General features: G+C 34.4%; 7 protein-coding genes and 1 long non-coding RNA gene across 16 annotated transcripts; 3 read left to right on the top strand and 5 right to left on the bottom strand.

Annotated features, from left to right (window-relative positions):
• Positions 1 to 4,437: 4,437 nt before the first annotated feature.
• LOC126968484 (PDZ domain-containing protein GIPC3) lies at positions 4,438 to 35,545 on the top strand. Its single transcript, XM_050813553.1, has 4 exons — positions 4,438 to 4,963; positions 30,053 to 30,283; positions 31,428 to 31,676; positions 33,973 to 35,545. Exons 1-4 carry the CDS (start codon positions 4,733 to 4,735, stop codon positions 34,210 to 34,212), a joined length of 951 nt encoding a protein of 316 aa, XP_050669510.1. The 5' UTR covers positions 4,438 to 4,732; the 3' UTR covers positions 34,213 to 35,545.
• On the top strand, positions 17,433 to 19,566 carry LOC126968485 (uncharacterized). Its single transcript, XM_050813555.1, has 2 exons — positions 17,433 to 17,759; positions 18,840 to 19,566. Exons 1-2 carry the CDS (start codon positions 17,433 to 17,435, stop codon positions 19,446 to 19,448), a joined length of 936 nt encoding a protein of 311 aa, XP_050669512.1. The 3' UTR covers positions 19,449 to 19,566.
• On the bottom strand, positions 17,552 to 20,211 carry LOC126968477 (putative nuclease HARBI1). Its single transcript, XM_050813542.1, has 2 exons — positions 19,582 to 20,211; positions 17,552 to 18,591 (listed from the first exon to the last, which is right to left on the bottom strand). The coding sequence occupies exons 1-2, from the start codon at positions 19,987 to 19,989 to the stop codon at positions 17,782 to 17,784; spliced, it is 1,218 nt and encodes a 405-aa protein (XP_050669499.1). The 5' UTR covers positions 19,990 to 20,211; the 3' UTR covers positions 17,552 to 17,781.
• Positions 35,546 to 38,146: 2,601 nt separating the features above from the next.
• On the bottom strand, positions 38,147 to 44,608 carry LOC126968486 (RDS/peripherin-like protein xRDS35). 3 transcript variants are annotated; one of them, XM_050813557.1, is made up of 7 exons: positions 44,526 to 44,608; positions 42,836 to 43,005; positions 42,331 to 42,457; positions 41,413 to 41,626; positions 40,289 to 40,422; positions 39,287 to 39,440; positions 38,147 to 38,379 (listed from the first exon to the last, which is right to left on the bottom strand). In XM_050813557.1, exons 2-7 carry the CDS (start codon positions 42,936 to 42,938, stop codon positions 38,218 to 38,220), a joined length of 894 nt encoding a protein of 297 aa, XP_050669514.1. In that variant the 5' UTR covers positions 42,939 to 43,005; positions 44,526 to 44,608; the 3' UTR covers positions 38,147 to 38,217. The 3 variants fall into 3 exon arrangements, with proteins under 3 accessions (XP_050669514.1, XP_050669513.1, XP_050669515.1); XM_050813556.1 differs by lacking the exon at positions 44,526 to 44,608 and having other exon boundaries at positions 42,836 to 43,067; XM_050813558.1 differs by lacking the exons at positions 39,287 to 39,440; positions 44,526 to 44,608 and having other exon boundaries at positions 38,211 to 38,379; positions 42,836 to 43,067.
• Positions 44,609 to 44,771: 163 nt separating this feature from the next.
• On the bottom strand, positions 44,772 to 59,442 carry LOC126968466 (succinyl-CoA:3-ketoacid coenzyme A transferase 1, mitochondrial). Its single transcript, XM_050813525.1, has 9 exons — positions 58,856 to 59,442; positions 57,497 to 57,692; positions 56,256 to 56,374; positions 53,349 to 53,489; positions 52,250 to 52,673; positions 51,707 to 51,862; positions 48,974 to 49,095; positions 47,948 to 48,118; positions 44,772 to 45,538 (listed from the first exon to the last, which is right to left on the bottom strand). Exons 1-9 carry the CDS (start codon positions 58,928 to 58,930, stop codon positions 45,377 to 45,379), a joined length of 1,566 nt encoding a protein of 521 aa, XP_050669482.1. The 5' UTR covers positions 58,931 to 59,442; the 3' UTR covers positions 44,772 to 45,376.
• Positions 59,443 to 65,615: 6,173 nt separating this feature from the next.
• Positions 65,616 to 66,600, top strand: LOC126968501 (39S ribosomal protein L20, mitochondrial). 2 transcript variants are annotated; one of them, XM_050813580.1, is made up of 2 exons: positions 65,616 to 65,833; positions 66,058 to 66,600. In XM_050813580.1, exon 2 carries the CDS (start codon positions 66,064 to 66,066, stop codon positions 66,538 to 66,540), a length of 477 nt encoding a protein of 158 aa, XP_050669537.1. In that variant the 5' UTR covers positions 65,616 to 65,833; positions 66,058 to 66,063; the 3' UTR covers positions 66,541 to 66,600. The 2 variants fall into 2 exon arrangements, with proteins under 2 accessions (XP_050669537.1, XP_050669535.1); XM_050813578.1 differs by having other exon boundaries at positions 65,619 to 65,922.
• On the bottom strand, positions 66,541 to 68,705 carry LOC126968507 (uncharacterized). The gene is made up of 2 exons (XR_007730214.1): positions 68,382 to 68,705; positions 66,541 to 66,745 (listed from the first exon to the last, which is right to left on the bottom strand). It is a non-coding gene; the product is annotated as an uncharacterized LOC126968507 (long non-coding RNA).
• Positions 68,706 to 69,209: 504 nt separating this feature from the next.
• Positions 69,210 to 129,028, bottom strand: LOC126968465 (pancreatic triacylglycerol lipase-like). 6 transcript variants are annotated; one of them, XM_050813524.1, is made up of 17 exons: positions 128,808 to 129,028; positions 105,243 to 105,347; positions 96,236 to 96,291; positions 87,762 to 87,911; positions 86,911 to 87,031; positions 86,457 to 86,604; positions 85,176 to 85,328; positions 83,476 to 83,565; positions 83,240 to 83,375; positions 82,729 to 82,959; positions 81,537 to 81,612; positions 80,492 to 80,628; positions 79,960 to 80,021; positions 79,802 to 79,878; positions 79,651 to 79,720; positions 78,507 to 78,631; positions 69,210 to 69,950 (listed from the first exon to the last, which is right to left on the bottom strand). In XM_050813524.1, the coding sequence occupies exons 2-17, from the start codon at positions 105,281 to 105,283 to the stop codon at positions 69,944 to 69,946; spliced, it is 1,680 nt and encodes a 559-aa protein (XP_050669481.1). In that variant the 5' UTR covers positions 105,284 to 105,347; positions 128,808 to 129,028; the 3' UTR covers positions 69,210 to 69,943. The 6 variants fall into 6 exon arrangements, with proteins under 6 accessions (XP_050669481.1, XP_050669475.1, XP_050669476.1 ...); XM_050813518.1 differs by lacking the exon at positions 69,210 to 69,950 and adding an exon at positions 73,874 to 76,636; XM_050813519.1 differs by lacking the exon at positions 69,210 to 69,950 and adding an exon at positions 73,874 to 76,636 and having other exon boundaries at positions 82,729 to 82,941.
• Between the last annotated feature and the right edge of the window lie 2,816 nt (positions 129,029 to 131,844).

The raw sequence follows: 131,844 nt of genomic DNA, 5'->3' as shown, positions 1-131,844 counted from the left end.
GTACCTTCAAATAAAGCGCGTACACCATCCTTAAAGGCCGGCAACGCTCTTGTGATTCCTCTGGTGTGGCAAGGGAATGTGGGCGGCGGTGATCACTTAACACCAGGTGACCCGTACGCTCGTTTGTCCTCCTATTCCATAAAAAAAAATGTAAAAAATTATTTAATTCTCATGGCGATATTATAACCGGAGTCGGCCATATGACTTATTCAACCAATGTTTGACATGTCCCTTTACGAACTGATGTAGATTCATGATGTTTACGAAGTGTTGTTGCAATAATATGCTATGTTATTGTCACTCCTTAAGTTAAATATATTTCTATACTAGCTGACCCGGCAAACGTTGTTTTGCCATATAAATTGTATTGATCTTTTCCTTGCTAGTTGATAAGAGATGGCGCTAGTTGTATTCATTAGTAACAATCACACTTCTTTTATATTTTGTATAATTCACACTATAGTTTTATAAATTATAGCCTATTTGTTATTTTGGTGTGTAAGCTATATTATTGTAAAGTTTCATCAAAATCTATTCAGTAGATTTTGCGTTAAAGAAGTTTAAACATACATCCAGACATACAAACTTTCACATTTATAATATTAGTAGGATCTATTTCTAATACAATTGAATAATATGTCATATTCTAGGAAATAAGATCAAAATGGGTTTTTTTGTTACATATTTTTAAACCACCTGCTAAAATTCACAAACAAGCTAATATATTAATAATTAATTTCTGAATCAAATAGACCAATTTGTTAAGCTTTTAAGAATAAATTTCAAATAACACAATGTTACTGTTCGTATATTAGATATTCGAACAGTAATCGGGCAGAGTAACTCGTCAATGGTTGCAGCGAAAGTTTGTCGACGCCATTTCTTTTTTTTTTATGGGACTCACGCCTACTCACTAAAAACTGCCTGAGGTTGGCTTTAGGCAAGTGCCATCTAAGCCATCATCGAAGGCGACCTTCTCTTGGAGAGAAAGAGAGGCGTAAGCGGCACTCCGCGGGGTATCCACGAGGATTAACACCAGGGAGAGATCGCCTTTTATCGACACCTTTACCCTGTCCACATGTCACTGTCAACAATATATATTGGAAAAATGTATACATATATATTTTCCTGTTATTCTTGTCGCACTGTGAAATTACAATGACTATTCAGTTATGAGTTGCAATTTGAATATCTTTTAAATATTTTGGTTTATGGTATGGTAGAAATGAAAGTGATTTTACTCTTTTTTTTTAATAACTAGACATATGTTTACTTTTTGTTTGTTATGCTGTGTTTGCTTCCAAGTCATGGATGTTTATATGTTTTTATGTATGTTTAAGTAAATATATTAAATTCTTGTACCTTTGTTGTGAACCTTACAGGGTTTTCCTAGTTTGGGGCAAGGTAATTTTTTTAAAAGTGTGTAAATATTACTACCACCTAACGTTTAAACTTTAAATAGACATACAATTTAAACTTTATCCCCCTTATTCATAATGGTCCGCTAACTTTAAACAGCCGCTATCCTTAGCGGCTGTTTAAAGTTGAATGAATGAGAAAAAACACTCCTGTGTTTTTTCTCATTCTGACTTAGGTCAATAGAAGAAGACAGAGTGCGAATTAGCAATGCTTTAAGTTAGCAGACTATTATGAATAAGGGGGTATATCTCTACCTATAAGCCTTGACACGGCAAGTCTCAGTACGGCTGTTCCTGTGATCTGTATGTAATGACTTTAATGTAATGTTATTTAACTTAATGATTTCAATGTAATGTGGTATATTAACCTTTTCTTCTAAAATGTAGAGTTTGTAGAGCCATAGCTTATTGTTATAAATGTGAAAGTCAAGAGATACAGAATAGCTCTGTCAAACCCTATATCACTCTGGGCTTTAATGTGCAACACAGATCGATTCTCAGCGAGGGCTCAACGCGTGAACTGATATATTCTGTGAAAGCATAATATTGAATTTGTCAATCAAGACATCGTTTACTTCTAATGACCTAATTCAAATTCAAATATTTTTATTCAAAATAGCATGTGATATCGCTTATTGAAAGTTAAAACCTACCCATTAGAAAATGTATCTCTTAGACGTGAGGAGAACGGGCGCAAGAAACTCAGCAGGCTTCTTATTTTTCATTAAACATATGGTTACAATGTAATATCGTACAATAAAACTTATTATTTAATAGCCTGCATCGCTCCATTCCCAATCTGTGGTAAACTTTTTTTTTTATGGAAAAGGGGGATAAACTAGCGTACGGGTCACCTGGTGTTATGTGATCACCGCCGCCCTCATTCTCTTGCAACACCACAACATCACAGGAGCGTTGCCGACCTTTAAGGAATTTGTACGCGCTTTTTTTTAAGGTACCCATGTCGTATCGTCTCGGAAACACCGCACAAGGAAGTTCATTCCAAAACTTTGTAGTACATGGAAGACCGCCACACATGTACCGGTGGGGATGTCCTACTTGTGGCGTGTCGTGTGAAGGTGGAATTCGGCGGCAGGAATCAGGTGAAACAGCTCTTCGGAACACTCCCCGTGATAGACGCGCTAGAAGACACACAGACGTCCCTACCCAACGCCCAGTGATCCAGCCGTTCACAGAGTAGTGGGTCCCCGACAATACGAGCTGCTCTGCGTTGCACGCGGTCAAATAGATCGATCTGATACTGGGGTGCGCCAGACCAGAGATGACAGCAATACTTCATACGTTGCCGGACCTGCGCCTTGTAGAGCGCTAGTATGTGGGCCGGCTTGAAGTATTGCCGTGCTCTATTAATGACGCCCAGCTTCTTTATAGCCAATTTAGTTTTGCCCTCCAGATGGCCACGGAATTGGCAATCGTGACTCTCCATGATTTTGGAGAGCAGGGAGGTAATAGCAATAGGCCTGTGGTTTGCCGGATCCCAACTGTCTCCTTTTTCTTTTTCTTAAATTCTTTTGTATTTCGTAATACATTTGTTTCGAACACTTTCTGGGATGTTGTTGTAGAAGCATATGCAACGCCCCACAAAAGACTTACTAACTCGACTTAGCCGAGTAGTGGGCATTGTAAGGTTATGTTTGTTTCTGGTGTTGACATGGTTATGACAGTTTCTAGCAAATTCACTTAGGTGCCTATGTACATACATAACATTATCAAGAATATGTTGAGAGGCAACAGTTAAAATGTTATTATCAAGTAAATTAACTTAAATTGAAGTATAGATTATAATACATATTAAAATTGGAATTTTATAAGTATTAATATCTGTGGCGTAATCTACAATGACTGAAGCCGTTGTCTCTCACCCAGGAGGATCTGGTTCTACCCCATCTCACGTTTCAATAATATATTTTCGCTTTTTAATTCACAATATTTACGTTTATATGACGCTTTAACAGTGCTTTTGCATTACTAAATGAATGCATATGTATTACTAAATGAGTAATGGTCTGAACTCTAAAGTATTCAGGTTCCCCTTAATTTTTCTTAGATACATTATCAGAACTTAATTAGTTTTCATTTGAGTCTAAACTAGGTTCTAGGATCAAGTATCATTCAAAGTCAAAGTCAAATAAACTTTATTAAATTAGGCTTAAACTAAGCGCTTTTGAATCGTCACTATAAATATTTCTTTGAAATTACTGAATGTATATGTTCGGAAAAAGTAGAGATCGTGAGAAGAATATAATATTACAAGAAACTGAACGGCCACTGTTTTCAATCAATGGAGTATTTTACAATGGCATTAATATACAAAATGATGGTCGTGATTACTGTCATAATTAGTAATCGCATCCAACATCAACAAATACAATAATTTATTAACTAATAGCTGATCCGGCAAACGTTGTTTTGCCATATAAATTATTTTTAGAGTTAAACCGTTTCTTGGACATTGCAACATTACTCTTTATTTTTCTAAAATAAAAGAATTAATCTAAAATAAACGTAGCCTAAGTTACTCCTTATTACATAAGCTACCTGCCAATAAAAGTCCCGTCAAAATCAGTCCAGCCATTTCAAAGATTAGCCGGTACAAACAGACAGACAGACAAAAATTGTAAAAAATGTTATTTTGGTATTTGTACAGTACTTATACATATATATTTATTTATTTATATATTATTTTATTAATAATTAACTTTATGTACTCTAAAGGGTTAGTGGTAGGCGTTCAAACTAAAAGACAACTTACTACTTAATAAGTCTACAATAATATTTGTAATTCAAGCCAGTCAAATTCAAAGACAGGTCGTTAGTGATTTCATAATAATAATATTATGAATTTAAAGCTTAAAGGTAGCGTGATGGTTTACATGCAATGGAATGCATTCACAATATTTTTCCACGTCCTTTTGATGACGTGTTGTCTGACAAAGAGCGAAATACTCATTCACGTTCGCTGACTGAGTCGCTGACCCAGTCGAGACTCGAGAGTCGAGACTTGAGTCCGCAGTCGCTCACCGGTCGTGTGGCCGTAGGCACGTTAATGTGGTGTTTCCTACTCCGCTGCTAACTATAACATAAACAATTTGTTAATGTTCTCAAGAGCAAGCTATAATCTTATCCAATATCGACATTGAATGATACGTTATCATTTATCACAAAACATGACGCGGTGATTGGTGCGCTAAGTTATGCGACTCAGTGGTGATTAAATTTTTACAGTGCTGTGTCATGAGTGAGTTTTAAAGCTAGAAGTGACCCTATTGTAACAGTTAAAGAGCGTGTTCACGATGTCCTTGTTTAAGAAGAAAGCTCCAAAGTATACTCCTCCGGCTCCTCCCGCGGAGGAGATCCATAACCAGCCTAACGGTGTTGACAATAACAACGGGGCCCAGAAGTCTCAGTTAGTGTTTCATTGTCAGCAAGCACAAGGAAGTCCACTTGGTCTCATCTCAGGATTCTCGAACGTCAAAGAGCTATACCAAAAAATAGCAGAATGCTATGACTTCCCACCTGAAGATGTAAGTTTTACGTTGTTTTCACTTTCATACTATGATTTTTGCGTGACTTATCGTGATTTGGGTTTTTGGGTCGCGCGATCTTCATTTCGTAGACACACGGAACATTTTAGTGATTCAGTGTAGAGAAATATCTTTTGAAACTGCAGTTATGAATTATAATGAGGTACATTTAAATATAGAAATGCCATACATGTAGTCTCGCTATCGGTTTTTTATTGATGTTGTTAATATTAATATAACTAGATAAAATTGATAAGATATAATATGTATAGGTGTGTGTTTATTACTCTTGTAATGTTTGATGCTTTCAATCATTTGTTAGCAGTGGAAATAAGGATACGAATAACGTTATTGAATCATTGAATGTTCCATGGATATCTATTTAATGGAATAGGAGGACAAACACGCGTACGGGTCACCTGGTATTAAGTGATCACCGCCGCGCACTTTATCTTGCAACAAAAGAGGAATCACAGGACCGTTGCAAGCCTTAAAGGAAGGTGTACACGCTTTTTTTGTAGGTACCCATGTCGTATCGTCCTGGAAACACCGCACAAGGAAGCTCATTTTTATTTCAAGTAAGAGATAGACTGATTATTGGAAATGCCGTTAGGCTATGATCTATAATAATAATAATATTGACACACTTTTTACACAAATTATCTTGCCCCAAGTTAAGCATATATAGCCTGTGTTATGGGTTACAAGACAATGATATATTTAATACAATATACTTTCTTAAACACACATAAATTCATATAAACATACATAAAAACATTTAAACATCCATGACTCGGAAACGAACATCCATAGAGCGTACTTAGACTTTGATCAGACTTTATTTACGAAAAACTTAGCCGAGTGTGATTAAACCCAAAACGTTTCACGCAGAAGGAAGCTCATTCCACAGCTTTGTAGTACGAGGAAGAAAGCTCCTTAAAAACACACATCCAGATGGTGGGGATGATATAATAACTTGTGTTCCATGGATGGTCGGGCTTTCGATTCCTATTTCGGTCTGTCGTAATAACTAATAATACATTGTATAGGGAGTATAATAGGTCGTCTGGCTAACATCACTAAAGCAGCAGAACTTACTATGTGTAGTCTATGTGGCGGTAGTCCAGTTGTCATTTTGTGATATATATGTCACATGGTTACAGTTCATATAATGTCAATGTTACTGGCTGATAATACAACTTAACATTCTGTGAGTCATTAGCTCTTTACGTCACTATGAAAATGCATTTATGGAAATAAAATTAAAAAGTCTTGTTGTCTTTATCTTACCTTTCACACTACAGAATTACATGACAGGGAGAAGTAATTTTGAACTTTGAGTAACTTTTCATTGAGATTTTTAATAAGACAGTTTGAGTATAACAAGGGGCTATTATTTACGGCCGTTCCCAATATACTATCTACAGATAGAGATAAATTACTACCTTCTACTGTCTGTAATTAGCTGACAATAATCTGAAGCTGTCCCAATATACCCGATAAGTCATTCTTATCGCCTTATATTTGGACGCGTGAATTACAATTTCTATACAAACTTCTCTCTATGCTGGTCAGCTATACGTCGTCCCATTGACAGACAGCGTGTAGGTACGGATAAGGTGAGTTACCGTCGATAAGTTTATTGGGACAGAATAGTCAACGATAGTTACGATTTTTTTTTATGGAAAAGGAGGACAAGCGAGCGTACGGGTCACCTGGTATTAAGTGATCACCGCCGCGCACTTTATCTTGCAACAAAAGAGGAATCACAGGACCGTTGCAAGCCTTAAAGGAAGGTGTACACGCTTTTTTTGTAGGTACCCATGTCGTATCGTCCTGGAAACACCGCACAAGGAAGCTCATTTTTATTTCAAGTAAGAGATAGACTGATTATTGGAAATGCCGTTAGGCTATGATCTATAATAATAATAATATTGACACACTTTTTACACAAATTATCTTGCCCCAAGTTAAGCATATATAGCCTGTGTTATGGGTTACAAGACAATGATATATTTAATACAATATACTTTCTTAAACATACATAAATTCATATAAACATACATAAAAACATTTAAACATCCATGACTCGGAAACAAACTTCCATAGAGCGTACTTAGACTTTGATCAGACTTTACTTACGAAAAACTTAGCCGAGTGTGATAAAACCCAAAACGTTTCTTTTGCATTAGGCTGTCTTAGCTTAAGCTCAGCAAAATTTCAGCTAATAAGCTCAAAACACTATAAAAACGAAATCAACGATTATGCTAAGCTAAGGTTTTCGCTCTATAGATCTCAGGTTAAGACTTTGGTCGGACTTATCTAGGAGGTTGCAGTCCGTACTCCGTACATTATAATAGAAACATCGCTTCGAGTGCAAGCTAAGCTTAAACTTAGGCATACACTATAAGTCGAACAAAAAAGAGATCAATAGTTCTCTGGATGCCAACTGTTGTTTGGATCACAACTGTTGTTTGGCTTTTTATAATTCCCGTATAATACAAGATATCGGTGATGCCAGTAGTACTTGAATGATATGGAGTCAGATATAAATAATTGTTGGTGTTGCTTTAATCATCTGAAATACTGAAAATAATATTAGTTAAACATTACTTTCAATAAGGTATTTAGAACCACAGAATAGGTAAAAGTCATTTAAACTGTTCTGTGTTTGGAACAATGTCAGTATATATCAGGTTGTAACTAAATTGAAACGTTTCTTTTGTTCAATCACTAATATTATAAATGTGAAAGTTTGTATGTCTGAATGTATGTTTGAACTTCTTTAACGCAAAATCTACTGAATAGATTTTGATGAAACTTTACAATAATATAGCTTACACACCAGAATAACAAATAGGCTATAATTTATAAAACTCTGGTGTGAATTATACAAAATATAAAAGAAGTGTGATTATTACTAATGAATACAACTAGCGCCATCTCTTATCAACTAGCAAGAAAAAGATCAATACAATATACATGGCAAAACAACGTGTGCCGAGTCAGCTAGTTTGTGAATAATTGAAAACGTACTGAAACGTGCGCTCTACTTTTGTTTTGGGCTGTTTCAGCTGAAAGTCAACATAATCTCATCTTTCAAATTTCTATAAATACCTAATCAAAGATTGTGCTGGGTTCGACTTTACTAGGTTTAACGTAAGTAAAGATTGAGGACTTATGCTCTATAGATCTCAGTCTAATAGTCAAAGACAACTTCAACTTTAGTCATTTAGGCTCTATGAATCGTCACCATAAATAACAGACTAGCGCGTCTGTCGGTGTATTTTTGTAAGCGAGCTCCACATTCAACAACATTCCTATAAACAGGAATATACGTATTCGAACAACAACGTTGAACAGATCTAGAAGGGGGTGGGTGGCATATGCCATGCTCTCAGCGGGAATTGAACCCGCAAGACGTTGTTGGCTGCGATCAAACACAGATATATTCACGATATATAGTTATATACCGAATAAGTAAATATAAATATTTTACTATTTAGTGTTATGTAAATAAGTATTGCTGGCACATGCAGATAGTATTCTAACGTACTTTATCATTATAATAGATTATGAAGTAAACACACCCGAAATGAAGTACAATAATCTATTTTAGAGTACGGTTGGCAACCCTGTACGTATACCGCCGACTAACAGGCTTGTCAGTATATTATAAAAAAGGGTGTGCTGATTTATATTAATGAAAATCAGGGACGAGACGAGCAGGATGTTTAGATGATGGTAATTGATACACCCTGCCCATTACTTCAGACATAAGATGTTAAGTCTCATTTGCCCAGTAATTTCACTAGCTACGGCGCCCTTCAGACCGAAACACAGTAATGCTTAAATATAACTGCTTCACGGCAGAAATAGGTGCCGTTGTGGTACCCATGATCTAGCCGGTATCCTGTGCAATGGAGCCTCCCACTGGTGAATACACAACAGAAGTGAACACTTGATCAAGGCGAGGTTTATAATAAGAAATACAACTATTTTACTTGTTCCATATTCATAAAGTTTACTACTTAACAACTACCATTTACTATATATTCTATAAATTTAAGATGAATATTACTCCGACTGAGCGCGCTCCCTTTGCTCACACGAGCCAACTATACCCGAACGATATGACAGCTCAGTCTCCTTCAATCATTTCGATAGTTACAAAATAAAGTGGTCAGCTTAAATTATAATAAACATTCTTTTTTTTAATTATTTAGTTATCTGATTGTTTTGTCATTTTATTATTTATTGTAATACCAATGTACAGTGTGTGATGACTGATGCGTCTACTGTACTCAATCTCAACTTTGTGTTTTTATTAATTTTTATATTTATTTAAGCCATTTCCTTGACGAAAATGAATAAAGTGATTTTTATTTTTGATTTAGTTAAAGTTTGGGGAACGGAACCTCAAGGTATACACTACTGTATTGGTGTTTGTGATATATTTGCCCTCTATAGTTAGTTATCAAACGAGCATATTAACTTATCTACGCAAGACATTATAAAGAAATTATCATTATAAGATAGAGCCAGAAATATTTTAAGCACATATTGATTTCAAGAATTGGCTTAAATGTCGTTATTAAGTCACTAATTATTTTAATATTGTACTAATTATGTTATAATTAGTAATTACGTCTGTGACTATTATTAAATGCACGAAGGCTATACGCTGTAGATAAGAGGTACTTTCCTTGCTAATCGATCATAAACAAAAGTCAAGTGATAAACAAGTAAAGGCTTACATTAATCTAACTTTTATCTTATGTACACATGACGACCCAAATGGCCCTGAAATCAGAGCTAGAGGTACTGGGTTCAAATCCCTGTTGGTGCAAACATTTAAAATATAATAAATATAGATGTTTGCATCCGAGTAGTGTAAAAATACTAACGGCTTGTAAGTGGCCATATTTAAAAATTGGACATTAAGTACTTAAATATACACTTTTTCTTGAAATTAAATTTGTAACTCTTTCTTTATGGGAACATAATATAATTTACAATAAGTTACGATATAAATACCAATATTTTTTTACACAGATGTATTTTTCATATAGGGAAATACGGGTAGAAAGTTGTATGAAAATCCATCCATCCGTATATTTCCTTATGTTTGTTTATCGAATACCGACTCTAACGCGTTGTAATGCTACGTTAAGTACCTATGAGTAAATAAGGGGTCGAAAAAAATCCATTTCATTTTATATATCCCATCGCGGGCACTTTAACAAAGCTTCATCACAATCTGACCAATGGTTGTAGAACATTTAGGAAACAATCATAGAAACACTCGGTTATAAGGTTTTGACATAAAACGTTACTGTCCAATTACAATTTATATACTAACCATTTATATGTCTAGAAAGACTAAAGAGTATTAAGAATATTTATATCTTTTTATGAATTATATCTTTTAATTGTAATTTATATCATGATTAGCTTCTGCCTGCGACTTCGTCCGCGTTTTATTATATTATATCGCGCTGTCATATTATCTGATGAATCAGTTGTTTAAATATCATTGTTATAATATTTAAATAGTTTCTCGGATCACAATGTGGTAGATATCAAATCATAAACTAAGTATAAATATAATTACTTTCATGTACCTTACTTGAGAAATTTTAGAATCTCTATTCATAATATTCTTTCTGCAATCTTTTATCCTTTTAAATAATTAAATAATAAAAATCGAATAAGCCATTATTTTGCGAAAATTCATAAGTCCAGTTAGAGACAATAAGAGCGCACAGAAGATCGGCTTTCTCTTTTGCTGTATGGGCCAGGGTGTCATTCCTCATGTGCAACGGCTGGTTGAAGTTCTCAAGAGCAGCTTTCGACAACGACCAGAACTTGCGTATTCCAGTCGGGTAACTGACGACAAGCTTCGATTTCGCACGGGTGATTTGGCACTAGAAGAATCTGGAAGCACGGTTAGCAGTCTTTTCAAAAAAAAAACATCGGTGTCCTCCAAAGAAGGTGGTAATAATATTAAATAAAAATAATATTTATAATTTTACAAGAACTTTGTATGTTAATTGTTTACTGTGAGAAATAGCCCAAAATAAAGAAAGAGGAAATAATTTACTTTGCAACTTTCTAAACCTAGTTTACTAATTATTTTTAAGGTTGTTGTTGGATATTACATTGCTTGGGCTTCACCTCACCACAATACTTATCTAAGATGATATGATCAGCGCTGGTCTTCCGGTGAACTCCAGTACAATTTCAATTAAAACTTTAGTTAGGTACTTAATAAAATTTTTGATCTATATTACTGCTAATATTATGTTATTATAATAATTACGATTAAATGATACCTAAAATAATGAAAGCGGTAGTGAGCCACTTCATTTGTGGGTTTGCTCGTTTTCATTGGTACCAGGCGAACATAATTAGTGAAGAAGATAATGATCTTTTTAAAGAGTAGTGGATAACGTGTTCCTGATGTCATACATATAAACATTCGACGTATACTTACGTCATTAGTACCAGCTCAACATAAATATTATAGTGCTGATAATTGGTGTTTGATAATAGCGATGGAAATCACGTGTAATTCTGACGATATGTACCAGGACTTCATGGTTAGTTCAGAGACTTATACCAAGCTTATTAATATATTAGCGCGTTCACTGATATAATGTATTAGTTACTAAACTAACCTTAATGAAGTTTACACTTCTATTATCAGCCATCATTTACTCGCAGCCAAAAATGATACCGTTATTTCTTATATGATATATTATATCAGTAGACGTGTATGATTTTTGGGGATCAACTTTTAGTTTACCCTCCCCTCCCCTCCCAGTAAGATACATACTGCATACATCACGTTACATCAGATAAGTAGGACGTGATTTTCTGAGACTTGAAATAATATTAAATTTATTGTTATAGCGCCAGTATACCAGACCTATTTAGGGATGGTTAGAGGGGCTTAGTATTCAGGAGTTCCTGTTAGATCTATTGGTCCGGAACCCTAAACACGGCCTAATTATCGTATATTGAATGGTAGTTTATTGTACTGTCCCGTTTTGTTTATTAAACAGTTCTACCCATCCGCGAAATGTTGAATAACATTCGAAGCATCCAAACTTAGTGAAAACAATATTATTATAAAGAACCCGCTTTTTTGATAGACAGAATTACGCCAATCTGCCAAAGCATTTACTCGTAAATGAACTATTTGTAGTTTCATAATAACTGTAATGATATTATGCTAAAGTGAGTTGGTTTGTAAAGCTTTCATGTCTTCGCAGGATATAAAGTAGAGTTGTGGTAGAGTTCTCAAGAGAGCGCTATTAATCAAATTCCAAGCGAACAAAAACACAAACTGAAGTCAGTTTTATAATAAAATAACTTAAGTTTCTTGTCAAGCAATAGAAATTGCATCTCGTAAGGCAAACTGTAGTGAAAAGCTGTGTGAAAGTACGCACCTACGATATGCCACTTTATAACGAAAATGACCGCTTGAGATCATCTAAGGACATAGCTTTGTACTTGACATAACTATCTGTTTATTAATTGATGAAAATTTAAGTAATCACCTTATATCGCTGACGGCAGACTAAAATATTGCTGATGTAGTTGGCTATAGTTGCCTTGGTCATAGAATTTAAACGAAAATATACTTTATTTGAAAATACATCACATTGAACTGACCATCGAATTCAAAAAAAGTACTTTATTATTTAGATTGCTGATATACTCAGACCATCGATCGTTGCATGGCAAAAGTTTTTCGCCATTTTTAAAACCCCTCTCGAATTATAACAGAATGTATCTTCGTTTGTGTTGACTTTTCACATTTTATTATGACCTACTATTAGTAATAATCAGTATCATTTAAGGTCATAATGATTGCTTTCTGATTGCTACAAACAGTAATTGTTTGGCACAACGTGAACAGGAAGAATTCCTTTGTATTGAAAAGTTGACCAAACGTCGCTCGGTTCTAATAAACGTATAAAGAAACTGCTATAAATAATCTTTTGAGATGTAGTTTTATGAGCCGGCCTGTTATAAAGAAGTAGATACCTTTGTGTCGATTTCAACACCAGTTTGTCTATTATCACAATTTGCGGCAGATAGACTGATCTAGTTAATTCCCGGAGTGTCAGTCTCAAAAATGTAGACAGTTTTTTTCAGCACCATGAGACACCCCTGAATATCCCGTAATTGTAAGAGATGATATGGTGTTTCCGAATAGTTTAAGTATACTGAATGTTCGACCAAACTGAATAATTTTATAACATCATCATCCGGAAGACATCCACTGCTGGACAAAGGCGTCCCCCAAAGATATCCACGACGATCGGTCCTGCGCTGCGCTCATCTAACGTATTCCGGCGATCTTGACTAGATCGTCGGTCCATCTTGCGGGGGGCCTACCAACACTGCGTCTTCCGATACGTGGTTGCCATTCGAGGACTTTACGGACCCAACGGCCATCTGTCCGTTGAACTATGTGCCCTGCCCACTGCCACTTCAGTTTCGCAATAATTTCAACTATGTCGGTAACTTTGGTTCACCTAAGGATCTCCTCATTTCTGATTCGATCTCGCAGAGAAACGGCGAGCATAGCGCTCTCCATTGCCCTCTGAGCCCGCTCCATTGCCATGAGCTTTTTCATGAGGCCCATAGTTAGCGACCACCTCTGGTCTGGTTGAAAACCTTCGTCTTCAGACATAGGTATTTGGGACGAGAAGATTTTACGGACCTTCCCAAACGTTGCCCATCCGAGTTGGATTCGACGAGTGACCTCTTTCGCGAAATTGGACCTGCCTAACTGATTTTTTTGTTCGTGGTAGATGTACTCGTCGACAATTTCGAGAGTTTAGTTCCCAATTTTTATGGGACTAGGTGCGACATGGACATTTGAAATGATCTTCGTCTTGTCCATGTTCATTTTGAGACCTACTCCTTGAGAAGACTACTCCTCCTGTATTGAGGCCATCGAGCGTCGAGCAACTTTATAAGAAAGCAAAACAAATTTCTATAAATATATAAATGAAATCGTAGAATATCCAAAGGCATTGTTCGAAGGACAATAAACAAAGTCCAGCACGTTCCAGATTTCTATACAATTTTATTATCTGTATATCACTATAAATTAATATAAATCGAATATATTTTCCATACTCTGTTCCGATTCTTGCTTTTAACCTTAACCGATACCTCGGCTTATATGTTTATCGACTAGCGAGCCTACTTGAATTGTTTAACTGGAATTTATGGTGGTTGTGGTTGGCTCAATCTACTTTATTTACAAATCTACATCTCCTCTGTCTATGAATGTATTCAAAGAATCTTTGTCATATCACCAAGGTCTTTCCGTAAACATATAAGTGTCATCAATTTTGCCAATCTACGATAACTTTTAATCGTATTGTTCATAGATTGGAGTTCTTGTATTCATATTTTCACTGTAGGAATAATTTTTATGTTAAATAGCGTGATTTTACGAGTGTAAACGGAAACGAGACCAACGTAATTACAAAAGAGTTGAGCATACGTTCGTTTAGTGCGGTGCTGTTAACAAATATTAAATAATAATCACTAAAATGTGAAAGTTTGCTCTCACAAATGATGCGGCAATGGAAAAAACTGTTCTTAACCAGTTTGTTCAACTAAACCTTTTTTTAAAATAACTTTTTAAAACCGTAGGATTCGGCTAACGCTAAAACAAAACCGAATCAAAAATTAAAGCAAATGAACTTTAATTTATTTATTACCGGTTAGATTTTAAGCAGTTACAAGTCTAACCGGTTTCCAAGCTTTGAACGCATCTTAAAAGGAACGCATGGAACTGGATGTACCGTTTAGGAATACCCCGACCACATCACACTGCGCCCGTCACCTTGAGTATAAAGATGGAATGTCTGGTTAGGTTGGTACACGGCAGTACCATCCATTACTATTTGCGGCAGAACTTGGTGTGGTGGTTGAAGGTACCACGCGGGACTAACATTTCAACTAAAGCTAGTTCGACTGCCACCAATTTACGGTTGGCTTTCTTCATTGTAGTAATGTCTAACGCTGACTACGGCACGATAAACTCACAGACTTAGGATATACTAGCGAATACATAATCTGCCAGCTCGATTGGTTAGCCAGTTTAATATGCAAAATACTGAGGAGCTAATTCCAAGAGTCGCTTACTGTTTACGACATGTCAATCAGAATCGGTTACAGTTACAATAGATTCACTTTCCTTTTCTATCTTGCTGTATCTCCTTTAGAGATGTTCTTCTCTTTTGCACACTTTATTCGTGTATACGCTAGTGTATTGTAATTCTATAGAATACTAGCTGACCCAGCAACTGTTGTATTGCCATATTAAAATCGCGATACAAAAGGAACTGTTGATCGTAGATGGGTGAAAATTTGAAGTTGTATATATTTTTTAATGCTGACTCATAATTAAAGAAAAATGTCAAAAAAGTTTGGCATGGACCACCCTTAACATTTAGGGGGATGAAAAATAGATGTTGTTCGAATCTCAGACCTACCCAGTATGCACTCAAAATTTCATGAGAATAGGTCAAGCCGTTTTGAAGGAGTTTAACTACAAACACCGTGACATGAGAATTTTATAAAGAAGATAGATAAACCTATGGATCGCTAAGGACAGAGTTCTAGATAGAGGTATAAGAGCAAATATAGCGTCTTAATTTGGATCGCTTTTTTGCCTGTTTCATCTGGCTAATCTCCACGATGGCTGGAAATTGACGGGGTTTCCTTACAAATATCCGATACAGTAAAGTGAAACATGGGTAAGGAAAACGAAATGGTTTCGGTGCAGTAATAAATCCTTTAAAAAAATATAAAAGGCTTTTGTCTTCTTATTAAAAAACCAATCTACGAGGCGATTTCTGTAGCGGCCGCTTATCTGACATTAACTTTATCTTTGACTAGCTGTTGTTACTTGAGAGTTGGTCCACGTTTAATACCGTGACCATATTAGTTGGTGTCTCTACTCCCAATGCTTCCAAATAAACACAAAACAATATTATCGTTATGGCAGCGTTCGTAAAAAACGTTTTCGTTCCACCGTTTTTTCTCCGAATTCGGAAATTTGACTATCACGAAAATATATTTTTATTTTTCGGGATAGTATTATATTTTAGCCTATGACACAAATGATGTGGCTTTCCGTTGCTAACAGAATTTTCAAAATCTAGTGATTACCTCCGACAACCTCACAAACTTAACCTCTTTATAATATAAGTATTGATAATGCAAAACGCATTTTAGTGTCCAGCTACCTACAGTATTTAATGACTTATTAATTACACAATGACATGTAAACGAACATGATTGACCTGAATACTGACTTCCTTATTGACAAAGCACACTCTTGTTATTCAAGCGAATTCATAACGTTGTGTTTATAAAGCCAATACTAAGCACATATTTATAAAACTAGTAAGGCCCCGACTTTGCCCCCTTCTGGGTGTAATTAATAATAATAATAACAATAATAAAGCCATTTTATTTCCTTAACTAACATAATAATATAAATAATAAGAAATATATACATTTAAATAATATTTTCATAGTTAAGGCTCCTGGAGGCCTCCTCCAACAATTTCCAGGTTATTCTTGACTCTGCTTTCTGAGTCAAGTTTCCTCCAGGAATTTTTATTAGTTCAGTTAATGCCCAAGATTTCACTTCTGCCGGAACTTACGGAGTGCACAATAAAATATGCTATTAAATAGCCTTTGGGCGATCGCTCCATTCCTATTCTGCGGTATTAAAAAGTATTTTTTGTATAAACATATCTTAACGATTCTTTTCAATTTCCAAACACGTTTGTTCTGTAGGTACACATTTCTGGGATCATGTTTTACGCATACACACGCCCAACAAAAGAATTACAAACTCGCTTAACCGAGTAGTAGGCATAACAAGTTTAGAACAAGAACAAACACCAAATATTACGGGGAGCTTGCCTCAACAGATCAGTGAAAACCACATTCAAATCTGTTTAGCCGTTTGTCAGGTAAGCGTGCAGACTGACAACTTACTCGCATCCATATTATGCACATCTTGTATAAATTGTAGTTTTGAAACGGTATTGCATGTTTAAGACTTTAATATTATATGTCATATATAGATATATATGACATATAATAATTAATTTATAAGATTAATGGTGCTCCCACATTGCCGTTAGAAAATGTTTAATAACGTTAGTAAACATTTGTTAGCAAACATTTAATCACAAATAAATTTTCATGTTAGAAAATGTTTAGTAATGTTAGTAAAATGTGTTATCTTTTGTTTGTAAACATTTTATAAGGGTGATGGCGGGATAGGCGGTGCGGTGCGGTGGGGGTTAGAGTACGCAGGTCGCTGCGCGTGGTGTCTCGCTTGTCAGTTCCTTTGTGTCAGCGTGCATCGCTGTGCGTGTGTATTAGTGGTTGCGCGTGCGCCAAGCAATAAAATATGTCCGGTAATTGGAATAACGATGATGTTTACAAACTGATTGAAATGTTTCAAGCAAGAGAAGTACTATGGAACACGATGTCAGAGAGCTACAAAGACCGAAATAAAAAACACGATGCTTGGATGGAAATTGCCAGTGAATTTAATATGGATAAAAAAGTAATTGAAAAAAAGATTCGATCACTCGTAGGTCAATTTAACCGAGAATGTAAATCTAATAAATCTGGTGCAGGAGCTAATGAGTCAAGTAAATGGTTTGCATTTAAAAAACTCATGTTCCTTAAAGGCAAAAATATTCCAAGTTTAACTGTCGATGGAGGGTTGCAGGTGAGTTTTATTTTAACGTCTTTTAATAATATTTAGATGCCCAGTCCAAAAACCCTTCATTTGAAAAATATTCTGCGAATTCTTTTCTTATTTCTTTCCCATCATCTGTCAGGGATTCACATGCTTCAAGTGGTGTTAATTGCTGCTGTTCTAATCTCCATTGTCCATCGATACGTGTACCAGTTACTATGTCATCTCCATCATAGTATTGAGATGGAGCGTAAATCATGCTCGATTCAGTTTTTCTTATAAAATTATGCAGTAGCACGCATGTCATAATTAAAGTAGTAGTTTTTTCTGGATCTAATAATATTGTAGTTCGTAAAACTCTAAATCTGGCTGACAAAATCCCAAATGCGTTCTCTACTGTTCTCCTCGCACGACTCAGTCTATAACTGAAGATTCTTTCCTTAGAATTGCTATCCTGTGGTCCTGGAAAAGGTTTTAATAAGTGTTTTTGTAAAGGGAACGCATCATCTGTTACGAACACATAAGGAAGAGGTTTGTTTCTGCCTGGTAGTGAGCTGTCACTGGGTATTTTTAAACTATTGTCGTTAATTTTATTTCGAAATTTTGTGTTTGCGAAAACTCCGCCATCACTTATGCGTCCTTGGCAGCCAATATTCACGTACAGAAAGTTGTATTCTGCGTCCACTATCGCTAAAAGTACAACGCTGTAAAATCCTTTATAGTTGTAATATTCACTGCCGCTATCAATTGGCTTTTGTATGGCTACGTGCTTTCCATCGATACTTCCTAAGCAATTTGGGAAATTCCATTTTTCTTCAAATGAATTTGCCACGTGTAGCCACTCTTGAGGTGTTGTTGGTATCTGGAACAAAAATAGAAGATTAAGAAATAGGCGCGAAAAATAAATTTATAACTCGTTATTCTAACAAATTTTATTGGATATTTTTATTAAGTATGAAATATTAATAGAATACACTATAAAAAAATATGATTTCAGTTAAGGGTTGTTAAGTAATAGAAAAAGAAAATCGCGGTTATAGATTTTTTTACAATTTTAGCTAATTTGACGCGCCTATAACTTGAAATTATCGTTTAGTTCTATTCTTTCAGGGTAACGAAGAAAACAGAATTGCTTCAGAAAACACTCTCAGTTTGAACGAAACAGGAAATACTGTCACTGATGAAACTACGGGCACGCCTTTCGCCACCCCAAAACCATTTCGGAAAAGAAGACGGCCTGAAGTAGAACAAGATCCAACACAACAAGAAGCTGTAAATATTTTACAAAGAATGTACGAATCTAGAAAAAGCAGGGATGAAAATGACGCATTTGGAGAGTATGTCTCGATGAAACTGAAACAAATAAAAAACAGTCATGCTAAGAATACTGCTCAACATCACATTAACAATATTTTGTACAATGCGACAATGGGACAATATGATTTTCCAACAACCTTTACAGACCCAACCGCTAGTAGTTCCTGGGGATACAACTCTGAACCAAATCTATCCACTTTTTCGGAAAATAATGCTGACTGTAGCTCGAGAGGATACTACACCGCACCGAGTCCCTCGGCTTCATTTGAAACCAGTTCTTCGGATAACTCCAGGACACATACTCGTACCAGCGCAAGAACACAGAGTCCGTCTAATTTATCGGAATCAAGCCAAGATTCGACCCAATCATTAAACGATTTGTTGGAATCAATCAAAAATTAAAAAATACATGTTTGGTTTGTTAAGTATTAAAAAAATTATTAGTAAGGTAAGATAGGTACCTACCTAAAGTATGATTAGATTAGATCATATTAAAAGTAAATAAAAAAATAATTAAAAATGTTGTTTGACTTACCTGTATGTATTCCTTTAAAACCTCATTGAGAGCCTCGCACACTTCTGGTACGATAATAGATATCACTTGGTCTGACAACTTGAACACATTTCCAAGACTTTTATAACTGCTACCAGTTGCCAAAAATCTTAACGTTACCGCAAGTCTTTCCGTCACACTTACAGATTTTCTAAATGTAGTGTCTCGTTTGCCTATTTTTGCCCCAATTAAATTTTGTAGATATTCAAATTCGGAACTGTTCATTCTTATAAAATCTTTTAAGCAACCATCAATACCTAAATCCTTGAGATAGTCTGTGGCACTATATTTTCCTCTAGCTTTTAGCGTTTGGCGCATCCAATAAGAGCGCTTTTTCTTCTTTTTTAAACAAAAAATAAAAGCTATTCCAATGAGCAAATCTTCTTCCATTTTCGTGTAGACGTCCTCAGCCCTCAGAAGGCGAAACCAAACTGCGAGCCAATACTAGATGTTATAAAATGTTTAAACATTTTCCATCAATGTAGGAGCACTTATAACATGTAACAGTTTCTAACAAAGTGCAACAATTGTTAACATTTGTTAGTAAATGTTTTGGTGTTATAAAATGTTTACAAACATTTTATAACGGCAATGTGGGAGCACCATAAGATTAATATATATAAATTACGTGACACGTTGTTTGTCCGCGATGGACTCCTAAACTAATGAACGGATTTAAATGAGGATTATTTCATGGAGTGCATTTTAGTCCAACTTGAGTGATAGAATAGTTTTTATTTCGATTTGGAACACATAATTATTTTTATTTCCAATATTTGTTTTGTATGGACATATTTTCTATGAGAAAATGTATTGACGCACGGTTTGACAGTTCTGCCGTGAAACAATTTCATTATAACAGAGAGCATATTTTACGAAATAGTTCTTGATGTTATGAAATATTATTGACAATTCATAAAAACACAGTATTTTATTTATTATGTACAGAATAACGTCTGTCGAGTCAGCTAGTATAATATATGTTTGTTTAGGTATGGTGAGTCAGTTGGTAAGTGGACATGTTATTGTTATAATATAATAAGTATAACGTAATGGCGTGTGTAATGAGTGTACAGCACACACACACACACACACACAGTCAGTGATTGAGTTACGAAAGCGTTACATAAGTGTAACTAATGCCTTGTTTGATAATTACCTACTTATATTTTTTTATTACCAATTTTCATGCAAAAACAATGTTTAAAAAGAGTGAAACTAGCAACATTGTTAACATAGATCATTTATACGTCTAGATAAACTGTGACAGCTGTTAAAACGTCAATTAAGATTGAGGTTGTCTGTTAACCTCTATTTTCAGCAATGCACGCACATTAACATTAACCCCCTTATTCATAATAGTCTGCTAAAGCATTGCTAATTCTCACTCTGTCTTCTTCTATTGACCTAAGTCAGAATGAGAAAAAACACTCCTTAGCGGCTGTTTAAAGTTAGCGGACCATTATGAATAAGGGGGTAAGAGTCATACAAATCGCTAGTGTAAGACGTAGCTTAAAACTAAAGTAAGCTAAAACCTGGTCTGTTTTTAGTACTACACTCAATTAATTTCGATTGTTACACAGCAGCTGTCATATTATATATAGGTGTATGACTGATTTAAGTAGTTATCATGACTGCACGATGACAGGAGTCGGCCATGTTAGTCAGGTAAACTTAAACTTAATTAATTATGAGAATTATTTGAATAAAAGAACTTCAGCCATAATCAAACAACGTTATTATTTAAACAAAATTGCTATTTCTTTGTCTATACTGATTATTTCATGACAAAAGAGCGCCTAATTGTTATGAATACCATAAACCTTGACCCAAGCTGAGCTAAAAGGTCATCTCAGCTTGCCGTTTGGTGAAAATGTTATAAAACTGATTTTCATTTGTTCAGCCTACGCTGTAATGGCGGGGACGACGAGGAAAAATATGTTGCATAATGTTTAACTAGATTAGTTTTCTTTGTAATATATTATATTAGGTACTTTATTATTATTTTCAGTATATTTATTAATTTTATTATCAGCCACCGTTAGTTTTAGTAGTTAAGTCTTTTACGGTTTGCATTAAAAACTGTATTTAGAGGTACTTGCATATTTATGATTCGGTAACTGAACCAATGCAAACGGGACCAACTAAGACTCCGTTGACCTTCCTAAACCGCAATAGTTGAAATTTTGACAGATAAAACCATATTGGTCAATTCAAAAAACGTCCTCCCTGCAAAAAAAGAATACAAAGGTATTTTTTTAATATTTAGGTATTGTACAGACACGGCCCGCATATGATTTTATATAATGAATATTTAATACCAAATACAAACTTATTCATAAATATAGACGCGCTTGTCAAGCTAACTCGGAAACAAATCCATATTTAGGTATCACATAAATGTTTGCACCTACCGGGATACGAACCCGAGACATCTAGCTCAGTAGACAGGGTCACAAACCACTGGGCTATATATAATCATAGTTAAAAAAATAACACAGGGTTAGAAATTTTTTACAATGGTCCTTGTGCAGGTCAAACTCATACTTGACCAGTTATCTTAAGTTATTCGATACTATCAAACTTAGGTTTTTATTATCTCGAATGTTCGCGGTGAATCAGTATTAAGTAAGAGATAGCAGCAACCAAATACTATCTAATCTCATCATCAATTGCCCCGGGAGAATCAACAGACACCATCAGCTATTAAACAAAACCTTATCAAAATCCGTTGCGTAGTTTTAAATATCTAAGCATACGTCACCGAGAAATGACTTCGTTTTATATTATATTTTATTGTATTCAATCTCTTATAATTAAAATCAACATTCCTAAAATTTTTGTGTATTTGACAAGCCTACCTACGTTAATTAATATTATAACTTCGACTTTAGTGTTGAGAAACTAAGGTTGGGTTGCACTAACTTTAGCAATAAAATACATGTGATTTTCACATGTTTTCTCACCGGTAAAGCAACAAATGAGTTGACCATTTGACAATTTTTAGACGACGCGACGCCGGTTAAAGTTATAGTTAAAAGCTAAATAGCGACTTGTTAAGCGTTTTCATCTATATATTCGATATTGACTTGATATTTCACTTTTTAACTTCGTCAAGGAATACGATGGTGCAATACATTCCGCGGTCTATGTTAAAGCCAGCGTTACTGTTGTCGTTAAATTTGACTTAAGCCTTAACTATATGACAGCTAATATGATGCAACCCAGCCTAAATATGAAAGTTGGTAAGTTTTATAACCGTGGGCTGACTTTGTTAGGAACACGTGGCACGTGAGAGTACCTACGCATGGCCCGGCATGATAGCTTATCTAAAGTGTCGCTCCGGAAGTATGGTCGGGCGCTCCAGCCAGGAAGTGACCGTGCATGGGGGCGCAGCCTCATAGTGAACTCGACATGTCCGCAAATATTACCAAAACATGTACTAGCCGGAGAAATAAAACCGCATAATATTAAAAATCGATCTATTGAGTTTAGGGCCATGCCAAGTAATATATTATAGTATTACAAGGATATAAGGCTCACTCCGCAAAATTAATTAAACACAAAGGGACTCTTACTGCGGTACAATTAAGTGCAATTCAGATCGCACAGCGTTAATAACCTACATTTTTATTCAACTAGAATGTGCCTCTCTTTCTATCGCGTGATTCTCACCTCTTCTGACGATGTTAGGGTTTCATTTTTTTAAAAATAATTTAATCTTAATATTTTCTATAGATTAAATTCATACTCATTAACTAGAATCGGTATAACGTTGATAAACGAAGCCTGACTATGCTTTCAATGTATGGAAAGATAATCATAATATTAAATATTATATACATATACTTATAAAAAAAAAACACTTTTTAAGGGGTTCAAACGCATACAGTAACGCGTACCACTTAAAACGTGACTTTAAAGGTCACGGAAACGTCGGGTTAGTTAAAATAATGATAAAAATGTAAGTTACTTACGAAATATCAAATGTAAAAGCACTGTTACAATTACACGCGTTTTAATCCTTTAAAAGTGTTTTATTTAAAAGTGTAACACTCGCGTTAATCAAAGAAAGTACTAATTATATATCGATCAAGGTGAATGAATATATTAAATTCACGGATTACTACTGTTATAAGTGCTTCTATAGTTTAAATGAATTTTTCAATACAAAATGAATTAGTCTATAAAAAAAATGAATTAGTCTATATAATAATAAATGAAATTATAATGATGTGAGATATATAACCGAAGTTCTAGGGAAGTAGTTTTTAATAAAATTCATACAAAACTTTCTTTTTTACATCTCCAAGAAAAATGTACTAAAATTTGTTACTTGCTTTTAACATAAATAGATTAATAACTTATTAATCTCATTTAATATTGATATGATTGATTTGTACGTAATAGCCTCAGATAATTTATACGTGTAGATAGAGCCTCTTGCTAGGCAACACATGACAACAGGTCAGATTTCTTACTTTAGTGTGCATGACAGCTACGTCTTACACTCGCGATACGTTCGTCACATTGTTGCATGCATTGCAGAAAATAGAGGCTAAATCTTTGCCGCTAATTTTTTTCGACGTGTTCATAAATGTTACAGTCTATCTAGAGTTCTAGACGTATTATTAATTATCTCAGATTATTGCTTAATATTACGCTAAGGGGTTCTTGAATCCAAAATATCTAAAGATATTCTTAATATAATTCTGCAATTATTTTGTTTTGGCCAAACTAACGTAACCACTGCTAAATATTTGACACTAATGTTACCAATGCATAACATTTTATTTAAATATCAATGTAGATACGTAATAATAAATGTTGTACATTGGTGCTTATTACCAAGAATATTTTATACAACTGGGGTAAATGCGGCAATATATAGAAATAGCAGTCGAAGTTTAGTATGGTGTAATTTGTGGAATGTTCCATATTTCGGCTTTGTGTAAATACGACGTGATTTGTCTTTATGTGTAGAACGTCATTGCAGATATGTGTTAGTTTCCAATAACGTTTAAAGGTGAGACTAGTAGAATTCCTGTTGATTTTGAAAGCCGCAAATGTACAAAACGACTCAAGGAATATTATAAGCATTAGGAGGTGTTAATTTATTAATTACAAACATTTTTGGGGTTTTAGCTTCATTTGAGACTGTGTCGTATTTTTTGTGTATCTAATCTATTTATATACTGAATTTGTTATGTTTTAAAGTGACAACCCTCACTTCTGGGATTAATACACAAATAAAATTTGTTTTTTTTTTGCTGAGATGGTTTGGACATGTCGAGAGAATGAATGAAGAACGATTGACGAAGAAAGTGTATAAGGCCAGTATGAATGAAAGTGTTGGAAGGGGTAGACCTAGGCGGACGTTTTAAGATCAAATCAGGGACGTCTTGAAAAAAGGCCAGGTCAAGAGTACCCTTAACCGAAGAGCATGTATGAAAGGAATAATTAAAGTAGACGAAGCGAAACAAGTATGTAAGGATCGTAGCAAGTGGAAAAAAGTGGTCTCTGCCTACCCCTACGGGAAAGAGGCGTGATTGTATGTATGTATACAGTATGTAAAATTTGGAAACAAAATTTTACTAACGATGCGCGACTCACTGGCACGAAACGCCAGAGGTCGTGGGTTCGAGTCCCGCATCGTTCATAAAATTTTGTTGTCAAATTTTATTTGTGTATTTATCTATATACTAATAAATGAATAGCCAATTTTATTTTCTTTGGTTATACTGTCAATCAAAACAGGTTACAGTCACAATAGATTCGCTAACCTTCTGCATCTTCCTGAATCTCCTTTAGACAAGTTCTTCTCTGTTGGAGTCTTTGTCTACTTGCTAATGAAAGTCTTTCATTCATTTTGGTCCAAAAACCAAAAAAAACATCATTGCATAATCATTAATCACACACTTACTGTATTGTTAAGGTATTCAAAAATAACTATCCAAATATTTAAATTGTAAATTTTTATTCGTTTCATAACATTATTATATTCATTTCCTAACATTATTATTATTATTTCACAACCATGTCAATAAAACTTTTGTTAAAAATAATACATTGCTGAAATGGAAGAGCGGAGACACCCGGTACAGGAATTATTTGCCTGAAAGGTGACTCCAGGCCACCAGCTGCTGTAAACCTATGTTTTTAAGAGAAATAAATTATGATTATTATATTATTTAAATTAAACCGCAAAAAGTGCTTGCAATATCTAGTAGTTACGCTCTCATTACATACATCATAAGAAATATTATAACATACAGTTATAATTATGTGTACGTAGACCAAAGTAAATGTGGTGTCAAGGTGAATTGTTCGTTGGTTGCAGTGAGCGATAACAGTCGACTACACACACTATTTGTTCGTTATTTACGAACTCTATCATTTTCAGTTGAGATAACAGACTCAAGGCTGTTCTATGTTAATCAATTATGATTAAAATACAATGAGAACTGAAGGCTCTTGCTCTCCACATATTGAACAAATATATGTGTAAATTTTTGAATGAAATGTAACAAAAAAAAAGCGGCCAAGTGCGAGTCGGACTCACCAATGAAAAGTTCTGTAGCAGCAAGCAATATCATATAAAAGGTATATAGAAAGAAAAATTATATTAAATTATAAATAATTTATTTCATGTAAACATGGAAAAGACCAAGGAAGTTTGCATAGTAATGTAGGTACATCATATTTTTTGTTATATTTTGATAGTTTTGGAAAAAAGTGGCTGTGAACTGTGAAATGAACACGGATAGACAAACAGACATGATGAATCCATTAGGGGTCTGTTTTTGAACCCTAAAAAGGCTGAGAATTAATTTGAGACAATAAATATAAAAAGCACGAAGTAATTTTCAGATTGTCAGATGGATGGAAGGCGGAAGTGACGCACTACGTAAGTTATTCAATTAGGATTCGTTCACAAATACGGCTCACACCTGAGAAGTTTGGGCGTAAGATATTCAGGGCGCCTCTTCTTACTATTGCGATTAAATAACCTGGCGGCGCGGCGATAGCTCCATTAGGAAGTTCGGGGGTGTGCTATCATTATGAAATTCATTTACAAAAAAGCGACATTGGCCAGACAAAGGTTTTCTTAAAAAATATTTTCAATTTCATAAAGCATTTCTGTTGTATATTTTCTGGGAAGATATTGTAAAAGCATATTAATCGCCCAACAAAAGACTTACAAACTCGACTTAACCTTTAAGTATAGGTACCTAATACAATAACACGTTTTCTTATAAAAAATGAGTACCTTGATCACCATGACGATCAGTCATCCACCCTTTTCTGGTGTTCTTTTTTTTTTTTTTTTTTTTTTTTTTTTTTTTTTTTTTTTATTAGGAAAACTAACAATTAAGTCTAATAAAATTGTAGTCAGATACGCTATCCACATCTTACTATGAAAAACTTAGAGGTATTCAATGTTAGGTACAAAAATAAATGTTTATACAATACTAATTGAAACTAAAGAGAAATAAACAATGTTCTTAATATTATGGCTAGTTGGAGTAAATTAAATTTATAGAAATCAAACAATTAATAAACACAAAAAGGAAATCTCTTCGGAAAAAAGGATCTTGACCAGATCGTCGGTTTTTGAAAATATTACTATATAATATTTTTATTTGGTTTTAAAAATTTAACCACTTATCTTGTGATTCAAGCATTATTTAATCAATAAATAACAATAAGTTAAGAATCAGGACTTATGTTACTCTACCAAAACTCAAAATAACTCATGAACCAATAATTCACTTTATTATATTATATACAATTAATATAAACCTATTATAAATAACATTATGAATTATTGTTCTTCTGTTACATTACCGTTTTTACAATATATTTTGCTGAACTCTAAAAGGCATGAAAAGCATTTATTTTCTTAAAATTGATTCCTTTAGAATTCTTTTTGATGTCATTTCTAAATGCTAGATACTACTACCGCTTCGAAAACAAATGGCGCTCTGAGAGAGAAGAAGCAGCGCAAGAAACTCTCCCAGCATTCTATTTTTGCGCTCTTTTCAATAAAAATATACAATATTGTACAGTCATTTCTATCGCTATAAAATAATCTAGTCCCCGTCTGTCCGATCACTTAGATATTCAGCTGTGGAGTAATAGGACTTACAAAAGAGCCTTTTTTTTATAAATTATTTAAATTTATTTATAGATAATGCCTGAACAGTGGCTGGGACTTTATTATAAAAGTGTATACATTTATTTGTTTAGGATCAGCTAAATAATTATCAATCAGCAAATAAGTGCCTATACTTATAATTCAATGCCTCGTTTCGAATCAGTTTTGTAATAGCTCAGTCAAGTTACCTCTACCAATATTCACGTCGCGGTAATTTGGTAAAAATAATCAGATTCAGTGGAATAAATACTGACTATTGTTTATTGTTATAAGTAATGACAAATATTAAATTGTATGACAAATAATAAAAGTATTGGTAAAAATTTAACACTTCAAAGAAGTAATCCATGCGTTCTGTCCATCTGTCCTTTAGCAAGCTGTATCACCAATATACATGTACAATATATATCTATGAGTTTAAATACAACCCTAGGTTGTTATTATATACCTCGTTGGATAGCTGATAAAATGTAGATGTTTTTAAGCACATCTGCAGAGCAAATGCCACAATAATTTTTTGAGATATCCAGAAAAGAAAAATATTTTTTTATAATTTGTACTTATTTTCTTAAGTTTCGATCGTCTACAATTTAGTTAACTTACGTGCAATTTTAGTCATTGAGGTCATTAAGCATCTCATTCTTCATGTAAAAAATCAAAAAAATTATCATAAGAGTCAAAAAAATTCAAAATATTCAATTCAATAGCCGTAAAATTGGGCATTTTCATCTCGAAAATGGTTAAGTTTAGGATGGGGGGTTCCATAGTGAAATCATACAGAAAACATACTTTTCCTGTAACCCTGTATATGTATAATCAATGACGTATTACGTATACACATATAAGGTCATATCATTTTTTGCCGTCCCGCTATCAGACGTAGTGTGGCAAAAGTGTGCTTAAAGTAATATTAATACAATGTAAGCACACTTTTCTCCTTAGTCGTGTGTCAACTGTCACTAATCGAATCGGGTTCTAAATTCAACATTTTAACCTGAACCTATTACTTACATATCATATTTTCTTGCTATAACTGCTTTGTTTTTGGAGTTTTCATTGTTATGTTTGAACTTTTGTTGTTAATATAATAATGTTGTGTAGTTTCTGTACTCTTCTAATTCATTCTGTGTCGTTAACAGTACTGTCAGATAAATAAACTATTTTATTTAGCCCAGATTCTTACAATGACTTTTCATCTTTATAATAATAACAATCAGCATTACAACACCTTTACATCAATCTGTAATACTGAAAAAGTAGTTGTTTATCTATATATATATATATAAAAATGAATTGCTGTTCGTTAGTCTCGCTAAAACTCGAGTACGGCTGGACCGATTTGGCTAATTTTGGTCTTGAATTATTTGTGGAAGTCCAGGGAAGGTTTAAAAGGTGAATAAATATGAAAGTGTTCGGAATGAAATAAAAACAACAATTTTGTTTTCCTTTGATGTTTCCCCCGTCGTCCGATATTTGTTGCTGTAAAACAATTTCATTACAACTTACATTTTGATATATTATTGACAAAATTATAAAAAAACATTATTTTATTTATTACTAGCTGATCCCCGCCACGTCGTTCGCGTACGTATTTTTACACCTTGGGTTACATTACTGGACTTTTAGTAGGGATCCCTAATTTTTTTGAAAATGTTATATAGCCTATAACACTCGGGGATAATGTAGCTTCCCAACAGTGAAAGAATTATTCAAATCGGTTCAGTAGTTGCGGAGCCTATTCAATGCAAACAAACAAACAATCAAATCTTTCCTCTTTATAATATTAGTTTAAATATACAGAACAACGTCTGTCGGGTCAACTAGTTTTTTTATAATAATATCCTAGTGATGTTCGTTCTCTACCGTAATAAAGCGACGATGTGACGTCATCGACAATAGTTCCAGTGATATTGTAACCGGGGAGTACTTTTTGTAAGGCAGCCTTGAAAATTGTGATCGAAAATGTCTAGGTATTATCAGTACCGCCACACGTTCACTCGTTTATAAAACCAGCTAATAATGTTAACTGAAGTAGGTTCCACAACTCATTTCATTCAATCTACTTAGTTAAGTTAGTCATTTCCATATATTTGAAAATAAAATACTTATAAATATCTTAAATCAAGAGAATTTATACTCTGTACACGTCAGTTTTTGGTGGTATGTCCTTAACTTACATCGTGACAATTAAATTAAAATACAGCTTTATTTTGTAATTTTACTCTAGAATAATTGTACTTTACAGTCTATATTATACATTGCAGACTGCATTAATATTTTCTCTGTTTGTTTCAGATTTTATTCTGTACTTTAAATACTCACAAAGTTGACATGAAAAAATTATTAGGCGGACAAATAGGATTAGAAGATTTTATATTTGCACATCGGAAGGGACGACCGAAGGAGGTGGAAATAGTGAAAACAGAAGACTCTCTGGGCTTGACGATAACGGACAACGGTGCTGGTTACTCGTTCATCAAGAGGATAAAGGAAGGGTCTATTGTAGCCAGAATACCACACATTGAGGTAAATTTTGGGTAAACATAAAAAGATATAACACAAAAGCTATCTCAATATTTTTGCGCTCTTTAAATAATATTACCATTAGATTACATAAGTAATTGCTATAGCCTACTACTATATGTCATAGCCCATATAGGTAATACCACTTTTGTGTTTCGGTTTGAAAGATACCCTGCACCTGATGATACTCGACCTTATCTCAGTTGACCAGCGAAAATGTGATGACGGTCAAAACTTGGGACACCAATCAAGCATTATCACTGCCTTTTGATGAGAAGCACTGCATTGTAATGGGCGTATCCCTATTTCAAATTTTGTCGATAGTACCATATTGGTATGTATAAGGTTTTGGCAAAGAATATTCGAGTACAAATGAGCTTGCACGTCCTGTGGTGGTAAGTACCACTAGAAGAACTGAAGGCACGTAATTCGTTATAGTATTCGTCGTTGAGGGAGTTTATAATTTTCGACCTTATTCATTTTTAATTTATAAACAATATTATAAATACGATGGATCTTGCTATTAATTAATTGATAAATAATAATAAAACCTACTTAGTTAGCCTTTACTTTTTGTTCATTATTGTGCTCATTTTTATTAAGTTAATACAACCATTAAATATAATATGATATTGAAGTCAAAGCCAAACAGTATGTATAATATATTATAAAACATCTTCAATTGACACAAATTATCTAAAATTCTTTGGCGACCTGACATTGGCTAAATTGTGGTGGCCCTTCCATAAGTAAAGAGAATAGAAAAGTGATTTTTCAAGTCTGACCATTTGATTATCAAAGGTTTGATGACGATATGAAGAAAAATGTAAACAACAAACCAATTAAAACGTATTTGCTGATACATACGTACAATTAGGAAATTCTTTAAAAGGACCTAAAGTTTTTCTTGTCGCATTTCGGTATAAAAGTGATCTTAACTACTCGAACAAACTCAAAAAAATCATGTCACTTCTATTTGCACCAATATAATCCTTAACGAATTCCATTCAAATAATTTGATAACTCCTTTCATGGCCGATGTGCTTATTGTGCAAGAATTACGGTTAGTTCAATGAACTCTGACAATTCAACAGGAAATGATCTATTATGGAGTGAACTAAATTATACGCGTTCATTGTATCTTTAGGTCGGAGATCACATTGAAAGACTGGACGGGGAGAGCATGGTCGGAAAGAGACATTATGAAGTAGCGAAGATACTGAAAGAAATACCCAGAGGAAGTACGTTTACCATTCGATTGGTAGAACCTTTGAAGAGTGGGTTCGGCAGTATTGGGCCGAAATCCAATGCTAAATCTAGTCGGAAACAGAATTACGGTTCGGGGAAGGAAACGCTGCGGTTTAAAGCCAATGGGCCAGCAACTATCGAGAACGAGGTAAGTCAATTAACAATACTTCTGTAGGTAGCTGTAGGCGACATTTTTGAGTATAATTTTCACTGAAATATAATTCTAATTTATCTTAGATCTAGATAGAGTAAGACAGCTGTGAAAACGTTGAAAAAATATGAGGTTGTCATTTAACTTCTATTTTAAGCAATGCACACACACTAACTCAAAGTGACATACAAGTCGCGAGTGTAAGACGTAGCTTGTCACGCACATTAAAGTAACAACCCTGGCCTTTTTCATCGGTTGTCTAGCTGCAAGAGACTATCTGGACGTATTAATTTTTATTTTATAAGTTTTTATTTATGTGTATATGCGAACATAATCTTAATAAGTGAAGTGTGGCAGTTAGGTCGGTACTACAGAAAGCGTCTCAAGATGTTTGATTAAGTGTATTTGGTCTCTTTTATGCACAGCTATATAGACAGTGACAAAGCACGCTTAGTCATGGATTAACTCTTGAGACGTCTAGAATACGAACCGAATAACCTAACACATGATCGGATTTTGTCCGGCCGAGCCATCACACGCGGTTCGGTAGTGGACCATATCCACGCCTATCGCACAAAAGTACCGAGTATGACGCCGGACCAATGATTAATCTCGACCACTTGTCTTTCAATTCGACCGCTTGACTCTCAAAACTCTCCTGTTGTCCTCAAAACGGAAAATGCGTTTTGAAGTTGTTCATTGTAAAGTTCATATAATTTCATCAAATTGTTAGAAAGATCTGTAACTTATAACATAGTTATCTTAAATTGCTAACCACATGCAACCCTCTATGTAAACGTTAAAGTAAATAAATTTGCAACATTTTTTCAGTCTGGTTTTATATTTAGTAATATAATAGCGAATCCCTACGAATGGCATTGGTGGAAAATGATACACGTTAATTAGTCGTGTCTGTTTGGGGATTAAGGAAAATGATCGCACTGTAGGGCGTTGTTATTGACAAAACAATTATTGTAACTACTAAGGCTAATATCTATGAAGCGTACATAGACTTTACTTACGAAAAATTTAGCTGAGTTTAAGCTCAGAGAAATCTTTGTTTTCGTTTTTATAGTCCATTAAAATATATTATTTATCCTTTTGGTCCCGGGTTCGAATCCCGGTAGGTGCAAGCATTTATATATATATGATGAATATATGTTTCCGAGTCATGGATGTTTAAATGTATTTATTTATGTATGTTTAAGTAAGTATATTGTATAAAATATATCATTGTCTTGTAACCCATAACACAGGCTATATATGCTTAACTTGGGGCAAGATAATTTGTGTAAAAAGTGTGTCAATATTATTATTATTGTCATCGGAAATGATGCTGAGCTTAATTGCAATTGTAGTGCCGCTCAGAATATTTGGGTTTTTCAAGAATCCTGAGCGGCACTGCATTGTAATGGGTAGGGCGTATCAATTACCATCAGCTGAACGTCCTACTCGTCTCTTCCCTTATTTTCATAAAAAAAAGCTAAGACAGCAAAATACAAAAGCCAAGTTCGCGTTTAATCACACTCAACTTAGTTTTGCGTAAGTTAAGTCAGACTTTAAGTTCGCTCTAGAGATTTCAGTGTAACATTTCATATCGTATAAATCATATGAGTAGGTAGGTACAGGAAGATTTGTTGAATTTTAGATTCTCAGATTTTTCTGAGAAAAATTTTTTTAAAATCATATTTATACGAGTTATTATAATTAATATACCTACATATTTAACTTACTAAGTACCTGCATATGTTCAGTGGATTAATACTTAATTTAATACGTAGGAGTAGCTATAATATTAAATGTAATGCTAATTTGAAAATCCATATTTAAATTAAATCCAAATTAGTACTAATACCAAACCCAGCAAACTTATATTAATGATTGGTCTCCGCTGGGCTCCAACTAGATAACTTACTACCTAAGAACAATAGCTTTTTTATTAGGGCAACTATTAGATGCTCGTGTGCGTGGCATCTTGACACTAAAAAGGCATATTTAAAAATTTGTAATATACACTTATATATATATATATATATATACATAATTAGTGTTATTTTACATTGAAATTAATAACATACAAAATACTATCCCAGCGTCTCTCTTTCTTGTAGTATTACTTTTACTTTTACTACGCGACCCAGCATTTTAGTTTCAATTATTAGCAGAGTTTAACAGTACATATGGCACGTGAACGTCACACTTTGTTCGAGACTGGCGTAGTATCAGACCAATCCCTAATATAAGCCTAATTATAAAAACAATTTATAAAAAAGTTTTTATTTGTTAATTTCAGCATGACGACAGGTCAAAAGCGGGAATAGAGAAGATAAACGAACTGCTGGAGTCTTTTATGGGAATAAATGACACTGAGTTGGCGACACAGATGTGGGATCTAGCTGAAGGAAAAACTAATTCCATGCAACTCGCCGAGGCCATAGACAATAGTGATTTACAAGAATTCGGATTTACAGACGAGTTTATAATTGAACTGTGGGGTGTGATAACGGACGCGAGATCCGGACGTCTCAGTTAAAGATTGGTTGAACAAACAATTGCAGGTCTTCAAACCTTAAGGAGTAACTCTTAGTTACGGTGAGACTCTATACTAATGTCGATCGTTCTACATTTAAATGTTCATACTTTTAATATGTACACTACCGGTGCATTATAAACTTTCCTGTGAGGTCCGTAAGTGCAATAGACAGTGCATATACGCCTTAATGTAATATAACGTCTCACGGGCACCTAGTCTTTGACATTGGTATAGAAGTTATTATACAGCAATGTTTATTGAACCTATCTTTAGGTGGTTCTAAACGGGCATTAGTTTTAGTGTCGTAAGCTAATATATGTAGATAATGTGTAGGAGCCTTACAAAAAATATAAGTTTCGTCAGCGTCAGCGAAACACAAATGTGAACCACAGGAGGGTACTATTGCAGACAATATTGCCATACTATACGCCGCATCAAGAAGTTCTTGACGTAGCGGGGCTGTGGTCGATGATATACAGCGAAATTTATCTGTAAAAATAACACATATAGAAGCCCCTTTGTAGAGACACACAAAAAAAAAACTTCAACAATGGCACTCCGTCAGTTCGCCGGTAACGTGTTGTTGTGTCTGTGGTGTAAATAGAGTTTTCTATTTGTTCTGACATTTTCTTGAAATATAACTGTATTATATTTGATTATTTAAACTCGGTACAGTTATTGAGCGATGAAGGCGCCGAAGTTGAAAAAATGGTCTCATTGATTGGGATGTATAGATCTCGCGTAGTGTACAATCTGCGATCGTCACACTGCTCGATATCAATCCAGGCGAATATTAATATGCGCACTAGTTAAGCTGAGAGCTGACGGTCTGCGCCGGAATCTATATGCAATAAGATTAGAAAAGAAACGCTCATTAAAACTGTATTAGAGTAATGATATTATAATGATGACCATTCCGAGAAAGTTAATATGTTCTTATACTAGTAACCAGCTAGGCCTTATTAGTTGTGTGGAAATAATTTCAATATCTTACCAGAGATGTATTTATACAAAATCAATAATCCTTAGTCCCAAAGTCTTAGGGCTATATCTCACTGGGACACCACGGTGGCGCAACCAGTCGCCGCTACCAACAAAATGTATTACCACAATATGTCTGGTGTCTAGTTAGCTACCCGACACCACATTGGCGCGGTGTCCCGGTGAAATATAACCCTTAAATATTGCCTTATTTCTAATGAAACGTGTGCCTTGATATAATAATTAATATATTATGTAAAAATTATTTATAGTTAATAAAGTATTAATATAATTCGTGTACGAAGTACCTAGTTCGATGATGCTGTATAAATAAATACATTATGAGAATGAAGCTGTGTTGATAAAGCATTTTTATTTAAGTTTTTCCAGAAGAATGACATCATTAGCATCAAAGTACTCTATGATGATCAATCTATAATATGTATAGATTATCCTTTCCTCTAGCATCTTAGTTTGTGTGAAGAAACGTCAATTGTTATACAGGGTAGAGCTACGATGGCAACATTAAATAAACACACGGGTAGAGCTACCTAACGTTAATCATAAAAATATAATTCAAAAATAAAAATACATAATTCACCAAGATAAATCAATTTTCCATAACATCATTTCGGAACATCCTGTAAATAATCTAGTAGCCGCGAGCTATCGTAGGTACCTACTGTCATCAACTCCTTCCACATTTCGCCGTAGCCGTTAGAACTCGATGGTGAGAGATAGAGCCCACGGTAATTAAAATTTTGTTTTCTAAAAGTTTAAGAACTTCAATTAATAACTACAATTTTTTAATTTTTTTTATGTTTAAGGTTAAGTTGTTGTACCCGTATGTTCATTTAATGTCGTCATTGTAACTCTACGCTGTATATCTTACTTCAAGTTGGCCCAAATCCTAGCGCTCTACAAAATGCACGTTCGGCCACATGTGGAGTATTGCCTCATCTCTGGTCTGGTGTTCTTTTGTATCACCTCAACATCTGACAGCGTCCAACACACAATGCCGTGCTCTATGACCGCCGTGGCGTGGCGTTAAGACTCTATCACGATGAGCTGTTTGACGTGCTTCCTGCGGCTGAATGCCAACTGTATGTGTGGCATACTTCCACAGTGCGGATTTTTATGGTATTTTCTAAACCAAACAATTAAATGAGCTGCCCTGTACGGTGTTTTCCGGACGATACGAAACCATTAAAAAATAACCAGCACTTTTTTTTTATAGAAAAGGAGGACAAACGAGCGTAGGGGTCACTTGGTGTTAAGTGATCACCGCCGCCTACAATCTCCTGAAGGTACCCATGTCGTATCGTCTCGGAAACACCACACAAGGAAGTTCATTCCACAGTTTTGTAGTACGTGTAAGAAAGCTCCTTGAAAACCACACTGTGCAGCCACACGTCCAAATGGTGGGATGATATCCTAATTTGTGGCGTATCGTGCGAAGGTGGAATTCGGCGGCAGGAATCAGATGTAGGAACAGCTCTTCGGAACACTCCTTGTGATAAATGGGGTAGAAGACACATAAAGAAGTGACGCGGACGTCTCTACGCAACGCCAAGTGATCCAGCTGTTCACAGAGCACTGGGTCCCCGACAATTCGAGCTGCTCTGCGTTGCACGCAGTCAAATGGATCGAGCTGATACTGGGGTGCGCCAGACCAGAGATGACAGCACTACTCCAAATGTGGCCGGACCTGCGCTTTGTAGGGCGCTAGAATGTGGGCTGGCATGAAGTAATGCCGTGCTCTATTTATGACCCCAGATTCTTCGAAACCCATTTGGCTTATCACTCCAGATGACCGCGGGATTGGCGAATTTCCTAAAAGACCGCCAACGCTCCTGTGATCCCTCTGATATTGCAGGAGTATGTGGGCGGTGGTGATCACTTAAGACCAGGTGACCTGTACGCTCGTTTCTCCTCTTCATCCGTAAACTAATCGGCTCAAGTTGCAGGTTCCTTTAGTCGTCTATGACATAAAAAGTGAACTTAAAAATGCAATTCACACAAAAGCTATTTTGTTAAACCAAATGTTCTGAGTTTTTTTTAAACCCTAGTTATTAAGTATTCGGACTTAGTTCTATTACTAAATAACAAAATTTACATACTTCGATACAAATCTTTATGAGTGGCTAATAACTCCGAAGCAGGACTGCAGTATTTAGTCGTTAGTAAGAGCCCTCCAGATCGTTAGTACGATTATTACGATATTTTTTATTTAAAGTGAAATCTAATTTATTTTCTGCCACCTCGAGAAGTGAACGGTATGAATATTGTTGAAATTATAATTGTTTCTTGAATTTGAAATTACAAGTTTAACGCGCCGGTTTAGGCAATGATGGGTTTTACTCATAGTTTTATTTTTGACAGCTTCGTTTAGAGTTGTAGGTAACTCAAACGTATAAAACAAAAATCAAATGTCCATCTAAATCTTTGGTCTTCTCAGACTGTGCTGGGGCAATCATGTACCACCAGGTGACCCGTTCCCTCGTTTGTTCCAAATCTCATAAATATACAAGATTAGCTCACCAGTTAACATCTGTGGCGCTTGCACTAGCTTTCTATTACCAAGAGCACATTACAAACTTCATACTAGAGCCTGTGCTGGAGTGCCCGAATCGACGCACGCACACATACACACGATTTACACGGTCGCTAGGCAATCTCGGGATGACAAAACGATTGAGTGCCACCCGTACGCTAAGACTGGTTGCCGTCCGCGTCATCAATCTATTTGTATGTACCAACCCTGGCGCTTCGCCTAGACGTAGATATAAATTTCAAGGACATCGCTGAGTTAAAACTAGTACTGTTCTATTACTTGTATTGTGATATCAGTGACCATTCTAGAATTCTTCAATGACTAATACGAAACTTGATGAAAGAAAAAAGCCATTTATTAGTTGGGTTAAATACAGGAAACAAATTCACATAGGTACAAATAAATTATTTTAATGCATAATAATACAAATTAATACTTAGTTATAAAAATTAAAGATGGCGCCCTCGGATCTATTCTCCTACTTCGTAATCGCTGTCAGGGTTGTATTGAAACGAGTTGCTGGAGGCGTCAAAGTTAGTGTTGACAGCCATTATGTGGTTAATAAGCTTCTTGCTGGTACTCCTGCGTTTAGAGCTGGCAGAGTTTAATATAATAAACCTGAGTATAACAATCTGAAATGAATTCGAAATTTTCAAGTTCCACAAATCAACCAAATACCTAGCTAGTTGAACTTTTGGAGCGTCGGCAGTGAAATAATGATGTTATTATTACGGCCCTTATTTCAGGCCCTTTTATTTATGTAACCCAATAGTTTGTATTGGTACTTCGACATTTTAAACTCGGAAATATTTTGTTTTTCGGCAAAATCAGCGCCTCCCAGTCGAAAGGCAACGGGCATACCTTTGCGCTGCCGAAATATAAATAAAACATTCCATTTTCTTTATATTTACTGATAAAGCAGCATCGATTTAACAAAAAGTTATTACATATACGTTCTCTTGGAATTTATCATAATAAAGAACAAACTTGCCTACAAATGTTAGTTTTGTTTAAAAATTCAATTACAGCGAGAGTATCAGACACCAGACAGCCTACGGTCGATGACTTGTAGGGACCCGCATGCCTAATAACCGAAGTCGTAAACGTTTGTAAGCTAAATACCTACCTACTTATACATCGTGTTCTTAACTAACTCGTTATATTTGCTGTGATGCAGTACCTACATAGCTAATTATAGACTAATCTGTAATGCTTCCGTTGCAAATTCTTTTATTACATTAGAGGACTATCGATCCTGCAGGTCAGCCCGATAGTAGGTAATTGATTAACGGCGTTTATGCTCTATAATACCAGAAGAATCACAGTCCGTGGATCCCCAAGCTAAAAGCAAACTCTAACCTCAAAAACTGCATCACTGAGATCTCTGACACTGCATAATATATTCATGGACGACTGTTCGCTCTCCGTAAGGCCAGCTTAATTATGACAGTAATAATTACTGGCGCGCAAAACAATGATGGTCACTATTTTATTATAGTTTTGTGTGCTTCGGAAACAAGTTCCAATTCAGTTTCATACCTCTAAGAGAATCGTTATAACAAACACTACCAAGTGAGCATTTGCGGACAACAATAATATGTTATAGAGCGTAGTGCTGCAGCCGGTTGTGTTAATGGAGTTAGTACCGAGCTCTGTAAGGTAACTTGAAACACATGATCCGCTTTTGCAGCAACTGAAATTAGAAAATATATCACATTTGACAAAGTACAGTCAGCAACAGAAAACACTAACAAGCACAAAATTAAATGATAGAGGCAAAACGGTCACTACCAAGTACCACCATACATTTAATAAAAACCAATATGTAAACCTAATATTTGTACACCTCTGCCTTTTAAAGTGTTTGTTTTCGGATTTTCCAGTACTGTTAGCCTGAACTGTCGTCCTCTTCTAATGACGAGTGCGGATCGTCACAAATTCGTAAAAGGTTTTCGTCCACGCCGCAAGACTGTGTAGTGTACGGGCACGTGAAAATGTATAGGAATTCACATGAAAGATGAAAATGGGAACGTCAGGGTCGAAAAGAGTATACCTAGGTCTTAGGTGGCCGTGATGATGTGGGGACGCAGTACGCTACTTACCTCACCAGGGGACTGGAATAGGGAAAGTCTTCGTAAACCAAAACATAAGATATGGTGGGAAGCTCAAAATGTGGTGTAAGACCTTGATACGATCCAAAGTATGCTTCAAATAACAGGAAAATAAATTACTTTACTAGAAATCTGACAAAACATCTTCATTCAGTACCTACAAATATCAAAAACCACAACCTTACTGTTTGTTCAATATATTAACAAATTAATAAATAATAATAAAGACACGACTCATAATAAGTCCTTACGAACTATAGCCGTTGACTGTATAGAGTAAATATACCTACAATTAATCAAGTTAGCACATACACTCAATTGAACGAAACAAAAACTACTTATATATTTTATTTGGGTGATGTTATCTAAGGTACCTAAGTACCAAAATTCCCCTTTAAGCAACTATTTTTTCTTTCCGTCCCTCTCTTACCTAAACGGAACACTGTCGACCTCCATAGTACCACTTTTCAATTCCACATCTCTGGTTTTGAATATAGGCTCCCATTCGTAGTCACGATAATGGTCATGCCATTCTTGAGTAAACCAATCCTTGTACGAATGCACCTGAAGATTATGTCGATAAAACATTTACACTCTCATGTTCCATTATTTTAACAAAATACAAAATAATCATCATAATCAACATTAATTGGCATCACAATTTGACATCACTGTCAACACACACTGGTTAAAACCCTTCGTCTTTAGATACTGTGGTATTTGGGAGGATTTTACGGAGCTTTTCGAACGCTGCCCATCCGAGTTGGATTTGACGAGAGTGACGTCTTTCGCGAATGTCAACAATTTCGAGAGTACAGTTCCGAACTTTTACGGGAGTAGGTGCTAAATGAACATTAGATATGGTCTTCGTATTGTCTGTGTTCATTTTAAGACTTACTCCTTGGCACGTCGCGGCGGAATATCAATGGCGGTACTCGCACTTTATGCAATATAAATGTAGATTGTCCTGAGATTGTCCTGTAACACCTGAGAATTGATTTTGCTCACTAATCTAAATGTTTGCTGGCATACTTACGAAGCCATTCGAAGAATGATTACGGGTTTAGGACCTAGTTTCAGGGTTACCTATTGTAATTTGTTCAACAAGCCAAGTGTAGTGATTGCAAAATGCCAAGTACGCATTCACAGTGAGTGTGACAGTGATAGATGGTAGATGATGTCCTCTACATCATTGCTAGTAGATAGATTGCACAAATTTATAGAACCAATATGGGTGGAAATTTTTCGTTGACCTTGACCATTGATGCGTATATTCTAGAATCTGACAATGGATTGACTTAAAGTAAGGCACGCCTCTTGAACAGACATTTAAGAGTAGGTACCACGTATGACATGATGATGATGATGTGAATGAAAGAAGCCATAGGAATTAGTAATGTTTATAAGTCATATTTTCGTCCTTATGGAATAATGGCCCGAGTGTAGCGATATATAGAACGCAGCCACAGCTTCACCGTATCTCTCAGTGTTCAGAATAAAAATGAAGTTAACGTTAGTATCGATAGCGGAATGCGGATTAATAGTAAAAGTTACCCCACAGCATCCCAGCGACCATTGAAGATTATCGATAAAATGTTTATACTTTGGATTCTGTCTGTACTTCCTGAGGCTATCCGTAAGTAAAAGGCTCGTGGCATCCTGGTTTTCCATAATGAGCCGCAAACACAGAACAACGCCGACGATGTTTATCACGATTATCCACATAATACATAGCCATAATGGGCAGCAAACCATAATCGCCTTATGTCTGAAAATGTAATATATTATATATAACGGGCCAGAGGCTTACGTGATGGACCATACAAATGGAGATATAAATAATATTGAATATATCCATTGTCTGGAATAATGACCATTGGCGTTTGTGAAGAATCTCCTAAGCTATTACGAGTCTTCGGACGGATAGATTTTTTGCAAGGTCTTTGTCTGAGCGATCGATTCCCATTGATAACGAAGCATTGTTCACATAACCGTGAAAATTGGTATAAAACAGACGGAAAAGCATAAGTGTTTCAATCTTGTTAGTAAATATAAACTCGACCCATAGCGAAATACTTTGCATGCTATTCATAACCAGGCACAGAGTAGGGTTCATTGATAAGAGAACCCTTAGCTCATAATACTATTATTCTGCAAGCGTCAACAATTTCTTTTGCATAATTATACCTCCAAATGACAATGTAATGCCGATGATTAGTAGTAACAGTAAGAGATGCCATATAGATAATAGATACATATATAATAAAATCCAGGATTGTCTTCGATAGAATTCGTAACAAGAGCATTTTCCTTCTCCAAAAGCTTCTGAACTTCTTTTAGTGTTAAAAAGTAAAGTTAACATCATTACGTGCAAAGCCGTTTGTGTTCGTACTTCATAAATAATTAAACCTACCCTCAATTTTTTGTAATAAAACTAACTACAAAGTTTCACATAAAAAAAGTTTTATTAACTCAATTTTAGTTCCCTTCGCAATTGCATTCAGTATGTAAAGGTTCGTTGGCGTCATCACTATTCCCGAAAGCAGAACAAGTGCATTCACTAAATCTGTTCCTGTAAAATAGAGCACGTCACTTAGATCTGAAACCAAACACAAACAACACTTAAACATGATCACTCCGGTTTCAGTAACTGATTTTTATAAGGGATGGTAACCCTATTGGCCTAGTCTCTTGGCAAGTTGTCAAACTGACAACTTGCCAAGAGACGTCTTCTTAATTATTAGCTACCAAAGAGAATTTAAACATTACGTTCACTATCTACGGCACCGTTTAAACGAAACACAAATAGTTCTGAGCTATGGTTCTGAGAAAAACTTATTATTGCATTTAATTTTTTAGAACTGCTATTTATATTTATTTACAGAAAAACGGACGAAGATATAGAATTAATTTTTGGCATTCAAAGTCAATTCAGGCCTTGGTTATAACAAAAAAATATATACATTTATGTACTTACAAATGAACAGCGTGAGCGACCATGCTATCGACAAAACGGATATAAGCCATAAAATCCAGGAGGCCCATACTACAATGGGGTGATTAGGACCATTCCATTTCATTATACTTTGTGCGATAAAACTAAACACGTGTTATAATCACAACTCTCCCCAAATTAATTCTTCTATACTGAAAATAAATCGGCGTTTATGTGTAGTTTTGTAAATAAAATGCAAGTTTATGTTCGGACGTTTCTAAAAACGAGTCTTCAGAAATAATGACACTCTTTACAGGTGTCAATTGACTTGAAGCTTCTTTTGATTAGTAGTTAAAATAATATAGAAACCTAAAGAAGAAGGTAATACAATGACGTTCGTATGTATAGTACGTAATTTTTTAGTACGTGGAAGAAAGCTCCTTGAAAACCGCACTGTGGAGGACCGCCACACATCCAGATGATGGGGATGATATCCTAACTTGTGTCGTGTCGTGCGAAGGTGGAATTCGGCGGCAGGAATCAGGTTGAACAGCTCTTCGGAACACTCCCCGTGATAAATGCGGTAGAAGACACACAATGAAGCGACGTCTCTACGCAACGCCAAGTGATCTAGCCGTTCACAGAGCACTGGGTCCCCGACAATTCGAGTTGCTCTGCGTTGCACGCGGTCAAATGGATCGAGCTGATACTGGCGTGCGCCAGATCAGAGATGACAGCAATACTCCATGTGTGGCCGGACCTGCGCTTTGTAGAGCGCTAGAATGTGGGCCGGCTTGAAAAATTGCCGTGCCCTATTAATGACGCCCAGCTTCTTCGAAGCCAATTTGGCTTTGCCCTCCAGATGGCCACGGAATTGGCAGTCACTCGAGATTTCGAGACCCAGTATTGCGATACTAGGCGAGGCTTTTAGGGAAGTGTTGTCGAAGAGCGGTGATACGGCAAATGGGGATTTTTTAGTGGTAAACGCGCAAACTTGAGTCTTCTGGGGGTTGAATTGGAAAAGGTTCAATTTACCCCATTAAGGTAATACAATACTTCAAGCAGGCCTACAGTCTAGATCTCTACAAAGCACAGGTCCGGCCACATATGGAGTATTGCTGTCTGTTCTGGCGCACCCATATATATATATTCATGGGCGCACCCCATTATCAGCTCGAACCATTTGATCGCAGAGCTGCTCGAGTTGTCGGGGACCCAGTGCTCTGTCAACGGCTGGATCACTTTGCGTTGCGTAGAGACGGCGCTTCATTATGTGTCAGCATACCGCATCTATTATGGGGGGAGTGTTCCGAAGAGCTGTTTAACCTGTTTCCTGCCGCCGAATTCCACCTTCGCACGACACGCCACAAATTACGATATCATCCCTAACATCTGGATGTGTGGCATTCAACCACGTGACCACCTCAGTGCGGTTCTCAAGGAACATTCTTCCACGTATAACCGAGCTGTGGAGTTAGCTTCCTTGTACGGTGATTCTGAGACGATACGATATGGGTTCCTTCAAAACAGCGCGTAGACCCTTCCTTAAAGGCCAGCAACACTCCTGTGATTCCTCTGTTATTGCAGAAAAGTGTGTGCGGCTGTGATCACTGAACATATGTATCATCACTTGATACTGTGTCCTGTTAGCTATGTGTAACAATCTATATCGTGGACATTTCCGATACGTAGGCCGCACTGTATTGTTGGCATCATAGTATTGTGAACACACCATTAGCAACCATTTCCACTATAAATAAAACGCAGTTATAATCCTTGCGGGTTGAGATATTGAAAGGCGGCCATCAAATTGACGTCAGGTCCGGCCCCACACTTCTAAAATTATCATCAAAAGTACCGCTAGCAATCTAACAACATTTTACAGGGAAATATTAAAACAATGAAATTGTAGATAAAGGAAAGGTATTTTTATAAACTTACTTAAATAAACATATTTAACTTTAATAATAAAAACCAATAAAGCAACAGTATAAAATATATTTGGATTAAATCTTGGTAAGGCAGTACATTATTCTTATAATATGCAAAACATCAAAAAACAACGTAAAAATTAACAAATAAATTCGGTTAAAAATAAAATAAGACTAAGAATAAAATAACATAATAAAAAATAAAATGTAAGATAAGTACCACATTATAAAAATTAACAAAATGAACGATTTACAATAAAAAAATGTTTAGAATATGTTTTATAACTTCAAATGCTGATCAACAAGTTTCAAAACGTGTTAGTATTTGATAATGTTCCTAAAAATATGAACGATAGCTCATTCGATTCGGTATCACTTGAAAAATGTATCAAAAATATGTGCTAGCAGATAAAAAATCGAATAACAATAATTGGAACACATAAAAGATAGAGTAACATTGATTGGAAATAACAATAACAATTATTGCAATTCGTTAATTTAGTACCTATCCCTTCGCTTTCTTTAATAAGTCAGTGGCACAAGTTATAAAATATTGTCATTAAAAAAATATAACTTTGACAACAAAATTGTAAGAGGACATACATTTAAGCTTACAATATAATATAGAATCAGAATATATTATACATTAATATTATTCCTTTACAGATTCAAGTTTTGTTACGTCGGCCATGGGCTTCAGTTCGGGCGACACGTCAAATTCACATCCAACGCTAGCCACAATATCTTCGACATTGACACCTTCGGCCAGTTCTGTTAGTGTTAAACCCTTCTCTTTGTCGACTTGAAATACACACTGAAATATAAAAATATGCAAGTGTGAGGCATTTGCCTGCCAATATTGAAACACAGGGAGTTCCGTCTATGAACTTAGTTACTTCTTTTTTATATTACATTAACTACTGAGTAATACATGGAGTAAACTGGAGGATACCTATACCCAGAGTGCGGTTCCAATAACATAATTTTAAGCTATTGCATAGCTTCTATCGCCGGCCTTGAGCGTGGAGACCGAACGAAAAGTAACGAAATTAACCTAACACTTACTTACTAGATGTATATAGATATTTCGGCACAGTCATTAAAGTTGCCGTGGAACAGCGGTTATCACTTATGCTTTTTGTGCAGAAGGTCCCAGGTTCGAGCCTAGGGTACATCTTGATTTTTTTTAATTTCTTTATTTTTATCATCACGATTTTTTAATTTTTATTATTATGACAAGCATTTTTATTTAGTTTCACCTGTCCAGTTGTCTGTCTATAATCAAATCTTGCAAGTTAAATTTTACTCAAATCCCGTTTGCTTTTTTCAAAATTAATTTTATCAAAAAAAAAATACTGCATAAATAAAATAAATAAATAATTAAAATTGCATAAGTTGATAAAAAATGCTATTCAATAGCTTTACCGCGGCAGTCCCCGAGTGCCACACGTCTTTTTTTATATTATACGCGTAGTCTTAAGATAATATTATGTATTCGAAGATTGTTGGAATCAATAAAAGGCTTGTTATTATTAACTACTGAGTATTTTTGATTCAACGTTCTTAATATTATTACACCTTACGAAAATTTTGCGCCGCTTAACGAAATTTATGTAACTCTAGGTAGTTCAACTTTATGCCAGTGTCTTTAAATTACTTGGCTAAATTAGAAATATTTATTGTTTTATTTTTCCGCGGTACTTGATTGAATGAATTTAAAATATATATTTTATACATTTCTTACTGGAAGAGTTACACATATTAATGAATAATTAAGTCAAATTAAACCTTATCGAAGAAGATGGCGGGAGGGCCGAGCTTAATGAAAGCGATAGAGATACAGTCTCGAATTTTAGGAAAAAATACAAAAAAATTGTGAGCACTGTTTAAATTTCATAGTATTATATAAAACAGTTACTCGTATTTATTATTATTCTTTATTTTTTCCTTTTATATTTACACACATACGCTTTTATTGTCATTGTTTATTTTTTGTAACATTTTTTGTAAAACTATTTTTGTATAATAGTTATTTTAGTGCCACATTTATTTATATTTTGCTTTTAAAATATGTCAGTTCAGCTCCAAACTTCACACAATGGGGTCACTGAAAATGAGTGTTGTGCTCATAATGTATGGACACAACTATAACTGAGTGGACTCCAGTTTTGGAAGACCACTGCCACGTAAAGTTTTGCTTATTTTGTTTCTTTTGTATTAAGTAAGTTAAGTGTTAGATTAAGTATATATTTTGTTCTAATTAACTTTTTTGTGTGAATGTCTCAGTTTTTACACGTTATAAAACAGAAATAAAGTACATAAACATTAAATGATAACAAAACGGGCAAATTGCCGATCTAATGTTAAGTGACATCTGCCTATAAAGCGGAGTTTTCACTGTGAAAATACATTGTGGCCGAGCGCACGTGTACGATGTAGATAATATAGGAATAGACATCCGAGTGCACTCAGATCACTTATTAACAATAAACGAGTAGGGTCCGAGTCGTTATTGAAAACCCGGCTTTAGTATCAATATTTATAAATTATTATCCACAAATTGGAGTTCTCACGACGCCAGGTGCGTATGACTACACGCTTGGTTTGCCCAAAACACCATACAACTGCATTTCGTGGCAGCTTTCGGTATGCTTCCACGAAGTGTTGGAATAATATTCCGCCTCCCATACGGAACTGCGTTAGTTTAGGGCTAATTAAATTAAAATACAAGGGATATCTTATTAATGTCCAAAAATCAATTTAAAATATTTTAAAAAAATTGTTTATTTTGTGTGGCAATGGCAAGTTTAATTGTTTTTATGTGTTATTAGTTTTAATTTTAGATCCGAGTTTCACAATTTTTTGTGCGTTGTGCTCATAGAGAATTAATAGTTTGTACACGTTCGTGTGACAGGACTGTGCGTTAGTAGCGCTCTCTGGGTTTCCACGGAAGACCAGCGTTGTGGATTCTTTCGAAACCACAACTATGCTGAATTGGGGGCCCATTGGCGTCATTAGATCATAATTAGATTAGTATAACTTTAAGAACTATTATCAGAATGTATAATGACGTCAATAAACATTTTTTTTTTCTTTCTTTGTTTCTTTCAATATGATCAGATTCGTAACATAACTAAACGAATTAATACCGTTGGGAGCCCTAACAATTTAATCATATCTCATAAATCTGCAATTTCGGCCGATGACATAAGAAGATACTCACTTTTTCCGTAATGATTGTATCGACACAGTTCTTGCCCGTCAGCGGCAAAGTACATTCGGGTACAATTTTGTGTCCGCCATTCTTAGCCGAGTGTTCCATTGTGACAACTACTTTAGTACCTGGAGCCGACACCAAGTCCATTGCACCGCCCATTCCTTTCACCATCTTGCCCTGCAAAATAATATGTAATTTGTAACTTCACAAAGCTTCAAGGCTAAGTTGCAACGTTTTAAAACTGATTTATGTAGGCACTTGATAATTTGTTTTCTGCACATCAATGTGTCTCTGTACAATACAACAATCCGCTTTATAAATTGTATTACTAAGACGTATATAACTAATTAAAATTTGTAATTAATTTTTCCACCTTTAAATTTCGACGTTTCTCTTTTATTTAGATTCAGACTTTCTCGTAAGCTGGCGGCGGAATGTGTTCTTAGCGGTTGGCTTCCTAGGACCAAATTTGCTCCTTTGAGATACTTTCTTCGGTCAACATATTTGACATCATCTCATTAAATATATACTCATGAAAAAAAACTTTAAAATGTACGATTCTACAATATGGAAAATAATAAACAAATCTTTCATAACCTTTCACTTGTCATGTCGACTGGTTCAGCTACCAAATAATATTATTGCTACGTCGGGATTATTGTTATTATTATTATATCAGCTATTTTCATAACAACATAATTTTTTTTTTACTTCGTTGCTGTATGCTACTGATATTAATACAGTTTTTGCACTACAGAAGAGTGCTGTTCGTACCACAAGAAATATATTATGTTATCACTGTATTAGTGCCTCCTTTACACAGGTGGACAATCGATGAAAACAGGCCAGGTTTATTACTTTTTTTTTTGATTTGTATGTCACTTTGTTTTAGTGTGCGTGCATTGCTTAAAATACAAGTGAACTGTCCACCTCAATTTATTTCGACGTTATCATAGCTGTTACAGTGTATCTAGACGTATAGATGATCTAAGGGAATAGCTACAATAATATAGTATTCAATATTATAGTTACAGGTATCATCCAATTAGCGAGGTCCCCGTACTGGGACACCTGCATTGCACCCAGCATGGTCAAGTCGATGTGTCCGCCACGAATCATGGCGAAACTGTCGTCCGTAGAGAAGAATGAAGCGCCTATAACAACATTTACTTTTATTACAGAATGACCCACATAGAAGTAATTTAAGTATAAAATTAAAGATGTCAACGAAAAATGTTTAAGATGAACTAGGTCTAGTGGGCTCTACCCTCGTGAGGCTCAAAAATGAGCTTAGAACTAGGATGAAGTATTGTGTACCTGGATGTGACAAACAAATTATATTACCGTGCATCAAGGAGATCACAATATACAAAAAGTATAAGGAATAAAAAGGATATAAAGAATATTTTGATAGAGTTTTTGTTTATTTGTTGGTATTTAATATTTTATTTGTGAATTCGGCTTTGTTGACAATAATTTAAGCGGTAATTGAGTGTTGCATTTAACTTATCTTAAGAAACATGGTGATATGTTATATAATATGCTGCAAAAGCAATACGTAAGTACGACTTTTATTTAAAACGATCCTTGCTTTGTTAAAAAAACTAATATAAATGTTAATTATTATCACCATAATAATCAATATATAATTCAAACACACCAGTATTAGTATTATTTAGAAAAAAAGGCCCCGCTCGTCCATCATGTTCTACTGTTATTTGTATAGGTTATAGAATTGTTTATACTTTTCGGGTGTACGCGCAAAATCAATTGATACTTCATCCTAGGCTCAGAACCATACTCAGAACTGGTAACGACATTAACCTTACAGTCTACTCCGTACAAAAAGAAAACTACACTTTTGACACAGACATTGATACTCGTAGTTTATTCTACTGACAATGACAATTGACATTCACTTTGATTATGAAATCAATGTTTGCTGTAGAGGTCCCATAATAATATATAATGCTATATGTACACAAAAAATTAGAAAAAAAAATTTTGAAGAAATTTTCTAAACAAGATTTCCTATGTTATGATAAATTTCTAGGAAATGTATAAAGACTCTCTCTCAAGAATAGGAAGGCACCAGGAAGCGACCAAATAATAGCAGAAGTGCTTAAAGCTATGGGTGACCTAGGTGAAGAGACACTTTTCAAGACTTGCTCACACGTCTGGCAAAACGGTGATTGGCCGCGGGACTGGTCGGAATCCGTAATTCTTCCGTTGCATAAGAAAGGGTCAAACAAGAGCTGCGGTAGTTATCGAGCCTTATCCTTCATCGGGCATGCCAGCAAAATTTTGCTTCATATTCTCAACAATCGCATCCAGTACTATCTGGATTGGCAAATTCCGCAGGAGCAAGCTGGTTTTGTGAAGGACAAGGGAACTCGGGAGCAGATTCTCAATCTCAGGTAGCTCATTGAGAAGGCATACGAGTTTGATACGCCAGTGCTAATGTGCTTCGTCGACCACAGTAAGGCTTTCGACTATGTCAATTGGAGTTGCTTGTGGAGGGTTCTGCAAGAGCTTGGTGTACCAAATCATCTCATCGCTCTGCTTCGTACCCTGTATGTCTCGAGTTGTAAGAGTCGATAAATCAACCTCGAACTCCTTTAAGTTTCATCAAGGAGTGCGCCAGGGGTGCATTTTGTCGCCCATTCTCTTCAACGCCTATGGAGTCGCCATTATGAAACGTACCTGCGAGAACTGGGAGGGAGGCATCACAATTGGTGGCGCGAAAATCACCAAATTGCACTACGCCGATGACACTACTCTTCTTGCAGAAATGAGTCAGAAATGGCTGCACTTCTTGAACGTATGGAGCGGATTAGTGGAGAGATGGGACTTCCCATAAAGAGGTCCAAGATCAAAGTCATGGTGGTGGACAGATCTGGGAAGTTGAAACTAACTGGTGCGCTGGGCTTAGAAATGGTGGACAACTTTATCTACCTGGGTTCCAACATAAGTAACGATGGTTCCTTCAAGAGGGAAGTGCGCAGGAGAATTGGCATGGCTAAGAGCGCTATGTCTCAGCTTGGAAGAATCTGGAGAGATCACAACATTTCCGTAAAAACTAAGACCAAACCGGTACGGACCCTAGTCTTCTCTATATTTTTGTATGGCGCTGAGACATGGACACTGAAAGCTGCAGACCGCAAACGCATTGACGCCTTTGAGATGTGGTGCTGGAGAAAGATGCTCCGTATAGGGTATACACACCTCCGTATAGGGTGTAGGGACAGCATTTCGGTCTAATCTCTCCATACTGCGTGAACTCAGGATCTCCTCGCGATTGTCTTCCAAATGTCTGCGCAGAGTCTTAGAATACTTTGGTCACATCGCAAGGTAGGACGATGGAAACCTTGAGAGGCTCATTGTGGTCGGCAAAATAGATGGGAAGAGGCCTCGTGGACGCAGTCCAACACGATGGTCCGACCAGATCCGCTCCGCCCTCGACTCTACGGTTCACAATGCCTTTCACACCGCTAGAGACAGGAATAGATGGAGAGCGATCATAAGAGAGAAAGTGATACAGAAGGGTGGTCACGACCCTCAGTACTGAGGATTACGACGCAGGGAGGAGGAGGAGTATAAGGAATTGTCTCATTTTGCAACAATTTTCTTTAAACATTTGTGTTGTGGAATGAAATAGAAGGAATACCAGCTTGAGGAAACAAATGTAATACATTTGTATGACTGTTAATAAATGTATATATGTAAATATATGTATGATTGTTAGATAACAAAAATAATTCTTACCAGGTAAGACTGTTACGGTTTCCTTGCCAGCGTTGATGAGGTCTGCATCCACTTCATCTTCAGTGGGGTAGGGCCCAAGTCCCAGAATACCATTTTCAGATTGTAACAACACCTTAACATTGCTTGGAATATAACTACTGGCCAACACGGGAATGCCTGAAAAATATAGAATACATTTTTGTATAACTTAACATATACCTTGCCCTGCCTGTATATCGCGACAATAGCAAGCACAGGAAAAAATTATTATTATTGGGAAAGAGACAGATACGGGTTACAAGTTTTGATTAACAAAGATTCAAAGAAATATACAAATAATATTAATCTCTCTCTAAAAAACTCGTTTTTGACGAGTCTGATGTGGAATTCCTGAAAGAAAAGCGCTTACTTCTTTATGATCCAGTTATTTTATTATGACATAGTTGTGCTTTAGTAATATGGACGTCAGTGGTAAACTGTATCCCTAGTCTCATAAAACTGGGAATGTGTTTTAGCATAAGGCTATTATAAAACTCAAAATTGGTACTTCATAAAAATAATTACCAATTCCAAGATTAGCATGCATTCCATCTTTAAACTCCAAAGCTGCCCTTCTGATAATCCTTTCTCTAAGCACATCTGCAGGTTTACTATTTTTCGTATCAACTTTCGGCTTCGCTATAGTCTTTCTTTCAATGCGTTTTTCAAATTTCCCGCCAACAACAATTCTATGCACATAAATAGATGGAACGTGAACAAAATCTGGATCGATTTCATCAACCATTTCCTCTACTTCAGCAATGGTTATTTTGGCAGCTTTACACATTGGTGGATTAAAATTACGGGCAGTTTTTCTGAATATTAAGTTGCCATGCCTATCAGCCTTCCAAGCTTTTACGAGTGCATAGTCCCCAGTGATTGCTTCCTCCATTATATAGTTCAATCCATTAAATTGTTGCGAGTGGCGTGGCGAACTTGGAATCTCGATCTACGAACAGAAATTATGGCTAATCAAGCAAATAGATACATTCGTGCGATTATTCGGAGGGGTTTTCAAATAAATATTTTTGCACATCCAACCAAATTATGGTATGAGCGTTCTTCTGAAGTGTATCCGTTTGATAGGACCTGAATTGCTAACTTAAAAGGCTGTTAAAACTTTTGTGATTCATTTGGTTACTTACGATAAGATGACTTGAAGAATTACTGCAAGAATTGCAAAGACGAAAAATAAAGAAATATGATCAATAAATTAATTAAAATTAAAAGTTATGATAATAATAGTAGCACTCCAGTATATGGTAATTCTTCATTTACTAATAGATTTTGAATATTTACACGTTACTTCTCAACTACATTTTTTTTTAAATTTGTGTCTGTCTCTCTAATTGTTCTGGCTTAGGTATCTCCGAAGTAGCTGCAGCAGCTATTGATGAAACTTACTGGCAGATTGCTCATTTTAGCAGGAAACTTTTATTATACGTTTTTCTTATTATAAAAGCTGCTAATGGACTTGAGTGGTAGAATTGTAAAACAGGAAGTGGCAGCTAGCATTAAGAAAAACGAAAACTTATGACGCACACGAGTAGTGCTATTGAACAGACGAAACAGTCACAACTGACGGAACGCTAAAAATAAATAGTAGTAGTACATGAGATAGTACCTTTCCATCCTTATTATATTTGATTGGTGAACCTCCTTCATGTATTAATGTACCAAAACCTGTTAATGTAAAGAATGCAGGAATACCAGCTCCTCCTGCCCGAATTCTCTCAGCCAAGGTCCCTTGTGGAGTAAGTTCAACCTATTAAATTTACATTTTTTTGAATAAAAACAGCATTTTTTGTTACCACTTTAAAAATAAATAAATTTAGAATAAAAAAAATGGGGGTAACGCTCCTGTGTTCCTACTGGAGCTGTTTATAATTAGCGGGAATAATTGAGTATCAGTCGACCCATATCCTCATAATAATATACGTAGTCTTGCCATATATACTAAAACAAAGAAAAGAAAAATTTTCTATTGCAAATAATATTTACTACTTTTACAGTGTGTTAGTTTAATATATAAATATAAAACAATTAAAAATATAAAAAGCTTATTCGAAGTGATCTTCATTGGCTGCAATACAGTCCTTTAAACGTTGAGGCCAGTTATCAGTAGAAGCACGCAATCTCTCCATGGGAAAATTCTTCACTGCCTGACAATCGTACGGATTGTTTTATATTCCCAATTATCATGGCGTTAAGAGCAAGCCGTACTCTCTAAAACTGACCATAAATCATAATCCAGAGGATTAAGATCGGGACTAGACGGCGGCCACTCTTGAGCTCTGATGAAGTCTGAAACGTTCGTGTCCAACCAATCCTGCGTAGACCGAGCTTTATGACCCGGCGCCAAGTCTTGCTGGAAGGACCATTCTTGGTTATTGAACGTGGTGTTGTTAAGGGGATTTACTACCTTATCAAGAATGGTATCTTGATAGGTACACTTGTGCCGATTTTTTGATACCTTTTTCATAAAAGTATGGCTCAGTCACTTCTTCATAGCTAATACCCCACCAAACCATCACTGAAGTCGGATAGTGCCCACGTAGCACTCTGTCAACTGATTAGGAAGCTTCCTTAGAGCTTTGAGCATAAATACGGTCATTTTGTTTGTTAAAATGTTGCTCAAATGTAAAAAAAATATCTCATCCGTAAACAAATTTTTTGTGATCTCCCTTTGCGTACCGCTTCAGTAGTTGTTTCGATTTTACCACCCTATTCTTTTTTAAATTATCAGTTAAGAAATGATCAGTATGTCTCTTATAGGCTGCAAGTCCTAAGTCATCTTTTAAAATACGCGACATGGTTCAAGGTGCTATCTTCATCTCCCGAGATAAAATCTTTTGCTTTCGGACAGGATTTCTTCCAATTCTTTCCCTTGCTGCTTTGACCACCTTTTTCGAACGAACACTACATGGACGGCCAGATCTTTTTCTGTCACAAGCAATGGAGGTCTCATTGTACCTATTAAAAGCCCACTACACAATCATTGTAAGAATACCAAGCGTATGGAGAGTTTTAAAAATTGCATTTGGCTCCATACCTTCTATGTGTTATGCAATCACAGCGATTCGGTTCTCTTTATCACCCCACTTTATTTTAATATCGCAAAATATTGTACAATGTATTGCGAAAATGAGAAAACTCAATGAAAAAGTATATAAAAAATACAGACTCCAAATTCAAATGCAATATTTTGTTTATTTTTAATTGTAACAGTGTTTGATGGATATTTATGGCCAAACTAAGTATATTATATATAAAATATTATATTAAATAATATATATTATATTCATAGTCTAATACTTTAAATACCAGCTGGTGCGTGTGATGTTGTCCGCATGGACGCTATAACGAAGCAATGAATTCAATCTATTCAGTAGTTTTGTACGGATATACATACAGACAAAAACTCAGAAAAGTACTTTATGCATTCGGTATTTTTTGTACACACAGCAAGTATTTTTTTAATAATATTCAATATTCATTTATACTTTCCAATTTTATTATCTAGGCTGCCTCCATGTATTCAAGAACACTAAATATGTGTGAGTGTTCCGAAGAGCTGTTTAACCTGATTCCTCCCGCCGATATCCACCTTCGCACGACACGCCACAAATTAGGATATCATCTCCACCATCTGGATGTGTGGCGGTCCTCCACAGTGCGGTTTTCAAGGAGCTTTCTTCCTCGTAATACAAATCTGTGGAATGAGCTTCATGATACGACATGGGTAACTTCAAAAAAAAGCGCGTACACCTTCATTAAAGGCCGGCAACGCTCTTGTGATTTCTCTGGTGTTGCAAGAGAATGTGGGTGTCACTTAACACCAGGTGACCCGTACGCTCGTTTGTCCTCCTATTCCATAAAAAAAAACCATAGACCTAAATAGAACAGGCGCAAGGAACTCAGGCTGTGTAAGTAATGCTCATTAATAAACGAAAAGTAAAGTTATTCCAAAATTTAAAAAAAATGCAGTTTTTTCTTACCTTTGTTACTACTGAATGAGAATGACATGACAGGGAGGCTTAATTTTAAACTTGGCGTAACTTTACATTGCGTTTATTAATAAGGCAAAGGGAGACTATTCTATACTAATTCTAAGCTTTGGTGTGAAAGTAAAACAAAAAGTTTTTTATTGATCACTGGCACACAAACTATTTTGTAACAACAGTGGAATTACAGGAGTGTTTGTTGGCAGGAACAGTGCACAAGGATGTTCATTCCAGTTTGTTTGTACATACAAGAAAGTTTCTTGATAACTGCACTGAGGAGCCGTGTGGTGCTGATGCAATGGTGGGATTTGGTGACAAGACTCATACCAAATAGCACTTCGCAACATTTTCCATGATAAGTGCAGAAGAAACAGAATGATGTGACACCTATGATCTGTGGTCATATTTTTCTTATTGGGAATGTGTGCCAACAGATAGCTATATTACAGATTGTATCAAGGATATTTGATGTTCTTATCATCTTTTATTATGTCTTGTCTTATTATATCTTATACTATGTAATTTACCTCTAATTCCCCACTAAGGAATTGCTTTTCAAATTCTTTATTTTCACCCACATATGATGCAATCATTCTCTTAATTTGTTTGCCTTTCAGCAATATCCCCAATCCAAAATCATCAACTCCTAAAATTAACAATATGAGTAATAAAAATTATTTAGCTTCCACTTTCAATACATTAAAAAAATCTATATCATTTATACCTCCAGAGTCAAGACTGTGACAGCTATGAAAATGTGAAAAAAATTGAGGTGGATAGTTAACCTCAGCCTAGTACAAAGAGACACACAAGTTGTGAGTGTATGATGTAGCATGTCACACATACTAAAGTGATAAATCTGGCCTGTTTTCATCAGTTGTCTAGGAGCAAGAGCCTATATCTAGACATATATCATATAAATTATCTAAGTTGATGATTTGATAATAATATGTAAAGAATGATGATTCTTTGTCAAAAATTTTCATATGTCAGTATTTAATGAAGAAGCATATTGCTCATTTGATGGTGGATGATCAGTTCTAGAAATATATAATCTATCACATTATGTACCACTGATTGATAGAACAGGTAAACTTGCCATATAAGTCTGTGTGAGGTCAGTAGGTAAGTGTATGTTAATGGTATTTGAAGTTGGCAACTTTTGATATGTGACCCTGAACCTGACAACACCATAATGTCACAATGATGGACCACTCCATTGTCAATGCATCTCAATCTGATTATTACTTTCAATACTGTGAAGATCCACAAAAGCTTCAGCAATTGATACATACTTCTTATCTCTTATATTACTGAATTATTTCGGTGGCCTGTTATTAATTTATAAAACCTTCTTAGCATACTGGAAATACCCTCATTAAAAAAACACAAACAAGAAATTTATCATTATCAAGCAACCAGAATATTTAGCTAACATAACAAATAAATAATAACATTTACAACTTGAATCCCCCTAAATCTGCACTGGAATCAAACATGCCACCTTGTGTATAATAAAGCTCAATATTAATGTGAATGTGTTAAATGTTTCATAAAATAACTGTCATAATTCAGCTTCAGTTATATTATTGCTGTATTATCAATGTTAAAGGAATGGGAAGTGTTGGTAGGGCAATATATAACGGTTGACTCTCACCACAGAGTCCCCTGATTGATCCTTGTCCATCACATACCATCAGGTGACCCATATCTCTGCTTGTTTGTCTTCCATAAAAAAAATGGGAGATTACTACAAAAATTAACATACCAGCATTATTAGATACAACAGTCAGACCAGACACCTTCTTGTTGTTCAATGCTTGAATGAGATTCTCCGGTATCCCACACAGACCAAAACCACCAACTAACAACTTGGATCCATCTTTTATATCCTGTACTGCGTCATTAACATTCTCATAGATTTTATTTTTCGTAGAAGTACTATAAGTGCTGCATGATACAATCTGAAGTATAAAATAAGTACAATTTATTATCCAGTTGCTTGTATTACCAAGTAGAATTTTTTTCTTTCTGGGTCAACCATGCAATCAGTCCAAAGACTATAAGCCTTTCCAGGGGTAAAATTATATGATATAAGTGATAAATTTTCTTTAATCTGTAATTAGTACATGTTGTCAAAGCTTTCACTATTCAGCTTTTTTTTTGATCTTATTGTTAATTAGCATGCCATTATGTGGGAATGTTATTGCAATCATTTCTTTTAGGTCTCACAATGAGCTAGGTATTCTTCCTATACTGTTTTGATGTTTAACTAATGATGTATTTCAATGTTCTTGATAAGCCATGGAGTTTGAGATAGTAATAATAATAATTTATTTCTCATAAAAACATAGTTTACAGCAGCTAGTGGCCGGAGTCACCTTTTAGGCAAATAATGCCTGTACCAGGTGTCTCAGCTCTTCCATTTCAGCAATGTGTTATTTTTAACAAAAGTTTTATTGACATGGTGGTACAACATTTGTAGCATATTATTTATTCGTTTTGCTGAATGCTGTGTATTGTAGGCAGTAAAAATTACAGTTAAGTATGAGTACAAGTGAATTTGCATTTATAGAGCCCAAGGGTCACTAAAATTTTAATCATATGTAGAGATAAGAGACTTTCAGTTGTTTTGAACTTAAATAGCCTAAGCCTATAAATGTAAATAACTACAAATTTGTTAATGCTTTTAAAAGTATTTGAATTTAGTTATTGCACTACATGATGTCATTAAAATCTACCTATTATGATAATGGTATTCAATATACACTACAACCACAAAATGCTCAAATAATATTGCAAACACTAAAAGGTAATCAATTAAGTGTTAAGCCTGTTACCCTATAGATAAATAGTTTATTATTATAATTTCTTCCATTTCTGCAATTAGATTTCTTTTAATTCATCCATTTAGTATGCAGTGTTGACCAGTTATTGCAAGCAGCTCTGCTTGTTCCAGAATAGTTCTAGATAGTGTCAAAGCTAACACAGACATTAAGGCTTATATAAATGCCAAGCTTTATTAACTTGAGTATGTCAATGTACATAAATAATGGCTAGTGAAATTTTGAAACTTGTTAACAAGTAACCAATTATTCCAAAATTCTAGATTAACCACATTACATACCTTTGCAAAAGATGTTTTTGCTACGTTAAAATAGTTACATTTTAGTACAAACAACGTATTAGATAGTCCGGCCATATCACACGTTCAACTTGAGACAATTGATTACAATAAATGATAAAAGAATTATTGTCACGATGAGACGGTTAAACAAAGATAATAATAATATATGTACGTATTAGATAAGATATTTACGGTAGGTACATAATATGAAAAACAAGAACCGGCAAAACTAAGGTCAACCAGGTCTACAAATTTACATACTAAGAATTTATAGGTATATCACTATTCACTTCGGTGTTAAATTAAATAAACACAATCAGGAATATATATATATAAATAACAACAATGTAAATAATGTATGTACATAAAATTTATTCACAAGTATACGTGTAACGTGATAATATATTATGGTAATGTGTACTACAATTTATTATTTATTTAATTATAGCGTTTGTAACAAGATTAATTATTAGCTCAACCTAAAATACAATAAGAGAAGAATATTCAAATATTTTTCAATATTCTTGAATACAAGAAAAAACCCAGGTATAATAATTATTATTATTATGGGTTCACCAATATCATTGTTCACCAAGGGTTAACAAATAATTTTTTTTTTTTTTTTGCGCCATTTATTGGCCTGCACGGTTTGTGCGTCAGCCATACAAAAAGGTGAGGAAGTGTGTCATTGGATTGAGAATTGGAACGGAATTTGGAAAAGGATCAGGTAAATTTAGTATATAAGTACATAAATGGTTATAATTTTATATCGTTAAGAAAAATAAAACTAGCTAAAATTCTATATACATCAATATTTATATTAGATAAAAGGACAGAAATTGAAGTAGGAAAAGGAATTTTAATGTACAAAAGCGAGGAAATAAAAGCGGAACGGTCATGTCGAGGACAGGCAAAGAATATATGATTAAAATCCCCAACGTCATTACCACACTCACATATATCACTAGGCAAAAGGTTAAGCCTTGCCAGATGCAAGGGAATGCATGCATGGCCCAGCCTCATACGAATAAGAGTCGAAGTGGTAGCTTTACCAAACGTCAGATTTGAAAACCACGGTTTAGGAGGTATATCCACCTGGATCGTGCTGTAATATCGACCTTTAGTCTGACTTGAAGAAAGCCACATATGTGTCCAAGAGTTGAATAACTGGGATTTAGGAAGGAGGGCCAAATCACAACAAAAGTTTTGGTACGGAACCAGATCTCCGTCATTGACCGCAGCTTTGGCAAGGCTATCAGCCTTGGTATTGCCAAAGATTCCTGAGTGCCCCGGAATCCAAGCAAAGGAAACTGTGTAATTTTTGCTACAACATTGATACAATAAATCACGACATGCAATAATGACTGGATGATTGTTACTGCTAAAAGGAAATCTGTCCAAGGCTTGTAGGGCACTTTTAGCGTCGGTAAAAATTATTGTGTTTTTTAATTTCATGATTAAAATGTATTCCAGAGACTTCAGCAGACCAAAACATTCTCCAGTAAATACTGAAGTCTCTGGAGGCAATTTTATTTTCTGTACAATGCCAAACTGTTGATGAAAAATGCCAACTCCCACACACTTCTCAGGACCGGGTTTGGAAGAATCACTAAAAACTAAATGGCAATGTTTCCATCGGCTGTCACTGTCAATAATATCCATAAATTTGGCATTGGCAGAAGGATCTTGTTTACAAACACCAAAGTCAAACAAAATAGATGGATTTAAAATTAATGCATCATAGTTAACACAAAATATAGGAAGAAATTGTGATCTATGTGTTGGAGCTTGAAGAGCTAAGTATTTTTGGAGACTAACAATAAGGCATGGCGGCGATTTATGAGCCCAGTACGAATAATCCATACATTCCAACAGAGACCGTAACTTATAGTAAAGAGGATGAGTATAAACTTGAAATGCTCTAAACAGGAACCTGTCACAAAGAAATTGACGTCTGAGGTGCAGGGGGGCTTCAGAACATTCCACCTGCAAAGCGTTAATAGGGCTCGACCGCATAGCTCCCGCAATTATTCTCAGAGCCTTAGACTGGATAATGTCTAACTTATGGAGAGCTACTGCATTACAGGGTTCAAGTATAAATGTTCCATAGTCTAAAATGCTTCTTATTAGAGCATTATATAGAAGCTTTAGAGAGAAAGGATGGGCTCCCCACCAAACTCCAGAGAGACAACGCAGTATGTTTATAATCTTCTCACATTTGGCACTTATATAGTAGCAATGAGGGCTTCCTGTAAGTCTTGAGTCTAAAATTACCCCAAGAAATGTTGCTTCACTTTTAGTGGGAATTCTAATGTTATTATAAAATACAGATACTGCTGGAGGAAGTCTCATACGTGAGAATAAGACTATAATACTTTTAGGAACCGAAAGGCTTAAAGTGTTATTGTCAAGCCAGACTTTTAATAACTTAAGGGAATGTGTCATAGTATCAGACATGTTGTCTACAGAATCACCAGACACATAGAGGAGTAAATCATCTGCATATTGGAGTGTGTTAACTTTACCCTTAAGGGAGGCTTCCAGATCATGAGAATATATATTGTAAAGTAAAGGACTTAAAACTGAGCCCTGAGGTAAACCTTTCCAGGCAATACGGGATTGGTAGGAGTCTCCTGATATTACTTTAAGCATTCTACCAGAGAGAAGATTGATTGTGAAGCTTATAAAAATTTGTGGGATATTCAAATTAGTCATTTTTTGTTTCAGAATTGAAAGGTTGACATTATCATAGGCTGCCGACACATCTAAGAATGCCGCTAACACAGACTTATTGTAAGAAAATGCCAATCTTAAGTCTGTCATAAAAATACTGAGACTATCCATTGTACTCCTGCCTTTCCTAAATCCAAACTGGTTTGGTGATAGTAACCCCTTACTCTCAATAAACCATTTTAGTCTAGTTTTAATTAAATGTTCAGAAATTTTGGACATAACTGGAGCTAATGCAATTGGTCTGTATGATGATGGATCATTAATCGGTTTGTTGGGCTTGTGTATTGGGATAACTTCATGGATTTTCCATGATGGAGGAATATTACCTGATGTTAAGATTGAATTAATTAAACTGAGAAAATAAGAAAGGCAGGAATCATTCAGGTTTTGAAAAAAGGAGTATGGAATTCCATCACAACCAGGGGCTGAGTCCCTTAGTTTTGAAAGAACCCCTTTGAGTTCTGAAAGGCTAAAGGAAATGAATGAATTGCTACTATCATGCTGGGGGAGGAGAGAAAGCTGTGAGTTAGAAGACATATTATCTATAGATGGGACAAATGGTGGAGCTAATCTGTCAAGAAACAAATCAACTGTCCTGCTATCCATAAGAGGAGACCTTGGAGGTTTAAAAGAGGATCTGAATCTACGAATATTTTGCCAAACTTCAGATGGAGAAATGTCTGGTGAAATTGAGGCACAAAAAGATTTCCAGCCATTGAATCTTTTTTGTTTTAATAATTTACGTGTTTTAGTTATAATATTACAAAGAACATTAAAATTTTGTGATGTAGAATTTTCTCTGTAATTTTTTTCAGCTATCTTTCTCTCAGCTATCGCAGCAGAACACTCACTGTCCCACCAAGGAGGTGATGGAATATACCCATTGCCATTATTATTTTTAATAGGAAAAACTTCCTCAGCAGCCTGTAGTAGGGCCTGTGTAAAAGCTTCATTACAAAGATGATTATTGCTATCATTTAGTGGAGGTATGGTTGATAAATTTTGTTGAACTTTATCTCTATATAATGACCAGTTAGCATCCTTAAGTTTATATTTTAACCGGGAAGGAGACTTTGACAACTTTTCGCTAATTTTTTGAGGAAATGATACAATTAGTGGAAAGTGATCACTTCCATATGAAGACGATAGAGGCCACCAGTTTAATGTAGGGGCAAGGGAGGGACTACACAGGGTTAGGTCTGGTGCACTAATACCCTCATGGGGCTGTGACCTTCTAGTAGAACAGCCAGAGTTTAGAAGGCATAAATTATTATCATCTAAGATGTCTAAGATTCTAGCCCCATAATGATCAGACTTAGAACTTCCCCACATAGAATGTTGTGCATTGAAATCTCCCATGACTAAAATAGGGCGCGGGAGTGAAGATAGAATGCTACAAATATCATCAAAGACTTCACTGGAAGGGTGAGGTATATACATATTTACAAAACAAATATTATTTACACTAGCAGCAATAATGGAAAATTTATCACTGTGATTAGGGATGGGTATGTGGACAAAGGGCACACCTCCTCTAAGAATTAGTGCAACTCCACCATACCCATCTGTTCTGTCTTCTCTAAGACAGATATGTCCTGGAATTCTAAAATTGAATCCGGGACGAAGCCAAGTCTCTTGAAGAGAGACTGCAAATGGTTTGTAACTATTCAATAAATAAATTAGGTCACTTTTTTTACTATTAATACTCCGGCAATTCCACTGAATCACTAGAGACTGGTTTTGTGGATGGTCCTGACTGGCCATGATTTAAAAAACTTTTCAAAGTAGCAGCATCGTTGGACGGTATTTTAATTATATTAGATTGTGAAAGGTACTGAATGATAGAAATGATGAAATCCTTTGTTATTATTTCTGACAAATCATTGTAATTTTTGAGACAACCTGTAGAAAAGGAAGAAATGTTGCTGTAATCTTGGATAAGCTCTGCATGCGCTTTTTGATCATATCCCTTACTAGAATTTCTGGGACGAACTTTGGGTTTCAAGAATACTGTTTTCCTATATGACTGTGTGGGACTCTTAGAAAGGCTTGTTAAATTATTGGGGTTGGAATAAGTAATAGTTGGACCAGTAGGGGCCGATGAAGCAGAAGCAAGAACGTCAGCATAAGATTTCGAAACTGGTGGATGGACTTTACTGGCTTCTGAATAAGATATAGAGTTTCTAGCCATTGTTTCCTTAATAGCTTTTTGTCTAGCATACTCCGGGCACTTTTTGTCGGTTGCGAAATGGGAACCAGAACATAAGATACAGACAGCATCATTCCTTTCAGTCTCACAGCTTATACCTGAGTGGTTGTCACCACATTTGTAACACCTTGGAGTGCCTCTGCATTGCATTTTGGTGTGACCAAAACGGCAACAATTAAAACATTGCAGCGTGGGGAAAATATAAAGCTCTACAGATAAGGAATTGAAACATATAAAGACCCTGGGAGGTAACACCTTCCCGTCAAAGGTTAAAACTACGGTCTCAGTTGGAATGAACTTGGGTGTCTCTCCATCATATACCTTTCGGTTTAATCTCCGAACTTTCAAAATGCTTCCACAGTTCTGCGGAAGCTCAATATTTTCTATAATATCTTTCTCATCCCAGTCACATGGCACACCTCTCACAATTCCCATGCGGGTGATAGTGAAGGCCGGAATAAATGCTTTGTATTTATTAACATCAAGAGATTTGTGATCTAGAAATGTGTTAGCATCCTGAAATGTTTTAAATTGTAAAGACAACCTATTCCTTCCAATCTTTTTGATGCTTCCCTCTACAATGTTTTTTATCAAACTTTTTTTAAGGAAAAATCCAAATTGTACTGGGTGAATAGATCCGGTTTGATTTGGTAGTAAGATTTTTTGAACATGGACAACATAAGGCGCAGGGTCTGACGCGTGGTAAAGTGACCGAGCAGAACGAGGGTTACTTGTGATATTATTAGACTGAACAGCCTCATTATGGTGGATTTCGGTGTTTTTATCATTAGACTCAAGCATGTTAGGAATAACATTATCCTTCAAATCATTGGGAGAGTATTGGGAATCTGATGGACCCTTATATCTGTGATTTTTTCTCTTCCTTTGATTTCTATCTGAGATTCTCTTTCTTTTAATTGATTTCGTGTTTTCCGAACAGTCCGTATCTATAATTGAACTTTCCGTTTCCATTCCCGACGCATCTATAGTGACTACATGAGACACCTGGAGGGATGCCCCTCCAGGGTCTTCGGGCTCCAACATGGACGCCAAGAGAAAAATTCTATTTACATATAATACAATAAAATGACTTACCAGGTGAAGAGAAAAAAACTAAAACTATAAATAATAAACACTAACTACTTATATATACACCTTACAACTTAACTGATCCTATAATATCAAATTAATTTAACTTTCAAAAGTTTTGCCAAAAAAGGACGTCCGCCTACTTCTAAACTTCCCGCCTTTTTTTCAAGTTTTCAACAAATAATTTCATTAGTAATAATTAGTTCATTATTCTAAACTTCAAATTCCGAAGCGAAAATGTACCCTAAACAAACTAACAAAGTCAAACGTCAATGTCTATCTCATTTTTTTCTTAGTTCGCCCATTAAGGGCAGGCTTACCAGTGGGAGGCTCCTTTGCACAGGAAGCCGGCTAGATTATGGATATTGTACAACAATGGCGCCTATTACTGCCGTGATGTAGTAATGTGTAAACATTACTGTGTTTCGGTCTGAAGGGCGCCGCAGCTATTGAAATTACTGGGCAAATGAGACTTAACATATTTTGTCTTAAGGTGACAAACGCAATTGTAGCGCCGCTAAGAAGTTTTTGGGTTTTTCAAGAATTCTGAGCGGCACTGCATTGTTATGGGTAGGGCGTATCAATTACCATCTGAGCTGAATGTCCCGCTCGTCTCATCCCTTATTTTCATAAAAAAAAGGCTATAGTCTATACTGCCTATAAATGTCAATGTCAGTTCGCAGACTACGTGATTGTGAAAAATAATCTGTCATTAGGTACCCAGCAATGAGTAGCCATAAATTAAATAATCTTCTACGGTCTATCATAGAACCACCGTATTAGAAATTAGATTATACTAGTCTAAGACTATTCTATTTATAGGAGAGTCTTAGTCAATCCCATACAATTAGAGTTATTGTGGTTTTTAGTTTATATATTTAATTATTGTGTAATTCTCGTTCAAAGAATATTTATACTCATAGTAGTACAAATAGTAGTGTTCTGTAGTAAGCCGTAAAGAATAAGGTTATGTTTTGAATAAAATAAGGACATTGGTCGCTTGAAATTGTAGTTTTCTTCTTTTAATTGTCTGCAGGTATTATTCCTTTCAATTGATATCTAATAAATTTTTGTAAGGCGAAATAACTCATACTTTTGCGCTCTGTTATTCAAAGATTATGTCGGATGTTGATCAAAGTACCTAATACTACTTTTGTGTGTTTTCTTACAGATTATAATGGTGTTTGTGAGTATTGCAAATTATGTGAGATGTAGGGGGCCAGATGAGTTTTGGCGGAAAAGGAAAATATTCAAATTAGCGGCACATTATATTGGTCGAAGGCGTAATTGTTATTCAGTAGCTGTTAGAAATGTCCATCGTGCGTTAGTCTATGCTACTCTTGGACGTAAACTAAAAAAAGAGGATATGAAGACATTGTGGGATACACGTATAAATGCTGCTTGTGAGCAACACAATATAACACCATTTACATTAAGAGAAGGCTTAGATCGAGCTGATATTATGCTTGATCGAAAAAGTTTATCTGATTTAGCTTGCTGGGAACCAAAAACGTTTGAGTGTCTAGCTGCTGTAGCAAAGGAGAAGTTGCGGCTTGATGGTACAATAGATGGAAGTGACAAACATCTACCCACTGGTGTAGAATTAAAACTACAAGATGTTATGCTGGAAGCCTGGTTGAAGGAAACAAAATAATCTATACTTAATCTTTATTCAAATAAAAATAGGTTTAAGAATACATAGTTTAGAATATTATTGATGTATTTTTTATTCCTTATTAGTTAATTCTCTTTTAAGTTGGTTTGTCAATTCTTTTTGTTTCTCTAATATGTATAGGTTTTCTATTTTCCTCTTCTGCTGCCTTTCTGTATCTCGCAAAACACCTTCATGCATTCTTTCCCTGAAGAACATAATATGAAATTACTAATAACACATATTTATGACAATGTTAAGTTACACATCCTAACACAGCGTACATGGTCATGGAAAATATAAATCACTAGTTGACCCGACAGATGTTGTTCTGTATATAATTAATTTGTCACTAATATATCACAACATCAAGAATTATTTCGTAAAATATGCTCCCTGTTGTTGTAATGAAATTGTTTCACAGCAGAACGTTCAAACCGTGCGACAATAAATTCTCTCATAGAAAATATGTCCATGCAAAACAAATATCGGACGACGGGGGACACATCAAAGGAAAAACAAAATTATTGTTTTTATTTAATTCCGAACACTTTCATATTTATTGACCTTTTAAACCTTCCCTGGACTTCCACAAATAATTCAAGACCAAAATTAGGCAAATTGGTCCACCATTCTCAAGTTTTAGCGAAACTAACGAACAGCAATTCATTTTTATATATATAGATTAATTAGCTCATCCTGGAAATGCTCTGTTACAACAGAAGTACGGAACTTGAGAGTACTATACTATAAATTTTGTAGGATAAAATATTAAAGTAACAATATCCTTATTTATCAGCCAAGATAAAAATCCTTTTTAGGTGGGTGGGCGGAACAAGAATCACACTTTTTGGTTACTTGTCAACTTGAAAGGATTTGAAAATCTTGAAAAAAAAAACATGATGTTTTGGGGACATACATAAGTTTGCAAACCAGTTTTTTAATTGTTAGACATAATTGTGCCTACTTAGTATAATACTATACAATTTTAGGTGTCCTGTGCATTATTATTTAATCTATATTATTACTATATAATAAATACCAGGCAGAAGCCTGTATTGACATATGGCTGCCAAAGTTGGTCGCTAACAAAAGCACAAATTAAAAAACTTCATACATGTCAGAATGCAAAGAACAGAAGTATGATGGGGAAGAAACTTTTAGATAGATTAAAAATATCAACCATAAAAAAGCACAGAGGAATGAAAGACATATCTATAACCATTAAGAAACTTAAATGGAAGTGGGCAGGGCATACAATCACAGGATAGGCAACATGGAGTAAAACATTAATGAATTTGTACACAGGTCACATGAAAAGGAAAAGGGGTAGACCTTTCCAAAGATGGGTGGACCAAATAAGAACTGTTGCAGGTGGCACATGGACTAGAACTGTGGAGCATAGAAATTTATGGAGGAAATTGGAGGTCTTTGCCAACAATAGGCAAACAGACAAGGTTGTTGAGGGAGCTTAAATTTCATTTTAAATATAAATATTCTAGGTTAAGTAAAACACTTTGTATAACTTGTCTGAATAAAGGCTTATATTATTATTATATAATAAACCTCTGTTGTCAAAGAAGCTTTATTATATTTATTAAATTTGTACTCAGTGAGTCCTAGAATATTGTATGGTATTTTATCAAATTTTATTAAAATTGAATACCAAAACATAGAGGAGCCCTATGATGTTATTGACTTTTTTGGGGATACTGCAATAAATAAAATACTATAAAATTTATGATTCTAATACTGAACATATAATAGAGGATATAAAATAATAATTAAAGACATTTTAGAGGATATAAAGCAATAGTTAAAGAAATATATCAGATTCTCTCTACCTGTCTGTTTGTTGTTTTATATGAACATATGCAACAATTCCCGTAGTTATTAGACATGTTGAGCCTAATACTGCTTTGGATGTAAAGGATGACATAACAATTTAATTATCTATAATAATATTTGTCGAGTATGATATTATTCAATATCTTTTTCTTATCTATTCATTTTCCTCTTATGAAACAAAATGATTTTTATTATGTCCTTACATTTATGGAATTACTATTCAAGGAAATTATTATTTGTTATGCATTTAAATTAAATTCTTAAAAAGTTAAAAGTGAGTTGTGACTGACAAATTAAAATACCTAGTTGAATTTTCTGTTTATAGTTTGTGGTGATAAGGTTTTTTTTTTTAATTTATTTAGTGGCACGGGTGGGGATGCAAGTCTATAAGCCGGTCCATAGGTTCTGACACTGGCGTTGCCCTCCTATTCCCTATTTATCTGATATTACTTGGGTACCAAAAATCGACATAGATAGACACCGGTAGATTAGCCACCTTAACTTAGCAGAATGATTTTAATGAAAAATATACAAAAACTGTTCTTTAAAATTATGTATTGCTAGACTGCCCGTTTTTCTTTGCCATAAATCTTAGTATGGATCAATGTGCAAACCCTTTAAAGAGTCTGTGTAAATGCTATTTATTTGGCAGGTTTTCATATTATAGAATAATAGTCTCTCAATTTTTGCACCGCTATGTGAGAGAGCAAACTGTAATTTTATTCCGAATTAGCATAGCAGGGGGAAAATCGCAGACTGGTCTGCTTTTTTTGATATAAAAATTTTTGGAGTCTGAGCGTTTAAAGATTAAATAAAACAACTGCTTGAGTAGCATGAGGAATATATGATTTATTTCAGTTACACGATATATATACAAAATTCTTAAAACTAGTTAACCAATTACAATTGTTACTTAAAAAAATATTTACAAGTTTAGAAATTACATACCAATACTAAAGCTTACATTTTGACCAATAGTTAAACGTTTACTTCAATTAGAATTGAGAATAATACAATGTGTTCTACCTCGCTCTAAAACAAATGCTATCGGAGTAAGCCGGCCAGCGAGCGCTTGTGTAAACTCTCGTTCATGCTCGATCGGCGGATGTCAATGAGCCTGTTGCTCATTGATTAAAAATGAATGATTAGTAATCTACGCGCTTTACTAGAGTACGCTCGGCCTTCCTGTGAGGTTGTGTAACGCGGAGACCGCAGATATACTCACGTGACCAGTATATGACTGGTCACGTGAGTATATCTGCGGTCTTCGAGAGAACGTGACGATGCTTGTACTTCGATGAGCTGACTACTGGTGATCTGCATGATTCTATGACTTGGTATACAGCATTATGAAATGGTTCTTATCAGAGCTAATATTATGGTATATACAATAATGTGTTCTTTTAAGAACGAATCTTTCGGCATACGCTTATTACAGTTAATATGCACGATCTATAATGCTACGAAGGTATTACGTTACAAGTTAGATATTAGACATTTATATTATTTGATGTTATTGGTTGTAGGTACAAGTTCAGATTGATGCTTCCCGAACTCTTCAATTCCTGAAAATATGTGTATCGTCTTAATATCTTCAACATAAAAAGTCATCTATAGAAGATTAAACAGTTGGTTTTATGTTTTTTTCTTTTTATATTTTCAACTTCTATGTGAGCAATAGTTAGGGCTACATATTTTCTATTAAATGTCCAACATTCATTAATTTAAGATATGATTCTTTATCCTTAATTTCCTCCTTTTCCTTCATTTGATTCCTCTATTTTTCAACAAGTCGTAATGTATTTTGTTCTACCACGTTCGGTTGTCATATCAACCTAAACTATATGGATAAAATTTGACATTTATAGATAGTTCGTGTATCCCGCGCCGCTATATTGATGCAATGGACGTCAACTCAAATCCATGTATAATAGAGGGGCGGATTTTCCCACAAAGACGTTTTTTCGTTGTATGTAAGGTAGATTCCTACCATTGAATTATCAAATAGTTTGTGATAATGGCTATAGAAATGCTTCACAATAAAGATATTTTTGTGTGTAGTTTAACTTTTGATGGGGCTGCCAGAAACACTAACATGGCCACTAGTCTTCTTCTTTTTTTAAATTTATATTCATTTAAGCCAATTTTACATTTAAAAATATATTTTAATGATTGTTATTTTTGGAGTCGGTGTCAGCCAAGGTAGGTTTGAAACTACGTCATACATAGTTATAGGTGAGCTGATGTGCTTATGTCACACGCGCGACATGAGGAGGCGAGAGCGAGACCGCGGCGGGAGGACACCGATTCCAAATATAACAATAATTATTGTAACTAGAATTAGATTAATTAGTTAGATTTTATTAAATACGCTATTATTTTTATAATTTTTAGTGCATTTTATATGTATTGTTTTCGAATATTTATTTTTGAAATTGGTTGTTTTTTTTTTGTTTGTTAAATATTTCTAGCTTTCATGCATACGATTTCTTTAACTCTAGATACCACCAAGCTGCATATGCGGGGACTAGCTCTTTTGTCCGATCATGATCCCCGTGAACGGTCTGCACAAAAATCGCTAAGCGGTCATCAAAAGGAGGAGGTACCCATTGTCTACCCATTGTCCTCCTATAAAACTCCTATAACCATCTTTCACTATAAATTACGGGAATAAATGGTATATTTGTTAAACTGTGAGTGACCTTCTTAAGTAGATTTGTCAAACTTTTTTGTTGGTCAAAAAATTCTGGCGTTAGATGGCACTAGCCTCAATAACCTAACCTCTATAATTCGTGCCTTTTCTCTCTACTTCTTGTCTATTAATTACCTGACTGGCAATTGCGTCAACATTTACAGTCATTATAAGCAGTTATTGCCTCTCGCTGTAAAGTTGGCTAGCCATATTAGCTTTCATAGTATGTTGGTAAGGAAGTATGCTTCATTGTTCGAAATATTAAAACTATATAACACTTTGTTCACAGCCTAATTGGAGTTTAATATACTTTCATTTTACGCAACGAGAGTTTATCCTAAATTAAATGATAATTTACGAAATAATATATTATTCTGTATGTAAATTTTTCATCAAAATAAATAACTTTTTGGTTAGTTGTGGGGAGTAGATGTATGTTAAAGGTAAAAAATGGTTACTTTTACAATAAAATTCTTTTCAGTAAAGTATTCTTCAACTGGTTAAGGCACCCGTTACTCTTGACTCAGATTGCAGCGCCTTTATCTCCTTCACTAAACGTGAGAAAGTAGGTAAATATTTCCGTGGAGTACAAGCATCTTTTTACCAGTGGGAGGCTCCTTTACACAGAATGTTGGCTAGATTATGGGTACCACAATGGCATCTATTTATGCCGCAAAGCAGTAATGTGTAAGCATTATTGTGTTTTGGTCTGAAGGGCGCTGTAGCTAGTGAAATAACTGGGCAAATGAGACTTAACATCTTAAGGTGACGACCGTAATTGTGGTGCCACTCAGCTTTTGGGTTTTTCAAGAATCCTGATCTGCACTGCATTCAAATGGGCAGGGCGTATCAATTACCATCAGCTGAACGTCCTGCTTGTCTCTCAATATCAAAAAAATCTTTATTTAATTGATTTACCTATATGCTATCACAATGAGAAGTTTAAAAGAAAAATAAAAAAACCTGAATTACAAATAAAATTAAATCCTATTTGTTTTACATTATGTGGTGTCTCTGTAAAAGTAAGTGATCTTTCATGTTAAAGGGTTTCTAAAGTCAAAACCTCTTTCCTAACAGGGTATCACATGTCATCGATAATTTTTTTGTGGTGATCTTGCGTTTCCTCCTAGGATGATGCATCCTCACTCTTTAGTGCTTATACTGACAGTTCTTACGAATATAGCTGACATAGTATTGACATTATCTTTGGTATCTGAAGTCTTAGATCATTTAAACGTCTAGATCTATCTATTACAGCTGTAAAAACCTCAAAAAAAATTTAGTTTAGAAGTAACCGTTATTTTGATCAGTTCACGCACACTAACACTGAGTGTCATACAAATCGCCTGTTTTTATCGGTAATAACACCAAGAGAGTTTATCTAGACGTATACATTATTTAGGGCTGGATTAATAAAATTTAATGATGAATTTTATAATTAATGGAATTATTTAAGAAAACGATTAAATTAGTGATAATTTGATAAAGGAGTATTCATTTTAATAGCAGACCGCGCTGGTGTTTTACTAATGTTAACTATATAACAAATACGGAGAAAAGCTCTATTGTGGGTAACCCTAATGGCATACCTGGCATCTCTATGCTTCTGAAAATTTAAAACATTTGTCTTGCCTCGCACAGCGACTTGAATCATTTACTGGCTACAGTTTTCCCGATTCAATACGACTTAGGGACCAAGCGTCGAGCATTCTCCCCATACATGCATCTCTTGACCAGTAGTGTTGCGGATGTCCATGGTCTGTTGTTTCACCATTTTCCATCACCTGAGCCTCGTACACGTTTGACTTGTAAATAAAAATATATAGATATCCTAACCTAGATTTGTTAACTCATATATCTTATATAAGTTAGTAACATTAACATAAGTTTGCAAAAAAGTTATTCCGATGTCAGCCTATCATTTGCGCCACTTCATAGTTTTACTAAAATTAAAAACCATTGTTAAATGGCACTTAAATAGCAAACGTTTAAAAAAATATTTTTCGAAAATAGAATTTATCAGTGAGATAATATGAATGAATATTGTTTTGAAATTTGACTCTAACTTTGCTATAGATAAAACGTACAACATTTTCAACATTCATTAAATTTGTTAGAAGACGAAAAAAGCTCATGTCCTCAACGGTCGGCGCAGCGAGTCAAATCGAATCGAAGAAATTCGTTTTCAATATGTACATTACACATCTGAAAAACATTGAGCTCAACTACCCTAGGCTGATTTGTGGTTACCTCCATAGTATACCGACTGGTATACTATTCCCGTGCCAGCTGGGTCACGTGATTGGCCTAAGAATAGGTCATCAATTGCAATGCGGTTCATATACTATTTTCGAGCGTAATAACACTAAAGATGTGAGCGAGACGACAATAGCGATAAAATGATGAGCTGTCAGTATGTTTTTTAATTAAATAAAGCAATTATGAACTACTACTTCAATAAATAACTTAATTTAAATCTTAATAGATGCATTACACGTGTTGCTAATTAGTTACGTTAGTTAGTAATTAATTATTTTATTTTGATGTTTCAATGAGAAGGTTACAACTTAAATTAACTGAAATGAACAATCAATGGTAACACTAACTAAATGGTAGTCCTAGGTCATTGTGGGAAGAGAATATCAGGTAGAGTACCTATCTTAGTGAACCACGGTTACCTCTAAATTATTTCGGGGTGAACTTGAACGAATGTTTAACTTTCTTGGCTATTCTATTAATTTTCTCCTCGATGCTTAAACATAGATTTAAGTGGCAGGCAAAATAAGTAAGTCCAGATTCTTGAAAAAATTATATTTTTTTCTTTTCATAAAAATTATAACAATTGTATTTACAAAATATGTACAGAAAACAAAATAATCTAAGGATAGGTACATTTAAGTTTGAACAAATCAATAACACGATAGGTACGTCCTATCACGCCGTTCAAACCGCCATCCTATCACATCACACAGAAAATATAATCATTTGTATAAAAATCAATCATTCATTTTATATAGTGTTATTTGTTTCTGATAAACTGTATATTGTACTGCATCATATTTTGTTCCTGAAATCGTAGTTATGCAAGTATGTAAGATGCAACGTTCAAATCTCACATCACATAGAAATTTAAACCTATTATATATTATGTAAAAATCATTCATTCATTTTTACATAGTGATATTTGTTTCCAATACAGTTTGTATTTTCCACTGCATCATATTTTATCTCTGAAATCATTAAGCCAATATTGAGATTGGCAACTCTAGTGATCGTGCCTCTCACTCACTCATATATGCAATATGAAGATAGAAGATAAACAATCTTCTATCTACGATGCGATAAAACAAGCAATACATACCTATAATAGTAAATTATACCCGGAAAAGTAGTTAAAGTGTTGCAAAAGAACAAACCAATGATCTTTTTTACAGTTTATGGTAATCTGTATTGATGCGTATATTTAATTACAGAATTAAGGGAACTTTTAACGTGTATTTATTTAATTCGTATATTCATATTCTAAAACAGATAGCTACTAATGAAGATTTTATAATTCGTCACGCGATAAGTGACAATTAAAGTTGACGCGTCGTTGAAATAGCAGTATTTTTTATCTGTAATCTGACATTGAAAGTTGTAAGCTGTCAATAAAAAATAAAAAATTAAATCGTGGGTTGTTTCTTGAAAAGATGATGTAAATATTATGATATATTGCTGTAATTAAACTATACAATGCGTATCTATAATGTCAATCCGTGGAACACTGTTTTATCCTTGAACATCTTGGCAAAACCAATCTACAGTATTCAATAGAGTATATGCATGATATTTAAAAAAATACTTAAATTTGATTTTTTACATGCTAAAAGTTATCAAACTCATCAAATTATAGATAAAAACATTCATAATCCATAAAAAAAATTCCCGAAAATATATTTCGGCTATTCAAACGGCAAAATAGCGATTTTACGCGGGGTTTCTGTTACGTCAGTCTTCCCCAGTTTTTTCCTTCGGTTATAGTGCGAAAACTACTGAACCGATCGGAATAATTATTATAGGTACCATTAGATGCAGCGTGTTTCGGAGAAGGTTTTAGTATATGGTAATTGGGTTTTGGCAATTTCTTATCTGGAACCTATTTTTTTTCCTTAGAAATGTCTAAAATTAATCAAATAATTCAGTCATTGACATTTCATTACATAATATAATGGTAATTCATACAATGAGCGGGCGCGGGATATTGCCGTGTCAGCACTTATCTTGACTAAACAAATTTGTAACAATTCTGGTGAAATGTATTAAATTTAAATACATTTTGTGATTTATAAAATAATTGACCAAAAGCAAAAATTCTGTAAAATTTATTTAGTATTTTCTGGTGCCAAAAATACTTCGAAAAGTGCCCTACATAAAGTATTTTTCTAGTCCCAAGAGACTCAACTAACCGAGCAAAGTGGTATAAACGGGATGTCGGGATGCATTCTGTGAACCGCTAGATAATTTGACGTTGCCTAGGGACGCTTCATTCTATATTTTCTACCGCATTTATCACGGGGAGTGTTCCGAGGAGCTGTATGATGATCACATTCATGTGGCGTTCCGCATTCCAGTGCGGTTTTCAAGGAACTTTCTTCCACGTACTACAAAACTGTGAAATGAGCTTCCTTGTGCTGATCACTTAACATAAGATGACCCGTACGCTCGTTTGTCCTCCCTTTCATACAAAAAAATCAATGAGAAAAGATAATGATCTCCAACAACTTGCTTATATAGTTGTGGTATATATTCAAGGTACCAATTTTAAGGTACAAACTTTTTATTTAGTTTTGTTAATTTATTGTTTATCGAGACTTTGACGTCACACTACGCTTCAACCAATAGCATTGCGTTTGGATATTTTATTTTTCGCGCGAATTTATCGCACTTTTGTTTATTGAATATTTATTATTCAGTAAAAATTTAATAAGAAAAAACTATTTAAGATAAAATAAATTAAAATAAAGATTAAAAAAAATATTTGAATTAAATGTAAGTTACATGCATATACCTTATTACTTATTTAAATTTAAATGTCATTAACATATTATATTCAGTGAACTCATATAAATTATATTTTAACGACCATAGTACGAAGCTTGTTGGAACGATCTTTTTTTCCACATTCACTTTTCATTTCAATGTAGAAAGTGTTTATATAATCAATTAGATACAACTGGTAAATAAATAAGTAATTATATAATTCCAATACTAATTATTAAATGTACTTATAAACACACCTATATACTATGAAATAGTATTTACAACATTTCCTAGTTTACACCACTCTCATTGGGTAACGTTTCAAAGGCAGCCCTTTCATCACAACCAATTTATTCATCCAACATAAATATTTTAATCATTCGTTGGTTATAAATCTTATGGCATATGGTATTATGCGATACCTAATTAGGCTAACTACAATTATTGTCATAGAAACTAGCTGAGCCTCTGTTTGGTATTTCAGCGAATTCCCGTTTCGGTGTACATAGTTTGGTGCTGAAGTCTACATTACGCTTTCTGTAAAAAAATAAAATGAATTATTGGTATCTAACAGACTGATATTTAATAGGGGTTAAAGTATGAAATTGCCATTTTATTGTAATAGGTACTTCGAATTGACATAGAACCTTCATGGTTTGAGATTTTTGAGTGATTTTTTTTTCATATGGTACCTATGTAGATCTTCTTTTAAAAAATTTGCAACATTCAATTATCGATTTAAGTTGTTTTTTGTATTCAGTTTAGACAAGAAAGTAGGTATCCTACTTCAAAAACTATACAGGAACTGCAATTAGAAACAATTCGTCACCCTCCGTATTCGCCAGACCATGCTCCAACGGACTACCATATTTTTCGTGATTTGGACAGTTTTGTACGTGATAAAAGTTTTCTTCTCCGAAGGCAGTACAAAATGCTTTCACATAGTTTGTCGAGTCTCGATCACCACAGTTCTAGCGCAAAGGCATAAATGATCTTCCTATTCGATGGCAGCAATGTATAGATAATAATAGTAATTATTTTTGTTAAATATGTTAAATAAAAAAAGCGAATTTCAATTTTCAGTACAACTCGGACAAGAAGTGTAATTTTTTTCAAAAGTTAGTATCTTAACTTTATTCAGTTAGGCTTAAACTAAGCGCTTTGAAGTCGTCACTGTAAATATTTCTTGTAAATTACTGAATTTGCCATATTATGTCCGGAAAAAGTAAGAGCCTGTGAGAAGAACATACAACAGACTCAACGCCTCTAGACCACTCTTGTCAATCAATAGAGTATTTTAAATGGCTGAACTAAACAAAACAAATTAGTTTGGAAGGTGCTTCGTCCAATTGCATTCAATATGTGAATCGTTTTCAAAGTTAAAAGCGTTTTAAATATCAAGTATGTGTGTGTGTATAAGTGTGTGCACTCCACCGAAGGTAAGTGAAATGGAGACATTCGTTTTGTGCATTTGAACCATACACTTACAATATAGATAAGCGTGCGAGAGAGAAGTATATCTCTAACGGAGATACAGAAAAATAGAGAAGGTAAGCAAATCCATTGTACTGTAACCGATTATGATTGAAGAGTCGTAAACAGTCAACTTAGAATTAGCCCCTAAGTACCAATTTATAAAAATAAACTAGCTCACCATCAGTTACAAACACATTGACAAGTTGGGGTCACATTAGTGTGCTGCCAGGTCATCTATATACGCTACATTATGTCTATCATTTGAACGAAGCCTTACAAGTTAACGAAAGGAGCTATGACTACTAAGAAAAGTACATGGCCACAGAATCAGAATTCTTTCTGACAGTATGGCGGTATTAAGGGCATTAACCTTAACCAATACGAGGTCGCTCCAGGAAGTCTGCGAACACCCCAGGAATGTTCTGAACTTCTGGAAGGAGCTGGGCTGGTTGGAGTAACTGGCCAATACAGCACGCAGAATGGACCCATGCTAGTGGTTTAATTGCGGAAATAGGAGCCCCTATACCATACCATACCATGGTATGGTATGGTATAGGGGCTCCTATTAGTAGCAAGGAGCTACGACAGCAAAGATTATCAAGAATGTCGGTTCATTAACTATATTGCTTTAGAAGGTGCTATTATGAGTATTGCTGGGGCGAGCAACGTAAGCACATATAAAAATCCACTCAAGAGACTAAGATTATTGTCTAAAATTGTCATTGTTGTAGCTATAGAATTTAAAAGCTCGGCTAAATTTGACAGTAGGAATTTAAAAAAATGTATTTAAAGCCTTTAAAAACGTAACGTTATTCTAATATTCCTTATATCTTAATACTTAAATAAAAACCGTACTTTAGCAAATGTGAATTGGCTTTACATTGAAAAATAATGGAGGTTGTAACAATCTTACAAATATTCTTAAACTCACCCTCTGCTAGGAAGCTCCATTTGATCGACAAGAACAGATTTCACGTAGAGGCGATCATTACACCAGAGAATGCAAAGAGATCGAGGTTCTAGTACATTCATGTCGTATTCCCAAGATAACTCTACCTGGAACAGATATTAATTGTTAATGTGATATAGATTATATTTTGTTCTTAAATTTTGTACTTTCATTATTAAATTATTTTTTTTGGAACTGTGATCGCTGAGAGTTGATAACCAATCACTGTTTGTAGGTACCTAGTTTGTACAGATTACGTCTCGCAAATTATTTTTTGGATTGTATTAGAAGAGGAAATAGATTTAAAAGAACTATTCGATAATTTTATGATATAATCGATAGATTTTATCCCAAAAATAACCAATTTCTGGTTTTGTCAAAAAAGATATTTTTCTCATGAATTTACGCGCTAAACCGCTGATTGTAAGTGCTTAGATTTTTTTGTGCGCGTGGCATCAAACGACGCCCATCACATAAGTTATGTATTTAATAATACCAATTAGTACTTAGCCTATTAAATTTAAATTCTATTTTGTTTTATCTGCTTATGCAAGGCTGGAATACGCCAAGAAGGCAGTTTATGTAAAAAGAGTATTTTAGCGTAGGTACTATAGCACTAATGTGTTATAAAGTATATCTATGTGAAGTGGTAAAAACTCTATTTTTGAGTTTGTTTGGCAGCCCTTGTCTCATTTCGTAATCACGGATTACGAGATTATATTAATATTAATAATCCATTCCGTGATAAAATAATATCTTACAACACAGACCTTAGATCACTTATACACACACACTATGCCCTTCCACAGAAGGCACAGTAGGAAGAATAGAATAGAATACAAAGTGTACAAATCGCGAGTGTAAGAAGTACGAGTGGAACATCGCACATCACGTTGCGCCCTGTCAGCGGTTGCGCTGGCGCGTGCTGTGTTTCCACATTTTCCCCAAGTTCACGTTCGAGCATCAATTGGTTCGCGTGTGCTCATAACCATTTAGACTAAGTTCAATAAAATAATCGTTCTTTAGTCTAGTTTAATTTATGAACCAAACATAAATTAATCTGTACGGCAACCAGAACACCGTACATCGTGGTCCTTCGAGCCGGATTACGACAAGTAAAACTTACTTTTCGCACTTTTCCGCCTAAATCCATTGGATGAGTCACCACAATAGTGTACGAAGTCCCGTGCTCCAATCTGAAATGCATATTGTATTTAGAATTATATTTTTCTCTAGTTTATATAGTCAATTGTATAATTAATAGAAAAAGTTCTGACTTCACGTAATTGTTGGGTGTGAGATCCATTCCACGTATTACTCCTTTATCTGATAATAATGTCACCTTTAGGAAACCCTGTGGAATTATACAGGTTTACTTTATTGTTGGAGCATTGGTATATACGAGAAAGAAGTAAATATGTAATGATAATTTTACCTGCACCCACGATTCTGCACCTTTAGGATTAGCCAAATGAATTGCTATTCTGTAGTGCCTTTCTGTAAATGATGAGTTGTCAAATAAGGGCATAGAAATACATTAAACTTACATAACAGTTATTATGATACTTTTTTTTATAACTTTCTTTAATGAAGGGGATCGGGGGTTTATTTCAAGTAGATTATAAACTCATAACATCTTGATGTTAATTTGATTATCACTTTACCTATATATATATAATTAAAATTGAAATTTAATGATATTACATATAATATGTTTATAAACACGGAACTTATACTCTCTATATCTCTCTGCTTCTCTGCAGAAAGAGTATTTATGTTATTATAATAATAAATCCTTTGAGATTGTTGATTGTTTCAACAAAATGTATACACGCGAATTCTTGAGAGCCACGGTTAGTATGTAGACAGCTATATCACTAGAACCACTTCGGAAGCAAAATATGGCGATGTTAGAGAAAATAAATGTTGTATCGATACCGACAAAACAGTTTATTATATAAACTCACGGCAGTACGGCTGATCCTTCCCTGTATTCAGAAAATACTTCGCACCAATTGTTTCCTGCTCCTCTGACGGGTATACTTCATTTTCTGTTTGGTTGTTTTTATTTGTGATAAGCCCAGGAGAACTGTCTGCATGGAATCTGTAATATTTTGTCAGTAAAAAAATTCAATATTGTTACAACTTGCTTATTGAAATAATAGATACTTTAGGGTGCTTATCATACACGTGTTACTTTAAGGATAAATTGATGGTACCTATGCTTCTATTATTCAGAACCCAAAATCTACTATTACTTTGCGGGAAACGCTTTTGTTGTCTATATGTCGCAGGGATTTGATAAAAACAGTATTTGGTCATGTCACGAAGGATAACACCATTTTATCATTTCTCAATTTAGTATCGCGTCGCAGGTGGAGGAGGGTGAAGGGAAAGGTATCCTCTGTCCCCTAGCACCACTCCCATGAATGAAAAGGTAACTCTTCATTCTCTTGAAAATCAAATTTATATAACCTAACCTCAAAACAAACAAAAGTTGCTGTAAAGGCCAAGTAGAGGTTCGCCATCCCCTTCCACCTAACCTATTCCAGTCAGGGTATGAGTCAAGTGTGAAGCTCGCTTCGCTCGCTTTTACATCCTAAGTTCTTCTAATGGCGTAACTTATTGTGATTTCGCGGAAACAGTTCTGGTATTTGATCATATCACTATATTTGTTTCAAAAACTAATAAATCGTTTTATTAATTTAACACACTCCGTGATTTTATCAAATCACATCAAAAAGAATTCTAAAGGAATCAATTTTGAGAAAAAAATGCCTTTTTATGTCTTTTAACCACTCAGGGAATTGACCAAATCTTTATTGTCATCATATCCCTGCGACACATACATATGAAATTCCAAAATCGTAAACGCTTTGGTATATGGCGGGGGTCGAACCGGCTCAGAGAGTTCCCAGGTTAGAGACAAGCGCCATAGCCTTGCGCTACAGACGCCTTAAAATAAAAGTATAAAATGAACATAAATATATAAATAGTGAACTAGGTACATACCCCATAACAGCACATCCATGACCGCAGTGGAAGCATTTTCCGTCGAGAAAATGTTGATACGATGGACACTGATGACCTGAAAGTATTCACTTTATATTTTGGCTATTTATTGAGACTGGTCGTCACGATCGGACATTATTTTTTATGGTGTTAAGTGATCACCGCCGCCTACATTCTCTTGCAACAACAATCAAAGGAGCGTTGCCGGTCTTTACGGCCACAATATTGGTCTAAGCTTGCCAATCCAACGCCCGGTAATGCTTGGTCCCTAACTCCTCTCTATCTTCTTATTTTCTCGAGGCAAAAGGGTTTTTGCAAATATGATACGGATGGTACTACGAGATAACAACAAACGCGTGCACTTCGAACCTCTTATTTAGTTTATTTTTCTATAATTTGTTTTATTTAATTAGTAAAGATTAACCTTTACGGTCTTGAAAGGGTGCATTGAAATTACAAAACATTGCGATACCGTTTTAGAATCCTCATTGATTGAGTATGTTTTTAAGTTAGTTAGACAAATCAAGTCCATACATTTTTTTACACTATAGCCAATCGAACTTAGAACAAAAAAAATATGCAAATGGAAAATTAAGAAATAAAGTAATATAAATATCTATTACATGATTTTAACAAATAATAAATTAACACGATATCTAGTAAAGACTCACAGAAACCAACCCAGAATAAAAACTCGATCTCTGACTGATTTTAGAGTAATAGCTATCATACAACGAACGCAGGGTATCACTTTTCTAATATTTCAAATAAGCTCAATAACTCTAAAAGCGTCGTACTTTTATGGAACTTTTTTTGCTCATCTGATAGGTCATAGGCATTCCCATTTTCCCTTGTCCCACCTATTCTGGGACATCCTGTATATTTTTAGAGGACGAGATAGATGACAAGTCAGGCAGAGCTAACTGACCAAAGGTTTCGTCCATTGAGGCAAAAATATTTCACTCCTACCCACTTACAACAACAAAACAAAATCAAGGTGGGTAACAAAAATAATATTAAAATAAACGATATCGAGATATTTTTAGATAAGGACCACATATCTAAGAAGCAAATATAAAAAATGTTCGAAATATATCCAGATGTTACTGCGTGATGCTCGGGGGACCATCACACCTCTATCAATTTAATTATAAAGAAAGATATTATAAAGAAACATTGACATTGTTCTTACCAATATAAGGGCATTTTCCATTTATAGATTCAGTGAACAACTTTATCGCTCTCACATGGTTACAAGCCACGAGAACCCTAGAGGCTTCTTCCAGACCCTTTTTGACAAGGGTAAGAGGCACCAGGGGCCCTTCAGTTATATCACATCCCGGCTGCTCTTTTCCATTATTGGGATAGAAGTCCAAATGCCCAACAGGTTGAGACATTCCATAGCCTGCCATAAACACAAAATCTGTCGCGCGTGGAATAAATTGTTTTATTAGTCCATACCTTTGGTAATCTAGCATAAAATATATAATAAAGATATATATACAATTGATGAATGATGTACCTACAAGCTGTAAAGCCGAATAATTACATAAATATATACAATATACATACATAAGTTAGTGCCGTTAGTAACAAGCAATCAAAGCTAACAGATAATATTAATACAATGGAACAATGAAGGTTATTTTAACAAGATTATGTTATTAGCTACATATTATGGAGATGTATAATTGTTTATTTACCTAATAGGAATATACTCTTGCCATCTGTATGTATAACGTCGACAAGTTGAGCATCTGTCGGATCTAAACGGACATTTGTTGGCATTCCTTGGAAATATGGCTCGGCTGGATCAAGGCCCGTTATTCTTCCCAAATCCTAATAAATAAGAAACTAACTCAAAGATAATATGAATAAAAAAACAGTTTAACAACTTGATTCGAATTTCGAATTCCATTGATTAAGTATCGGCACTTACCCGTATTCGTTCTCCGGCGTAGCCCGCAGTGTGGGCGCCTAATGAGTGGCCAATTATATGAACGTCTAATGGATCTAGGCCGTGGTCTTTCTGTAACAATAGGGTCACATAATCTAAATATATTGAAGCGGTACAGGTGTGGCTATTACCAAGTAATTCCTTTTACCCCAATTCCGAGTAAAAGGGTTTTGCATTGGTGCCATACTACATTTTCAGTTTGAGATAAAAAAAGAAATCTACTAAAATATAATATACTATAATCTTGTTAAGTAATATATTTATATTACATAAATGTACGCATTACAAAAGCTGATCTACAGTTACCAGTAGGAGCTTGGAGGGTAGAATCTAGAATATTTTTTTATATTTTTCCCTCAATTCTATTCTATCTATCTTGTAGGAAGCCAAATTGATACTGGTTTTTAAAATAAAGCATAATATACTTTTACTGCAAATATTATTTCAACTAGTTTTAATCATTTTAATCTCATGAGTATTGATTTTGGACCTGAACCTGACATGGTCTACAACGAACGGGAAAAATTCCAATTAGTAGATAATTACTCACTTCGTGTCACGAGTTGGCCTCGTACACGAAGAGTTCCGTAACAGCGTACAAGATAATATATCCATGTACTTATTAAGTACTTTTGCATTAAAAACACGATAGGGCGCAAATATTTAAATAAAGAATACGCCAATTTGTTTTTTATCATATGTTGTTTTTTAATTTATTTCGTCATCATGGATGCTAGTGCTCCAGACGCACGCTTAACGGTGTCTCTTCTCTATCTCATCTTAAAATGTCCTGCTGTTTTGTTGCGCCCATTATTCTCATGTCTGAAGCACGTATTTTGAAAGGATTATAGATTTTTTTTATGAAAAAAGGGACGAGACGAGAGAGGCGTTCAGCTGACAGGCGGTAATTGATCCGCTCGCCCATTACAATTTAGTGCCACTTAGGATTATTGGATGTGAACGGCTGGATCACTTGGCGTTGCGTAGTGACGTCGCTTCATTGTGTGTCTTCTACTGCATTTATCACGGGGAGTGTTCCGAAGAGCTGTTTAACCTGATTCCATGCGAAGGTGGAATTCGCCGAATTCGACACGCCACAAGTTAGGATATCATCCCCACTATCTGGATGTGTGGCGGTCCTCCACAGTGCGGTTTTCAAGGATCTTTCTTCCTCGTACTACAACGCTGTGGAATGAGCTTCCTTGTGCAGTGTTTCCGGGACGATACGATATGGGTAGCTTCAAAAAAAACGCGTACACCGGAAGGTGTACGCGCCTTTAAGGAATTAAAGGCCGGAAACGCTCTTGTGATTCCTCTGCTGTTGCAAGAGAATGTGGGCGGCGGTGTTCACTTAACACCAGGTGACCCGTATGCTCATTTGTAATCCTATTCCATAAAAATAAAAAAATACCCTAAAATTCTGAGCGGCACTACAATAATTGTGCTCGTCACCTTGAGACATAAGATGTTAAGTCACATTTGCCCAGTAATTTCAGACCTAAACACAGTAATGTTTACACATTACTGCTTCACGGGAGAAATAGGTGTCATCGTGGTACCTATAATATAGATTACTATCAAACTTTTTTGAAGTGGTGAATCTTTGACGTTCGTAAGTGTTACTGTGAACGAATTGAACAAATGATTTTTTTTCTTTCTTTTATTGAGTGCAGTATATTTACCTGCAGAGTGTTGACAAAATGTGCTACTTCTAAGCCAACTAGCCTCGTGTTTGCTGTTGCCTGAGTGTACAGTGGAAGACTTCCTCCTGCCCAGTCTACTACAACAACATTGAAGTCACCAGCTTTCACCAATTCATCCTTCATCTCGCTGACCTGTAAATATATAATATATATATGTTGAACTGGGTCAATTGTAAGTTATTATTGCTTTATTAATACATCATACACTGCCCATCACATTTTTAAGTATTAACATTGACTATAAGGGCAGCGGTGGATTTACACTAGGAGTAGTTGGGGCAAGTGCCCAGGACGGCAAATTTTTTAGGGCGGCAAAATTTTGAAAGTGAAAAATATTTTTTTAGTCTTATCAAGATTGCTCAATATAATTAATTAATTTCTTTTAATTAATAATTTTTGGTTTAATTAATGATTCAAGAAATTCAATTTATCCATTATTTGTACATTATAATTTTGGCACGTTTAGTATAAATTAATAATAAAAACCATTAAATTAAACTGTAAGTTTAAGTAAAATTCCAGTATTGGGGTGGATTTTTTTAGGGTGCCCAGGGGCGGATTTACGTATACATCCGGCTGTATAAGGGCTATATTTCACCGGGACACCACGGTGGCGCGACCAGTCTCCGCCACTAAGTCAGAGGTACTCACCTGGTGTCCGTTTGGTGGCGCAACCAATTTGGTTACAGAAGAAGTTTGGTGAAGGAACCTAAAGAACACACCTCATAATAGGATGGCGCTATACTGAGCACAAGTCTTGAGATATAACATGTTATTAATTGAATTAAACGATATTTGGATGTAGAGTCTTAGTAGCTCTGGAATTTCATAAGATACAACTTCATTCAAATCGAAATATAAGTGAAGCATGCACACATTTGCTTAGCCGCAAAAAAAAATCGTCGCTGTGCTATCCCTTAGTTATTTATACGTCTAGATAGAGTCTCTTGCTGCTAGACAACCGATCAAAACAGGCCAGGTTTATTAGTGTGCGGGACCAGCTACGTCTTACACTCGTGATTTGTATGTCACTTTGTGTTAGTGTGCGTGTATTGCTCGAAATAGAGGTTAACAGTCAACTTCAATTTTTTTCGACGATTTCTTGATGATGTAAGTGCTATCCATATTATAAACATACTAACATCCTGCAAAATGGTCCGTGCCATTACACTGATATTACAAAATACACTGCTTAAGATAAAGGCTATAAAACGGCAGTCAAACTTTCTAATAATATATTTTTAGAGTTAAAATAGTTACCCAATTTGAAAGTGGAGTGTCAATAAACCCATGGATTATCATCTTGGTGAGCCGGCGAGGATTGAAATTAGATTTTACAATCGTTTTGTTTAAGTTCACATTAAGTATTTGACCGTCCGTTGGGTTCTTCTTTGTGTATAAGATAAACCTAATAAAAAACAAACATTTATTAGCATTTAACATTCAGTTTAAATAAACACATAAGTTAATAAAGTAATGGATGTAAAAAGAAAGTCTATTTATTATTGTTTGAAATTATTCTTAAACATAAATATAAGGGGAAGATTAAGTGTAATGTATAATAAAAAAGTTTGGAAAATCCAAAAGTGCACGCCTCAAAATCTATTATATTTTCCATATTTAAAATGTTATGAAAAAAATGAGTGATGAAAATGACAGTTAGTACATTAATCATATATGCTACGAAATAAAGATATTTCATGATCCAAATTACCTGGTGTTTATCACGACTCTAGGAAGAGGGAACACGTTGAAAGGCCGATGAATGAGATGATACCAGCTACGGGTAATATTCAGACATCCGAGTTCATCATAACATCGAGTCTCATTCTCAACTGAAAACAAATAGGATTTGATTAACTATCGTTTCTTATATTATATCGTTATATCGTTAACTATTAACGTTACATAGGCTAAGAAAAACCAAGTCTGTAATATTGTAATATTTATAATTTTTGAAGTAATACCTTCTTAGGGAGGTTAAAACACCTCGTAACGTAACGAGTTACAGTGCCAGTCTGTCTAGCTTCCCTTTCTCTCACGCATACGGCAGCGGTAAGCCTCTCTCACTCTAACCCATTGTTACTTTTATAGAATAAAATAATGATACTAATAATGTACATACAAAAAAATCTAATGTGCATATTCAAGAATTGTAACAAATTTATAGTATGTCAAATCAAATCAAATCAAAACGTTTATTGAACTCATAACATTAATTAACAATGGCTTAAGTTCAGTCATACACTTAATTTCATAAAAATAAATAAATAATAATAATTAAATAACCTTTTCTTACATTATCATATTAATATACACAAAATTTAAGTAATAACCTAAGCGTTTCTCAAGTTAAACAATTTCAATATTAAATAGTTCAACTAAGATATGTTTAAGTAATCACATCTGTAGGACGTCCCGTGACGCACACGTTTTTTAAAATAATTCCGTCAGGAAAATTCCTTAACATTTACACAGATACGAGTAATAAATCAGTGTAACGCACATGTAATGCAATGTTCTGATTGTTGGAAAAGTTGCAACCGTTTCAGTTACATCACTTACAAGGAAGCCAGGGTATGTTGACCTCGATGCGATCCGAGCGTGCCCAGTTGAATGGGTCGAGGATCCCACCGAACGCTGGTTGTAGCCCCAGTAATATGCACCACAACATCACTCTCAGACGCCTGTCTGTGAGGTAGAGACGCCTCATTACTAAAACAAAATGAAAAAGTTATTTATAAATTTACTGCATTTATTACGAACGCTAAGTGTTCGGAATAGCTGTTTGACCTGATTCCTGCCGCAAAATCCACATTTGCACGACACGCCAAAAATTAGGATCTCATCCCTACCTTCTGGATGTGTGTCGCTCCTCCACAGTGCGGTTTTGAAGGAACCTTCTCCCACAACTTCTCAACGTAAAACCATTAGCTGTGGACTGAGCTTCTTTGTAAAATAAAACATGGGTATCTCCACAAAATGCGCTTACACCTTTCTAAAAGGTCCGCTCCTGTTATTCCTCTGGTGATTCAAGATAATATGGGGAGGGGTGATCACTAAACATCAGGTAACCCTTAAGCTCTTTTGTCCCCCTTCTTCCATAAAATAACTCAATCGGATTTTAGCGTTTAATCTTGAATAGGTGTTTGTTTAGATGCAATTAATCCGAATACAGATTAGGGTAGTTAGCATATTATATATACTTAAATATTGTATGATCTAATGACTCAATCAACAGCAATCAAGTGGTTGAAGTTATGTAACGGACCAGATTTAATTTTAATAGAGCATGACCAATATCAATGTATAATACTCCTAGAATCAAGAATTACTTCATATCACAAAATATAAACATGCAATTACACGCACGAAGACAGTTGATATTTTTTATTTAAGTTGAGAAAAAGGTAACAATGAAAAAGATTAAAACAATTACATCTACATTTTGAATGAAATATTTTTACAAGTATTGAAACACGTGTAATAAATGATTCTTAAGATGAATTACTATAACAAGAATTAACTATATTTATATATTCATTCTAGCTCTTTTTATATATAAATGCAGTATTGCTGTCATCTCTGGTCTGGCACACTCCAGTATTAGCTCAATCCATTTGACCCAGTGCTCTGTGAACGGCTGGATCACTTGGCGTTGCGTAGAGATGTCGCTTCATTGTGTGTCTTCTACCGCATTTATCACGGGGAGTGTTCCGAAGAGCTGTTTAACCTGATTCCTGTCGCCGAATTCCACCGTCGCACGACACGCCACAAGTTAGGATATCATCCCCACCATCTGGATGTGTGGCGGTGCTCCACAGTGCGGTTTTCAAGGAGCTTTCTTCCACGTACGCTATGGAATGAGCTTCCTTGTGCGGTTTTTCCGGGACGATACGACAAGGGTACCTTCAAAAAAAGCGCGTACACCTTTCTTAAAGGCCGGCAACGATCCTGTGATACCTCTGAAGTTGCAATAGATTGTGGGCGGCGGTGATCACTTAATAACACCAGGTGACCCGTACGCTCGTTTGTCCTCCTATTCCATAAAAAAAATGTTAAAAGTTAGTAGTAGTACACCACGAGTTTTATTTTACGACACGATTTTAAGATCGTGATGTAAAACTTCGCAGACGAATAACGTCGCGCGCTGCTACGAGTAAATAGATAAATCATTCATTTTCAACATAGATTTCGCACAACATGCTGGTCTTGTTTTGCACTTTCGAAATAGACGGAGGAATACTGGCGCCATCCTTTCACTACTGAAAGATAGTGTCAAAGGTTTATTTTAAACGATAAGCTGATCCCATATACACAAAAAAATTCTATTAAGGAATGTAAATTCATTTGAATCATTGAGAACTCGCTTCTGATAACGATTAGTTAACATGAAGCCTTATCCACATACAAAGAGCGATACGACACAAGAGTCTCATTTTCTTTACTCGCCTTACCTAAACATTTTCTAATTTGTTGCATTTTCTTTCGGGTAAAGCTATAAATTGATTCACATCTAGCACTTCATCTCGACTTATTTACACTTGAAGAGCGGATTGCCGACTGATTACTTAACAGAAGGTTTTGAAAACTGATTTAGGATTTAGGCTATCAACTTCGTAAGCACTTACATTTTGAAACTATCGTGTCGCGAAAATTCGAGGCATATTCTGGAAACACAATTATAAATCACGGAATTGTTATCAGTCTTATGCTATACGCTACAAATCTACGTTAATATTAAGACGCGACAAAAAGCCTTGTACGTTCAAAGGCTTAACTTTATTATATTATTCTTTATTACATTATATGACCTATGTACCTAAAGAAATATCTTCCTATAGCAAGTGTGCTGTTAATAACAAAACATGTTGGTCGCTTCAGGGAACCGTATGCTTTTAATAATCTTTTAGTAATAGACCGGTTCCTTGTGGGTCTTTAAATAATATAACAATTCGTTCGCATCGAAGCACCACGAGCTTTAAGTAAGGTTTGGCAATCATGAATAAAAAATGATATCGGACAAAATATGTCCGTGAATACTGATGATGATACAGCTACCTATTCCTACAACAAAAGTTTTAATTACTTTTTGGCAAAATGGGAGGGGGGGGGGGCTATATTAATCGCGTCACGAATTTTGAGAATTTATAATTATTACAACTACCAAAAACATTTACTATAAGATTTTAAAATAAATTGATATAAGAATAATAGTTTTTGTGAAACTGAAGTTACGCGCTTTTAACTTTCTGTAATCCACATACTTTGATATATATTGAGTGGCTTTTAATACTTAATGTCAGCGCTTGACATTAAGCATTTCTCTTTGGAAGAATATTTTCGTGGACGCTCCGTGAAAGAGAGTGAGAGAGAATATTTTAAAAGTTCAATTTAAGTGACTATTGGTATCTAAGCTATTGGGTAATCTGCATATGTCTAGATCAAAATTGTTTCTATACTTAAAAAGACTTGACCCTTACAAAGGCCCCGGGCCGGATGGTATCCCATCTTATTTTGTGAAAAGCTGCTATTCTGCCCTTGTCGAGTTGGTGTTCGGAGAATGGAATATTATTAAATACCTCGAAATGCCACCATATAAAATTTACACGCAAACATAACATCATTGAATCCCGGTACCACTTTTGTGGAACAGCATTGGAAGAGGTAAATTGCATTCGTGATTTAGGAGTAGTCTTCGATAATAAACTGACATTTTTCCCACATATTGACAAAATCGTAGCTAAGTCTTCTAGAAGTCTTGGCTTCATATTAAGAAATTGTAAGCATTTTAAAAACCCGCTCACTAAGATTATTATTTATAACGCCTTTGTGAGGAGTACCTTAGAATACTGCAGTGTTGTGTGGTCACCAGTCTATAAGGTTCACCAATTACGCATTGAGCGAATTCAAAAAAGATTTTTGAGACACCTGTCATATTCGGTTGGTCTACACAAACTCCATAAATCATATGTCGAAAGACTGAATTATTTTAAAGTGGAAAAACCTATCAGTTCGTCGTCAATTATCAGATATGGTATTCTTGTTCAAAGTACTGCGAACTTTTGTCGATTGCCCTATATTGCTTGAATCTTTCACTTTTATAGTTCCTCGCCGATTACTATATAATCCCCTGGGTCTTTTGCGTTTGCCGTTAGCTTGTACTAATCTGAAAATACACTCTCCTTTATCTAGACTAAGCCAAACATAAAACTCTCTCGATGTATCTGTAGACATGTTTAACACGTTACCCATTGCATTTAAGACTGCTGTCGAATTTTTTTGAATAATGTTAAATAGTATTTAAGTTAGTTATAATTCTTAAGTAATAGTATGTATTTTTGAATGTAGTACAATGTAGTAATAATAGTTCATGTAGTTTTGAACTTAATGTACTTGATATATTTTGTTACTTGATTTGCATGTTGTGGCACCTATATTCAGTGCACTTACAATTTTATTTAGATATTTACTTATTTTAAGATTACTTTTAGTGTAACTGTAACTGGATGTCCTTAAATAAATAAATAAGCAATTAAGCATGAGAAGATCAATTGAATGTCTTATCTTTGCGGTTAGTAGAAACCCTCAGAGTGGCGTATTGGAACTACAACTATTACGTGGTGTTGGAAATATAGTCCTGCTATTATAGCTTGGTATTACTACCTTAGTATTTTTTTTTAAACTAGCTAACGCACAAATTGATAAATCAAAATAGGTCACGCATTATGGGGCTGTTAGGTCGTCTATACGATAGTATATTCTTAGTCTATGGTTGGGATTCGCTGTTCTAAATGTACGGTTGGAAGTCCAATACTCATCACATACTGTTTAAAAGGCCTCGAATAAGATTTTCGGCTATATAAATGTAAAAACTATAAGTACAACTAAACTAATAAATAATATCAAGTGACAATTATTATTTTAGTTACGAAATCGAATAAGCGGATTGGATTTTTTCAGTTTACAAATTAACTGCACAAACTTTTCTGTTAAATATAAAATCCGAAATTTATAATAAACCAGTGGAATATATAATATTATATCTATAGACAAAAATCCTTCTTAAGCTATCTACTTCTCACTGTTTTAATTTTTATTTGGTATTTTAGTTTATTCAACTATCCGTGATTTTCTGTAAAATACAAGGCAAAATCAATGAAAATATTTTACTATCAATGGTAAAAGAATAACTCGAAGATGCTAAAAATTGCATTTAAAGATTTATTTTAATAAACAATTTAATCTACATTCATAGATTTTCAAATAATCGCCTGATTGAGCAGGGATTCGAAAACGATAATTTCAGATGTATATCCTTAAGGCAATGTCAGCTTTTCATTTTTCTGAACAAAATTTCACATCAAATGTTACAATTAATGATCTTCCTTTTATTTCTGATGTCATGTTATGTAGAAAAATAAGCGTTATAAAGAATGAATCAACCAGGCAATTATTTAAAAATCTATGACCGCAGTTTAAATTAATTTTTATATTAATTTAAAATCTTTCAATAAAACGTTACACGTACAATAATGAAAGTGCTTCACCTCCATGTAGCCCTGTGTATCGTATTCATAATAAAAACCCATCCTTTTTTGTTGAATAATTTTCAAATAATAACACTTACAATATATATAACTTTAACTATGTATAAATTTATCTGTTATTATTTTTTCTAATTATTGCACTTCTTTAGTTGACTCCAGCTGAACGAACTCTACATAGAGCCACACCACAGCGTGAAAGCTAAGTCTCATTTGATAACCACAAAATTACCAACATTTAGAAGAACAATTTTAAAAATAACAATAATGTATAATACTCATAATTATGTTCATTCAATTGCCTCAAAAATGTAGAAGAGAGAGGACATTATGTTTAAAATAAGTACAAACATTATGTATAAATTGGATATAAAAATTGGTTAAACTGAAATAAGATATTATTTTCTTCGAATAACGCGAGTGTTACACATTTAAAAAAATACTTTTAAAGGATTAAAACTCGTGTAATTGGAACTGTGTGTTTACATTAGATTTTTGCGTAGAATTTACTGATTTATTTTACCCATAACTACACAAAAACACTAACTACATAACTACATAAACAAAACAACATAAAAATCAAAATGTTACTTTATGGAAAAATCTAATGTAAAACACAGTTATAATTACACGCATTTTAATTCTTTAAAAGTTTTTATGTAAATGAAATAAGTTATTTTAAATTGCACTTGAATTCGATTGCACAATTGAACTAATAGATTTTGACATTAGCAGCAAATTTAATCGTACTCATAAATTTCTTGTTAATGAAGATTAATAATAAAGCCATTTATTCCATATCTCTAAAAAGAAGTGTACATTTGAAATATTGTTAGTTTTTTTTGTTGTTAGTATTATTTGCTTAATCTAGGTTCTAAGTTCAATTGTTATTTAGTTACATTTTTAGATATGGATCCCAGATTGGGTAAAGGCCTCCTCCAACTTCATTGACAACTTTCTGTCAAGTGCTTTCTGCATCCATTCTTTTTTCGCTATGTCATCAGCCCACCGTTTTATTGGTCTTCCTATATTTCGTTTTCCTGGTGTTGGCCCCTTCCAACGTGTAATTTCTCTAGTCCACCTCCTGTCGGTATACCGTGCAATATGTCCAGCCCATTTCAATCGGTGTCAGTGCATGTGTGAGTGCATCGGTGATCTTGGTTTTCTGTGTTATCCTGGCGCTTCTTACTTCTTACTTTTCTTTATTCTTATGTCTATCTTGCATATTTTTAATAAGCTTCTTTCCATTGCTCTTTGATTACTCGTCTGCTTGACTTTTTCTGTAAAGGTCCACGTTTGACAGCTGTACAATAAGCATGGTAGGACACTAGTATCCATTACTACTTTTTTCATGTGAAGATTGTAGTTGCCTTTAAAGATTTCTTTTAATGATCAGAATCTATTCTACGCTTTTGATACTCTTCTTGCTACTTCATGTTCGTTGTTAGAGTGATGGAAAGATACTCGTTTTCTAAGTTAATGTAGTTATCGACATAGTTTATAATATTGTCTCTTACATTTATTGGCTTCTTGTGACTGTAGGTCATTATCTTAGTCTTATTTGCATTAATTTCTAAACCGATTTTTATACTTTGTTGGTCAAGTGTCTGTATCATATCTTCTAACTCTCTAGGTGTTTCAGCTATGATAGCGATATCAACGGCAAACCTTAGATGGTTTAGGTAGCGATCGCATATTTTGATACCTTTTTGTGACCAGTCTATGTTTCGAAATATGTTCTTGATCACGGCAATGAATAACTTCGGTGATAAGGGATCACCTTATCTTGTACCTCTTTCTATCTTAATAGGTTTTCCCCTAGTTTCAGGTTTCACGCAACTTTGACTATTTTTGTAAATATATTTGGCCTGTAATTTCCGATCTCCAATGGGTCGCTTTTTTTGATTAGCAGTATGATATCGGATTTACACCATTGTGCTGGTACTGTCTCTGTTTTTAGTAACATATTGAATAATAATTTCGTGAATAGATGTACTAGAATTGGTGCCCCTAGTTTAATAACTTCGTTGCTGAGTCCGTCTGGCCCAGGGCTTTTTCATTCTTTAGTTGTTTGATGTGTTTGTAAACTTCTTCTTTTTCTAATGGTTTAACAGATCTTGTATCAGGTTTCCAATTAGTAATATTAAGTTCAGGTATTTGGTCATTGTCTTTTCTCTGGTACAAATCTTCATAGAAGTTAGTGGCATGATTAATTACATCTTTTCTTGTTTCTTCTGACTGTCGTTTAAGTTTAGGTATCCAATATTTATTAATGCTTAGCTCCTTAAAACTTCTCTATGTACTCCTATATTTATTTAGGTTATTTGTAATATTTTGTTTGTCTTTGGTAATCTTTCCGAATTAATTTGCTTGTTTCTTTGTATAATCTTCCTAGTTCTTTTTTCATATAAATATTCTTATTTTTGCAAAGAGTGAGTTCGGTTCGTCTTTTTATTTTTTTGTGTCTTCACTGAATACTCTATGTCTTTTTCTGTGCCTTTAGCTACTCGAGACAATATTTTCGATGATATTGTCATATGTTTCGATATCGTTATCGCTATTCAATTCGTCTTCTGAGTTTTTAATGTTTACTTTTAAGGTTGTTACTCGTATAAAGTTAGTAATTTCTTGTTCTATTTTTGGAATATTTGGTGTCTTGTTGAAGTTTTTTTTACTGATCTTGGGAAGCTTAAGGACCATGGTGCCTTTTACTAATTTGTGATCTGAAGGAAAGCTTGTGTTGATTACTTCAAAATTAGTGAAAATTTATGATTGTTTGTCATTATATAATCTATTTTGTTCTTAGTTTTCTCGTCGGGCGACAACCATGTCCATTTCCGAGTATTCTTTTTTCTGAAGAAAGTATTAATTACTGAGAGCTTGTATTGTAAGGCATATTCTATCAATCTTTTACCCTCTCATTACGTTCTCCATATCCATACTTTCCCATAATTAAGGAGTCTTCATTATTTGGATATCCTATTTTGACATTGAAGTCTCCCATTACTATTATTATTTTGTTATCAATAATAGAATGTTCCATATCTAAATCCTCATAGAATCGGTTGCGTTCATGCTCACTGGATCTCTCTATTGGAGCATAAACCTGGATTATTGATATCGAAAGGTCTTCAAATTTTAATTGTAAAAGGGAGAGAGATCTCTCAGAGATTCTTATAAAGTTTATAATGTTCTGTTTATAATTTTTGTTTTTTAAGAATACTACTCCATGGAGCCCGATTTTAATATTGAAGATATTGTCATGATATTCTTCAATATTACATCCTTGTTTTCTTACTTCTGACAGCCCTAGAATGTCGCATTTAATATTTCGGAGTGCATATGTGAGTTCAAAATATCTCTATAGTTCATGAAGAATACTAGAATAATATTATATATTAAATATTATAGAATTAATAGAATATAAATAAACATAATATAGTATTATATAAACGTACATAATATTTTAGTCTGTTATAAGATATTACGTACAACAATCCGGTTTCGTTCTATTCATGCAGAGACTTGTATTCACTCTGCTTATGTACCTGGAATATAAGAAGCAAATTGCAATTTAAAAACAATTTAAAAATTATAAACGAAACAATTTTCTTATTAAAATCTGTTGATGCGTAAATGCATAATGTACAACATTTATTTAAAATCGCACAAACTTCTACGTTTATCAAACTTCGCAGTTCACTGATCTATACGGAAGGAATTGGTGTATTTGTTATATAACTAACTATACAAGTAGAATGAAATGTTGTTAAATATTATGAATTGTAGTCAATTAATTATCATGTTTAAAATAGTTTTATGATCACTTCATTGCAATATTTCTTATAGTAATTTCAATTTGTTGCAAATGTTGACAACTAGGTACATATTGCTACGAGAAATTATTTTAGACGTTAGTGAAGTTTATTGGAATTTAATAAAAATGATTTCATAGTTTAGTACAATTATCAGTTCTAATTTGAGAATTTTAAGGCAAAGAGGAACGTTAAACGAATACATCCTGAGAGGGCAACAATCCAGTGATTTCGGCAATTCAAAAATCGCTTATTTATATAAAAATTATTATGCTTAAGTATACAAAGATTATATAAAATATAACTTTAACACATTCTTATTCTATTTTTTTAATAAAGAATTTGATTACGTAAAATATTCAGTTAGAATATTAACTTACTTTACCAAAGAAATAGTCAGATAATAGAATAGCACACTAATTAAAATGTGAAAGTAAAACTAATTGACTATTGTCTTGTTAGCAAAGTACACACTAGAACTATTTACCTACTGTATCTAATTCAGCACCTATTATTATTCTTACTGGCTGTATGTTAGCCGCCTTTGTTTTGAATCTTCAGAGAAACTATTGCTTCATTCTTATTTCAAAGACTGATTATATACTTTTATTTAAAATTTGTATTTTTTTAAACAAACGGTCATATTGAAAGATAATAACGGTGTGTGTAATTTAGTAAGAGTTAAAAAATAATGAGTCATCACAACACTCTTCAATTTAGATCACTAATCATATTCATATATAGAATCGTGAACATTGCATAACCTGAGCAAATGTGTAATCATTTATTAATGCGTTAGCGTTAATAATTGAACGGTTCTATTACAATTTTACTCGCCCTCCCGTTTTATTTTTTAGCAAACTAAATAATACAGTTGTTCATAGTACATGTTTGTTACATAAACTCTCTATTCAATTCCTCGTTAATTTAATTCTTCCACAACCCACCAGTACCACCCACCTACAGTAGTAGTTTACCAGTGGGAAGCTCCTTTGCACAGGAAGCCGGCTAGATTATGGATACCACAGCGGCGCCTATTTCTGCCGTGAAGGAGTAATGTATAAGCATTACTGTGTTTCGATCTGAAGGGCGCCGTAGCTAGTGAAATTACTGGGCAAAATAGGCTTAACATCTTGTCCTAAGGTGACGAGCGCAATTGTAGTGCCGGTCAGAATTTTTGGGTTTTTTTAGAATCCTGAGAGGCACTGCATTGGGCATGGCGTATCAATTACCATCAGCTGAACGTCCTGATCGTCTCGTCCCTCATTTTCATAAAAAAAGTTGAAAATTTCATACTTACTTGCGTAATCTCCTACTTCTACTTGTAACAATTTGAACTCTCAGGTGTATCTTCCTACTCCTATTTGTAACAATTTTAACTCTCAGGCGTATCTTTATACTCCTACTTATGACAATTATAACTCTCAGGCTTAGCTTCCTTCTCCTACTTGTAACAATTTTAACTCTCAGGCGTAATCGCCTACTTGTAATAATTTGTACTAAAGTTTAAATTAATAATAGTAAATGAATATGACCTATTGTAAATAATATCAGATTTAAATAATATCTCGATGATCTCTTCGATGATTGCTTCGGCGTGTTGTATTATGTAGTGCGGAAGCGTTTCCTTCGTGAAGCAATATTGAAGATATTATGATATAATGTAAGAATAGGGAAATTATAGTTATGTGATAGGTCAGTTATAACAGTAGGTCTTGATGTGGTTGGTTAATACAAATGTTACACACATGTGTTGCGAGTGTACGAAGTAATTTACAACCGGGGTTCGTCAGCTATTGAGTTAAGTTCGAAATAATAGTTTAAAATGATATTAGACAGATATTTTTGTAATATTTTACAATATTCAGCATATGTTTCTCATTAAGAAAAAAACTATGTTTTTGTATGGTTATTTAATATAATTTTGGGATACAATTCTATAAACCAATGCTTAAAACTTTTGTATTGTGTGCCTGTTTGTATGTTCTGACTTGTCTGGTTCAGATCTAAAATGACTTGTCCGATTTTGACGGGATTACACTTAAAGATTATGTAATAATAATTTATGCTTATTTTGAAGAAAAGGGTTTCATGGTAACAATTTATTTCTTGATCTGAACGAAATGAAAAAATGAGAACATGAAAGCTTCTTAGGTTAATTCACGGTACTTTTATTAAAGGCTGGTTTGTTGCAGTAGTGAAGTATAATAGGCTATTATACTTACCACTGCTCGATACTGCAGGTATCTGTTTTTTAAGATAAAACTAATTTTTAAACGAACTTACGAAGGGAGTATAATTATTATTAGCGATTGATTGCCAATAAACATTTGGTTGCAATTACTTGTAATTTGTAATTAATTTGACTATATATAATTTTCAGATATAAATTGTAACTTTGTTTTTTTCTGTATTTTGCGTTACTTTCCAGGAAATTGCATGAAGAATTGAAAAAAAATGGTTGACAGCACTCAGTCAGCCCCAATATTCATCAGGGTTGCCCGGTATGAACAGGTATATTATTGTTGATTATTTACAGTCATATCGCTAATACATTGCATACGCTCATTTAAAATTTGTTCTATCAAAATATCAGATACCTGCAGAATTGAGCAGTGCGATCTTGTACTATAATATATTCCCTGATGTACCAACCTACCTTGAAAGATGAATTGAGATCAAATAGCTGTGCAGCCTAGAATGTTAAGTGATAGCAATGTGGCACACACTACTTGAACTCTATATGGGGATTGCTCTTCAATGTTATAAGACCGATTTCTAATGTTAATTGTGATTTAAGATTTCTTTCACATTGGAGTATTTTTTTATAAATTATTTCTAACTAGATGTTCAAAAACTACCAATTTAAAGATCCACCATAACGTACCATAGAAGCCTAATTAAGCGTACATTTACTTACTTACGTACGTTTTTATTTACGTAAATTTAGAAAATACGTGTTCTACTTATAACTTTCTTGGCCTGCGTTCGTGCAGAATAGGATGTCGCTATGCCAACTTAATGGCTGACATGCTTAACCTGCATATATTGTATTAAATATATCATTGTCTTGTAACCCACAACACAGGCTATATATGCTTATCTTGGGGCAAGATAATTTGTGTGAAAAGTATGTCAATATTATTATTATTATAATTGTTAATTTTTTAATATCAATCAATCGAGGATATTAAAATAAATCGAACAGTTAGTTAAAATTGTTATTTTATTTTCAAAACTTCCGAACTTAGCTTGTTTAGTTTCTATCTATCTAAAACTGAAATTAAATATCAACAGTGACACTTCTAGATTAGTAAGTAGTTCTAATTCTTACGTAATATGATAAATGTAATGTGGTCATAAACATGCCCTTGACTTTCACATGATCTCATCGTAAATGCGTAGAAATGGTCACTCATCCTTTCTCTCATAGTTCACATCTTTTCAAGAGAGTTCATTGAACTAACCTGAATGTTGAATATATTTAAGATTTTACGATAGAGAGATATTGAAGGATAACAAAAAATAACGAAAATGGAAAAACTCAGATGTGGAAAACCTCAGAATTTAAATAAAAAATATATAAGTTTTTTTTTTTTTCAATTCTATCCATTTGTATCAATAATGAAGGGCTGAAACGTTTCCAAAACTTTATACTCCATCGATTTCAGAACACATGAAAAAATTATAATATTATATAAAAAATTAAACGATAATATTTTAGATTTTTTTATATATATTATATCTCTGCAATTTTTACTGAATGCACATTCAAGTGAAAGACATCAACGCGCTTGCCGCCCGCGTAGCTCTTACTCTATAATAACTTATTTCTAAGTTACTCTCTCTGCGAGGCGATACATTACATAATTACGCTTATTTTTTTTTTTAAAACTTCATTGATTGAATTTATTGAATGAATTATATGCAGGGTATGATAATAGAAGAAATAGGTATATCTCTTTAGAAAGCGTTTATAAGCGTTGGTAGATGAAACATGAATCGAAATATTTTTTATTTTAACGATCCTATTAAGGCGCGTACTGTTACTTAAACGTGGACGATTTTTACTGAACCGATTTTAATCGAATTTTGAGCGTTGTGTGTTTGATTCAACTTGAGAGATAGGATGTTTTTATTCTGATTTGGGACCCCAAACACTTTTTGTTTTCAAATTTATTTTTGTATGAATAAATTTATGAATATATTTTTGACGCACAGTTTGACAGTTCTGCTGTGACATTATTACAGACCAAAAACAGGAAACAACCATATTATAATTATTGTAAATTTAAACGTCTACATATTTTGTAATTAAAAAAAAACCTTTTAATATTGATATGAATAGTTGTATATACATATTATGTTTATGCATTTGTTTAGGTGAAGCGTTAGGTCACCAACTATTAATAATATAAAGTGAGTATCTGTTAGTCATAATAATCATCTTCTTTAATAAACCTGGTTTACACGAATGAATCGAAAGTGATACAGGTGTTCTTCAATTTGTTACAGTTGTATTGTTGTAAATGTTAGTTACGGGTTGTTAGTTGTTGATTGTAAAAGTTGATCGAATAAGATTATAACATTGAAACACTTTTACACAAACTATATTACCCAAAGGCATTAATTAGCCTATAATGTGGATGAAAGACAACATTATAACTTATAATAAATAGATACTTAAATAAACAAAAAACCATATAAGCATCCATGACTCGGAAGCAAACATCCATATTCATTCATATAAATGTTTGCAGTCTTTAAGGGATGCCAAAGGTTTTTTAACATTTCTGTTTCAGGAACATAATATATGATCAAAAATTACCTTTGTATTGTAATATAATATAGATTTAGTTAGCTTACAATGAAATTGAGTAGGTAGTCTCTTCATTCAAAAGTTAATCAATAATCTTTGCACACGGAACATTCATGAGTAGTCGGAACAGCGAGTACATAAAATATTAGCATTCATAGACCATGAATTATTTGTCATGCTTGTCTTGACTGATGCTGTAAAAAGAGTATTATTAGAAAAAAAAACGTATGCGGACTTATGTCTCGGGACACCCGACAGGAGTTATAACTTAAACTAATTAATATTTAAATTGTTTAACTTGAGAAAAGCTAAGGTTATTACTTAAATTTTATGTATATTAACATGATAATGTAAAGAACGGTTATTTATAAATAACCTCTTTTATTGATTTTAAATATTTTATTCTTTGTTACAATTCTGAATATGTACATTAGGATGTGTTTAATAAAGATAATAAGTATTTAATCCTATAAAAGTAACAAATTGTTAGAGTGAGAGAGGAGGAGCCTGCCTACTGCTGCCGTATGCGCAAGAGAAAGGGAAGCCAGACAGACTGGCGCCGTAACGCGTTACGTTACGAACTACCGTTTAACCAACCAAAAGAAGTTATTTCATTAAAAAATATATTCATTTGATGAACAAAATGATGTTCGAAGACAGTATGGAGTAGGTATAGTATAAAATAATGAAAGTTGGCATATAAAGGATATGCGTAAGATTGGTTAGGTGTTAATGTCTAAAGCTAAACTCATAAAAAAAGCATATCATAAGTGTAGAATATTTAATAATAAATAATAATGAGTTTTATTTATTTCGAATTAGTTTTTATATTTATTTTTGTATAAAGAAGATTTTAAACTTCAATTAAAACAGTTAATTCAAAAGTAAACAAAGTTAGTATTGTTAATACTTAATAGATTGATATGGATCCCTTTCGGGTTAAAGCCTCCTCCATATTTATCCATCGTTCTCTCTCCTATCCTGTTTTCATCCGTTCCTTTCCCGCTATCTCTTTTATGTCATTGACCCTTCGTCTCTTGGGTCTTCCGACTTGTATTTTTCCGATGGGTCCCATTGTGTTACCTTCAGTGTCCATCTTTTATCTTTTACTCTGCAGATATATCCATCCTACTGCCACTTTTGCAATGAAGGATATTTAAGAGCATATTTTTTTGCTTATTTAGTAAAATATTTAAATAATATGAATACAATATTTAGTGTTAAATGCGCTAAGTTTTGTTGGTCCTACAGTTAGGGGTTAATTAACGCATCCTACACCAAAAAATCCTGTCCCGCTCTGTCTAGACTGAACAACCGGGTTAGTCAACCTAGTTTGTCAACCTCAAATCCGGATGCCAGCCAACCAATTCGACACGTGTTTTGCCACTACACGAGGCATCCTCAGGAGTTTTTGTTATCAGAGTACTGTGAGGATTATAACTAAATTCATAAAATTTAAATATTTATCGATTTCCGCTAAATTACTCCCTTTTTCAATAAACTTTTTAGCAAATAATATACCAGATTATTTCATAGAGTTAAATTTCAATACTCAAATAATAATTTGAGTTTTTGGTATTAATTCCATACGTGACTCTTAATACAATAAATTACTTATTGCAGGCATATTATATAGTATATGAGTGACTGGTTAACATATCAGAAATGTATATGATGATCACGTTCCACATATTTGAGAAGTAAACTTTAATATATTTAAAGTAAGAATAAGTATTTTTACATAACTACTTTATTTAGCATTATCGTATTTTTTTTTATGGAATAGGAGGACAAACGAGCGTACGGGTCACCTGGTGTTAAGTGATCACCGCCGCCCACAATCTCTTGCAACACCAGTGGAATTACAAGAGCGTTGCCGGCCGTATTATTGTGTATTTTATGAAATGCAATTTATTATTTTTACCTTTATATATTTACACTATTAGGGAATTAGTAGATTATCTATAAAATTAATAACGTTTTTTTGCTCTAGTTTTGTTAATAAAGTCTTACTGAATGATTTAGGGTCACGCAAGGTAAGGAAACTAGTTTAATTATAACGATAGTACAATACCAGATATACAGCTCGAGAGCTTTCACTTGCAGTCGGAATTCTACAGTCAGTTTCATTATCTTTATTACATTCTCAAATACTTAATTTGTTCAACTTCCTTGTTATTTTTGTTTATGAGCAGAGTGAAAGACGAGTGATGATGATCTCTATCTAATATAAAAATAGATGTTTACGTTATGGTAACTGATACGCCCTGTCTATGTTAATAGTGGCTGGGTGAAGAACCAGGAAGGCTTCTTCAAGTTTTTTTATTTCTTTTATTTTTTTTTAAATTAAAGTTTTTATATATTTCTTATATATAATGCTCGCATCTTGCCTTTATTTTATTTACAGTAAGTGTGGATTGATGCATGCTCTATATTGAACTGTTATTATACTACTGTTATTATATAGAAGTTCTACTGGCAAGGCAAATAATACATTAAATTTAGTTAATAAAACATATTATTCTTGCAAGAAAGAACTAATAACATGGCTTATTAAACACGATTATGATGAAACAGAAAATCTTTTAGCCCCAATGTTACTATAATACAAAAAAATAGAGATATATATATATAAGTTCATATAATATTTATCATCTTTACTTACACTGAACACACAGACAAACTGAAAAGAGAATGACACTCTCTTGGAAGCATTAATAATCATGCACAAATGTATACACACACAAATATATTTTATATTTAGTCTCAATAATATAGACAGTAAAGAGCAATGATATAATTAGTTAAGAGTGGGGGCGCCAGGAGACTCATAGCACAGGTTCTATCTAGTTTGAGCTCCTGTCTCCCAACTGTAGTTTTAACATTTTAAGAATAAGTATTGCTGTAGTACTGTAACTATACTACATATCGGGAGAAATATATGTATTTGATTTGATTTGTGTTTGATTTATGTATATACTCAATAACTCGTGTGTTTTTACTTATTAATTAAAAATTTAGTAATTGACTTTTGGCTATTTTTGTTGCATCACTTTGCATATATTGCAATTGAAAAGATTTGTAAATTTAATTGAAAATAAGAACTTGTACGAGTAATACCTAATCTCTTTTGGAAAGAGCAACTTTAGAGTTTCTTCCTCGTTCTTCTCTAAGGAAATGTGCCTTCCGAATGAGCTGTATGAAAAAAAATTATAAATTTAAAGTTTAATATGATGTCCCTACGAAATGAAATCTTTGATTTGATTTGCTTTAATGTAATGGACAGTAACTGCTGTCCTAACTGGTCACGGTCTTCATAATAAACATCTATTACATAATATAAAAATAATTGACTATCTGACCTGCATGGTGGTCTGGCAGAAGAAACCATTGAAAAAATTGATTCATGACCTACTTTGCTGATAATTATTTAAAATCATATTAACATTTAGGTTTATATATTCACGAAAAAAACTGTATGACATTTGGTGGAGTGTATAATAAAATGATAACAGTTACTTAGGAAAAGTTCAAAGCAAAGTTCAAGCGAATTTCGACTAAGGAAAAGTTCAAGCGAATTTCGACCTACTTGTTTATTATGACTGAAGGAAAATAATAACTAATTAAGGTGGGTCACGATAATTTTTTTTCGATATTGATTTTTTGTATTGTCCAGGTGTATCCGCTTACCGGCCTCAACATCGTGGCACCCCAAATACACTACTGGAAGACTTTTGAAAGGAGAGGTTTCTGGAAGAGTTTGGGGTGGCAGGAATAATAAATATATTCGCACACACGCAAAATAAGCGCACAGTCGCCGAGTTGCGGAAATTAGCCCGTAAATACCATACAATGTAATAAATACCGTTTAGGATTCGTGCTTGACTCTAAAATTCTGATTGGCATCAAGCTGAAACGTAATATTGCCTTCCGTCAGAAAATGGCGCCACGCCCATCTGCTCAGTTTCCCCTGCAAAGATTTCACATGGTAGTTAGTTTAACACACTACCATATTTGTAATATATACAAATATGTTAAATTTGTTTTAACGGAAGACCCTGACATAAATTTTCTTTTGGGTTTTCTAAGTAAACCAGCATAACTCTGTTATCTGAAGGCTTTAAATACGATTACTTATGTAAATGAACTACGAAATAATTTGTTTATTCATTTAGGTGTATATTTATTCCTATTTATATTTTTTTTTATGGAATAAGAGGGCAAACGAGCGTACGGGTCACCTGTTGTTAAGTGCTCACCGCCGCCCACATTCTCTTGCAACACCAGAGGAATCACAGGAGCGTTGGCGGCCTTTAAGGAAGATGTACGTGCTATTTTTGAAGGTACCCATGTCGTATCGTCCCGGAAACACCGCACAAGGCAGCTCATTCCACAGCTTTGTAGTACGAGGAAGAAAGCTCCTTGAAAACCGCACTGTGGAGGACCGCCACACATCCAGATGGTGAGGATGATATCCTAACTTGTGGCGTGTCGTGCGAAGGTGGAATTTGGTGGAACGAATATTAACAGATAAAGATATTTCAGTATATATTGAATCAGTATAGCTCGAATTGTCGGGGACCCAGTGCTCTGTGAACGGCTGGATCACTTGGCGTTGCGTAGAGACGTCGCTTCGTGCGGTGTTTCCGGGACGATACGACATGGGTACCTTCAAAAAAAGCGCGTACACCTTCCTTAAAGGCCGGCAACGCTCCTGTGATTCCTCTGGTGTTGCAAGAGAGTATGGGCGGCGGTGATCACTTAACAACAGGTGACCCGTACGCTCGTTTGTCCTCCTATTCCATAAAAAAAAAAAATATAACATGTTTCGTATTATGTAATTGGTGCACTGATAAGTACCTGTCTGCAAAAGTATTAGACTACATCTATCAAACTAGCTCAAATATCTTACGTTAAATAAGTGTTTAGATTTTAAGCTTATATTAGTTATAAAAGGCATTTATTTACTCAAAATTGATTCCTTTAGAATTATTTTTGATGTCATTTCTAATAACTACTAGATACTACTACCGCTTCGGAAACAAATGGCGCTCTGAGAGAGAAGAAGCGATATCTTATAGCCCCTAGGTTTAATTCTTTAGAAGTAGTACAAATTTACATAACTTCAGCAAGCAACTTAGTTGTACTTCTCATTAATTTAGATTTGTTACTCATTTTCGCTCTTGAAATTTTAAAATCTTGTTTTTTGTACTTTTTTAATTATAGGTACATACCTATCTGTAATAAATTATCCTTGTAACACAGCTATCCTCAAAGAAAAAGTAATGCAAGTAAGTATTGGCTTCCATTTCTAATGTACTGTGTTTAATTATATAATATAAATAATAAACAACCTCGTTCATTATTACTAATTGTATCAAGCTTCTGCAGCGAGGAATTCTACATTGTGTGAAAAGAGAAACGTGAAATGTGTAACTACCAAACAAAAACAACACACATGTCAAAATGCGAAAATCCAGGCATCATGTTGACGTCTGGCATTCTACTGGCGCCTTTTGAAATAAACAAAGAAAGAAAAAAATATATTTGTGACGTTAAAGTACAGTACAACTAAATACAAAAGACTTTAAAAATTAATCGTACACAAATTTATTTAATATTATGTTTTGCAAGAAACTTTTTTACGCGCAGAGCCACTCTACGTAACTTAATACCAGGTGCAGTTTTCCCGAACCGATACGACTTAGGGACTTTCAAGCTCCCAGAATACTCCCAACTTAAAGGCCGCCATCGCGTCTCTTGATCCTTGGTGTTACGGATGTCCATTGGTGCTTGTCTCAACACTTCCCAAAACGTGAGCCTACTGCACCCCCTTACATAAAAGTTAATAAAAAAAGAAAAGAAAATAATAAATATAACCTTACTCCACATTAATATACAAACATTAATCGAAGTTCTAACGACAAGTAATGTATTTATTCCGCTCCCAATAGAGTTAAATTCCTGGGAAGCACAGGGGTATAAAAAGAATAAGGAAGTCCCAGGAGGTGTCATAGGAGCCAACTTAGGGTATTTACCAGTGTAAAATGGCTTCCGGCTTCTTTGCACAGGATGCCGGCTGGATTATGGGTACCAAAACGGTAGCTTTTATGCCGTGAAGCAGTAATATGTAAGCATAATTATGTTTTAGTCTGAAAGACGTCCTAGCTAGTAAAATTACCGGGCAAATGAGACTAAACATCTTATGTCTCAAGGTAACGAGCGCAGTTGTAGTGCCGCTCAGAACTTTTGGATTTTTCGAGGCTGGGCGTATCAATTTTTCTAACCTTTTTGATGACCTTAAAACTTAAAGCAGCTTTGTACCGTGGCTTTGGAGAAATAAACAACTTGAAAATAGTTAATATTTGATTGAAACAAAACAAATATTAGTTTTAAACCTGATTTCAATTGCCATTCGGCGTTCACGAATAGTTTGTGGCGAAGGTTATGAGTATATTTGAAGGTAAATCGATTATGAAAAACAAAAAGAGTATGTCGGACAGAAATCTTTGTTCTTTCATTCTTGAACATATGTAATACGATGGTGCCGTCATAAATCCTTATGTTATTCAGTAAATAATTACTCGTATTATGAATTAGATACCTGAGTAACGTCGTAAGTTGTCTTCAGTTATTATATTATTCTTAGAGTGTAATAATATGATAATGAATGTGTTAATGTATAAGCTATCAAACGACAAGCTGAGACTGACTTAATTATTGGTGATCACCTGCACCTAAAATATCATCAATAATGTGTGACGATATGAAGTGTAATCTGTGACGTAAGCAATAATTTAAGAAATCAATAAAAACAGACAGCCTTTTTTACATTGATATTTAGCAATTAATTTAAATTACGATATATATATAAGAACTATATAGAAACAATATCAAGTTTGTCTCCAGTTTATGGTTTTGAAATTGAAGTTAAAATGCTATGAATAGGGTTCACTAGAAACTATTAGAAGACGCCTAGCCCTTGACAAGAAGCACAGTGAAACCAGACATATTCCGTAATCCAACTAATATCATAAAAGCGTTGCTGGCTGGCCTCTCAGGTAAGTGTTCGTGATTTTTTTGAAGATACCGTTGTTGTATAGTTCTGGGAAATACAGCGCAATGAAGTTTATTACACAGTTTGATTGTACAGATAAATTCCCTAACTTTCTGCGACGTACAACCGTACTGTGGAGAAAAGCGACATATCCGGATAGATAGTGACAATGATATTCAATAAAGTCAACAGTTGAGGGTAGTGTGTAAAATTAATTCAAAGATTTACGTCATAAATAAAATCAACAAATACAAGTAAAAGTGTTCACATAACTCGATTATAGAAAAATTTTCTACATTCAACGTTTTCACGATCCCTTAAAAATATTTAAAAAATCATCATTTCGATTAAACACTTACTAGATAAATGATTATATATGAAAAAAAAGGCAAAAAAGTAAATAGATGTATAGGTTAATTTGTAATATGATAGTATAAACTGATTCCTACTGATGAATTCCAACATCGCCCAACATGCGACAAACTAAAATATCATCAATATTGTTCCAGTATGACCAAACTGGACTGGACTATAGTAAGATCAGCATATAGCCAGTGAAAGTCCCACTAAAATTGATGCAACCGTTATGGAGATTAGTCTAAACTCTGAATTATAGACCTCTAACTGTCAGGATAGTACTTATTAATTTAGTTACAATATATGGTCTAAATAAAGAGTCATACAAAAACATCTGGTGTAAATGTGTAAATATGCATTTACTAAAAAGTTTTTTCACGCTTTAAACAAACACTTGAATTATATATTTCAAGTTATTTCTTATCAGTCTGAACATCGGCTAGAACAGAATATATGTTATGATGTAAATTTCTATTAAAATATTTTAAAAGCTTAATTCATTTGTCGCGATCTTTTTAAGGTCTAATGTAAACAGTTTAGTTGGAGACTCAATTTATATTAATCTTGTTAAAATATTAATATTGTGTGCTCAGGAATGGGTCACCAAGCGAAAGTGATTTCTCTCGAGATACAACTGGTTCATTTCACGATCGATATAGGTATACAGTTTCTTGGGCACGATTCAAATGAAAGTTAATAGAAATTTCACAGAGTGCAATAGCACTAGCGTATAATTCTGTAATATTATGCTACCTGATACTTCATTTCCTCAACTCATGGTAAATATCTTAAAATATTTCAATACATACAGTTGATAACTTTCTCCTAGGATATCATTTAGGTTTGACACATCAATGAATTGGTTTTTTTTAAATGAAATATCTTTACAGCCTAATCACATGATCGGATTTGATACGGCCTAACCATTGGATTCAGTCTAGTAGCGGACTATATTCGATGGTACGTCGCATTGTCTGTCGCACAACATTATTATAATTACCGTCCGGATCATACCGAGTACGCCAGACGAGTTGGTGCGAGGCGCCCAGCGGACCCTCCGATAGTCCGGCCGTACCGAATCTGACCATGTGTTTGCTATTAGGTCCGTTGGGCATTTGTTGAGATGGAATAAAACCACTGAATTCACGACACACTCAGTGGGATTGTTTTATTTTTTTTAATTTAAGCACTGGCATTCATTTCGGCCAACATATCATACTAAATCCAACGTCCACGTGTCTACTTTTATGTACGACTTATCAGTTGTTGCAGCATTTTTAAATAAGTTTGAATATAAATAAAGGTGTATGCTTTAAGATCTCCTGACCTTAGTTTAACGACGATACTTACCTAAAAAACCTCCCCTAATCTCTGTGGTAAGTCAGTACCCACAAAATATAAAGCCTAGCTCACCGAGAGAAGCTTTCTTTTCATAAATCTCTGTATTAAGAAGGAGTTACAACTAGAGGAATTACAACATTACATGTCACATCGACTTGGAAACACATCGGTACCAAGTTCGATGCAAAATGTAGCCTGTAGAGAGAAAGGGAACTCTTGATATTCCGGTAAACAGAATCTAGGTTATTAGAATGGAGATTACAAAATTTATACAATTTTTACGCATAGTTCGACGGATAGATGGCAGTAAAGACCTCAAATGGCGACCGCGTACCGGAAGACGCAGTATTGGTAGGCCCCACACAAGATAGACTGACGATCTGGTCAAGATTGTTGGAACACTTTGGATGAGGGCAGCGCACGACCGATAATCGTGGAGATCTTTGGAGAGGCCTTTGTCCAGCAGTGGACGTTTTTCGGCCGATATAATGATGACACATTTATTTTAAAAGGCTCTAGCAAAATAAACAGGTTGTTAATCAAGTATCTTCAACAACTGGTTGGTTGAGGTGAAATGAATTTAAATTTACTGAAACTTCTGAAAATTTGGTTCGGTGGTCTTTGTATAGGTAGCTATGATCGTACAAGGGCTTATTATTACTGGTATCTATAATATGTATACTATTATATTTTTTTTTAAATCAATTCAATACATTCTTCGGAATTTTCACAGCATTAGCTTATTAATATCCAAATGATGTTTCGTTTGGAACACTTCACTTACTTACAACGTTGACGTTTTTTTATTTTATATTAATTTAAAGTTCTTTAATTTTGTGCTAGGTATATTTATGGTACATTTTTAACATACAGTTACAAAAATAGAGAGTCAAACATACATCCTAACATGCTGCTACATGTCTAAATATTTTACTTCATGCCTTCATGTCGAATCTGGGTATATAAGCGTTGTGGTAAAAGTTTCTTTTCTCCTAGAACCTTTGGGTTCTAAGGATTTGTCCTTATTTAGAGATAAATAATAAATACAACTGACTTTTTATAAAATTCAAATTAATGAAATCTGTCATTGTCAATGTCAAAACAGCTTTCTTTCTCCTATACATTCTCTCGGGTCCACAGGAGTCTCAACGCTATTTTGAAGTTACTCAAGTTTTATCGACTTGGAAAAAACGGTGTTGTGATACTTGAAATTATTTCAAGTAGAATAGAATAGAAACACTTTATTAGCAATAAAAAACACTTAGAAAAAAACACAATAATTTACAATATTAATTAAAATCTTAAAATACTTAATTAAATAACGTTACAAACATTACAAAAATTAAAAATAACAGTGTGAGCGCGATTCTCTGCTAAAAGGAGCTGACTCAGTATATTGTTGTGTCAGTGCAGAAGACACCAACACAACACTGGTTTTCAGCAGCCTCTCGTGATAATTGAAGTAGACAGTTCTTTTAGTCTTCCCATTGCAAATTAATTTGTGTAGGTATCAAAGGGAATGACTAAATATTATATATTTTCTTGATTTTTCGTTCTTTTTTAATTTATAGTGTAAAAAATAAAAATAAACAAATAATTGTAATAATAATAAATATTAAATCATAGTATAATCTGTACGTAACTGTATATAATATAATAAAGGTGGCATTAGGTACTAAATATGATATGTAAATATTTTGGTGAACATTAAATATACCTATATGATAAAAATACAGAATTGTGCTAATTTATAAGATACATTGCACATCAAGAATAATTATTATTTAATGATTCTAAGTGTCACAGTTATGACAAAAAAATACTGTTTTCCTGATTTTATGATAAATTTAAGTTAAAGATAATACGATTGTATGAATAGCCGTAAAATGATAGAACATAACCTTAAAAACATATTTTGTTCTTAATTCCAACATTCACAGAGCCGTGGCGCAGTCAATCAAAGTAAACGTAGTCTTAATACGATAGGCGTTGTGTAAATACGAGTCAGTAACTCGCTGTGAACTCATTGCAAGACAGAGATTCGTATTATTTGTTTATTTCGACGTTACGCTCTAAATTACAGGATTTCCTAACACTGGCGGTCAGTTAAACGGTTGTGAATTCATAATTATTAGATACTTCATGTTTGTTGTGCATTCTAACAGTTAGAGGATGCTAAATACATGATTAAAATATTTATTGGTTATTTATTATTGCTGTGCCTTCCTTTTACATAAGTGTTTTATTCACGTCGACGTGGCATGGGGTAGAGAAAAACCTTATGACCCACTGTATAAATTTGTGCAGTCGATTAATTTTCATTCATACTCTATAATTATCTTGACTAGACTAGAAGCATCTCTGCTACCTCTGGTGCTGCAGATGTCCATGTAGAGACATTTTTATCATTCATCAGGTGAGCTACTTATACTACACGGCTGCATTATCTCTAGACCTCACACACCTCGCTGGAACGTGAAGCGCCCTCTCATTTCCCTTCCACACCTCGCGGTTATCCTGTTGTGTCAGTACGGGTTTCAATTTCATTACCGTTAGGTACATGTCGTGATATTTTCGTGCTGTCACTGATCTGTTTTTGAAGTTATCATTGTTATGTTTTGAGTTTTGTTGTTTATTATAGTTCTCCAGTTTCTGTTGTTCTGTGTCGCTCTAATAGTACTAGCAAGAAATAAGTAATTACTTTTTTTTACTTAACCCAGATTCTTTCATAGACTTTTCATCATTATAATAATAATAATAATAATTAACATATCACAACACAACACCTTTACATCCATCTGATATCATACTGAAAAAATAGTTTCTTATTTATTAATATTAATATGATGATGTGTGATGCTTGTTTTGCACACCGTAACAAAGCGACGATGTGACATAATCGACGTCAGCTCCAGTGATAATGTGACCGGGCAGTAGGTAAATTTATATATCTATTAAAGTATTAAAGAAAAATACATGATCAAAACCTATTAATAAATCAAGCACCACTTCGAATGAAATAAAAATATTTAAAACTACTTAGGGCACCCGTTTATATTTTTACGTTAAATGTGTGACATTTAGGATCAACGAGTTAAAACGCAACGCAATAGTTATGTCATGGAGTACGATTGAGGTCGATCGGTAATGTGCCAGTCATTAGCCATTATTCTGTGCTCTTACTGTAGAATATGACATTAATGAGCCCAGTAATACCTAGCTATAACATCTACTTAGTAATCGCGTATAATAAGATTTACTTCTGGTTCAAGCTAAACATTACATCATAGGGTTCATGATATAAACGGTAAATCGAGGATAATGGGATTATAATATATAATGAAAATACTGCAGGCGCACTTTAGACCCAAATATATATAGACAAAATAAAAAGATCTTTTTTTTATGGAATAGGAGGACAAACGAGCGTACGGGTCACCTGGTGTTAAGTGATCACCGCCGCCCACATTCTCTTGCAACACCAGAGGAATCACAAGAGCGTTGCCGGCCTTTAAGGAAGGTGTACACGCTTCTTTTGAAGGTACCCATGTCGTATAGTCCCGGAAACACCGCACAAGGAAGCTCATTCCACAGTTTTGTAGTAGGTGGAAGAAAGCTCCTTGAAAACCGCACTGTGGAGGACCGCCACACATCCAGATGGTGGGGATGATATCCTAATTTGTGGCGTGTCGTGCGAAGGTGGAATTCGACGACAGGAAGCAGGAACAGCTCTTCGGAACACTCCCCGTGATAAATGCGGTAGAAGACACACAATGAAGCGACGTCTCTACGCAACGCCAAGTGACCCAGCCGTTCACAGAGCACTGGGTCCCCGATAATTCGAGCTGCTCTGCGTTGCACGCGGTCAAATGGATCGAGCTGATACTGGGGTGCGCCAGACCAGAGATGACAGCAATACTCCATGTGTGGCCGGACCTGTGCTTTGTAGAGCGCTAGAATATGGGCCGGCTTGAAGTATTGCCGTGCTCTATTGATGACGCCCAGCTTCTTCGAAGCCAATTTGGCTTTGCCCTCCAGATGGCCACGGAATTGGCTGGAGATTTCGAGACCCAGTATTCCGATACTAGGCGAGGCTTTAAGGGAAGTGTTCTCGAAGAGCGGTGATACGACAGATGTGGTTTTTTTAGTGGTAAACGCGCGAACTTGAGTCTTCTGGGGGTTAAATTGGACAAGGTCCAATTTACCCCATTCCGCGACCTTCTCGAGAGAGGACTCGATTGAAGACACAAGTTTCTCCCGCACTGGTCGACGTTTTCCCGAGAGAGACCTGCATGGCACGTGTATACGGCATCACCAGTGCTGTCGTCAGCATAGCAATTTATGTTGGAGGTGTCCAACATATCATTGATATGCAGAAGAAACAGCGTGGGAGATAGCACATAGCCTTGGGGCACTCCAGCGTTCACGGGTTTGGGATTCGAGCAAAAACCGTCGACAACGACTTGTATGCTGCGCCCAAAAAGATCTTAAATTACTAAAATAATATGCAGCACAAAAATTGAATTATTATCAGAGACAGCTCTCAGAATCAGCTATTTTTGGAGCGTCTTATCCTAACCCAGAAATACGGATTGGATGTCAAAATTCGTATAAATTACTTTTTTTGACTTACTCGTGTAAACCTTTCAGTTTTTGACATTTGAGTATTTTTGTTGCGTCACTTTGCATAATATATTGTAATTGAAATGATTTGTAAAACAATTAAAATGTAAATCTTGACTTAAAAGAGTGGCAATGAGTTTCTTGCTACTTCTTCTCATTAGCTCAACCCTTTACTAAGTAGCGGTAGATTCAATAAGAAACAATGTTTTTATTTTTTTTGACATTCATAAGTGTCATTTCCGTGACCTACATGAATAAAGTGTTTTTGAATTTGAATTTGAATAAATAATAATAACTGAAATTAACACGTGCATTATAAAACCTGTATTATAAAAGTAAGTACTATTTTAATAAAAGACATTCTGTATCATTGAAAATACTTGTAAGTGATAGAAGCAATTAAAATAAATGATATATTGTTCTTTAATCTATTCATAGATATGTGATTACTGCGCGGTGGCATAACTGTGAAGGTAAATGTATTGTTGATGCAATAGAAATGATTTATTAATGTATCTATAATGTCTATCTATTAGTAATAGGGGTTAAAGCATGAAATCGCCGTTTTATTGTAAAAGGTATTTCGAATTGACATAGAACTTTCACGGCTTGAGATTTTTGAATGAAATTTCTTTCACATGGTACCTATGTAGTTCTTCTTTTAAAAAATTGCAACACTCAATATTCGACTTTCAGTTGTTTTTTTTTATTCAGCATAGACAAGAAAGATGGATACTTCGAAAATTCGAGTGATTTTTTAATATGAGTTCCGACGCAGAACTAACGCGGCAGAAACAGCTCGCAGTTTCAATGTTGCGTTTGGAGAGTGGACTGCTGATGAACCGTGCAATTTTGGTTTAAGCGCATTCGTGATGGAAACTTTGATTTAAAGAACGAACCACGTGAAATACCGCTCACACAGGTGAATTACAATGAATTGAAAAGGATGGTGGAAGCCGATCCGAGCCAAACTACCCAGGAATTAGCGACATGGTTTAACGTTACCCTACCAACAATATTGACTAATTAGCGTCAAATCAATAAAATAAAAATATATTAAAATTTCGGATGGCGATTTGTATCGAAAGTGTAGTGATCAATGAAAGAAAACTCAATGAATTTTGAAAAAAATTAATGACTTTTAACAGATCAGTCGATTTTCGATGTTCAGTAGCAACGTTTGTGGATTTTTTTCAATTATTATTACTAAAAACAATAAATTGAACAGCTATTTTTGGTAAACTAAAAGTTGGTATAAAAATAGGTTGGACGGTTGGCATATCGCCGCCAAGCGGTAACTCCTATGTGGTTTGAGGCACCAACATTCTCCAGAGATCAATTCAATTCCTGTATCATCTATCAATTTTGCTACAACAATCAACATGAATAACAGCTATCGATTCCAAATGAAAAACTGATTAAAACTTCGTAGTTGTAATAAAGCTAAGAAATAGAATCATGTAAAGATGTTAAAGTTTCTTAACTACATTTTCTACATTATTCAAACGCATATTCACTGTATAAATAAGCCATATTATTTTGTTATTTTAAGTGCCAGTAACATATTACACAGCTCTTAACACATTCACTTAAGTTTTCGCAAATATTTTATTGTTTTGAAGGTTTCTCTTGTAAATGTAAATTTGTAAGACTGGAATGTTCACATTACAAATTCTGTTTAGATAATATAAGTTTTATATGAACAATGTTATGTTTAACCCAAATAGAAAAAGGTTATCATGAATTAAAAATCACGTAACTTCTAAGTTTCTTAATAAAATGATAACCTTTGATAACATGTTTCAAAAATTATTCCCCACGTATAAGATACTAATCATCATGACGTCAAATATAAACAAATAATAAGATCGTATTCATGTCGTATATTAAACGTGTTTATTTAATAAACGGTATGTTACAATTATACTACTATTTATATTCTTACATTAAATATTTTTTCATAAAACAACTAACGCACTTTGAACTATATGTGCCCACATATAGTTAAATATGCGAAATAGTTTTCAAAATATGCCAAATAGTTTTCAGGATATTTGTCTGCTTATCAATTTGGCTTAGCCGATTTGAATACAGTGTTTTTTGAAGTGAAACTTCTTTGCGCGCATGTGATTTTTTACGGATGAAACGCAATTAAGTGACCCGAAAATGTCGTTTTTGTTGTGAGAAACGGCGATCGTAGCATGAAGCACATAGCATCGCCAGTAAGTAGAACATATTCACTACTAGCATTGTATCGCGCAGTCTTAGTGCGCGACCGCTAGTAAGTAGAACACCTCGTCTACTAGCGTTGTATCGTGCAGGCTTAGCGCGTGGCCGCTAGTAAGTAGAGCATCTTCCCTACTAGCGTTATATCCTAAACCTGCACGATACAACAGTATTAGAGAACAGATTATTATAAATATAAACTAGATTTAAAAAGTAGTTTGCCAAAGAAGTTAAGCTTCTGACGCGTGTACTTTGTACACACGAAATTTTTTTATTGATGTTTTGTGGTAATTACGATATAGTTACGTTTATTTACTGCCAACAAATTTACTAAAAGAAATAATACTGTAAATACTACGTGGGCATGGTCGCGACTACTAGCACATTATTTTAGAAGACTGCTTTGAAAATTTGTTTAGGAATACGAATTAATTTGATATGATAAGGCACGTAAAGCTGGCAACGGATAGTGATGTTAAAAATAACATAACGATTTATATGTAAAAAATATTTAATTTGATGGAACTATTAAATATGTACTATAAATTTTGATGATAGGGCCAAGACACTGCAATTGAAAATGCCCTAAATCTTGGGCGAGAGATTCAGGAGGCGGGCATTTTGAAGAAGACAGGACAGTGACAGAACAAGATTGAAGAAAATCATCGTAAAGGCCAAAGGCACAGAAGGCTGTATGAACGAAAAAAAAATACCAAATGTCTGAAATTTCTTGTCCACGTAATTTTTTAATATTGATGTAATCCACTGTTCCACGTTTTTATTTGGAGCATATTGTTGGCATGTGCCAAATCGCTTGTTTGGAATTTCTGCAGACGCATCCATTGTATACCTATATGGGACTTCCTGTTTAGATAATACACGTTCGACGTACGTTGGTGTACGACATATATTGGATATTTAAATAATATTTTATAGTTATGCAGATCAAATTGAAGATGCCATGTAGAAATAATTTAAACAGAAATGGATAAATATAATTAATTAAACTGTTGATATAGACAGATTTGAGATTGTAACAGTGAAGATAGAGAGAGAGAGAGAGCTTTAATATTAATTCATTATTAGTAACGTTTATTGATTACGTTTTGTATACGAAGTTGATACAGAAAGTTTTTAGAACTGGCCACTTCTAATCAATATAATAGAATAATGAGCTGAAATTTTGAAAATGGAATTCCAATATTATTGTGTATGTATTCATTCATTTGTCATTTGTTTTACGATTTGGCGGCAATTGAAAATTGTCTGTGTCACGACAGCATGAATGAATTGCGAGAAAATTTTCGTGCAATAATTTTTTATGGTTTTCGATGTCATTTAGTCAATCAGAAAATTGCCCAAAAACTCATTACTACTGATTGGTGACGTGAAATGGTTGAAAGATTTATCGGAGGTACTCAAATGTTATTTTCGACATACTTACGGGTAGCAATAGCTGGATCAACTTTTATGATCTCGAAACCAAAAGAAAGCCTTCTTAGTGGATGATTTTTTCTGAGGAGTTGCCAATTAAAGTGAAGAGAGGTCGAAGCGTGGGAGAAAAATAGTGTCCTCATTCTTGGGAAGGACCGGTCATTACGTGACTATTGTATAAAGGATCGTAAAACAGTTACTGCAGAGTAGTACACTAACAATCGTTTGCCACTTGTATTGGATACGGTTCGGGAGAAACAACCTCGCAGTAGAATCCTACTTCGACACGACAACGCCTCGTCGTACACCGCCAGGCGAACGATCGACTATTTGGCGAAGCCTCATAAATTTTATTTGATTTAAATCTACTACTTTATGAATTGAATTTACCATAAGTCTACGCTAAACATGTTAATTGAGTTCACCAACAGACGTTTACTACAAGTTTAGTTGGAACCCAATCACATTATCACACAAACATAGCCTTGCATTGTTTTAATATCTACGTAGGTACTAGTACTGTACGACGTTTAATGCTTTAATAAATAAAAAAAATATTGCCTTCCTTACAAGCTTCTAAAACTGTTTTCGATAGTGAAAATTAAAGGCATTTGTAGATTGAAATAATCAATGATCATTTTTATTAAATTAATGCTAGTATACTGAATCATTTAGCCCAGTGGTTTTTTAGAGGCCTTGGGTACTAAGGAATCCTGCGTTTGAATCCCAGTAGATGCAAACATTCGTAGTTAAATATAAACGTGTTTCTGATTCATGGATATTTAATATTAATATGTGTTTAAGTATGTTTACTGTAGTAAATATATCGTTGTCACCTATAATACAACAACCTAATTTGGGGCTACACAATAAGTGGGAAATTATTGGGCTATAAGTGTGTCAATTATTTCTATTATTATATGCTTGCGATAAGACTCTATATCAGTAGGGAGCTAAACTAATTTTGTTCTATATTTATTATAGTATGTTATTGTTCTATATTTATATCGTGAACTATATAAATATAGAATAATAAAATACTTGTATTGTTATCAAATTGAACAAGTTTTCACTTCTGTGGTCTAAAGCACACACATACACATAGGCGGCTGCATGATAGTATTTCGTAGTGTACCAATAATGACTATAGTTAATTAAAAAGAATAAAATAATTTTAAAAAGAGAGAACTAATTTTACTTTCTTAAACTTTTATTTATATTCTTCCTTTTTTTGTGAATATTCTTCTTTTCTTAAAATTCTAAGCAGTCTCGATTTCGTCTTACATATTGATAATTTTTATTATACTGGTGATACCATTTAGAAGATAAGTTATTAAATTTTCAATTATATTGGATGCCAATCAAGGTGTTGAAAATTACATTAAAAAAGCACTTAAAACCACTGAAATGTTATTCAAACTAGTTGAGTTTGCAAGGGCAAACACGACCATTACTAAAAAAACAATCACTAGACCTTGCAAATAATATTATTTAGACCTTGTCTATAGTTATCTAATTCTTTTGAAACTCCAAACTGCACAAGTCAATACGATCGCGAAATCATAGACGAGTATGTGCAATAAAATGTTACATAAGTAACCGCTGCATATTGCATCTAGTGTATCAGATGATACATTGAGCAATGATAAGGCCTTCATACACTTACTCTTCCTGGAGTTAGCTTACCGTACAATGACATCGTAACAAGTACAATAACTACTCTAAATTTAACTGGCTATTGTAAGATGATCGATCTTTGACTCGCAAATGCGATGGGGAAAACAAAGAAATGAGAGTTATCATTGTTACTGTTACTCGGGTATTTCATTACGGTTTGTTATATGGCCAAATGCTCGTAGCGATAGCAAGCGTTTTTCTAAATAGCTCAAAAATGCACCATTAAATATTTATTAAAAAAAAAGGTATCAATTTTTAATTTCATTTTCTCTTCTGATTTATAGATACTGGTTATTTATCAATATTATTATAATTACAACAATTATTGGTCGGATTTTAAAAATGCGAGACAAAAAACGACATTTGTTCAAACTACCTTAAAAACAAAAAAAAAGTCAGAAACTAGACTTGCACTTCGAACGAATAACCAATATAGCTTGCACATCACTGACATGGCTTCATGGCAGAAAACTAGCTGGCATCCGTGCAAAGAAGCTGGATGACTTTTACATAACTGTGATATTTAATTTCGGATGTCTTGACTCGTGGAGCCATATACCAAAAGTTGAAGTTATATTGGTCCACGGATTAGCCTGACTATGGAAGGCGGAACGTTGTCAGTAATCTTAATAGTATTCCGTGCTGATAAATTTTGCTGCTTATATGCATAAATGATTCAGCTTCATAACATCTATCGCCAAGTACATATTATAGACTTAACATGGACTTGGAATTTTAATGATATAATTTACAATGCTGCAATTCATAGTCTACACTCATTATATTCTGCTCGACATACGGAAATCGATACCATTTTCATTTGAATAAAGATATTCTTTTGTTCATAATATCAAATCTATTATATTCTAATAAGTTTTCAATATGTTGCGATTTTGTATTGCATTGTCATATTGCTACTTGTCGAGCATACGTTCTCGCAAGCCTGAAAATATTCAAAACACACCACAACAAAATGATTTCCTCGTTGCTTTCCCGCATAATAAATGGTTCAGATCAAGTTAATTGTTAGTGTACAGTGTTTTCCTTCTGTGTTGTTGTGTTGTTGATATATTTTATTCTAATTTAGATGTAAACATTGAATTTTAGTCGCAGTAGCGATTTTTTATGGCATTGTTATTGCCGACTTGCCGAGATTTTTCTATTGAAATATGATATTGCTACTTGCCGAGCATTCGTTCTCTAAAGTATGAAAATATTCAACACACCATGTCAAAATGATTTCCTTGTTGCTTTCTCGCATAATTAATGGTTCAGATGAAGTTAATTGTTAGTGTACGGTGGTTTCCTTCTATCTTCTTGTTGCTGGGAACGATCTGGTGTTGATACGTCTTAAGATAGTATCAACTTTGCAGCTATTGTCATTGTATGACATTGTAAGAAATAAATAATGATATGGTTTAATCTATATTGTTATTGTACTGTAACAGTAGCTTGAGGAACATAAGCTGTATTTCTCTATAGTTGTCAGTCATAGTATCAGTTTTAGGGAAGTTTAAAATCGTGCAATGAAACTTTATGATGTTTAGCGTTTCTGGGTTGTGAAAAAATATTGCTTCTATTAAAAACACACAACAAAGGGATCCATCTCCTTGGATTCCTCATTTTGTATTTCAAATATATTATTAATAAGTTTTTTGGCAGTAAGTCCACGTTAACAAAGTAATAAATAATATGAAAGTAGCTTGCGATATGGATGTTTAGATGAACTGAAATCGAAACATCTTAATCTATAAGTAAACTATAGTATTTACGTTGATATATTGTTAGTGCGAGTCATTCTAAAAATGCCCAACGGCCGGTAATTCTTTACGTATTGCTCTACTACTTCGGTAGCAATCAATCAAATTAGGTACCAAAGTAATTTTTGAAAATTATAATGAAGTAAGCAGTTTTCTGTTTCAAAAAATATTTGACAAGATCGTTTCTTATGAAATAATAGTCTAATGTAGTCCTAACTAGCGACTGCGATTTCGTCGTACGCTTCAAATACACGTTAAGTTCGACGCAATCGTCCGATCATCATTTAAGCATACCAAAGTGCAGTTACTATAATCTCGAGTAATGTTACTTGTACTATATATATTGTTTGGTAATGCGATGTCGTCATCGCTAGTCTGTATGAGTGATGGACAATAAAGACGTCAGGCTGTAGAAGTCTCTATTACTGTCTACTTACGACGTAGCATGTGATAATGTGATCTTTACAAAAAGAAACATTTACTGTTGCAATATAGCTAATAACAAATTAACATGTTTCTGTAAAATAGATCGTATGCATCTCATATCTTTTCTGTAGGCTGTTATAGAGTTGATGTTTAGGTACAAATCGAATTTTCAAAATGCTTTAGGATATCTTCTAAATTTTGAATAAATTTCTGTTGGCTAGCTATTCTAATGATTCTGCTATTATACTTTTTATTTTTGAAGTGAAACTTCTGTGGTAATTCAATTAGATTGAGTTGTCACACTCAGCTATGTCACACTTTTTCGAGTAAATTCAGGTGGAATCGACTGGCTCGTTGAGCGTGATGGACATTTCGTTTATTACTAAGAATTTCGTTTATTACTATCAAAAATAATCCTAAAGGAATCAATTTTGAGAAAATAATTACCTTTTATGCCTTTATGCCTTTTACTAAATGCTGCCAGAATTCTTGTAACACTTCCCCGTAACGATAGTTTTAGTTATATGTGATCATAGAATTGGAAAAAATAGATGATATATTGTATTATTTTTTCAATATTATCGATATTCGTGCGATCTGTTAAATGCTCTTATTTCCTGTTTTCCACATTTACGAATGTTCTAGTGATTAGAAAGCGATGTTGTAAGGAGCTCTTCGCACGATGCTGGCTTGCTTAATGCATTGGACGTGAGTGGAGTCCGGAGTAGGTGACCAAGGCTCGCGGGCAATGTCTATTGTGTAATACCAATCAACGCGCTATGTTTAATTGAGCTTCAAAAAATTGGCCATCAAATTATGTTGATTTTTATTGCATTGATTAATTAAATAAATGTATACTGAAAATACAGTATTTTTATTTATAGAGGTATCGTTTTTGTGGTAATAAGACCAATTCATTTTATTTACGATCCAAAAATTCCCATTTCTATACCTACAATAGTTCAGCCTTTTCGGAGATCAGCCAGCAACAAACAGAAGACAGACAAACATTGTACAAATGGGTTTTCTGATGCGGTATATATAGTGCAAATCATACATATTTAGTAACAATATATAAATATTAATTGTAATGTGACAGTAGTAGCCAACCTTGAGCGTAGTACCCGTGTTGTTTTAACAAATATAACCGGTTCTATTAAAAGCGTAAACAAAAATTTGTATATGTAGAGTTGTTGACCAGTGTATAGTTCCTGTATGTGGAGCAAATATAGAAATTATTCAGCTGAGGCAGTTGAAGGTTCAAAAATCATTTGCAAGGTTTTAATTAACAAATAATAATTTAGAGCTTCTATCTTCACATCAACAAACACTCACTTAAATTATCTGCGGCTATAGGAAGTGGTGATGACTTATCACAAAAAATCTCTCCATGTGAGTCCATGGAGGAGATCATATAAGATATGCAGCGCGAGCATTAGCGGTACTCGAAAGCTTTCTAATTGGGACCCTTTTTACATTGATTAACATTGTGATCATGCACAAATCTTCCATTTCACAATATTTCAGTATGCTACTTTAAAAAGTATCGCATACAACCTTATGATTCAACTTGTTTGACTCTGCCGTTAATTTCTATTCATATCTTTTAAATAATTGGGTATTGTCGTCATATTATGTGTGTGTGACAGAGATAAGTTATTTAGATAAGCGGCTAAGTACTTAGATAACTTGTTGAGTCTACCGAAGTGTCCTACGTAACATACGTACACTTTGTCACAACTTAAGTGTGGTGAATGTTGTTGAAAAGGGCGGTGGTGACGTGGTTTGTTTACGGACGAATATCAACATAGAGTGGATTTTTTGAAGTCAAAATTTCTTGAGCGTCCTTGAGCACTTTTCTTGGGATGGTAATTAAATGTTAAACTCGCGTCAGGACACGTGACCTGATCGAAAATTCGTAAAATACATGTTGAAATTATATAAAATGAACTTTTGATGAAGGATTGAAATTAGACTGTCGACAAACTTAAACATCAGTTGATATATTGATATCAACATTGACTATAAACATTCAGAGACGGAGCTCTGTACCATTACTTTCGTTTGAGTAGCAAATTTTTATGGGGTTATAAAGCAATCCATATTAAATTGATATTTTTGAAGTGAAAACTTCTTGGAATTGGGACTTTTCTTGGGATGGCTATAAAATGTTAAACTCTCATCAGGAAATGTGACCTGATCGAAAATTCGTAAGACAGTCGTTAAAATTTTGGATGAAAGTTGATTTTCCTGAGGTATAAACTTTTTAATGTAAAATAATTTTAATAGTTCTGAAATGTTAAATTTTTTATGTAATATAAATTGTCATTTTTGTGTACGATACGTGAATATTGTATTTAACCACACAAATGCTAGTACTTTTGTTCTGATAAATAAACAATTGGTGCGAAATTACAAAAATATTCAAAAAATCACAACGTTCATGTTTAAGTTTTCACTTCTACCGGCATTCGCGGAGTGCCTCCCGTTATTTTTATGGAAAAGGAGGATAAACTAGCGTACGGGTCACCTGGCGTTAAGTGATCCCCGCCGCACACAATCTCTTGCAACACCAGAGGAATCAAAGAAGTTGTCGGCCTTTAAGGTAGGTACACCACGCGCTTTAAGCTCATTTTTCATTCAGCTTTGTACGTGGAAGAACGTTTCTTGAAAACCGCGCTGTGGAGGACCGCCACACATCCAGACGGTGGGGAAGATATCCTAATTTGTGGCATGTCATGCGAAAGTGGGATTCGGCGGCAGGAATCAGTTTAAACAGTTCTTCGGAACACTCCCCGTGATAAATGCGGCAGAAGACACACAATGAAGCCTCTCTATGACAAGTGATCCAGCCGTTCACAGAGCACTGGCTCCCCGATAATTCGAGCTGCTCTGTGCTGCACGCGATCAAATGGATCAAGCTAATGCTGAGCTAGGCTGGTGCGCCTGGAACTGCGCTTGGAAGAGCGCTAGAATGTGGGCTTTGTAGAAGGTGGCTAAAAATATTGCCGTGCTCAATAGAATGAGCGCTGAAGAAGGCGTCATATATTTATGACGCCTTCTTCTGCGCCAATTTGGCTTTGCCCTCCAATTGACCGCAGAATTGGCAATCGTTTTTTTTTTTGGACATTTGCAAATTTTGTCTGCTCTTTTTAGAGCAAATGTGGATGGATGTGTTCATAATAGACGATTAAATTGGAGATATGCTTTACAACATGATCCCAGAATATGTACCAATGAATTAATGTGTTACGAATTTCTGTTATTAAATGGTACTATAACATAAATGACATTCTTAATGATAGATTTTGTTGTTCGATATTGTACTGTAACGAAATTTTATTAAAAAAAAGAAACCCGCTATGCTTTCTTACGCCCTTACTTCTCAGGTCTGAGGCATACTTTTTCAAATGTGTGAAAGGTTTTGACGATCAATAAGACTAGTGATCTTAAATCCTATTTCGAATAAAATAATTGAATTTCATTTACTTTAATTTGTAAACATGATTATCATTAAAAATAACAACAACAATATCAAGAGCAAACTTAAAGTAAACATAGCAAGAATAAGTGAGCTGGTGCGAATGAACGATATGAAATCATTTATTGAATGTTAAAATCTACTCATTCGGATATGAATGCCTCAGACCTGAGAGGGAAGGGCGTTATAAACTCAGTATATGATAAAGTTGAATACAAGGTAGTAAGATGGATCCATTACAAATTGTTGCACGCTTCGTAGGATAAGTGGTGACGAGACGAGCAAATCGTTCAGTTCGTAAGTTTTACGTCCCTGCCCAATATAATACAGTGTCACTTTTTTTTTTAAAAGCCATCTTGTGTGCCATAACAGGATTGTGTGCGTTACTTTGAGACATAAGATGTCAAGATCATGCTATAGGACATTAAACAAAAATTTACTTCTACATAATATAAAATAATTCCAGCTCTATTCTCTATTTCTTATGTTGAGCTAGCTTCATACTGAATAATATTTTGGAATTAAATTTATGTCCTCGTATAAGGAATTTAGTTCTCTAGACCCTAAAGCAGCATTATTTGAAAAAAAAGAAACTTTATAACAGATAAAAACTACAAAAAACTTCATATAAACCCGCATACTGCACTCGATTGCTCAGTGCCGCACACAATCTATGTGAAACTGATATTGCAGTTTTGTTTTGCCATATGAATCCTCTTAAGTTTCATTAGCTATAGCGTCCTTCAAATTAGAATAAACCTTGAACACTAATGGTTGGTTGAAGAAAACAATAGCGCTGCGGTATCGGCCTAGCTGCCATTAATCTTCTACTGACTAAATGATATTAATAGACCAGTGCAGAAGCCTTTCAAAATGATAAAAAGTGAAAAAAAAAATTGTAGGATCAAACTTATTGGAAAAGGAAGAGAATATAACAAATATGAAAGGAAAAATAAATTACGGGCGATCTGAGATCGGAAAGTGGATAAGGGAGGGTGTTTTAGGGTAAAAAACGGTTTATCTCAATTTCCGGCAAAACAACAAGTCCTATGGCAAAAAATTAAATGGCAAAGTTGTAGGTAATAAAAAGATCTACAACTTTTGTTTTCATACTTTTTTCACATAACCTCTAAGTTTACGTGAAAAATTCAAAAAACCAAGTTTTTGTTTTTATAAGTTTATCTTTTACAAAAAAAAATTTCACTTCTCGACCTCAGATCGCCCCTATTTATTTTTCCTTCCCTTTTCCAATGGGTCCTCCTATTATAATTTTTTTTGATTTCAAAAATTATCGACACTGGTCTATAATTGAATCGCCTGACCTCAGGGCGCGGCGTTATGGCGCGAAAATAAATCGATGTCGCTTGTAACGCTTGCGGGGTATGAAGTGTACAGGCACGCGCGGGTTAATTTGAGGTATAGCGGCCCCTTAAAGCAGACGAGAATGGGACTCACTTGGTTACTGGTGATAAAATAGTTCAATAACGAATGGACTGGTGAACGACCTTATTGAAGTAAAAACTCTACTTTATTTTGTGGGTATTGAATGACACAGAGCCGTCATGATCAGGTATGTAAGGCTCGTTCGGAAACATGTGAATGTAACTGTGTGACTATAAAGATCCTTACTTAAGTTTTCACTTCTTTTGTTTTTTTTTAAACTGCAGATAGTTAAGCAACGGCCAGGAAGAGCAATCCAGCATTGACTTACTTTATGTTTGTGGTCATGAGTTGCCTCTCCGGAATTTAATAAATATATATGTATATCGTCCGCTCGAAATGCAACAGTTAATGCCGAAAAAATCAGATGTAAGTAAGAACAAATCTTGTTAAAAGCTGAATTAAGTACCTCAACACTCTACGTCAATATTAAAATGGTTTATGTAATAATTCCTTCCTACAGAGCAACGTAACGGGCTTAGCACATTGAGTTCGTAATCTGTTTAATATTTATACGATACATTCGGACATGAATATCTTCCAGTAAATTTGATTTAATCGCAAACAGTATATACGAAGCACACGCTATTCATACATAACAATAAACACACGTGAACATAACATAGATTTATTTTTTACGTTTTAAATTCTGAATGCTCTGTCCTAGATGTCATAAGGCACTGTTGCAAGTATTAAACTTCTGTTATTTTTATTACAACATGGTTTAAATATCAAGTCAGACTACGCGAACTAAATGCATAAGGTTACATAATACAAGTTTAACTTGACATACTTCACATACAATATTTATGTTTTTCATCCGTAAATATAATAAAATTAAAATAATAGGGATTGCGGGATGTTTCTTTATAAAAATCTTTATATTATGTTAAAGTTTGCAGGTTTACAATTAATGTCCAAAACAGTTTGACCATTTTTCATAGTTATTTCCGGGATTACAGAGATTCCTAGTTAAGAAAAACCTCTAAATCTACACTCGGAAGGTATTGTTATTGTCGTAAGTTAGTTATACTTCCGAAACTATATTGATGTAATCGTGGCGGGAAACGAATTCCTATTAAACTTCGACATAAATGTGATTGTCTAATAATATATATAGAGTTACTTACTAACGTTATTTTTATTGATTAAATCATGGACTTAGATATTGTCACTGTATAATGCAGAAATTAATAAGTTCCTTTTAATTTTTTTTAATTATAAAAACATAAAATGACAAGGGTTCTTTACAGAATTGATAAGAATTGAATCATAGTGAACAATTATAAAGAACAACTAGAGCCTGAGTGATAAATATTTCAGGTTATAATTGCATAATTTGTATTTTAGTTTTAATTCTAAATATTTATAATTCATTGTCTCCATTTTTCCAAATAAATAAATAAACAATCTTATTTATTGTTGTACTGACTGACAGTAAGTGCTCGTAATAATAAGGTAGGTAAAGGTCATCGGTTATTTCAGATGTGATAATAATTACCACATAGGTACGGTTAGCACAAACATCTTGACAACACCGGGTTCTAGAATGTGAACACGTTACATGTACGTCTTAGTGCCCTACTAAAAATATTGCATTCAACTTACCGGAATACCAAATCAGCTGTGAATTAAAACAAACACGCGTTTTCCGCCTTTTTTTCGGGAAAATTCACACAACACTTGTATATTACTTAACCAGTTGCTTAACGAATGTTATAATACTCAATTTATTATATTGAAATTTTCCACTTGTATTAGAAAAGTGTTTTTAACGCGTAACGTATATTTGTTTGGAGTTGTCTTACACGCGTGTGAACTGCGGACAAGTTTTACGTGGACTGTTGAGTGCTTGTCTTGTTGGCTGCAGTTGGTTTGGTTGTCGCAGGCGACGTCACTGCCGCGCCGTTGCAAGACCGGCTCAGACACTTTCATACTTTTGGTGTGCTCGTGACCTCACTTATTTTTGTTTTGAAAGAAAGTTTGATAAAAAAAACAGCTGGGTTCCGTAGTTAACTAAGTAACATAAGTAGTACTTAATACGTTAGCTAGAGTTGAGGGCTCCTTCATAGGTATTGGTATTCAATTTATCAATAAAATACCAGACAGTATACTTAGACTCACAGAGCACAATTTCAAGAAATATATTAAAGATTCTTTGACAAGGAAGGCTTACTATAGTATAGTAGATTAAATAGAGGATAATGCATGGTTCTTGTCTGGTTCTGCGCAGGCACCTAAAATTGTATAATATTACTAGCTGACCCAGCAAACGTTGTATTGCCGATATTAAAATCGCGACACAAAAGTAACTGTTGATCTTAGATGGGTGAAAATTTGAAATTGTATGTATTTGTAAATGCTGACTCATAATCAAACAAATTTAAAAAAATGTCAAAAAAAAAAAAAAACGTGTTGACTTCACATTTAGGGGGAAGAAAAATAGATGTTGTCCGATTCTCAGACCTACCCAATATGCAATCAAAATTTCATGAGAATCGGTCAAGCCGTTTCGGATTAGTTCAATGTTTAACACCATGACACGAGAATTTTATATATTAGATATTAAAAAGGTTATGTTATTATATGATTTAAAAGTTGGGCTCGGAGTTTCTTATCAGTTCTTCTCCTCATGTCAGAGCTTTACGAACTGATGTAGCTTCATGACGTATGCCAACTGTTGTTGCAATATATGTTATGTTATTGTCACTCCCTATTGTAAATTAATCTTAATATATATAAATTACGTGTCACGTTGTTTGTCCGCGATGGACTCCTAAACTAATGAACGGATTTAAACGGAGATTACTTCATGGAGTGCAGTTTAGTCCAACTTGAGATATAGGATAGTTTTTATTTCGATTTGGGTCCTATAATTATTTTTATTTCCAATATTTGTTTTGTATTGACAGTTCTGCTGTGAAACAATTTCATTATAACAACAAGGAGCATACGTTACGAAATAATTCTTGATGTTTTGAAATATTATAGGCAAATTCCTATAAACCTTTTATTTTTATTATATACAGAACAACGTCTGTCGGGCCAGCTATTATAATATATTTTTAGAAATATAGTTGTACTTTTCATGAGATTGTAAGTTCTATGGCTTTATGTGTGGTATTGAAAAATGTCTTGACATTTGCTGTGGCAGAGAGTCCCAATTCAAAGGCTTCGGGGCTATTTTGGGCTCGTATATTTCTATTTCTAGTATCCTTCTTCTTTAATAAAAAGAACCCTATTATTTCGGGGCACAATATATTCTACTCCTTATTTTATACTACTACTGACTGACGACCTGTATAGCCGAGTGGTTAGCGATCCTACCTACTACGCTAGAGGTCCCGGGTTCGAACCCCGATAGGTGCAAGCATTTATATGATGAATATGGATGTTTATTTCCGAGTCATGGATGCTTAAATGTATTTATGTATGTTTATATAAATTTATGTATGTTTAAGTAAGTGTATTTTATTAAATATATCATTGTCTTGTAACCCATAACACAGGCTATATATATATATAAAGTTGAATAAAAACTTGGGGCAAGATAATTTGTGTGAAAAGTTTGTCAATATTATTATTATTACTACTTACTATACTTATCAATAATTATTAGCGCTAAGGGCTGGTAGTCTGGTCTTTCTGGCAGTTCAAATTTTTGTGATCGGTGCTCCGTTGCTCGGAATCTTTTGTATCCCACACTACCAATTGTACAATTTGCAAAGAATTCAGAAGTTTCGTTTTTAATTTATTTCCAGTATTTTTTCTAAGGAATTGTATACGCGTAGGTAAATATATTGCATGTCTGTACAAATATTTCAAAATGAGTGGTAGTTTTGACTCTTCTTTTTTGGATAAAAAAATATTGAATTTGAATTTATACACAAGAAATCCTTAATACATACCCCCCGCCACCGGGAATGGAGGAGCTACGAAGACCTTGCACACACTAAAATCGATATGTATTCCTCGACGGACTCACTGGCACAAATACGGGATTCACTTGAGTGTTGACCGTATCCGAATCATAATCGCGCGGAACACGGTGTGCCACAGTTTCGGGCTATCAATACGGGCGAGTAACGCCCCTTACTTCTGTCCTTCTCAGGACTACTTTCTGCCAGGCTTCTCTTGCTCCTATTCAAATCAAATCAAAATCACTTTATTTATGTTGGTTAAGGTAATGACACTTGAAATGAATGTCAAAAGTTTTCTTTTCTTTTTTATTTACCGCCACTTCGTAAAAGGTTGAGCTTTAATGAGAAGAAGTGGCAAGAAACTTATTGTCAGTCTTTTAAATCAACATTTAAAGTTTAATGTTTTTATAAATCATTTCAATATAGTATGTAAAGTAATGCAACAAAAAAATACTCATTACGTCAAATACTCAATGTCTAATGCTGGGTTCACATTATTCATGTCCAGCGCTGGAAAAATGTGAACCTGCGCTGGAATATACCATTCCAATGACCAATCCAGTCCATTTGACTGGATTGACGGTCTATTTTTCATTCCAGCTCGCCTTTTCGAGTGCTACTGGAATAGTGTGTGAACGGCCAATCCAGTCGTTGATTATACTTTGAACAGTGAACACGAATTTTGTTTTTTTTTTTTGTAGGGTTCTATACGTAATTCATATCAA

Source organism: Leptidea sinapis, chromosome 15 (assembly GCF_905404315.1).
Source record: "Leptidea sinapis chromosome 15, ilLepSina1.1, whole genome shotgun sequence".
NCBI classification, from domain to species: domain Eukaryota; kingdom Metazoa; phylum Arthropoda; class Insecta; order Lepidoptera; family Pieridae; genus Leptidea; species Leptidea sinapis.
Note: the sequence above shows the minus strand (reverse complement) of the source record. Positions and strands in the feature narration are given on the sequence as shown.

What these genes read in the sequence shown, in the direction of transcription:
- LOC126968484 (XM_050813553.1), top strand. Translation starts at nt 4,733, where the DNA reads ATGTCCTTGTTTAAGAAGAAAGCTCCAAAGTATACTCCTCCGGCTCCT. An exon ending in CCAGAATACCACACATTGAG is followed by an intron (nt 30,284 to 31,427) that starts GTAAATTTTGGG and finishes TTGTATCTTTAG; the next exon opens with GTCGGAGATCACATTGAAAG. An exon ending in CAGCAACTATCGAGAACGAG is followed by an intron (nt 31,677 to 33,972) that starts GTAAGTCAATTA and finishes TGTTAATTTCAG; the next exon opens with CATGACGACAGGTCAAAAGC.
- LOC126968485 (XM_050813555.1), top strand. Translation starts at nt 17,433, where the DNA reads ATGTCCGGTAATTGGAATAACGATGATGTTTACAAACTGATTGAAATG. An exon ending in CTGTCGATGGAGGGTTGCAG is followed by an intron (nt 17,760 to 18,839) that starts GTGAGTTTTATT and finishes CTATTCTTTCAG; the next exon opens with GGTAACGAAGAAAACAGAAT.
- LOC126968477 (XM_050813542.1), bottom strand. Translation starts at nt 19,989, where the DNA reads ATGGAAGAAGATTTGCTCATTGGAATAGCTTTTATTTTTTGTTTAAAA. An exon ending in TTTTAAAGGAATACATACAG is followed by an intron (nt 18,592 to 19,581) that starts GTAAGTCAAACA and finishes TTTTTGTTCCAG; the next exon opens with ATACCAACAACACCTCAAGA.
- LOC126968486 (XM_050813557.1), bottom strand. Translation starts at nt 42,938, where the DNA reads ATGAAATGGAATGGTCCTAATCACCCCATTGTAGTATGGGCCTCCTGG. An exon ending in GTCGCTCACGCTGTTCATTT is followed by an intron (nt 42,458 to 42,835) that starts GTAAGTACATAA and finishes GTTTGGTTTCAG; the next exon opens with ATCTAAGTGACGTGCTCTAT. An exon ending in GTCGACAGTGTTCCGTTTAG is followed by an intron (nt 39,441 to 40,288) that starts GTAAGAGAGGGA and finishes TTCTAATTTCAG; the next exon opens with TTGCTGCAAAAGCGGATCAT.
- LOC126968466 (XM_050813525.1), bottom strand. Translation starts at nt 58,930, where the DNA reads ATGGCCGGACTATCTAATACGTTGTTTGTACTAAAATGTAACTATTTT. An exon ending in CAAAAACATCTTTTGCAAAG is followed by an intron (nt 57,693 to 58,855) that starts GTATGTAATGTG and finishes TTTATACTTCAG; the next exon opens with ATTGTATCATGCAGCACTTA. An exon ending in TCGCTAATTGGATGATACCT is followed by an intron (nt 48,119 to 48,973) that starts GTAACTATAATA and finishes ATTATTTTGCAG; the next exon opens with GGCAAGATGGTGAAAGGAAT.
- LOC126968501 (XM_050813580.1), top strand. Translation starts at nt 66,064, where the DNA reads ATGGTGTTTGTGAGTATTGCAAATTATGTGAGATGTAGGGGGCCAGAT.
- LOC126968465 (XM_050813518.1), bottom strand. Translation starts at nt 105,283, where the DNA reads ATGCCAATCAGAATTTTAGAGTCAAGCACGAATCCTAAACG. An exon ending in TCAAGCACGAATCCTAAACG is followed by an intron (nt 96,292 to 105,242) that starts GTATTTATTACA and finishes CTTATATTCCAG; the next exon opens with GTACATAAGCAGAGTGAATA. An exon ending in CATGGATGTGCTGTTATGGG is followed by an intron (nt 80,629 to 81,536) that starts GTATGTACCTAG and finishes AAAATATTACAG; the next exon opens with ATTCCATGCAGACAGTTCTC.